At 43.1% G+C, this 144,179-nt stretch overlaps 2 protein-coding genes across 4 annotated transcripts; both read right to left on the reverse strand.

The window, feature by feature from the left end:
• Positions 1–3,092: 3,092 nt before the first annotated feature.
• On the reverse strand, positions 3,093–54,298 carry Znf800 (zinc finger protein 800). 3 transcript variants are annotated; one of them, XM_021637600.2, is made up of 6 exons: positions 54,158–54,298; positions 53,177–53,295; positions 48,466–48,561; positions 37,664–37,807; positions 33,080–34,775; positions 3,093–7,668 (listed from the first exon to the last, which is right to left on the reverse strand). In XM_021637600.2, the coding sequence occupies exons 2-6, from the start codon at positions 53,235–53,237 to the stop codon at positions 7,506–7,508; spliced, it is 2,160 nt and encodes a 719-aa protein (XP_021493275.2). In that variant the 5' UTR covers positions 53,238–53,295; positions 54,158–54,298; the 3' UTR covers positions 3,093–7,505. The 3 variants fall into 3 exon arrangements, with proteins under 3 accessions (XP_021493275.2, XP_060229951.1, XP_021493277.1); XM_060373968.1 differs by lacking the exon at positions 54,158–54,298 and adding an exon at positions 53,781–53,916; XM_021637602.2 differs by lacking the exon at positions 3,093–7,668 and adding an exon at positions 30,125–31,841.
• Positions 53,491–58,166, reverse strand: LOC110548912 (basic proline-rich protein-like). The gene is made up of 2 exons (XM_021637597.1): positions 58,058–58,166; positions 53,491–55,067 (listed from the first exon to the last, which is right to left on the reverse strand). The coding sequence occupies exons 1-2, from the start codon at positions 58,164–58,166 to the stop codon at positions 53,491–53,493; spliced, it is 1,686 nt and encodes a 561-aa protein (XP_021493272.1).
• Between the last annotated feature and the right edge of the window lie 86,013 nt (positions 58,167–144,179).

The following is a 144,179-nucleotide window of genomic DNA, read 5'->3' on the forward strand; positions in this document are numbered from 1 at the left end:
CTCAATTTTCTAAACACAATCTAATTCTGAACTTTCCATTTACTTGTATAATATTTTTAAAAAAGAATAAAAACCAAAGTCGGTCATGTTCTAAGATGCTTATTAAATTTGTGAGAATACAAAACAATTCTGGAAGCTTCTGCAGGCCTCTGATTGGAAGTAACGGCCCTTATACCTGGGAGTGACGTCCTGTGACTGAAGCAATGATCCCCAATTCATCATGGCCCAGAGTCCTGCAGAAACATTTCTGTCCAATCCATGGGCTATCCCAAACAGTGGCTCAGGTGCTTCATCCTACGCTTTCGGGCCCATCAGGCAGGGTCACGACACAAAGGATTCTCCTCCAAGTAACACACACGCCAACCTTCCCGCCAACGTCACGGCTTGCCAGTACCCTTGAGGACTGCACAGTTTACTTCCAGCCTCCAAACATCTACGGGGTGTGGCACAAGAACAAAATGCAGACTCGTATGCCACATGCCCAGATGTGTTCAGAGTCACAAACCAGCCAACGCAGGAGTAGGACGTGGGTTTGATCAAAATACGTTACGATGTTTGACATTTTCAAATAAAATATTTACGCACACTCGTATGTATGTAAGAGAAGAGGTTGAGGAAAACATCCTTACCGCAGCCTCTGGCCTCCACACACACATGCGTGGGCAGCTGCACCCATACCTCAAATACCACATATACACATATAGCACAAATACACAAGCAAAAATGTAACATAAATAAATAAAACGTGTCCTGGTAGGCAGGAGGAGGTGGCGCACACCTGTGATCCCAGCACTCAGAAGGCAGAGGCAGGTGGAGCTCTGTGAGTTCCAGGACAGCCATGGCTATAAAGACTGCCTGGAAAAAAAGAAAGAAAGGAAGGAAGAAAGAAAGAAAGAAAGAAAGAAAGAAAGAAAGAAAGAAAGAAAGAAAGAAAGAGGAAGGAAGGAAGGAAGGAAGGAAGGAAGGAAGGAAGGAAGGAAGGAAGGAGTCCTATTGATCTTTGCCAACAAATACCCCTTCATAATCCACTAGGAATCCACATTTAAACTTAGAATTCCTGAACTTCTCAGGGTCTCACGCCTGATCTGTCACTCATGAGCTCACACGCATACTCCCCTTGAGGGGCCTCCTATGCAGAATGCCTGCATGCATGTCTGGGCTTCACACGTATGCCTGAGATCTGGTGCAGAAGTCCTGGAGTTAGTTCTAAGGCACCGTGCGGGTGCTGAGAATGAAGCCAAGCTCCTCTGTAGGAGCAGCCAACGCTTGTAACCACGGAGGTCTCTCCAGAGCCAGCAGGTAGCTCTTTTCAGCCTTACTTTGTGCTGAGTTCACTGGGTAGACTGGAAGGTGGTGCTTTTCTAGATGCGTGTTCCCCGGGTACCCGGAGCCCCAGATGTAGTCTCAAGAGGGCTCAGGTTCCACGTGGGAAAACTCCTCTTCATGAACACATCTTCACCCTGCCAGTTGTCACCAACGGGCCTCAATATGGCCCTACAAGCATGGGATGAAAAGCAGGGACTTCCCTTGTCTCAGCCTGGAGGCAATCCAGGAACTAACTCCTCAGTGCACAGAGGCACCTCAAATAAACTCTTCCTACATGTCTTAAACCACCGTAAGAGTTACTTAGCTGGTAAAGCAAATCATTGTTTGCTAAAACTGTATGAAAACTACAAACAGGGCTAGAGAAATGATAGTTCCTTGGCTTAACTGTGCTTCTGATTCAGGGAAGAGGATAAAGAGGGCTGGGGGGGGGAGGGAAGAAGAAGGAAGGGAGGGCGCTCCAGTTGAGATGTAAAGTGAATACATTTAAAAACTATTTTTCAAAAAGAGGGTGCTTCTGTTCTCCCAGAGGACCTGAGTTCGGTTCCCAGCAACCACATCAGGCAGCTCACAGCCACTTGTAAATCCCCCTCGCAGGGATCCAGTGCCCTCTTCCAGCCTCTGCAGGCACCTACACGCATGGGGCACACTCACACAGATCCATAGGCATCCTCACAAGTAAAAATGTAAAAACTAACAAGTCTTACTAAAAGAAAGTGTTGCATAAGAAAAAGGTTGTTATATGTATTTTAAAACCATTTTTCCGCTTGTAATGCAGAACTTCTAAAAGACTTGTCTATTAAAGAAAAAAAGAAAAGTCTGTAAACCTACAGATCTGCAAATAAATAGACCTTTCCAGACTTAAGTGGTGTGTGTGCATATCAATGTATCTGCTGGTCCTAGATTGCTGAGAACACTACAAATGAAGTCAAGCAAAAACCGTGTTCTCAGTGAGAGTAGTTCTGGACTAGGACAGAAAGTACTTCTGATCAGTTTGAGGAGGTGAGGAGTTAAGCAGAAGGAGGAGGAAGAATGGTCAAGGGCCACAGTCTGAGGCAGACAGCAAGGACAGCAGCAAGTGTAGCCCAGAGAGCCCACCCCTTACTCTGCTGCTCCCCTCCTCCTCTACCTCCTTCGCTGTGAGGAAACACCAACGCCACAGGATTAACGGAAGCCGCTGTGGAAGATGGCAAGTGTAGCTCTGCCCCAAAGGAAACGGCACGCCCTGAATTGTCTCAGAAGGAAATCAAATAAAGCTTTAACAATGCTCTTCTTTAAGGAACGGAATTATGGGCAGTTTTTTTTTCTTTATGTACATTAATTATAATTTGCAAAAAGTAAACATTTAAAACTTACTTTTTTCTAAGTCTAAAAGAAAATGTTTCTAATTGACAAAATTTGAGACTGCATCCATATTTAAAATATGCAATCCTTCCTGATTCCATAATGGAATGGACATTCTCTAACTATTAGGTGGCCTGTTAAATCTCCTGTCGCTTGATGGCTACTAATCCCATAAACACTTTGGAGATCTCTCTTGTATGAGTAACTAAGACAGTGAAGAAGTTGCTACTTCATTAAGTGACAGCTAGTAGTGAAACCTCAAAATTCTGCTGTCAGTGGCTAGGATTGACACCAGCGCTGTCGGCGGCATCTTCCAAGGAGAGCTCTATGGTGGCGTTCATAGGCTGCTTCCGATAAAACCATTTCATAGTTAAGCTTACTCCTTACACACAAAATTGGCCCTTTATCAAAAATAGCAACATAAATGTTGATAAACTTACTTTTTATTAAAGAAAGCAGGATTAACAGGGAAAAAACTCAGAACATTATTGTAAATTACACCAGTTAAAAATGAAGTAGAGACAGCTACTATAACAGTAAGAGGCTCCATAACAAAGCTGTGCCCAGAGGCAAGTTTATAGTCTATGTCCTATTATTAAATAAGAAATTTTAAAATGACCTAAGTCATCGTTACAAAGAAACATTTGCAAAACAACTAAACAACTAAAAATAAAGAAGAAATTAGAGATAAATAATTATATTTATATAAACAGAAAACTAGAGTTAATAAAATATTTAAGTGTTGATTCCTTAAAAAGACTGGCAACACTAATAAAATAAAATATACAACTAAAGAATAAAACTTCAGAAATAAGAAAACACTACAAACACAGATACAGAAAATACTTTTAATTATAAGATAAATATATGCAGAAATCTAACATTTTTAAATTCTATGAAAATGTATGACTTTCTTTTAAAAATATAATTTTTAAGTTGCTATTCAAGAAGTATGGTTGCCTGTACAGGGCAAAACCATGGACGTTTTCAAATGTTTTAGAGAATTATCTTTTCTCTTATAAACAGCGTTATGAAGGGTTCCTCCAAGCCATCAAGGAAGAGACAGCTCCTACAGTATGTACTAATCTATACCATAAAAACAACGGGGAAACCCCCTTACTGAAGCTAAGAAAGAATACAAAAATATAAGATTGCAATCTAACCTCTTTCATGAATATAAATGTAATAACCCCAATTAAAATGCAGGAGTTGAATTTAACATTATCATACTTAAAATGGGGGGAAGTTCACCATGATTACAGACTGTATCTTAGGCAGAAATAGCACACTATTAGGAAATCCGTTAATAATGTATTGTGATAAGACCACAAAACAAAATCATAGGATAATCTCTAGGGTATTTAACATAATTCAACAAGAACTTCCAAAAAAAAGTTTGGTATATTTGAACCAGGAAATCACTTCCTTTGCCCGAAGGCCTGTATTTCAGTCCAGCAGTTAACATTAAAATCTGATCAAATACTGACGACATTCCTAGAAAGTCAGGAATAAGAGCAAAGCTATTACCATCACTTATTTAATGAGGTATAAACACAGCAAAGAAAACACAAAATTATCAATAGTTATGCTTAAAATGATTGGCTGTGTGGAAAAGACTCACTAAGGATTAGTGAAAGTTCTGAAGTTATTAAATACAAAGCAATTGACCCTACAAGGAACAGCTTTCATGAGGGCTTGTAAAATGGAAAGATGATCACAGTCAAACAGCAACAAAATGTAAAACAGCAAAAATAGAACCAGTGAGTCTGTAGCACATTAGAAAAACCACCTGAAGGACATACATGATGTCTTCAGAAACCTTCACACATGACAAGCTCTTCAACAGGAGGCTTCCTAGTACAAACTTCACAACTATCTCTCAACAACCCATACTCAATCTTAAACAAAATAACAGTGGACTTTCTTTTTGGACTTTACCAAAACAGAACTAAAGCTTATTGAGGAGAATAAATGCAAAATCATAGCCAAAAACCAGAAGTATTTTTTAAATACGAGTAATATTATTTCATCATAAACACACAGTAAAGCAACTGATGATGTGACGATAGTTAAAATAGGAGCAACAAACAAGCAATGAATCCAGAACCACTCTAGGCTTAAGAATTTCATATTTGATAAATGTAAATATTCAGAACAGCAGAAAAGAGAATTTTCAGTAAGTGATGATGTAACAACTAAATAAATATTTAGGCCCTAATCACATCTATACCAAAAATAAATTCTGTTTAGAGAAAATATTTAAATCTAAAAAAAATAAAATAAAAGGGAAGAAATATGCATGTAACACTGACATGGAGAAGATCTTTTTAAACGTATCACCAAATGCAGGATTCATAAAAGATATTTATTGTCGTGAAAATACAGTATTTCTGTACATCATAGACATCAAAAAATTAAGCAGGTACATACTGGAGTAGAGGCAGAGTGTCTGCAACGAACAGAATAAGCAAGTGGTTAGTGGTTTTAATGTATAAACAGGTTTTACAAAGGCAACAGAAAATGACTCCCCCCAACGGAAAAAATCAGCATCTGTCTTATTTACTCCTTCATCGGACGTGTCTGGCGCACCTGACATGCGCCGAGCGTGCTACGGGCCGAGCGCGCAGGGGAGACTCCAGACATGCACGGTTTCCTCCTCCACACATTCTAGTGGAGGAAACACGAGGATAAGCAAATAAACAGGAGAAGGAGGGAAGGCCTGGCGAAGGAATGATTGGGGGCCATGACTGCTTGGCGTGACCTGGAGGAGAGGGGGCGGCCGTGGAAGCAGCTTAGATGCCTGACCAGCAACTTACAGGGGCCAGTGCTGGGGTTCTCCTGAGACGGCCGGTGACTCATTAAACCCTCCGAGGGACAGGAAAGGTCTTGCGTGGTGTGTTGCAGGTCCACACGTGGTAAACGGCGAAAGAAGAGCACAGAGAGTGTGGGAGAAACAGAACAGGGGCAGATGGGGCGTTGTGAGCCACGGTAAGGATTTTATTCCATAACCACCAGTTTATTTCATCTAATGGATGAGGTTATCAAAAAGGTACTGAAGTAGGTCAAGAGTGGGCAGCTGAGGGGCCACGCAGGGGCTAGTTCGACAAAGGCCAAGTGAGAAAAGAAAACGAAAGTGTTGGTGAGGACTAAGCGCCAGCACTGAATTTGGAGGGAGTCAGGCCCGATGGCGCACACCTGTAACTCCAGGGCTTTGCAGGCAGGAGCGGGGAGACCGCTGCGGATTCAGAGGGGACCTGATCTTCAGACACAGTGCGGTCCAGGCCAGCCAAGCCAGGAAGAGAGACCCTTTCTCGGAAAAACAAATCGGGACATTTGAGTAGCGAAACCGGTCCGTTAAGATGGTCCTCCGCCTTGTGAGGAACTAGCCACAAAAGCAGCGAAGATAGCCCAGGTTGCTCTCCAGAGGGCCGGCTGGCTGGTGACGTCATGTGCTGCCACTGGACAGTTAATTAAGAGGAGGGACATGATGGTACAGAAGAGAGGAGGAGGAGAACCTAGAATTACTCAAAAGATCAGGAGAAGAGGCTGGCCTTCAGGCTCCTTTGACAGTCACAAAACGGAAGCTGTTTCCACGCACTGCAGTGGGCAGATGAGGAAGTCGGTCTGTAACGCTTATTTCTCGGGAAATACAAAAACAAAAGGGACGTTCCGAGGAGATGCAGGCGCCGTGTCTAGTGAGTCTAGGAGCGGGGGACTGAGGCGACCTAGGAAAAACACCAACTTGAGATTTCCAACGCGTTCAGAGAACAGGTTATTGTGGTTTTTTTAAAGGAAAGGGTCAGCTGTGCCAGTCAGGTCAGTGCAAGTCAGAGATCACTTGACAAAAATCCCAGGGTTGGATTTTCCGCTAGGAAAGTAACTTAGAGGAAACTGAGGTTCCGGAGTGCTGGGAGAATTGCATTTCAGGGCATGATTGTGGTAATGGACCAGGAATCCGGGCTAGCTAAGGAAATACACCCGAGACATGGCCTGCTCGGCCATGAGCGATGAGGTCCGGAACGGAGGTTTGAGATGGGACGATGGTGATGGGGGAATGGAATGTCTGGCGTGTCAGTTGGGGTCCTAGCAGCAGACACCGAGACATAGGTAGTTGTGCAGTCGTGTGGAGGGACGAAAGAAAGCAAGAGGGAAAGGCAGAGCCTGCACGCGGGTCTGCCTTCCCAAGGCGGGCAGGCCAGCAGCCTAAGAACTTCAGCCTCCAGCCAAGCGTTTGGGGTCCCCACCCCAGAACAGTTCACTGAGGGACCGTGCGCGTCACACGAACGGGCCATCACATCACGGCCGGCCGCCGGGACTCGCCCAGGAAAAGCGCGACCTCCGTGTAACCCCAGAGTCCCTGGGAAAACTAGAGGGGCTCAGAGGCGAGAGGCGCGTTCCTGCGGTCACCGGGCGACAACGTCGGGATGGCAAAGGCTGATGGCAGAGGGAGGAAGGGCTCCTGGAGCTGAAGTTACAGGAACTACGGGCGCGCGGAGTGATGCAGCTCTGGGCTTGCTAACCACCCCACGGTCAACGAGGCTTCGAATCCCCCAGCAGGCGGGGCGCGGGGGGGCGCGGGAGGAGCACTTGGGGGAAGAAAGCGAAGTCGGCTTCCAAGAACCTGAGTAGGGACAGGGAGTCATTACGAGCCACGCGGCAGGGGAGTGCGGTGCGGTGAGCTTTGCAAAGAAGCCGGGGCTTTGCGGGCTGGCACGTAGCGGTGAGTGGCGGGCCTCCCGGGAGGCCGGGCGGGCCGCGGGGGCGCGCGGAGACGGGGCGCGCGGCGGCCGGGGGCGCGCGGAGACGGGGCGCGGAGGCGCTGGGGGCGCGCGGCGGCGTCACGGGGCGGCCGGCTTGCCGAGGGCGCGCGCCGAGTGCTGGCGCTCCCTGGCGGCGCCGCGGAGCTTGGCGCGGCAGCTGGAGGCGGCCTGGCGCGTGGTGACGGCGCCCGCGGGCGGACGCAGGACGGCGGCGGCGCTGCGGGGCGACGGCTTCGCCAGGCTTCGGCCCGCACGGGCGCAGCGGACCCCAGGGAGGAAAGACAAAGACACGCCGGTTAGCAACGGGCAGGAACCGCGCGGCCCGGGGCCGGGGCGCCGCGTCCCCCCCGCACCCACCGGGGAAAGCTGCGTCCTGGAGCGCGGCACCCCGCCGCAGGCATGGTTGCAGTCACCTAACCCAGCCTTAGCTGAGAACCCTTGACCCGGGAGTTCTTGTTTAAAATGTTCCCTTAAAGAAAACTATGAATGCAAATGAAATTTCAGAGTGTAATTAAAAAAAAAAAATAGGGAAAGAAGAAAAATTGGAAAAGATTCATATCCAACAATAAAGTACTATTTTATAGTGTGAACTGACTTGCTAATAAAATAATGCTGATTATGAATATGAAAAAGTAGTCAATGAAAAATTGCATCGGCATTTGTAGGGTGTGAGGGTGTGTACTTACATATTTATAAAATGGTGGAGAAATTATAAGATGATGGAGAAAAACCACAACAGTGTTGCTATCTTTGGGTACTGCAGATGGTCTTTATTTCCATTTTATTTCGAATAAAAGGTAACGATTTTCAAATTTATCCCACTTATGAATTTATTAAAATAAAGTTATATAGGGTAGCAAAGTAGTAGGCATAAAGAGATTTTAAAGCCTGGGTTCATTGAGATAGCTTATCTTCACTCTAAGCTCTGTAAAAATGAGAGTATTACAGAATAGTTTATCCCTTAAACTTTTTAACAGTGAGTCAAAACCACTGTCTTTTATAAGATTTTACATTCTTTTATTCTATTCATTTCTACTTGAGGAAAAAAGTTTTCTGGGCTTTTGAAAGATTAATTTCAACTTGAAATTTCAGACTTTGGAACACAGTATGCTAAAACCGGAAACTACAAATATAATAACAATATAGACATGTGCCAGGGTTTTGTTGTTAAATAGAAGAAAATCCACTATAACATATGCTTCACAAATATTTTAAACTAAAGCAACCTCAGAGTTATCAAGCGGATTTTATTGGGTGATAAGCAAACCAAAGGTCAGGTGTTCATGGGACTATGGTTTGTTGCTTAAGTGGATGACATAATTAGTCAGTCCACCCTGCAAGTCTCCTGCCTTCTCAAGCTTCCAGAAAAAGTTATCGTGCCCAGAGGCACAACTTTAGTCAAAATCCTATCACATATCAGAAAAAAAAAAAACTTTTACAAAGAAAATAAATCCTAAGAAACCAAACATTTATGTTAAGTAACTACCTGAGCAAAATGAGGGCTGCGGGAGCTTTCGTAGGAAGCGCTCACTCTTGAAAAATCTGAACATCACCAAATGACTTCAAGTTCGTTAACCTTTGACTTTCAGAAAGTATCGGGGCATTTGGAGAGCACCTGTGGGAGCGGCCTCTCCCCTGTCCCCACCGGGCACCTTTACACTGAGCCATCTCACCAGCCCTGATTTCAATTTAACATTTTGGAATGTGCACTATGTCTTAGGTCCTTTGCTCAGACAGTAACAGCAAACAAGTAAATAAAGAAGGTTATTCTTGAGAAGAAACATCAAGAAAACTCTTTCCCATTATTGGGATGAGTCAGAGCCCAAGGCTATCCCCAAGTCACTGCAGATGGCCCCGACTTCTCTTCTCACATTCTTCAGATTTCCTGTCATTCCCCTGCTCAGATTCCTAACAGAATCCCCCTGTCTGCACACTAGATGAATCAGCGGTTGTTAATTTGAGGAGAGCCTGAAGATGTGGGCGCCTTCCAGAAGCTTGTACATAGCCACAATAGAACCTGACTTTCTGACCTATCCCTGTAAGATCAAATGGTGGCAACTGTTCACAGGTGGAAAACTGCCAATTCCAGAGGGCATGGGGGTGGGGGCTGTCACGTAAAGTTTTAGCTACTTACTAGTGACTCTTGATGGGATTTGATTTACTAGTTAAATCTGTGGTCGGGCCTTTATCACAGCAACATTTCCTTCATTTTTACAGTCAGCTGTGCCATTCTTCCTGAGGCAGCAAGTGCTAAAACCCTTGATTCACCAAGGTGAACAAGGCCAAACAGAATTTCAACGATGTTTTTGCCAGGTTAAGTTAGACTGTATAATGGAACACCAAATTCCACTGAGACTCCTATTATAATCAATACACACTATATCCTCTCTGGTCAGGTTCAGACAAGTGTTCTGCTAAGTCATAAATCTCTGTGTACCACAGAGGAAATAGTCTCTGTTCCTGTTTCTTGGCAAGGCCTCTTGGAAAGACAGTGGCTGCGGCTGCTGCGCACAGTAGAGAGATACAATAACGTGTGCAGCCCTTCGCTCGCCAACTGGAGCGCCTTGCTGTGTGGCCCGCACCACGGGTACGCATCTGGCCTTCTGCCTTGCCCTGCCACTGGAATATTTGTGTACGTGGGGCTGGATGCTAGCGCCAGGGTGAGAGAAGATGGAGATGCTGCCCGTTCTGAGTGGCTTCATTTGCTGATCCTAAACCATGGAGAGGCACCAGAGGTTCATCAGTTGCATGCTAAAGAAAAGCACCATTGCCTTCTTTTTCCAAGATACTTGAAAACCTACATCAGTTTTCTTACATGGACCATGGTTTAGAACAGTGGAGCCAAAATATTTTACTCTAATTCCCTTAAAAAAACAAACAAACAAACAAACAAAAAAAAAACCTGTTTGCCACCTGCGTTCTACTTCCCTCTTAACTCAATAAAGCGGGGAGGGAGAGGTCCTCCCTCTAACTGTTCAAGTTCTTTCCCTCTCCCTCCCACCTCCTACACACACACACAAACACACACACACACACACACACACACACCACTTTCTGACTGTTGCAGGAAATGACCTGTTCCTCTTCTAGGAGAGTTGAGAGTGACTGCTGTACCATCTCCCACTCTCCCTGCTACCCTCCCAACACCAAGAGCATCCTCCAGAAGGGTGGGGAAGGACACTAACAGCACGTGTTGACGGGTGACTGGCTGCCTCATGTAATCATCTTACGCTCTGCAGAAAGCTCCGATTTGCCCATTTGTCACATCAGCGATGCTCCTGCTGCTGGCTGAATTAGCCAAAAGTCTACTTCTAACTCTTACTTTCAATCATTACCTCCCCACACTATGACATACACGTACTATCAGACACTGATACCATTTCAAGAATAATTTTCCACCGTATTAGAATTCAAGCAGAGCCTAAAATGAAAATGAGCATGGTTGGATGGGATGGGTCATAACTGTCGTCTACTCTAATAAGACACAAAATCAAATATCTTAGTATCTTAACAAGCCAAGCAATAACACTGAGATCACACGTCTCAACAAATCAGTATTACAGATGGGAGAAACATGGGGACACAAGAAACTAAGTTGTTAAAATAATAAATATCTTAGGTACAAAATACTGTAAAATAATGCAGAGTGAAATGATATTGCCCTAATTAGCTCAGCCAGCCAACATTAAAGATAAATTAAGGAAGCAATGAAAACAGATAATTATTCAAACCATGCAAGATAAAGTACAACAGTTGCCTCCACAGCGGCCCGAAGGCTCTCCTTGGCACCGCAGGCGCCCACAGCGCTGTGTGTAGACAGCCTCCACTCACTTCCCAGGCGACCGGCACTGAGCTAAGTGTTTTGACACACGTCACCTCAATTTTTTCATAAAAGCCAGTTTTGTAAAAACTCTAGTTTTAAAACAAAATATGCACGAAGAGATGATCTATACTTCCATAAGTAAAGAAACCAGGAGAGCAGGACGCCAAAACTTGAAACCATCTGGTCTGAGCAGCAATTGTGTTCCTATGAGAAAGACGTGGCACCAAGCTGTCTCAATGCTTGTCAAGAAACTCGGAGACACATAAACACCAAGCCAGCCACAAACCCTTCACCTACCGTGGTGTCCAGCCTGAGAGAGGTGCCGTGTGAAATGGTGGCACAAAGCGCAGCAGAGTAAACCACCAATACCCGACTCACTTACAGGCCAGCTCCAGGAGAGGGAACCCAGACACAGCACTGCTTGTGTGACCAGAACCTGAGGCAAAATTAAAGACTCTGCACCAAGACAGACAAGACAAAATATGCAGCGATGAAATGAGCCCTAACGACACTCTGCTGTGCTCACAGATCAGTCAGCGCCTTGCTCGGCCATCCTCAGAGAAGCTTCCTCCTGCAGCACATGGCAACAAACACAGAGACCACAGACCGACGTGCAGAGAATGAGAGGCCTTGGCACACTCAGCCCTCAATGAGGTATCTCCTTCAAATCTCCCCACTCGGGGCTCAGGAAACCCTTTGGGAGAAGAACTGGAGAGAGTGTAAGCACTAGCGGGGATGGAAGACACCAAGGGAACAAGGCCCTCTAGTCAACAGGATCAGGACACACGTGAGCTCACAGACTGAGGCCGTGTGCACAGGGCCTGCACGGGTCTGCACCAGATGGGGTCCTAGAGCTTCAAGGAGAAGTGGACACTTGCCTCACGCAGAAACTGCCTCTAACTGATAACTACTTGCAAATGAAAACGTAGTTTCCTCCACGATAATCTCACTGGGAAAACAAGGCACTCTTAAGGGTCGGCTGCTTGCCCAGCAGAGAACAAACTCAGGTATCTTTAGAAGGTCCTTGACTCACTGTCATGTCAGAGCTTTTTCTTTTTTATATTTTATTTATGTTTCTTTTTCTTTTCTTTTTTTTACCCTACAAGTCTTTTGCATACAGACTATGGCTTCCCGTTTCGTGTTTTTATGGGATTCTCAAGTATGTGAATGAGTGGATCTCTGCATCTAAATCTGTTTCTTGGGCTTTTGGGCTCTTTTCATTTGTTCTGTTTCTTGTCCTATTCCAATGTATTTGTTTTTATTTTATCTTGTTTTATTATTACCACTTTAAGCCTTTTTTTAAAATGGGAGACAGACGGGGGGTGGATCTGGATGGGAGAGGAACTGGGGAGGAACCGGGAGGAGGAGAGGGAGGGGAACCATAATCAGGCTACATTATATGAAAAAAAAAAATCTGTTCTCAATGAAACAGAAATACAAAAAATGAAAAGGAAACTCTGATCATAATTTTCCCGTACTTGCCTCCTGGGGGAAATGCAGAGACTGTGAACGTGAGGCCACTGTGCCTGATACGTCCCAGATAAGCTAAAGACGTGGCACTGTGGCATTCGCGCCCCAGCACATGTGAGGCTGGGGCAGGAACCGTCCTCTGGCACTCGGGAGTCAAACCAGGTGGCTCAGGAGGAAGGAGTTCGGGTCCTAGCACCTGTGTAAAGGTGTAGGCATCAGGAAGACCACGCATGGAAGGTTAGACACAGGGCGCCCCTGAGCACGCCAGCAGCCACCAGCCAGCCAACGGTGAGCTCCAAATTCAACAGGAAACCCTCTCAAAAAACGAAGCAGAGAGCAATTTGGAAAAACAGTGCCAATCTCCACATATGCACATCCACATGCATACATCCACATAAACACATTCCCACAAATACACACATGTAACACACACACACACACACACACACACACACACACACACACACACACACCTGCATACCTATAGCAGTGTTGCTTTTTACTGGCCCTAAGATTGACTGTTTGCACATTACCATACAGACGTTTATACAAGTCTAAAAGCAAATGAGTTTCCTGAAGAGCCCTGTCATACCCTTCTTCGGGTTTGTTCTGTTACTTTGTTTCATGCTGGGACTGAACCCAGGGCCTCACTTACATTAAGCAAGTGCTCCACCACTATGCTATATGCCTAGCCTTCTGCCATTTTTTTTTCCTTTTATAAACAAAAAAAGTAGATACTCTGATTTCTGCTTTTGGTAGCTAGCAGTAACAGCTATTGTATAAATTTCTCTAAATGTTTTTAACATCAGCATGATTCATTACAAAACAAACCAGTGACCATGGCTTCTTTCTCTCTGAAAGAAATGTGAATAGTACACTGTATTAAACAGAAGATGATTTTATATGATATGCTAGAAATAAGGGGTATTTTAAATTCTGTTCATTTGGGTTAGCAAAAAACAGCTGCCTAAATGATACATATGTGGGAGGTTCATAGACCAAAAAATAAAAATTCGTGGATTCCACAATGTCCAGATATACTATTGAAGAAGCTTTTAAAAAGATACCAAAAACTTGCTTCTAAGTAGTAAGTTCATTAAAAATGTTCACAACTGTTTTTTCAACACCCTCAACTGGGTTGCCAAATTTTCTTTAGAGAACAATACACAGGAACAATGGCATGCTCGTAATAAACCAAATTAACTGAGCAGGGGTTGGGGAAACATCTCAGTGGCTAGGAGCGTTGCTGCTCTTCCAGAAGGTCAGAGTTCGAGTCCTCCTACTGCTGAGCAGCTCACAGCCACCTGTAACTCCAGCTCCAGGGGATTCAACAGCACCCAGCCTCTGCAGACACATGCAATACATGTATGCATATAAGCACATGCAAATGAACGCAAATAAGCTAATCTGTGTTAAGGAAACTAAGTGAGTAGGTTCAACTACAAGATTGACATGCCGAGAGACAACTTTTCCGCAGGGCAGGGTCCTAGGCAGGCGAAAATCAACTTGTGCAGAATGTCTGGCAGCCTTTCCCAGGGCTTTCTTGCAGGTACCTCATATTATTTCCTGTCACAACCTTCATACTCAAAAAATCAGCTCCGCCCAAAAAGCACAAAACCAGGAAATGAAGAGGTGCCAGTTTTCCATTAACATTATGCACTGGGCCTGCTAAATGAAATTCTGGGTTTTTACTACATGAAAAAAAGTCACCTAAATTAAAATGAGACAAAAAAAAAAAAACTTCTATCTTTGTAATCTACTGATCTTAAAAGGGTAAAGAGAGAAACAATGTATAAACAAGTACAGGCAAATACACAACTCTCCTTGATGGCCCTCTGTGAGGACAGAGAGAGGGCATGCTACTATTGAGAACACACTGATAATAAACCTTGTAAGAAACTTCCACATGAAATTTCCCTCCAGGATGTTAGCATATAAGCCAGAGAGACAAGTGAGGGTTTCAAGTCAGAAACACATCCTAAACTCCTTCTCTGTTTGTGTTCTACTTCACGCATCCACGTGTGCTGGAACATTCACATTCACAGCCCTCCCAGTGATTTGCTGGAGTATGGGTTGGTATATGGAAGTCTGCTTGAGGAAACAGGATCAGTGTTCACAGAATTAAAAATAAATGTTTAAAGCACTAGTCAAAGTTTACACATGTAATGCAGTTCTGTGCCACAACAGGCTGCTTTTTGTTATGTGATGAGGATATCAGGCTTTTATGCTAATATTTACTGCTTTATTCAAAGTTAAAACATAGGGAAAAGAAACTATTTTCAAGGAAATAAAACAAAAATTTCTAAGCCCCCAACCCCATTTTTCTATAGATCCTGTAAGAACAGAAGTGTAGCTTTACTCTAACAATCTTCTTCTAATTCATGTCTGTCAGCATCCTGTTCTTGAGCTCAAGGTGTATCTGTGAAACCTCATCTACTTCATGACATTTGCAGGCAAATGGTGGGAACTAGAAAAGATCATCCTGAGTGAGGTATCCCAGAAACAGAAAAACATACATGGTATATAGTCACTTTTAAGTGGATACTAGACATATAATATAGAATAAACCTACAAAAATCTGTACACCTGAAAAAGGAGGACCCTGAGTAAGATGATCAATCCTCACTCAGAAAGGCAAACGGGATGGACATTGGAAGAAGGAGAAAAGAAACAGGACAGGAGCCTACCACAGAGGGCCTCTCAAAGACTCTACCCAGGAGTGTATTAAAGCAGATGTTGAGACTCATAACCAAACTTTGGGCAGAGTGCAGGAAACCTTATGAAAGAAGGGGGAGATAGTAAAACCTGGAGGGGACAGGAGAGTGACAAGGAGAGCAACAGAACCGAAATATTAGGACACAAGGGTCCTTTCTGAGACTGATACTCCAACCAAGGACCATTCATGTATATAACCTAGAACCCTTGCTCAGAAGTAGCCCATGGCAGCTCAGTATCCAAGTGGGCTCCCTAGTAAGGGGAACACAGGCTGTCTGATATAAACTCGGGGGATGGCTCTTTGATCACCTCCCCCTTGTTGTGGGAGCAGCCTTGCCGAGCCACAGAGGAAGATAATGCAGCCAGTCCTGATGAGACCTGATAGGCTAGGGTCAGATGGAAGGGGAGGAGGACCTTTCCTATCAGTGGACTTGGAGAGGGGCAGAGGAGGAGATGAGAGAGGGAGGGTGGGACTCGGAGGGAATGAAGAAGGGGGCTATAGCTGGGATACAAAGTGAATAAACTGTAATTAAATAAAAAATAAAAATTTAATTAAAAAAACTTCATCTACTGAAACTTCACACACACTCTCTCTCTGTCTCTCTCTCTCTCACACACACACACACACTCTCCTTGGGATGCTTCCCTTTAAAGTCAGTCCCCCAACGTGGGTGGCTTAAATGGTACGCACTTACATTTTCTGTATTAAACGAGGGGCTCATGGCAAGCACTGCTGACTTCTGAAGAGCCACCCCGTGTGCCTTCCCAAGGACCCTGTCCTATGGCAAACAGAAGTCTCCATGTCTCAGGGCAAAAATATCCACCTGAACGCTAATGGTTGCTCAGATACAAGATTAAGGCCATTTCCACTGCTAGGTTCTTCCTCAGAAAGGTGAGACAACAAAAGAATGGTGACGTCCAGAAGAATTATAGGACAGTGCGTGACCCACGCAGCTCTAAGAAAAGCAAAACCAGCATCCTAAATCACATGTTCAGCCTTCAACAGCATAGTTTTTCCCTTATTCTCTGGCTATGTACTTGAGCCTCTTTTGGATATATACCTAGGAGTGGTATAGCTGGATCTTCAGGAATCACTATTCCTAACTGTCTTAGAAAGCACCAGATTGAGTTTCAGAGTGGTTGTACAAGTTTACATTCCCACCAGCAGTGGAGGAGGGTTCCCCTTTCTCCACAACTTCTCCAGCATGTGTTGTCACTTGAGTTTTTGATCTTGGCCGTTCTGATGGGTGTGAGGTGGAATCTCAGGGTGGTTTAGATTTGCATCTCCCTGGTGGCTAAGGATGTTGAGCATGGATCCTGAGTTACTCGTGTGAATTACACCCTTTTTAAGGTGTGTGGACTCTGAGTCACTCATGTGGATTACACCCTTTTTAAGGTATGTGGACTCTGAGTCACTCATGTGGATTACACCCTTTTTAAGGTATGTGGACTCTAGGTATGTGGACTCTGAGTCACTCATGTGGGTTACACCCTTTTTAAGGTGTGTGGACTCTGAGTCACTCATGTGGATTACACCCTTTTTAAGGTATGTGGACTCTGAGTCACTCATGTGGATTACACACCCTTTTTAAGGTATGTGGACTCTGAGTCACTCATGTGGATTACACCCTTTTTAAGGTATGTGGACTCTGAGTCACTCATGTGGATTACACACCCTTTTTAAGGTATGTGGACTCTGAGTCACTCATGTGGATTACACACCCTTTTTAAGGTGTGTGGACTCTGAGTCACTCTTTTAAGGTATGTGGACTCTGAGTCACTCGTGTGGGTTACACCCTTTTTAAGGTATGTGGACTCTGAGTCACTCATGTGGATCACACCCTTTTTAAGGTATGTGGACTCTGAGTCACTCATGTGGGTTACACCCTTTTTAAGGTGTGTGGACTCTGAGTCACTCATGTGGATCACACCCTTTTTAAGATATGTGGACTCTGAGTCACTCGTGTGGGTTACACCCTTTTTAAGGTGTGTGGACTCTGAGTCACTCGTGTGGGTCACACCCTTTTTAAGGTGTGTGGACTCTGAGTCACTCGTGTGGATCACACCCTTTTTAAGGTGTGTGGACTCTGAGTCACTCGTGTGGATCACACCCTTTTTAAGGTGTGTGGACTCTGAGTCACTCGTGTGGATCACACCCTTTTTAAGGTGTGTGGACTCTGAGTCACTCATGTGGATTACACACCCTTTTTAAGGTGTGTGGACTCTGAGTCACTCGTGTGGGTCACACCCTTTTTAAGGTGTGTGGACTCTGAGTCACTCGTGTGGATCACACCCTTTTTAAGGTGTGTGGACTCTGAGTCACTCGTGTGGATCACACCCTTTTTAAGGTGTGTGGACTCTGAGTCACTCGTGTGGATCACACCCTTTTTAAGGTGTGTGGACTCTGAGTCACTCGTGTGGATCACACCCTTTTTAAGGTGTGTGGACTCTGAGTCACTCGTGTGGATCACACCCTTTTTAAGGTGTGTGGACTCTGAGTCACTCGTGTGGGTCACACCCTTTTTAAGGTGTGTGGACTCTGAGTCACTCGTGTGGATCACACCCTTTTTAAGGTGTGTGGACTCTGAGTCACTCGTGTGGATCACACCCTTTTTAAGGTGTGTGGACTCTGAGTCACTCGTGTGGGTCACACCCTTTTTAAGGTGTGTGGACTCTGAGTCACTCGTGTGGATCACACCCTTTTTAAGGTGTGTGGACTCTGAGTCACTCGTGTGGGTTACACCCTTTTTAAGGTGTGTGGACTCTGAGTCACTCGTGTGGATCACACCCTTTTTAAGGTGTGTGGACTCTGAGTCACTCGTGTGACTGCACAAGAACATGTGTGCAGTGTGCCCATGCACGTACACGCAGTGAGCAGAGGAGGTTGTCAGGTCTCTCCCTGCTTCTGTCCATCTTACTGCCCTGAGTCAGGGTCTCTACTGACCCGGAGGCCTGCCACTTCAGCTATGCTGGCTGGCACTGGGCCACCCAGCTACTCCTGGCTTTTTCTGCACAGGTGCTTGAGGTTCAAGTTTAGGTCTCTATGCCCTGCCCCCACTTTATGCTGCCTGAACTGAAACACAGGCCATTCCTGTCTGGTCGTCTGGTCAGAGGCATAGACACTGCTCAAGGAGAACACCTACATTTAAAAACTATGCGATTAAAAAAAAAATCTTGTTCACTGCAAGAGCAGTAACATTGTTTTATTTTAAAAAATAAAATGTTTTTCTTTAAAGGAGTTTTCCTTTAAATTAAGTATCGCAGATTTATCTCAAAAGCCCTCTGAATAAAACACATCAATTAACTCACATTTCCTCATGCTATTACAGTTCATATACCACTTCTGAGGTAATATCAAATGTACTGTTATACAAGGAAAGACAGAGACGCAGAGATAACCAGTCCTAGCCAAACACAATCTCTCAAATAAACCACTGAAATAGAAACGTAAAAGCTAGGTATTATCCTAAATTACCAGACCAACCAAAAGAATGCAACAGGCAGGAAATACACCAACTCTATTATTGCATCTGGTAACTTCTTCAGAACCTCTGGCTTCCACATCCATATCCACACTAACAGCTCCGAAATGTGAACCATGGGCAGCCTCTCTCCTGACCACTAACCTGAATGTCCTTCTCCTGTTAAGTATTTCTACTTAGATGTGAAGTGTGCACCTCACACTCAACACATCTGTGAGTTGATTCACTCTCTCTCCTCCTGAACTCCCTACCTTGGAGGACCCTGCGCAACCAGAAGGCCTGAAACTGGAAATCATCTGGGGCTCACCCCTTATCTCCACTGTCCAGAAAACTCCTGAAATTGTGTTGGCAGCCTTCTGTCTCGTCTCACTGCCATTACCTAAACTTTGCCACTTACATGAATGTGGGCTCTGTCACTCTTACAGGGCTAATGCTGGCTCCTAATTAACTTTCCTACCGCCCACGTCTTTTCACTCCACTCACTCCTTCTCTGTCTCCTCAGTGCTATGAGAAGACCCCATTTAAAATTATTCAATGGCTCTTCCTAAATCCTGAAAGTACTTACTGGGTCCTTAACATCTTACTTTCCCATTGTCTAGTATTATACTCCTTCCCTTAATCTAATGTAGTTTCTAGTCTCTTATCTATCTGGCATTTTTTTTTTTTTTTTTTTTTTTTGGTGCCTCATTCTTTCAAAACTCAAGGATGAACTTACGGATTAGAAATAGCTTTTGCAATCCTGCTGTGCCTTAAGATTACACCTGTGTCCTTACAGTGAACTCCTCCCCCACAACACCTTAAAGAGCTGCAGCAAACCTCTGCATGCTTAGCACCAGAGCCCGACAAACACAAAAGGCTGAGCTCAAGATGTCTACAGGATGAATGAAACAGAACTGTACGCAGACGAGCGATACAGAACAAGAGCTGTAGAAATTCTTTGGTTTTTGACAGCTGAACAAGTGCTACAGAGGGAATAAGCAAGGCACAGTGACACAACCCCATAATACCAGCATGTGAAAGACAGAGGCAGGAGGATTTGAGTTCAAGTCTTGCTGAAGCTATGTACTAAGTTACACACCAGTCTGAGCTACATAACAAAACCCTGTCTAAAAATCAAAACAAAAAGTTTAATTCACTTATTACTGTAATACTATCTTCTCCATTGTTGATATTCTAAATTTTCTTTCATCTTCTACTCATTAAAGTTTCAACAAAATTTTAATCTCTAAGAAAGGAAATAAATACCAAACTTCAGCTACAACTTGTCGCACACGCAATCAACTCTTTCATTAATGTGTGACACAGAAGCTGTGCATCAGTCAGGAATCTGGGCTAATTAGGCCTGGCAGACACCTGCTCAGCTACACCCCTAGGACAGCACCCACGAGTCGGCAGCAGGGAAACTCTTTCCTGCACCACCCTGCCACCCCACCGCACTGCAATCACAGTGGTAAACTTCCTCTCACGTATCACAGGCCCCAGAAAAACTAGTTTTCTTTTTTTGCTTCCGGGTCCTCTTGGTGTGTTCAGTAGAGAGGTAGACACAGTTTTATAGTCTTTAAGCAACTGCGCTGTCTCTGCCGATAGCTATTTAAAAGAACTCAATTTCACTGGAGTTGATGACAAGAAGCTGAAGGATCTGGGGCTATGACTTACAACATTTTTTAAGCATACAACAGGCATGCTAATTCAGAAGTCCAGTGACAACACAAATGGAAAATTCCAAACCTGACCCCATAGGATGGATCACAATCAAAATGCAACCACATTAAAAATACTAAGTCAGTATCTTCAAGCTGTAAGTAGAGTGTCCATATGAACTGCATGGTCAGATCCCATAGGTATCCTATTGGTTAATATGTAAACATCCAAAATCCAAAGGCATCCCGAATCTGAGATAATTCTGGTGTCAAGCATTTCAGACTAGACGTAACTTGTGCCCCCGCCAGAAACTTCAGTGTACAGACAAAGAGAAAGCCCAGGTACCTGTTTTTTCCAGTCCAGTCTTTCATAGGCAATTCAAATTCATATCCTGGTTGAACAACCACCCTCGAACCTAACCCAAGAAACCAGGCTTACAGATCCCTTTAATACCAAACTCTTCTCGTACCCTGAAAGTAAGAGTTTATGTACCCAGAGTATTGCAGGCACTCTGTACTGTAAGACATGGCAAATCGGGTTTGTGTCTTTATATGACCTCCCTTACCCTAGCTGAAAAACCTCCCTCTAAAGAGACATTGGGGTCGACCAAGAAGGAGGCCTGCCTCTAAGGAAGTGGTACTCAACCTCTGGGTTGCGACCCTATGAAAGGGTCATTTGACCTAAGACCATTGGAAAACAGATATGATTCGTAACAGTAGAAAATTTACAGTTATAAAATAGCAAAGAAAATAATTTATGGCTAGAGACCACCACAACATGAGGAACTGTATTAAAGGGTCACAGCATTAGGGAGGTTGAGAAGCACTGCTCTACAGAGCTCTATCCACACCGGCTCTTTATTGGAACAAAATACATTCTAAATCACAATTACTACTAGCACAAGTTTGTCGAAATTTTCTTTTTAGCAGCATGGTAAGAATCATCCAAGGGTAAAATTATAATTCATGCTACTCAATCAAAACATGGAAAATAATTTCACAGATTATCACTAGAACCATGTAATCCAAGTACGTAATGTGTTTAGACTCTAAATTAAGTCATGAATAAAGGTACAAATTAACAATGCATCTCTCAGTAATAAAGAAATGGTCCTGGAATATTTCTGGGGCAGTTCTACAGATCCCTTACCTGGCATCTCCACCCGAAATTCATTTCCTGCACTACTACTAATTCCTGGTCACGTATTAGCAGATGTGCACTGGGCACCCAGGACAAAGGGATGCGCTCACACACTTAAACGGCCTTTTCAGTTTAGGTAAGGAGACCCTTCCACACAAAGCATGCAGCAACTGCTTCAAAGGAAAATCTTTAAAGTGGGTTACTACACTGACAGGACATCTACTACTCCCCTGGAGACAGGGAAGGCGAGTCCTCAAAGAGGAGATGGGAGTGGAACAGAAGGGAAACTCCAGACGAAAGTCCACAGTGCCTTGTAAAAGGAAGTATGTAGTGGGCGAGATAACAGGAGTCTAATGAGAAGTTTGCAGAACTAAGACAGACAGATAGATAGACACTGAGCAGTGATGACAGGAAGAGTGTAAGGGGAAATAATCAAGGTATTTTCCAGGATTCTGATTAGCCAGGTAGCTAGAAGGGCAGATAAGAGAACTATTCAATAGGAAATACATAAAAGAGGAATGAGGACAATAAGTCTGGTTTATTGCAAAGGTGAGCTGAAGTTTATAAAATACTATAGGTGTGCATTTAAGATAAGTTAAAATGTATCAAAACTATTCAAAGCATCCTCATACAGTGTGTGATTAACTGCAGACGGATAGTCAATACAGCACTTCTGTAAGTTTCAAGTTGTAAGCATTACTTAATAGCAGTACTGTCACTGGGAAACTCACACAAAGAATGTAGGCAGAAGCCACAGGGACAGACCTGAACAGTGACTCCTGGGAAAAGGCTGTGCTTACTAGATGATAAAGTCAAGCCAAGACGGACTGCAGACTACTGGTAAACCTCCTAGTAATGTAAACCTGAAACTGACATCCTGTGCCTTTCTTCCTTCCCTCAACCAACTCCTAAGAGGCACAGCACAAAGCCCTGGCAACGCTTGCCTGTGAATGCGTTCTTATGCACACAGCCTAATGTTTACCAGGAAAAAAAAAAAAAGCAGTGGGAAAGGTGGGTGGAGGCAGGAGGGACAGGGAAAGCGGAGACGGGGATGGAGGGAGGGAGGGCTTCCCTGAGTGTCATGATAGAACTATACATTGTTGAGTAAGATATTAACGGTTAAGAAGCAATCAAGCGGTTCTGGCAAAAATGGCATAAATAACGGTTTGCTCTAACTTAATGAACTGCTGTGTATCTTGGCTTTATCATGGATGTTACATCTGACTCTTCACTGAACAGTTAGAGGAATGCCCCCTCAAAAGGCAACGAACAACATAATGGCCAAGCAAGATAACCAGAAAGTAGGTGCTAGAAAGTTATTTCAGCAGTAACTTGATAATAACTTCAGTGATCACTACAAAAGTCACAGTATTCTTGGACTCCTAACTGACGCAAAGAAGACCAAATAAATACAATACAATGTGAAGTTTTTATATATACTGTACCATTAATTTACAAAATTCATACAACAAACCTATATAGAAAACAGTTTCTAATATTATTTACAGACAAGAAATTTGAAGTTGACAAATAACTTGCCTAAACTACAAAACTATAAATAAATGAGCCAAGACCCGAACCCAAGTTAGCAAACTCCATGCTTTAACATGACATTATTCTCCAAAAGAGCAGAATGGTGCCAGGTACATCATGGACACTAGATTAGTATCCATTGTGGGAAGAATGACTAACAGAAGAAAAATCAGCTATCACTGTAAGTCAACTTCCAAAAACACAAACAGAAAAGCAAGAGTACCTTAAAAATTTGGGATAGACTAAACTGCCAGCACAAACTACAGAGTGTGACAAAGTGTCTTGCAAATGGTAACAACTTGTTACAGAATGACCTCAGTGCTGCCATAGGAAACACAAGGGCCCTTTCTCCCTGAAAATAACAGGATTTTTATGACTCTACAAAGCCAAAGATGGAAATGCACCAGACAGTTCAGAAGGAATGGCAAGCACAGATCAAAAGACTATCACCCACATTTTCTTAGTATGGAACAGACCATTCATACTGTCAGAACATCAGCTGACTTTAGCTCTAATGTTTTCACATATACTAGAACGCTTATTATATTCTAGCACTATCCTTTCAATAACACTCTGATCAAGAGTCCTTCTATCGGGCTCAGGACCTTATTTTATGCTGCTGACTTTTGGTCACATGGCAGAACCAGCACAGAAAACCTGCCCAAAGACCACCACACCCCAGACTAGCCAGCAACTTATGAAGTCTAACGTGAGAGAGAGATTTGCTCAAATATACCTATTCAACTAATCACACTTTCCCTTCAGAGGCTGAACCCAAGCTACATGGGGGAAAGAAAGCAGCTGAAAGGTACAAAAAGGGTAGTAAACATTATTAATGAGGCAGCTACAGCTATACTGAAAAGACAGAGTGAGGTTACAAAGAAAAGAAATGCTTTTTGTTGCCAAGACACCAACACCCAACCACAAGAGTTCCATCAGTTTCCACCCTAGTTTTTCTATCACTAGTGAAAATCTAGAGAAGCCAACTGGACTAGGTCTCCACTAGGCCCAGGCGCTTCTGTCTCTGTTATGTTTGTCACCTAAGACTTTTCGGAAAAACCTCTCCCCTACCAGAGCCAAGCCAAACAAGATTATGTGCTTGCATATAAAATAAATAAATTAATTAATTAATTAATTAATTAAAGAGCCTGAGAGCTATTTTCAATGAGTTCACATGCATTCACACACTAGCTTTCAGGTACTAGGCAAGCTGGGTGGTAGCTAGCGACCCAAGCCTTCCAGTTCCCACATCTGCAGTGGTTTAGAGACGATGTTACTCAGCCATGGTTACCTAGTCTAGAGAGAGGAGCTCAAAAGGAATGCTAAATCTTAAAAATTAGCACCTTCCATCTTCGGGCATGGTTAAAGTACCTCGAGTGCAGCCAGGATGATCCGGATGCAGGTCCCCAGCACCTACATAAAAAGTCAGGCACGGAAGCCTGTATAAGCAACTCCAGGCCAGGGACAGAACTTCACTTCAGTATAACCAAGCACTAAGAGCCAAATCCAGTGAAAGACCGTGTCTCAAAACAGAAACGTAGAAAGCAATCACGAAGACACATGATGTCAATCTCTGCCCAGCACGTGTGCACATGTACACACACACAAAAAAAAAACAACCCATTATAAATACTATACATCAATACTATACATCAAGAGCTCCAGAGAAGTTACAAGACACAAAGCTATCTCCTGTAAAGGCTCCTTGCTCTGTGTGTGCATAAATGCATGTGCGAGTACTGTGGTAAGTGAAATGGTTTTCTTATAATCACTTCAAATAAAGGTTGATTGGTCAAGCGCAGAAATGACAACTGGAAAACAGGAAGATGTCTTACGGAAAAGGAAGGCCTACTGATCCTTCTCACACCCACACAAAGGAAAATGATCAGCTATTCTCAACACGAAGCCCACGGATGGACAGTGGGCAGCACACATAGAACTCAATATAGCTAATGAGCAAAACAACACAGAAACCCTCCTACAGAAATTCCTATTCCTCTAACTACCTCTGCCTAAACTATCAGAGGAAGCTTCTTCCCCTAGACCACAGCCTGTAACTATCGTCTGTGCACTGTGCCTAGTGCCTCATTTCTGCTTCTCTTCGCAGCATCCCTTCCTCTGTGAGTCCCATTAAAAATCAAAGTTGCCAGTCTTAACTAGGACATACTTGGAGTTCAGGGCTGCCAAGACACCTCACTACTCAACAAGAATCTCAATTGTTTCTATAAAAAAAAATTTTCTTGCAGAGCTGAGAATGTCTAAAAGATACAGTTCTATTTCTCAGAGCTAATTTATTTTCAGTATATTCTCAGATAAAAGGGATAAAAGTTCCCTATTCAAAACCCAAATTATAATAAAAACTATGTTCTTAAAGTTAATTCTTACATAGTAACATCTCATCTGAACATTAGATATTCTAAAATTGTTGGCAGATTATATGAAGCAGTAAAGGCAGAAGGCTAGTTACTAGTGCTAAAGCACCCAAAACAGTTTTCATTTTTTGAGAGGTGGATAATTTAACCACATCATTCTATCACTTAAACATTATTTCAGGCAATTATTTCATTTGCCAGAAATATGCCTCAGATACAAGACACAAGCATTTGAGTATGAGGAGCATGAGCCTATAATCTCAGCACACAGGAGGCTGAGGGGGAGGATGATCTTGTATCTGTGTCCCTCCTGGAATACACAGCAAGTTTCAGGCCAGTCTAAGGTATATAGTGAGATCCCATCTCAAAATAGAAAGGGCTAAAAATGCTGTTCAGTGTTAGAACTCCTGCCTAGCATTCATTGGGTCCTGGACTCAATTCCCAGCACCATCACAAAAATAACAAAAGCAGCCCTATTTCTTGAGTTTAAGATTCAAAGATTTGCTGGGTGTGGTGGTGCACACCTATAGTGTCAGCACTCGGGGAGGCAGAGGCAGGCAGATCTCTGTGAGCTCATGGCCAGCCTGGTCTACAGAGCCAGTCCATGACAGCCAAAGATACACCTTTGAGTGAGAGACCAGTCTCAAAAAACACACAAGCAAAAATACAAAAATTTACCCAGGCCCATAGAGATGCAAATTGGAACAACAAAAGTTCAAAGGTCAAAAAAACAAGACCAGTCAAGTTTGTGAGTTAACTCTTCCAGCAGGTAATTTTTACAGCAGGACCTCAGCTGTTCTGATAACTACCGCTGGACCAGCTCCTGATGTGCGCTGTTTCTTTTTCTCTCTTCATGACACACTCATGAGACATTCCCAGCTCAGATAGCGCGTGCTCCTGAAAAACCTGCTCCACAAGTGAGCGCTTCCTTCACACAGGACCACATATCTACAATGTTTGCTTTACCTTTAAAATCCAGTATTATTCAATCAATATTTGTTTTATGTCAGTATTTTGCACCTGACCAAAAATATTTGTGTGACAGAACAGATGCTAATGAGATTTTGGAAATGGGTGGCTCTGAGGAAGAGCCATAAAAACAAAGTGGAATTTACAGCCAACATGCTTAAAAAAAAAAAAAAAAAAAAAAAAAAAGCTGTAAGAAAGAAAAGCTGCTAACATCTGATTAGAAGGTAATTGATAGCAAAAATGTTGGTTTTTAGTCCAATTAAGTACAAAAGCAACAGATCTGGTGCGTTACACAGTTCTCTTCCAATGCAAAAGTTTCCATCTAAATTTAATTGAGAAGTAATAATAAAGTTCCCATCCGACTTGTGCCATTCAAGTCTTTTCCAGCAATAACTTCTAACATTGTAATAATATGCCAGGAACTGTTCTCAGAGTTTTGCATGTAGTTTTTATCTTCTTCTGGTGGGGGGAGACAAGGGGTAAAATACACTGGTCGGTCCTATTTCATAGGTGAAATAAGTAAGGCAGAAAACGTTAAGAGTAAATTTCCAAAGGTCACATGAGCAATCATTTGTGCATACAAAATTTTACCAAGTAGTCTGGCTCCAGCTCATTACAATAAAGCTACCAGTAAGCTAACTATATAGTCAATTGCTCTTCATTTGAAAAGGTGTAGACATTGAGGCTCTGTTGACTAAGAATGTACACTCTGTTTCCTAGTAGCTATGTGGCATGAGTGTGTTATTGACCTTCTCCAAGCTTCAGTGAGATGGGAATAATGGAGAAACATGTCTTCCTTCACAGGCCTATCCGTAGGGTTTAGGAGGCACTATCCAAGGAAAGTGCTCGCAGGGTGCCTGGAATTCTAGTACCTCATACATCATAAGACTCATCTTCATTTTCATAAACTCTCCTCCGAGGTAGTATTTTCTAAAGCAAAACTCACCAATATAAAGATAAAAAGAAAAACAAAACCAGACCCAGTAACACACAGCTGCTGTCTCGGCACTGGGGAGGCTAAGGTAGGAGGACTGTGGGTGTGAGGCCAGCATGGTGCTGTCTCGGCACTGGGGAGGCTAAGGTAGGAGGACTGTGGGTGTGAGGCCAGCATGGTGCTGTCTCGGCACTGGGGAGGCTAAGGTAGGAGGACTGTGGGTGTGAGGCCAGCATGGTGCTGTCTCGGCACTGGGGAGGCTAAGGTAGGAGGACTGTGGGTGTGAGGCCAGCATGGTGCGAGGCAAACGCCACAGGGACCGAGACTTTCACGAGAATGTGCTGAGTACTGCAGGGACGTGACAGTCAGTCCCCGACATCAAAGTACACAGTCAGAACAACCTACTGCAGCACAGACACAGGCACCAAAACCGCTGTCTCTGGGCTTTCCTCCTAACCAGATGCACCACTGTTTTTTAAGGTTTCCTTTGCTTCTGAAGGTGTTATCAAAAATAGGTAAAGAAACCTGAAAATACTCCTCCTCCCAAATCTAGTGTGAAACAATGGAGATTCTTTCAGAAGAAAATGAACTTCAGGCTCTTAACCTTATCTCCCCAAATATTTTAGCTATCTAGGACTAACGATCTCTTTTAATCAAGCTGAAGAAAAAGGGCAGTAAGAGCTAGAAGCTCAGAAGAAAGAGGTAGAGATACAAATTAAGAGAGTAGGAATGAATTAGAAAAGGAAAATACTGGTTAAGTCTAAGGAAAACGTGTTTTATTCTGCATTTTACCATGTGTCTCAGAACAAATCAACTGGTTGCTTCCAAGGTTGTCTATCCTTACATTTTAGCTCATAAAACCAGTAAAAAGAAATGTACAGAGCACAGGAGGATTTCTGTCTAAGGGCAAAACCAACATTACACTATGTATCTTACAGCTTGGCTTCGGATCAACTCTAGGAACAATGGCTAAATCTAAAATATTTCCATGTGCCACTGGAGGAAACCTAGGTACCTAGTTTCTAAATGATAGGGGCATTTCTAAATCATTTTCAGTAGTCGTTCTATTTGAAGATATTTTGCCATGCCACAACAGGGAATAATACTGTGCCTGTTTCCATACAGATCTGCCGTGTCCCTATAGGAAAAATCCCTCTTTTTTAAAAGATACAGTCACAGAAACCCACACAACTTTGCACGGCTGCATTTTATAACACAGTAGAAGAATTTATTGCCTACAAATCAATATAATACTTTGTTTTAAAAATGCGAAAGTACTTTTCAACATTAAAGCAGCCTGTGCAAACCAAAAATTCAGCTCATATAAATAAAACCATGTTAGAAATTAATAGGTAATTTGTTTTCCCGAGGGTTCTTCTTACAGTAAAAGAGGAACCACCTCTGCCTGTGCCCCTTGTGCACTGGCAGTCTGCACACTCTGTTGGACACTTGCCTACTGTCAAGCAGACCTCCAGTTCTCACCTGCACTACCCAATCCAAACAAGTTCAAGTGTAAACTCTATCTGCTACTGTTTCTGTTCTTGTAGCTCATTTATGAAGAGAAGGTGTCTTTAGGAAGAAAGAAAAATTCTTGACAAAAGTCTTCAAAATTTTATAAGCATGTACTTCTTTTTTCCTAAAATCTTGATAACAAAATAATGGACAAGAATTTACTATTTTCAGTTTTATAATAGGAATCAAATATTATCTAAAGCGGTCATTTAAAATTCCCTGTCTCAGCCTGGCAATGGTGGCACACACCTCTAATCCCAGCACTCAGGAGGCAAAGGCAGTTGGATCTCTGTGAGCTGGAGGTCAGGGTGGTCTACAGAGCTGGTTCCAGGACAGCCAAGGATACACGAAGAAACCCTGTCTTGAAAAAACCAGAACCAATAAATAAACAAACAAACTGATAAATAAATAAATAAATAAATAACCTTGTGCCTCTGCTTCCCGATTGCTGGGTTACAGACATATGCTATCATATCTGAGTAGGAAAAACTCTTGATCAAATAGCACCTAAAGTGGATATAATTTTATAACCAGAATCAGGCTTAAATATAAATGACTATTAACTCAACTTTGTACAACAATAACAGAAATTCGTATGAACATTTGTTCATACAGACTATGTGCAGAAAAGCTTCGGGCACAATAAATCCATAAAGTAGGTGCACAGGTCAGAAAAGAACAAGAAAGACAGATACTTGTTTGTTCTGAACTGGTCCCAGTTTAGCCTCTGTCATGTCTACCAGGACAAAATGCCCTCGCCTAGGTGCCTTGAATTTAGCCAAGTGCCAACACAGCACTGGTTTTTTTTTGGTTTTTAATTTTTTCTGTAACGGCCTAGAAAAAAAATCTCTTGAAGACACAGGAGCATGTGTTTTCTTCTTCTGCGATCCTGTCCTGTGGCGTGGCACGAGAATTATGACGGGGAACGACTGTGAATGACCCTGCGAGGCTAGTGAGTGGCACAAAGACCTCCTCGTGCTGTCTTCCCTCCTCCAACATCAAGCTACTTTTCTTTCTTTCCTATGATAATTAGCAAGTAAAACAGGCTGGAAAAGGTCAAAAGAGCATGTAATGTGTGTAGTAATGCACAAAAGATAACACCTTGCAAATGTCAAAAATACAGGTTTAATAATGTGCAACTAATGAAGACTGTTTATAAATTAAATGCCACCTACTACACATTTGGTCCCTAAATATATTATGCTATTAGTCATTAAAGTTAGACCTATAAGTACAAATTTTCCATCTGTAGAAAAGTAATCTGTTTTTAAATTAAAGAGAAATCATTACTTCTTAAAAATAAAACTATCAGGCTATAATTCAAGTGTAGCTGCTCATAGTCACTGAGTAAGTTTGATAATAAAACATTTAAGTTTCAACCAATGTACCTGTGTTGAAGCACATTTAGCTGAAATAACTTTTAGTCTGGTTTATTTTCATCACATATAGTACATTTTTCCAACATAACATGTACATTCAATATAGAACATTTCCAGTAACAATTACAGTCTTTCTAATTTCCTTTCACAGTATATTTTAGTGCAAAGCACTGAGAAGGGTAAATGTTTTTCTAACTATAGAAGCATTTTATTATGACCTTCTAGATCTTTGACATTTAAAAATTTATACAAAAAGTATACAGATGGACAGGGTCCATTCTAAGTACAGCTGTGAACCTAAATAAAAACATGGTATATTTTCCGCAGTACCTTTTAAAATAATTTGACACAAATTACTAAAAAATAAAATATTCCCTAAAAGTACAAAATATTGATACACAAAAACCTGCCCAAAATTTCATAAAGATAGATGTATTTCTTTTTTCCTAAAATCTTGATTACAAAAGATGGACAAGAATTCATTATTATCAATTTTATGGTAGGAATCAAATTTATCTAAAGTGGTCATTTAAATTTTTCCTTGGGGAAAATTAAGACGGACACCCCATCTTCTTCCCCAGCAGCGTTGAAGGAGATAAACTAGAAACATAGCAAGTGGCTGCACAAGGGCTGTCTGCATCTATGGAATGCCAGAACTTATTACCTTCATAGAGACAGTAGCAAATGTGGGTCCTGTTAAAATTGGAGCTGAGAAAGAAGGCTGCATCTGTCATTAAAGTGCTTCATGTAAAATTTAAAGAAAATAGGGGAATGTTTAATTTTCATAAAAAGTCTGATGTTTTCAAGTGATAAATGTAATAATGATCTATGCATAAAATTAACTGGAACTTTTTTTGTTGTATATATTTTAGAATAAAACTTTCAAACATTTAAGTGCTTAAAAAAAACTCAAATATAAATGGATGCAAATAATTATAAATATTCAGTAGGCTACTAAATATTCATAATGTACTGATACTAATTTGTCTTTTGGTCCTACTAACATATTCTCTACAAAGATGGTATTTTATCTCTACACTCTAGATAAAATTTTGCATGTAAAGTGAAATAAACTTAAACCACTAAAAATACAAAGTTTATATCAATTAAAAACTATTGTTTCTTCAGCTTGTTGATCGTTTTAATCAACAAATTATCTGGAAAGTGAAATCCCAACATTTTGTAGAAACTGTAGACCATATGTACCAGGTCTACAAGGAGAACATGTAATATCACGGCTACCCGCAAGTGCTGGGAGAGGCCTTGCCTTAGACACTGGTTAGATGGTTACTGTTTTAGTCAGATCGGCAGTTACAGTTGAAAACTTAGGAAAGTGTTCTCTTTTTTCTCATAGTACCATTTGAAGACGTTTAGTAGTTCTAACAACTTAAAGTCTTTCCACAAAAATGAACTCCAAACCTTTTCGTACATCACTTGAAGTTATCTGAGGAGAAACAGGAATAAATGAACACTTTTGAGTTTACCAATAAAACCTTGGTCTTAAATTACACAACAATAAGTAACTTCTAAAGGATGGGTTCATCTTAGGTTTTCCACACAAGTGAGAATAATGCGATAACCAAACCACATTAACAGCCTAAGCACTCAAACTAAGAACTCTGCTTTAGAGCCTGTACCTCAACTTGTTGACTGAGGACAGTAAATGTCTAATTGCAAGGGACACAGGAGCTGCAAGCAAACTTTAAAAATATATAGACTTAAAAACATCAAGGAGCCTACTCCTTATTTTGCATTTTAAAATAATGTTTGTATTCTTTCTTCCAAATAGGGGTTTTGCTTTCCTTTTGGTTTCTGTCTTTCTCTTCCTCCCTCTCTCCATCTCTCTCTCTCTCTCTCTCTCTCTCTCTCTCACACACACACACACACACACACACACACACACACCTCACCACTACTGAATAATACTAACTATGTTGAAATGATCACTTGTAAGTTTATTAAACAGAAAGGGAAACAAGAATATATGCACCTAAAAAAAAAATCTTTCCCTTTTATATCAAAACTTAAAAACTCTCCAACACATAATCCCAAAAAGAAGAAAAAAATTCCAACTTTTGCTTACTAACTTTCCCCTTTCCCCACAAAGCAGTGTGCTAAAAGTAAATAATAAATGTTAATTCTTCTAAATTCTATCTGGGGATTTTTTTTTCCTAAGTGCTACACTTTATTTAAGCATTACAAATTTTTACAATAATTACAATGCCTCAAAATGTTTTTCCTAGAATTATCTCCTTCATAAATTCACTTTAATATATTTAAATTTCCTACAATGGATGAGGATTAGTAGACTAAATAAAATTAGTAGACTGAGTCAAATTAAATCTGTGCAAGTTAGTTAAACACAAGACTTCTATGTAAACATAGACCAAAATAATGGATCTATTTTACAACACTACAACAAAAGCACTGACCCTGCGTCCTCCACCTACAGCTAGACTGCATCACCCTGTGAAAGGCAAGTTCTCAAGTTAACTGTGTTCCCAAGCTACTAGAATTCAGGTCACTGAGAAAAAGCAACAGCCGCCCTCTTGCAGCTCCCACCGCTGTATGACTTATGGAAGAAAATGTATGTTAAAACAGACCCAGCTATAAATTATGGCCAAGTGACTGTGCTTAGTTCCACAGGGGGAGGGGGGACAAAACTCTGTAACTGTTCCTCACCAGACAAGAGCCTTAGATCTTGTACTTCGGCCTTTGGTTTTGTTTCCTTCAGGTGAACTGGTAGCATTTGCCTTATGAGTTTTCTTATGATGTTCAAGGTAAGTCTTTTTGGCAAATGCCTTTCCACATTTATTGCATCTGTGAAGAGAAAAGTTTTTTGTGACTTTCACTTCAATACCGACGTCAGCTACTTCATACTTTTTACTAGGAGAATTGGAAGTGGTGTCCTGTTTTGAATCGTTGTGTTTTGCTTCATCCCTCGAAGGGCCTCTCTTTGCCACTTTGTTCAGAACAAAATCAATGGGCTTTTTTATCGCTCTGATCTCTAAACTGGCTGTTATCTTCCCCAGGTAGCGGGATGACTTTTTATGGACCACAGTTATGTGCCGAATCACATCACGTTTCCGCCGAGTTTCGTAAGTGCAGAGGGGACACTTGTAGAATTTAACATAAATGTTATTTCCATCTGTGTGTAACTCAATGTGTTTAGTCAAGTTCTGCTTGGAAGTAAACTGCCGTTTACAGAGTTTACAGTAAAGTTGCTTAAAGTCAAAGCCAGCGGAAAGTTTTGGTTTCCTGGTCTTTTGCTGGCCCCCTGCGGGCGAAGGACTAGCTGACTTAGGGCTTTCAGAGTCCTGTTTAACTTTATTTTTCTGTGTTGCTGGTGTGTTCTTCTTTTCATTTGAATGATTTGTTCCCTTCAGTTCATTCTGTGGAGAATGGGTGATGGAAGGGGGTGAAGATTCTACAGAGTCTGCTGGTTCGACTGTAACTTTTGCTTCTGAACTGTTGGCAGTATTATTGTTAGGGCCTTTCTCTCTTTTAGAGTTTGCTCCAGAGAGAGTTATCTTGTGGACAATTTGCATATGTCTCTTAAGCATTATTTGTGAACTATATTTCCTCTTGCAAAGGAGGCATTTGCATGCAGTTAAATTGTATTCAGCCTTTGAAGACTTTTGTTTTCGAGTCTTAAAAGATTTTTTAGGGGACGCGGAATCCAGGAACAAAGGCTGCCCAGGCTTTGTCGCTATATCAGGAGTAATTGAGTCCCTCCTCAGTCCTCTATGAACTTCATCAAAATGCCTCCTTACATTCGCTTTTGTAGCAAATGATTTACAACAAACGGGACAACTCCTACTCAGTGAAACCAGAACACTCTTGCTACGTCCTTTTGAAGGCTGGTTGGGCGCCTTCCGTGTCTCGATGTATTTCTTTAGCTCCTCCATCTTCTTCTTGTGTACTTTTCGAATGTGTCGGCGAACACCTCGTCTAGAATTGAATTCTTTTCTACAAAGACAACAAATCAGCTGGTGACCAAGGTCGGAACTGTCAGAGGTCTCCACGTCAGCCTGCGCTTCCTGAGGCTGCTCCTCAGCAGGAGGCGCAGCTTCCTCCGAGGCAGTCTCTGCGGGCAGGGGCTCCACGGCCTCCACCACCTGTGGGTCTGGATCGGGGACTGCTTTGGGCTGCTCAGGGCCTGTCTCCTGTATCTCAACTTCAGTCTGTTCAGGGGTGCTGCTTGACTCTGTGACTTCAGCAGGATTGTCAGTCCTTGAAATATACTGAAACACTGCATTCTGGTTGGTTTCTATGGGTTCTAGCTTGATGATATATTCTCTCTTGTCTACTCTTGGGTAGATGGCTTCTAGGAGATCACTTATGGCTTGGCTTTGTTTATCATTTACATCAGGAAGATCTGTTAAGGAAAAACAAAACTATTGTTTTTAACCTGAAATAATTAACCTGTCTTAACCCTCTAATATTTTAAAATACATAATGAAACATCTTTAAGTAATACATGTTTCTTTTTATAGCAATATCTACTTTTCAGCATTTCATGAACATAAAACATAGTTATGACCTAAAAATTTGCTTAAATTTATCAGAGTAAGAAAGGTATACTCTGAAGAGCTACTCATGCTTCTAAGTTTCCTTATTATAAAATCACAAACACATGAAATGTCCTAAACAATAAAAATACTATCATTTATTTTTAGTCTGAAATTTTTAGAGTACCAAAGCCAACTCAAGTTCTTCCAACCCAGGAAGGATAAAATATCAGCAAGGATGTTACTATATATATGACGTTTAATACAATACAGTAGTATACTAGTTACTGTAAGCAAGCCTTAATAAACAATGTAGATTACTTCCATTGGGACAGTAGGACATCTCACAAAAATAAAAAATATTTGCAAGTCAACATAAATGGCATGAGGTATGAAAAACACAATTTTTTCAACAAAACAAAACTTTAATGAAACACCTGGCTAGGAACTATCCCTTAGCCTAGTGGTGTAACAGCAGCCCCAGTACAGGCAAGCAGACAGTCTGCCCCAACAAGGCTGTGTATATGTGGGTTCTAGAGGCACGGACTCTGATCCTCAGGCTGGCAACAAGAGCCATCTTCCTAGCCCTTCTTTCTTCCTGTAAATAGTAGTGAGTGTGGTAATACTTCCATGACAGTATACGTAAAACCACCAAGAAAATACACAATAATGTGGCAACTCCACTTATCAACTATACGATGTAAATTACCTCTACAACTTAATAATGAAGAACACCAACAAATAAAACACTACTTTAATTAAAATGTTAGATTTTAAACCAATTTCTCTAGACCTTTAATTTGTAGCTCAGTAATAAAAGTTCAGTAAGATCAAATACAAGCGCATGATTATCTTCAACACTAAAACGTTATTATTTTTAGTCCCAAACTTTTAGATTGACAAAACCAACCCAAGGTTTCCATAACCCAGGATGAATAAAACACCATGAAGAATGTTATCATGAAAGAGTTTCCGCAAAATATGGCCATATCTTAGCATAAAAGTTTCTATACAAATATGAGTATTTATTTTATCTGTACCCTATACTACACTTTAACATAAGTTACTAATTTAAAAAATACTGCTATTCAGTTTTTACATTATATCTCCCTATCAAAAAACTTTTTTAAAACAGTTAAGTTTGAGTGTAGATTTTAGTATGTTTATCCTATAAGACTAATATCCACCTATGAGTGAGTATATACCATGTGTGTCTTTCTGTTTCTGGGATATCTCACTCAAGATGATCTTTTCTAGTTCCCACCATTTGTCTGCAAATTTCATAATTTCCTTGTGTTTAACAGCTGAGTAGTATTCCATTCTGTAAATGTACCACAATTTCTGTATCCATTCTTCCATTGAGGGACAGGGAATCTTATGAAAAAGGGGAGATAGAAAGACCTGGAGGGGAAAGGAACTCCAAAAGGAGACCAACAAAACCAAAATATCTGGGCCTAGGGGTCTTTTCAAAGACTGATACTCCAACCAAGGGCCATGCATGGATATAACCTAGAACACCTGCTCAAATGTAGCCCACGGCAGCTCAGCCTCCAAGTGGGTTCCCTAGTAAGGGAAACAGGGGCTGTCTCTGACATGAACTCAGTAACAGGCTCTCTGATCACCTCCGCCTGGGGTGCGGAACAGCCTTACCAGGCCACAGTGGAAGACAATGCAGCCAGTCCTGATGAGACCTGATAGGCTAGGGTCAAATATAAGGGGAGGAGGTCTTCCCCTATCAGTGGACTAGGGGAGGGGCATAGGGGGAGAAGAGGGAGAGAAGGTAAGATTGGGAGGAGATGAGGGAGGGGGCCACAGCCAGGATACAAAGTGAATCAATTGTAATAAATGATAATAAAAAAAGCTTCTCCCCCCCCAAAAAAAGTGAGTTTGAGTTTAAAAATGTAAAAGATCTACATATCTATATATCAGCCTAAAATAACTGTCTCATTTTGTAAATCCACAGTTTAAAACCCTGAACAGGAAATAATGAAGTTATCTAGTATTGCTATATTTTAAGGAATTTACATTAATTCTTTACTGCAAGAAAATAACACTACACATTATTTATTTATTTATTTATTCACACAAGAAAAGCACATTTAATTTAAGAACATTTGGTTCCACAAAGACTATTAGCATGCTACTTGCCTGCATAATAAAAGTAATAATCTTGTTAGTCTAGATTCAATCTAATACTGGGTATGTGATATCTAAAGTAATTTCACTAGGAACAAATCTAACCTTCAAATTAAGATCCAGAAAACACTAGAAAGATTAATAAATATTTCAAAGCTCTTTGTCATTCCCAAAATATCAAGTAATTTATTCATTTCTTGCTACTGATTGGAAGCAGTCTCATTTACTTAAGGAGAATCTAAGAAAGTCATCAATCATACTTAGCAACAAGTTGTTAAATTAAAAGAAATATACCATGAAATTGCTCCTGTAAGACAGCATTAATATTTAACTTTCAAATGCTATATTATATATGACCCAAATAAAAATTCAAACACAATCTTCAATATTTCAATACAAATAAATATACTCACAGATAAAAACTCATAGATTAGGAAAAACCAAATGGAAAACATTAATATAAAGTACTATCCAAGAAACTGAATATAACAAGTGTTTCGTTTTAATCTCTATCACTAAATTATCTAAAACTAGATATCAATACCACTTTAATGCAAAATATATAGAAGCAGTAAAAAAAAATACTTAACTCTAAACTGAATATATGAACAAAACTTACTGTCATCCATTTGGAGACTTGGTGGGCAGTAAAATTTCTTATGGGTAATTAAATTTGGTAATCCTCTAAAGAGACTACGGCATAATTTACATTCAAAAATCGTGTCCACATCTTTTAATAAAATATGTTTAAGTTGTTTGGTTCCTGGAAGAAAAAGAAATACACAAAAGTTAACTCTGACCTGTACTTTTAAATAAGGTTTTAATTATTGATAACCCAAAAAAGGTGTTACTCTGAAAACAAAATACAGACAGTGCCAATTTCTTTTTTATTTTTTAAATTTATTTTTTTTTATTAATTACAGTTTATTCACTTTGTATCCAGCTGTAGCACCCTCCCACAGCCCCTCCCAATCCTGCCCTCCCTCATCTCCTCTCACTGCCCTCCCCAAGTCCACTGACAGGGGAGGTCCTCCTCCCCTTCTCTCTGACCCTAGCCATTATTATCTACCACATTATCTACCACAGAATATTTATTAACTAAGTGATAAAATAAATTCCAAGCAAATATTATATGATTTGGCAATTTAGACAGCCATTACATGATGCCCATCTTCCACTTCAGTAGCCAATTCACTGAATATACCAAGGCAGTGGTTTTGACATCTGATTGAGCATTACATTGAGTTGAAAATACAGATATACATTGCTCTCTAGACAAGAAAATGTTTCCCATCATTCCTGCAAAATTTCTGCTGGTTCTGCCAGCTCTTTTCTAAATCTGAAGGTGAAAAAAATAAGGTGTTTGTTTGTTTGTTTTTTAACACATTTCCCAATTCATTAAAGGTCCAAACTCTTACCACAGGACTATGGCCATCCTTTTAAAATTCAGTTTATTTTACTACGGGCTCTGGGCCAACATGGAATTGTACTACTTGGTAATAAAGCAGGGGATCTTTTTCTCTACTGAGAGAGAATTTTGAATTTTGCTCAGGCTTCGTGACAGCACTACCAATGTATATATCTCAAGCATTTATCCATGAGAACTCCTGCCCCAATTCCAATTACTTATCCCTATAATTACCATAATCCAATGTCTTAGCCACTTGACTATAAACTCTCAAAGCAAGCAAGACCAAGCCTACCATATTTATAAGCACAAGGTGTTTGGTTCTAAAAACAGAGAAATGCTTCTGATCTAGGGAATCTAAGCATTACAGTGGAAGATCGAAACGAAAGACAGAATGACTGGCAGAAATCATCACATCTTTAAAGCATCCACGAGGCGCGAAACACAGACAAGACCTGTTATTCCCTCCTACAGGTCTTTGCTATAGTAACTTACTAACTGATATAAATGCCTTAATTTTGTTCCTTTCTTTGACAAGGTATCCTGAATAATACACTTAAGATCACTTAGGTACTGAACGTTCTGTCATTTCACAAGCAGTTGCCTGTCTGTGAAGCTCTGGTACTACTGAAGAATATAAACTATCTTAACATACTGTAGGGTTTACCACACTCAAACACCAGGCAGAGCTCAGAGAAACCTGCAGAAAAGGGGGAGGGAGGACTGCAAGAGCCCGAGAGGTGACGGACAGCAGGAGAACACAACCCACAGCATCAGCAAAGCAGGGCTCGCACAGACTGACGTGGCAGTCATGGAGCCTGCCTGGGTCTGCACCAGATCCTGCGTACATGCTGTGGTGTTTAGCTTGGGGTATTTGTGGGACCCCTAAGAGTGGGAGTGGGGGTGTCTCTGACTCTTGCCTGCTCTTGGGACCCTTTTTCTTCTACTGGTTGCCTCATCCAGCATTGCTGAGTGTTTATACCCAGTACTGCTGCACTCTGTCATGCCATGTTTGGTTGCTGTCACTCGGAAGCCTGCTCTTTTCTAAGGGAAACAGAGGAGCAGTGACTCTGGGCAAGAGCTGGAGGTAAGGATTGGAGGAAGCCTGGGAGGAGGGGAGAAAAAAGAGGCTGCACTTGGGATGTACTACATGAGAGAATGATAAATAAAAAGAAAAAAATTGTAAGGTCAATAAAAGTTCAATGTTTCTAACCCAAACTTTAACAATCTATTTATAGTTACATTTAACTTTTAAGGGCATATTTTATCATCATTTCTAAAATAGGTCAGACCTCAAAATTCTATTGGAAAGATAATACTAGATAAGATCAGATTAACAAGTCTTATCTTACTTGTTAATCTGATCTTATCTAGTTGTACCACCTCCTACACACACACACACACACACACACACACACACACACACGGTTTCTTTTTGAAGCCCTGGCTGTCCTGGAACTAGCTCTATAGACCAGATCCACTGCCCTCTGCAGGAGACCTGGGTTCAGTTCCCACCACCCACATGAAGGTTCACAACCATCCATGAGTCCACTTCCGGGATCCAACAACCTCTCTAGCCTCAGAAGGTACCAGGCATGCACACGGTGCACAAACATGCCTACAAGCAAAACACAAGCACAGACAAAATAAAAATAACTAAGTCTTTGAAAAGAACAGTCATCACTAAAGGAAAAAAGACTGAAGAAAAACAAAGCAATCTATTTAACTAAAACACGCAACTAAAGGGGTAAGAAAGATGGCTCAGGGGTTAAAAGGACACTCCAGATGGATCCAACCTCTCTGGCCTCGACACAGTGCATGTACATTGAACTCACATGACCCCCACCCACCACCCACGCACACACAGGCGCAATTAAGAATCATTTAAGCATTAAGATTTTAAATTCAACTTTAAGTTTACTTAAGCAAATAGCAGCATATTTTAAAGCATTACCAATCTTATGTGAACATGAGGTTATAACTAATAGAAAAAACAGCGAAATGTAAAAGACTATATCCTTAAATTAGGTAACCACCTTGTCCACAAGGCGCTCTTGATTGTAAAATAAATAAATAAATAAATGAAAAAGAAAAACATCAATTTCGTAATTATTCCTAGTTAAATAGCTATATTTGGTAGAGAGTATATTACTTATTTCCAGTAGGCATTTTTAAAAAGTCTCCTCTAACCTGTAAGTTATAAACACTTTCCTCAAAATGCAAACACACACACAGTATTACTACCAACTCAGGTACCAATGTCTTATCAGAAATACAACAAATGTTCTCTTGCTCCCCTGTCCTTCCTATGCCATCACTCACGTTATTCTTACTAGAACATCTCCTTCCCTAGTCTGACTCACTCACAATACCTTCAGACCCAGGTGGTTTCTGCCAGGAAGCTTCCTCTGACCTGTCATCCAACTGCTGAGGTGGTGAACGTCTTTAATTCCAGCACTGAGTAGGCAGAGGCAGGCGGACCTCTGTGAGTCCAGGACAGCCAAAGCTACACAAGAAAACCCCGTCTGGAAATACCAACAAACAAGAACAAACGAACAAGAAAACATCCCCTACCCCTGCACTGTTAATGCATCTCGCCATCCGCCCTGCTTCCCGCACCGTCCTGTGCTTACAGGGTTCTGCGCTCCCATGATGCCGAGACCTAGGAGAACCATCACCTTTGGTGCTCACCTCTGTGCCCCACCCTCAGGACAATGCCTGGATGACCTTACTAACAGCTCTCTAGATACGGTGTCTAATAAGACAAAACATTCACACATGAGAAAGGTCAACATGTCTTGTTGCATAAGCAGATATTAAAAAGGTTCCTCTACTTTCAGCTACCATTTAAGATTCTACATTTTTTCCCATCAGAACAGAATGGGTTCATTTAAAATCAGCGACCGTTTTTCTGATTGCCTTGTCACAAACAGACAAAGCCTCTGTCACAGTAAAACCCCTCCTCACCTGAGACATGAGCTTGGTTATGTAGACAGAACATGAAGTTTGTCCACACTCTTAATCCTGACAAAAAGTCATGCTCATTGTCTCCTTTTCTTAAACCATGCACTTCCTTGCTTATCTTCTTAAATTACCTTAGAAATCACTACTTACTGCTTAATAGATCATCAACCAAGATCTTAACTGGAAAAACAAAAACAAAACAAAAACTCCACCAAAGCATAAGAGCTTTGGTAGTGAACACTGACATGTACAATAATAAATTTATAAGTAGAATAAAATTCCTTGTTTTTAACTGCTGAGTAGTATTCCACTATGTAAATGTACCACAATTTCTGTATCCATTCCTCCACTGAGGGACATCTGGGTTGTTTCCAGGTTCTGGCTATTACGAATAAAGCTGCTATGAACAAGGTTGAACAAATGTCCTTGTTGTGTACTTGAGCATATTTTGGATATATGCCTAGGAGTGGTATAGCTGGATCTTGAGGAAGCGCTATTCCTACTTGTCTGAGGAAGCGCCAAATTGATTTCCAAAGTGGTTGCACAAGTTTACATTCCCACCAGCAATGGAGGAGAGTTCCCCTTTCTCCACATCCTCTCCAGCATGTGTTGTCACTTGAGTTTTGGCCAGCCACAGAGGAGGACATTGCAGCCAGTCCTCATGAGACCTGATAATCTAAGGTCAGATGGAAGTGGAGGAGGACCTCCCCTATCAGTGGACTTAGAGAAGGCCATGAGAGGAGATGAGGGAGGGAGGGTGGGATTGGGAGGGAATGAAGGAGGGTGTTACAGCTGGGATACAAAGTGAATAAAGTGTAACTAATATACAAAATTTAATTAAAAAATAAAATAAATAAATAAAAATGTAATTTAAAAAATGCCCTCAAGACTGTACCTGCCTAATGATGACTACTTCACTTTACCCTAACACACACAACACTATTCACCTCACTGGAAATATCTAGTGAAGAATGTGGTTCCGTGATACTAAGAATTTCAAACATGTGTGACTACCTGTTCTCTCAGGATCATAATCCGAGAAGACATGCTTGGAAGATGAATGCTAAAAATAATAAATCAACCCAAATCAGTCCCATTTTAAATTTCCTGTAATTGCTATGTAACAACCAGAAAAATTCCATCACAGGCGGAAGAGACAGTTCCACCACTGAGAGCACTTGTTGCTCTTACAAATGACTCTTCACAGATAATGCATTTATGTACAGGTACACAACTGTGTATAGCAGAAAGAAAAGGAAGGGAAGGAGGGCGGGAGGGATGGAGGGAGGGAGGAAAGGAAAGGAAGGGAAGGAAGGAAAGAGAGAGAGAAAGAAAGATCCCATCACAGAATAGAGTACTCTCTGTTAAACAATTCTCACAGACCTTCTTCCATGCTATGTTTATCAGAATTTAAAAATACAGCATCATAATTCAGTCACGGCTTATACTAAATTTAATTAAAATTACCTCAATCAGAAAAAAAATAACTTTGAAATGGTAGCTCTAGGAAGACAATCACAAAAAGAACATTACACAAAATACTTCTTATTTTTCCCTAGCATACCACAAATTAACAATTTATTCTTTCCTGGGGAAGAGAGAATGAAGTTCCTTGCATATGGTAGTACAGTATATTCTATATAAAGAACCTTTTCTCCACAACTGTACATATTATTTCTTTTTTATGATTGTCAATTTCACATTAAGGACTAGTTGTGACTACTGGACACTTCCCTCATTTTCCTGTTTCTGCCTTTAGAATATGCTACTGCTTCATTGCCTCTGTAAGAGGACTAAGAGACTAACAAATAACAATCTCAACAATGTAATAAATACCTAAAGGATATTCAGTAAATATCTAGAGGTATTGTGGTTTTCTTCAAAGCTGTGTTTTGAAGGAAGTCAGAGAGAAAGGCAGAGCAACTGAACATGAGAAGGGAAAAGAGGGAAGGTCCAAGGACATCACATCACAGATATGATCCTAGCACTATTGACTCAGACAAGAAAGGACTCGGGAAAGCATAGCACATGGTGGAGGTACTACTAGAAGCTGGAGTCTGGAGCAAACAGCAAGGTTCAATCACCCAATCATGAGGGTTTCAGAGTAGAAAATCTAGTCTCGTGTAACTGTACAGTAAATTCAACAACCAACTCTATCCACAAAGAAAGGTGCACAAAAACGTACACCTGCTGCCATTTCTACCGGGGGAAACATGGATGTGTTCAAGCATGGATGAAAGATCCCTGGAAGAGGGCACAACTATGGAGCAGTAGCCACTTGTGCAAAAGGGGCAGTGGGAAGCCAGCTTTTCACCCTGTAAACTACATCAACGATATCATTTCTTTCCCTCTGCCCCCAGAAAAAACTACCTAAATCATTTTACAAATCAAGCAGTTAGAAATAGCAGGTGTGTCTTCCTGCTTCTGGGGTACCTCACTCAGGATGGTATTTTCTAGTTCCTACCATTTGCCTGCAAATTTCATGATTTCCTTGTTTTTCATTGCTGAGTAGTATTCCATTGTGTAAATGTACCACAATTTCTGTATCCATTCCTCAGTTGAAGGACATCTGGGTTGTTTCCAGGTTCTGGCTATTACGAATAAAGCTGCTATGAACAAGGTTGAACAAATGTCCTTGTTGTGTACTTGAGCATATTTTGGATATATGCCTAGGAGTGGTATAGCTGGATCTTGAGGAAGCACTATTCCTAATTATCTGAGAAAGCGCCAGATTGATTTCCAAAGTGGTTGTACAAGTTTGGATTCCCACCAGCAATGGAGGAGGATTCCCCTTTCTCCACACCCTCTCCAGCATGTGATGCACTTTCAGTTTTTGATCTTAGACATTCTGATCGGTGTAAAGGTAATCTCAGGGTCATTTTGATTTGCGTTTCCCTGATAGCTAAGGATGTTGAACATCTCATTAAGTGTTTCTCTGCCATTCGATATTCCTCTACTGAAAATTCTCTGTTTAGCTCTGTATCCCATTTTTAATTGGATAACTTGATTTGTTGCTGTTTAACTTCTTGAGTACTTTATATATTCTGGATTTTAGCCCTCTGTCAGATATAGAGTTGGTGAAGACCCTTTCCCAATCTGCAGGCTTTCGTTTTGTTCTGACATGGATATTAGACATATAATATAGGATAATCACACTAAAATCTGTACACCTAAAAAAGCTAAGCAAGGAGGACCCTGGGTAAGATGATAAATCCTCACTCAAAAGACGCTGGAAGAAGGAAAAAACAGGAAACAGGACAGGAGTCTACCACAGAGGACCTCTGAAAGACTCTACCCAGGAGTGTTATCAAAGCAGATGCTGAGATTCATAATCAAACTTTGGGCAGAGTGCAGGGAATCTTATGAGAGAAGGGGGAGATAGTAAGAGCTGGAGAGGACAGGAGCGCCACAAGGAGAGCAACAGAACCAAAAAAGCTAGGCACAGGGGTCTTTTCTGAGACTAATACTACAATCAAGGACCATTCGTGGATATAACCTAGAACCCCTGCTCAAATGTAGCCCATGGCAGCTCAGTATCCAAAGTGGGTTTCCTAGTAAGGGGAACAGGGACTGTCTCTGATATGAACTCAGGGGCTGGCTCTTTGATCACCTCCCTCTGGGGGTGTGGAACAGCCTTGCCAGGCCACAGTGGAAGACAATGCAGCCAGCCCTGATGAGACCTATAAGCTAGGGTCAGATGGAAGGGGAGGAGGACCTCCACTATCAGTGAAATGGGGGAAGGGCATAGGAAGAGAAGAGAGAGGAGGGGCTGGGTTGGGAGGGAATCAGGGAGGGGGCTACAATTGGGATACAAAACTAATAAATTGTAATTAATTAATTAATTAAAAGAAACAGCAGGGATAAGAAAGAATTTTCAATTTAAAGTCAGAAAATAATGCAAAGCAAACACAGTAAAAATGTGTTAAGACTGTCAAGCAGTCAGCGTAGCACGCATGAGCTGGTCTAATGAGTCCACTTCTTCCCCAGACACAGAGGCGTCTATGAGCATCCCGCTTGGGTAAGAATCAGCATCAGCTCGCAGACAGCCCAGTGCAGGCAACCACAATGACACGGTAGTTGAAGACGGCCATCTGAGCTTGAAGGTGAAGGCAGGCCCTTCGCCTCTCACCTGCCGAGCAGACTCGGCCCTCACAGTGGTCCTGCCAAGCGCCTATCACATACTCAGTGCCACCAGGATGGTCTTGTCAATGCAGAGTGTGTGACCTAGTTACAGTGCAAAGAGGCTGGAAAGAGGTGAGTCACTGAGGGTGTGCTTATAGAAGACTGGGTCAGGGAGGAACTGAGTCTCAGATTAGAATAAATGTTAAACCCTAAGTCATGTGACCCATTCTCTTAAGGCCTACCTTAGCCTGAAACACCTTTGTACTACAAAGAGCTTTGAATAGGATAGATATGTGAGAGATTACTGTTTAGGAAATTAAAATATCTAATTTATGGGACACAATAATGAAATAATTCTCTTTTAATACAAAATTAATTTCTCTGCACAACTCTGTACATTCCTAAATCAGCTCTAATTTAAATTATAGAATTTTCAGAATATTTTACATTAAAAAAAAAAAAAAACCTCACAGCTAATATGCTGGGGAGAATTTTTTAAAGAACACTTCCGGCTGATTTCATGGCAACTTGATACAAATCAGTCACTTGGGGGGAAATCCACACCTGAGGAAATGCCCCCACTACATTACCTATCTCCCTGCCCAACTCTTCAGTTTACATAGTAAAGAACTGGCAAGCGCAGAGAATCGACGACTACAGTGCAGCAAAAAATGCTAATTTCATCTCTAAATACTTTCCTTCTGTGGTGATTTGAATAAGAATGGCACACATAGCCTCATATATCTGGACATTTAGTCACCATGAAACGGCACTATCTGAAAAGATTAGAAGGATTGGGGGGTAGAGCCTTGTGGGAGGAGGTGTGGCCTTATTGACAAAACTGGTCGCTGGGGGGTAGGCTTGTGGTTACAAAGCACAACCCAGGCCCAGTGTGTCTTTGTGTCTCTTAGTTCTCGGTCTCTCTTTGTGTCTGTCTGTCTCTCTTCGCCTGTCCATCTATCAACCCCTCTCCTCCCACCCCTGCCCGTGGACCAGGATATAGCTCTTGGCTACTGCTCCCCGCCATGATGAAGATGGACTAACCCTCTGACAGCAGGCCAGCCCTGATAAAGTCTCTTTTCTAAGAGTTGCCATGGTAACGGTGTCTCTTCACAGCAACAGAACACCTTCCAAGATTTAAAACACACACACAAGCTTTGTATATACAACATTTTGAAAAGCATTTTCTAAGACAAAGCAGTTATGAACTAATCAATTCTAACTTAAAAGAATAATGCTGCAATAAACTAAAGCAGTATTAAATAACCTTAACTCTAAATTATGAATTTTTAAAAGAAACCAAGTTATGCTACTAACTGGGAAAACTACTATTCTTATTTTCATTCCAAAGAGTGAAAAAGAAATGATGTTTGAGAACTATTGAACAGAAATGAACTGTTACTCTCTTATGTGAGAAATATAAAGTCCTAACAAGTGACTGTTGTACTCATCACAGGAGGCTGTGACTCACAGATTACTCTGTTAATCAAAAGTAAAAACAACACTCAAAATCAGGTTGGCACCAAGACAGGCACATGACAGGCACTGGAACACTTACTACAGTAAGGACAACACACATTAAAGCCATGTGTACGTCTACAAAATGGTTTTTAGAGATCAGAGAAAAACTCTATCTGGAATAACCTATTTCTTTGAATTATAAGTAAAGCAAATGTTTATTTCCCCCTCTAAATTTTTTTCTTTAAAAATAATTTATGTACTTTGTGTATGTGTCTGTGTATGTGTGGGTACATACATGTCACATGCATGCAGTCACCATGGACACGAGAAGAGGGTGTTGGATCCCCTGGAACTGGAGTTAGAGGGAACTTTAAACTGCTATGTGAACGCAGAGAACTGGACGGGTCTTCTGCAAGGGTAATAAGGTAATCAGCGTTCCCTCCAGTACTTCCCTGTGCTTCGTCCACACAGCAATACACCATTAGGCTTTCCCTTAAACCTCGGAAAATCTTCATGACGACAGCAGCTTCAAAACAATGACAAGCTCCTACCACCCATCATTCAAGTGGCCACTCACTGTGTTATCTACTTAGTGATGTTTAACTGAACAGTAAGGTCAGAACATAAATGTACAAAGAACAGATGAAGGAGTTATAAGACTCATAGCAATCTATGATCTCACTTTTAACACAGGACCCCTAACTTCTCATTGCTTACATGTAATGAGGAATACCTATTTCAAAGCTTTAAAATGTAACTGCACAAATATAACATATAGCCAATTCTTACGATAATCTAAAAGAAATAGATGCTTGCATTTGGACAGATGACTCAGAGGTTAAGAGCACTGGCTGCTCTTCCAGAGGACCCAGGTTCAATTCCAAAATACCCACATGGAGGGTCAGAACTGTTTATAGCTGCACCTCAAGGTACCCAATGCTCTCTTCTGGTTTCTGTGGGTACCAGGCATGCATGTGGCACTCAGACAAACAGGCAGTCAAAACATTCAGACATGTAAAATAAAATAAAAATAACTTAAACAACCAAAAGCTTAATAAATGTATCTGAAGATATCAGGGATAGATATGTCTTTTTTTCTACCCTGTATTCCAGAATTTTGACAGGCGGTGAGCCCCCAAAACAGAGATGATAAAAAAATTAACCTAGAATGATATCTCACATATTTTAGTACAATCTATACCAAAGTTTATGAAGAACCTTTATATGACTTCCTTAAGAAGTAACAACATTTTATCCTAAAATATACCAGATTTCTCTAAACTATAGTAAAAAAAAGTTTTAAATTAATATTTAGTAGGTAATTTCTAGACCAAGTCAATGTTTATTCGTTTGTCTTAAAAATATGACAACTCAAAGTATACTATAAAGAAAATCAGTGCACAGGCATTTAGGTAGTTTTTGATTACGGTGTGATGTCTGAAAAATATTAACTAAAATGCTCATACCTGATCGAAAGCATTCAATTATTTGCTGAATACCAGATTTGGATGTCTGTAGTGGCTGCTGTAACAGAGGAGGATCTCCAGGCTCCAGGACATAAACTACATGGAAGACAAACACACACCCAACCCACAAAAGAAAGGGTTATTTAAATCACTTACTACTGAATCAAACAATAGTTTGCTACAATTATGTTAACAATGAGAATACCTCCATATATATTCATATATCAAAAACTCACCATCATCTTTATAAGACAAATGAAGCAACAGAGGGAAGACCTCAATCATTCCCAATAGTAAAGACTCACTCAAGGCTACTTATTAGGTCTAACAGCAAGTACTCAATGCTCTGGCATCACTTAGTATATACTGTCTACCTCTGCATTCCCCTTAGAGAAGAACTATATTTAACAGAATCTCTTAAGGCTATAGTGGCTTAGCCATACCCAGTAAACTCTACCAAAAGCCTTTAAAATAATCTGACCAAGCTTGGACCACCATGAGAATAAAACTCAAGCCCAACTGCCAAAGAAAGAAAATGGACAACATACAATTGTAGGAGCACAGACTCTCACTGAAGTGCTCTGCAGCACTGTATTCAAATGACAGAAATTTTAAATTTTGAACTTTCTTATAGGAACCAAACTAAAAACTATGAAATATCTATGTAACAGCATCTCTCACAACTTTTGAAAAGCACCAGCCAGCTCCAGTATACTGACAATGAAGGATGTCAGTATTGTTAAATAATAAAAACAGGGTAGAGACCACGACCTAGTTACATAATACATTTTATGCAGACACAGAAATACATAAGTTTAGTTAATATGGGGATGTGTATAGATGATAAGAGACATTTACCGTGGAAGAGTACTAACAGAACTTAAAGGTTCTGTCAGGGCTGGTTATCAAGGAAGATAGTCACTTTCTGCCTCATACTTCTATTGCTTCAGAGCATAGAAGCTAGGCATTTTACAAGTAAAACAGAGGAAAAACAACTTTTCCATTTTCAAAGTAAAAATTTTCACTTTCATATCTAGTAGGCATCACCTCCTCCCTTTGCAAAATTCTCAGATGAGCAGAAAAAATATTATTAGATCATGTGACACAAGGTAGCTGAAAGGACAACTATGTTTCTATAAGTTGTCAATAGCAGGTTGTAGTGAAGAAAAAACTGGCCATTATTTTTTTTTCTTTTTTTAAGAACATAATACCCTACCCAACTAATACCATCATAACCCAGGGACCATTCTCTCAGTGTGGGGTTTGGGGGAGCCAGTTTCCTTCCACTGGATGTGCCACTACTGCTCTGCAGCTAGACCTGAACAGCCATTCCATTTCTGAGAGGTAAGTACCCGAGGCTGCTGTGCTGAGCATATGGATACAGCCTCTGAGTCCCCGTCATCCCTCAAGCGCTCGGTGCTCACCAACAGGAGGAAGCAGATCATTTCATCAAACAAAATCTTAACGTAGTACATAAACAGGGCACACACAGACAACTAACTCAGCCTGAGAACTGACAGGAAGTGAAGTAATAAAGAAGCTAAGACTCTAGATGCACAGCCCCTGCGTGTCAATTGTGTGACTGTTTATTGAGGTATATACAACTAAGACAATTAAATGCTCAGATCCCTTCCTCTTCTCTAACATGGAGCTCACAAAATTTCCCCCCAAAAAAGGAACTTTGTTATTATTAAATAAGATATGAGTTTTCATCATATCTTATCAAAACACAGCCTGGGATGTAGCAAGTTTGTGCTCAGTGAACACCCCAGCAGCAGCAGCAGCAGCAGCAGCAGCAGCAGCGGTAAGATGAACAAACCACTGCTTTCCTGACAGCAAAAACAATCTCTTTCACAAAACCTAAGTCAAATTCAACCTTTGAGAGTAGCAACAGCAGAAGTGTACAGCAGTCTCCTAGTGATGAGTTAGAAGGGTCTCTTCTTAGTGCCTGCATATGACAGCAACTGACAACTATGAAACATAACTAGCTACAAAGAGAGCGGGACAATCTACTAACTGTAGAGAACTAAGCTCTGGCTTTACATGGGGCAAGCAGTAGAGAACTGGAGAACAGGAAAAAAGAAAGAAAGGTAACAAATAGGTAAGAGAGTGCTTTGCAGAGAACAGACTGTGTCAGAGTTCCTCATTTAAGTATACGCTCTAGAAAACCTTCTGTAATACAGCAACTGCCACAATCGCACCCAACTTGAGAGCGAGGGCAGTTTCCTACCCACCACACTCAGCAGCTTCCACCAGAGCACATTCACCTGAGGCCGCATTCTAAACAAGACGGATGGACGCCTTGGCTTTGCATGGACACATTTACTTAGTAAGTTTATCTGTGTGGCTCCCACTATTAAAATACATGTTTTCATTTGAAATGTACTCCCATAAACACACACACATATACATACACACACCCATGTAATTTTCTAAACTATCCTTTTACATACTGTCATCCGTTCCAAGATCAGATAATCAGACCCATCAGGTTTCATTTTTAAAAGTTATCTCCCCCAACCAAAAACACACAAACCCTCAAAACATTTTACTTACTCTCTTCCAAGAGCACATATCTGTTTGTTTTTTTAAGTCTCTCCTGCATTGAAACAAGTTCCTTAAAGATCTTTCTAATCATGATGTCTAGGATTTGCTTACCCAAAACAGAAGTTGGAGTGGCTGAAGAGCAGAAAAGGGATTGTCAGGAAGGAGAAGAATATAACAGAAAACAGAGTTTCCGTGATCTGATAAATGATGGTTACATCAGATGCTTGTACCACTGTATTTTGAACTTCTGAAAACTTCTATTTAAAAAAAATTGTTAAGACAAGAATATGCATATACTGACAGACTTCTAACACTGCCCCTCACTATAAATTGGCCCATTCCATCAAGACACAACGGTCTCTTCAGGAATATTCTCATCTGAGGCCTCGCCCACTGTTTGGAATCTAAATGAAGACAGACCACTCCTGAAAGCCCATTAAAGAATCTCTCAAACACCACATCCTCATCTCTCCATCTGAGAATAACTTACTCACTACCATACCATACTTCTTTCAGACCTAGAAATATCCTCTCACTTAGCACATACATTCCCTGAAATGATGGCAATGAACTAGCCTAAAAGTCAGTGAATGTCTAGCTTTCCATTGAAATAACCACTCCAAAGCAGTTAATTTACCTAAGGAAGCAAATATTAATAACCAGTAACTTTTAATATTTTAACTAATGATATTTGCAGATTTCTTACTAATGGGGAGGTGGAAAAAAATCAATCCACATTTGAAAATTAGATTCCAGAAAGCATATTTAAAGGCACTAAAAGTATGTTAAATGCTTAATTGCCAACATGTACCATAAATCATGTTTACAAATCACCTTACTTATTTGCTTAAACCTATCTTTCCCCACTCAAAAAGTATGACAAAAACACTGTCTTTCTCACCATTATATTCAATTGCCTTGGGTAATACCTGGCCCCTGAGAGATGCTCAATAATGATTTGCTGAAGAAATGAATAAGCAAGCTAGGAAACACCATTCAACTCCATAACATGTAGCATTACAGCTTCACCTCAAACAAACAAAATGTGCAGTATAAAAGGTGCCGACGTTAGACCGGACAGGAGCTGAATGAAAATAAGGTCCCTGCCCAGAGGTGCCTGTTACTAGGTTATTACTGATCCAACAGACACAAGGCTGGACTCAAATGGTTATTGTCATGGATAGCAAAGGAGTTTCTTCCCTTTACTTCTTCCATTTTTCTCTTACTCAAAAAAAATGATTTCAAACACAGTTATGATAAAAATATAAATACATGCGTGTAATTAAAATATTTCAATTAAAAGCAAGCCAAAGTGAAAAAAAAATACCAACTCTGGTACCTTTTCAGCAAAAAGCGATAAATATCTGTCTTTGAACTAGAATAGTTCAAAGCAGCTTTTACTTGTAGGTAACAGCATGTTTTCAATGATTCCTTTTTAAGTTAGGGCCAAAGTTCTTCTAAGACCCATCAACAGCTCACAAGGACAATGTCTATCAAATTAAAGTTCACTAACATTCTTCATAAAACTCAAAAGTTTTAATATCATAAATTAACTGAATCAGTTCAACTAATAAAACACCTTAAATATACTTAAGTATTTAGAATGCTGCAATCCATCTAAAATCTGCAGTACAATACATTCTATCCAAAACATTTTTAAATTCAAAAAGCTGGACTCTCGTCCAAAAGTTCGATCAACCTTCTTAACCCAAATTAAACTTTTAGATTTTGGGGGGTGGGGGGTAAGGGGGCTGTGGTTTAAAAAAAACTGCATGGGAAACTTATTATGACAGGCAATTTTCATGAGGATGAACGCTAGCGTTCCACCACCTGGCTTGTCTTCGCCTTTTTCTTCCGTTTTAAACATTCACGCATGGAGTAAACCTCTCATTGAAAACTGCCTTCAAAGGGAAGGAAAAGGCGCAGCCTGGGAATGATTGACGTTGACACCTGCAGCACTTTCTCTGGGGGCTCAAGCAAGGGAGGTGGCTAGTTTATGTGGGCTTTTGAAACTGTGCGAGGAGTTTCTCTCTGAGGAAACACTTCTTAAGAGACAACACAGAAGGCGGAGTAGCTCCTGTGGAGAAGAGCCACGACACTGGGCCAAACCAGAAAACAAACAAACAAACAAACAAACAAAAATAAATAAAATAAACGGACTCACCTGGCTCGCAGCATCCGTGATGATGGTGGTCGGTTTGACAGTACTTGTCCCTCAAAGGCATTTTTAACCGGTGCGACCTCTGCTCCTTTCAGTGTGAGAAGCTCTTCATCGCGGCTGGACTGTGGACAGAAGCACAGACGCGTCACCGTCCCTGAACTTCCCGGGGAGGCTGCGGCTGCAGTCGCCTCCGCACGCCCTCCCACCACGCGCCCTGGGCTCTCCGGCCGGGGGCCCGCGGCGCTGGGCTCCGAGGGGAAACCGCCGCCGCCGCCCGCCGCCCGCCGGGCCTCCGGCGCCCGCACAGGTCCGCCGCCCTACCCGGAAACGCGGCGTCCGGCGCGCAGCGAGCGCAGCGCGGCGCACGGCCGAGGCCCGGCGGGCAGCGCAGGCGGCCGCGGCCTCGCCTCGCCGCGCCGCGCCGGGCGCAGGGGCGGACGCGGGGCCCCCCGCGCGGCCGAGCGGCGGCCCGCGCACCCTCCCGCGTGCGGCGGGCTCTCCCCGGGGCGCCCGGGCTCCGCGCCGCCCGGTGCGCCCAACTTCCTCAACTCCCGGGGCGGGCGGCGGCGGCGGCCGGGCGCACGGCGCGGCCGAGGGGGGCCCCTACCTGGCGCGGCCCCGGCCGGCGCCTCGCGCGGAGCCCCGCGGGCTGCGGCCCGGCGCGCTCCCTCAAAGAGTCCCCCGGCGGCGGCGGCGCGGACGCGGAAGCGCCACGGCTCCCCACGTCCTCGGGCCGCGGCGGCCCTCCGCGCTCCGGGCCGGCGGGCGGGCGGCGGGCGGCGGGCGGCGGGCGGCGGGCGCAGGCGGTTGACAGGAGGAACCGCCGGGCGCAGCGGCCGCAGGAGCTGGCGGCGGAGCGGCCGGGACCGGGGCGCCCCTCGCCGGGGCAACGGCCGCGCCGCGCCCGGCTCCCCTCGGCGCCGCTCCACCTGCAACGGTCCCCCGGGCTTTGGAGAGGGGCGGGGAGGCGCGCGGGTCCCCCACCTGGGGCCTCTCGGGGGAGCGGAGGCGTCGGGAAACTTTCCTGCGGCCGCCGCGGTCCTCTCTCGGCCGCCCCTTCCCCGGCCGGCCCGAGCGAGCGCCGTGGCGAGGGGACGGAGCGGGCGAGGAAGCGGAGAAGTCTCCCGGCGGCGACACGGAGCGACGGACTGACCCCGGACGGAGATGGGGCGCGGGCAGGAAGTGACAAGCTCCCGGAGTGGGTGGGGGGAGTGTGGCCGGCACGCCCGGCGGCGCTGCGCGCATGCGCTGGGCGGGCGGCCCCGGTGGGGAGGCGACGCGCGGGGCCGGCCTCGGGGGGCGGAGGGCGGCGGGGGGGATGGCGGGCCCTCGCCGGCGCGCGCCGGCCCGCCCCGCGCGTCCTCCCGCCGGCGGCTGCGGGGCGCCGGCCCCCGGCTGCGTGCGCCCGGGGGTGGGAGAGGCGCGGGCGCGCCCTTCTCCGGGCACCGAACCGTCGCCGGCGCTGCGCCTCGGCGCCTCGGTGGGCCCGAACCCGGGACAGGAGGGAGCGCGAGCGCGGGGTGGACTCGTGACCCCAGAGGGCTGCCCGGGGTGGCCGGCCGGCGCGTGTGTCGGGGCGCCTCCGGGGACTGGGGAGCAGGACACCGCTTGGCGGGACGTCGGCACCCCTGGACGGTGCAGACCTGAAAGCCACGGCGGGTCACATGGCCAGCACGCACTTTCCCGCGTAGGCAGCGGCATCCTGCTTGGAAAATCCCCGAAGCTCGACGAGGATGGCTGTCTAATGTCAAATCTGCAGACCCCGGGCCGCTTCCCCTCGCGAGCGGCCGCCGCCTCCACCTTCTTCCCAACTCTGAGAAGGAATTCTTGCCCTTGCGACGTGTCAGCGATGGGTCGGGGTGCTTTGAGAGCGCCCGTTTGCCCCATTCATCCTCTCGAGATGATGAACACAATTATCTAACTTAAGCTTCCAGTTTGGAGGCTTCTGGAAAAGCAAAGTTTAAGAAGGTGGGCGCTATGTGTTTGGAGTTCCTGGTTTCGAGATGGTCTTGCTCAGGCTGGCCTGGAACTCGCAAAGTAGCCCCGCAGGTTCACCCTGAACTCCGGATTCTCCTGCCTCTGTGCACTTTCCTTACCCAAGCTGAGTTTACCCGCTGGCGGCCACAGTCTGTGTGAAGAGAAAATCATCGAAGGCCCAAAGAACGTTTGTAAGCAAATGAAGGTGTTACTGTTGAGTGGAGTCTGCACAGTTGGAGCAGAATTGGCTGAATGACCTACAGCTACAGAGGATATGTCATGACCTTTTCCTGTCCCCGTCTCAAGAATCACTACCCAGATGAAATATGTAGGTTATAGCCCAATAGGCTGTAAATTGCTACTTCTGTGTGGTGGTACTCTGCAACCACTAAAAACCCTATTTGGGGTTTGGGGAGATGACATTGTCTTTGAAGTGCTTGCAAGCAAGCAAGAAGACCCATGTTAAGAAAAACACCAAGTCCGCGGTGGCAGTGCGCCTGCAGGTCAGTGCCAGGAAGACCAACGGCAGAAGAACCCCAGGAGCTGGCAGAACAGAACTGATGAGGCGCAGTGAGACACCCTGTCTCGGGAAATAAGTTGGGATGCAGCTGAAGAAGACACCACATGGACCTTTACCCTCCCCACACACAAAGCCATATATACACAAAATTATCTTGCGTAGTATTACCTCTATGGAACATGCTTAAACCAAAAAACGTATTGTTTTGAAATGTGATGGGTGTTATCATTGGAAATATAGATGCTTTTGACTGGATAAATCATGACTTTAATAAAAATAGGAAACCTATAATTTGTCTTCTACTGTTCTGTAAATAAAGTTAAATTTTCACTCTTTAAAATGACTAATTATATGAAATGGTATAAAATAATAAAGGTCAAAAATATAATACAAAAATTCAGGCCACTCAAAACTTCAATGAAAAAACAAACTATCGGTGTCGTTGGTAGATGACTGCTAATTTGGGGGTTTGTTTTTGTTCTTTGTTTTGTTTTGGATGGTTCGTTTTGGTTTTTCAAGACAGAGTTTTTCTGTGTCGCCATGGCTGTCCCGGACTTGATTTGTAGGCCAGGCTGGCCTTGACTCCCTCCCGAGAGATCCACCTGACTCTGCCTCCCAGAGTTCTGGGATCACAGGCGTGTGCCACCACATCTAGCTGAGCAGTAAATTTTTAAGTAAAATATTTTCGATACTTTCTTTAATTTTACACAGTAAGTGTATCGCATGTATAAAAATAGATGCTGAAATTGTGCAAGCTGAGAGAGTATCGTGTGTGAGCTAAATGTTTGCTTTATGGAGGCTGGAGAGAGCCTCAGGAGTTAGAGCGTCTGTTGCTCTTGCAGAGGTCGGGGTTTGGTCTGCAGCGCCCACATGGTTACTCACAACTGTAACTCCGGTTCCAGAGATCCAACCCCTTCTGCTGGCTTCCAGCGGCACGGGGTGCGTGTGGTGCACACAGACATGCAGAGCACGCAAACACACTGAAAAGTTGGTGCTGCAAGTCAAGCCTTACAAATGACCGCTCACGATCAGAAGGTCCTCGGAGGTGCTGGAAAATTGTAAACAATCTGAGAAGGACTGGCGAAATTGAGATTTGAGTAGAACAGAGAATAAACACAGTCCTGGGGCTTTAAGATGAAAATAAACCACAGAAATTACCTAGGAAACTGACTTTATACCTGATAAAACAGACCCAGAAATACAAAGGGACCAGTAGTAACTGCTTTCCAGACATAGGCAGCGCCCTACAACACTAATGCCCAAGATGTCTCCATTTCAGTTCCATCAGCAACACAATACTGTTTCCCTCCCCCAACATGTAGGTGGCAAAACTGAAGTATAAAACTAAATTTGCAGCAGACAGTTGAGCCAACCTCTGAAAGCATGTGACTGGGAACTCATAAATTCAGCCACCAATGCTGTGTTATCCCTTCTGTGTTGTCCTCACCTTATCATGGCTGTTTGGGAGCAATCACATGGTATCTGAAAGATGAGCCGGGAAATCCTTCCAGCTGTAAAAAGTACACTGTATCAAGATACTGTATGGGCATGGTGATCCCAGGAGGCAAAGCTACAAGATGGAGCTCAAGGCCATTCTTGTCTACATAGCAATGTGATGCCAGCCACAGCTACAGCAGACACTGTCAACAAAACCAGCTTGTCCATACGTGAAAGCTAAGTGGAGTCGCTGAATCACAAGGACTTAACTGAAATTTCATGATGCGCCAGAACTTAAAGAAATTTTGGATATCTAGAATTATCACTCTCCCTTTATAAACCATGTTCACAAACCGTCCCAGGCAACCTAGGTAACAGGTTAATGTTGGAATGTGACATATGCACCACAGGTCCCTATGGTGAGCACTTTTGCCCCAAGCTGGTGACCTTGTTTTGGGAGGTGTGGAACTTTGAGATGCAAGGCCTGTCTGGAGGAAGATCACTGGGGACATGACATTGAAGGCTACTATCTGCTCTCAGGTCTCTTTCTCTGTCCTCCTGTCTGCCCATTCTGCCATAATGATTTTGCTACTATGGTGTTCCAATACACTTCGGGTCCCAGAGCCAACAAAGCCAAGACGTGTGAACTGGGACCTCTGAAAACATGAGCCACAGACCCCCGACTGTCTAAGGTTCTAGCAGGTATTTGGTCACAGCAGTGAATGGTCTGGCTAACAAATTATCACAGCCTTACGTTTGCTGCCACAGAATCTCACTGGCTCAAATTGGCACTCTTTGTTACAAGGCTAGAAGTGCATCCTGTTGAGTAACTCAAGCTCTACTTTATGGTTTAAAGTTACTCTTTCTTCCCCTCAGTGCTAGGGACTGACACACATTTACACAGGTAATTGCATACCAAGCCAGCGCTAAGCACCCAGCCATGGTTATACGCTCGCAGTTTGTAGGCGAGTGATTCGGGTTAGCCCTGTCTGAGTCACCAAGCGGCTGCTCGTCCGGGAGCTTGACTGGACGCATCACACAGCTGGCAGCCGGGGCCATTAGGTGACTGCAATCCCCTCAGCGTAGCCTTTCATCCTCAAGATGAGTAGCTTGGACTTCCTCGCGCAGTAACAGCGCATCAAGCCAGTCCAGTGAGAGCTCCAGGACCCCAGAAGTGACACAGCATCATATCTACCACATGGTTCCAGTCAAAACATGTCAGAAGTCCAGCACACCCTGTTACACTCCCACAAGCCACGTGCGAGGGCTCCCGCTTCCACAGCCTCCACAGCACGTGCTGTTGTTTTTACTGACGCTCATTCTGACTGCTGAGGTGAGACCTCAGTAGTTTTTATTCGTATTGCTACGGCGACTGTGGGTGTTTTTCATGTATGCATAGGCCATCTTACATTTCTAAAAATATGTCCGTTCTGTCTTTACATTCACTAACTGGATTATTTGGGTCTGGGCTTTTGGAGCAGTTTGATGTGGTTCTGACCTGAACATCAGTCCCCTGTCAGCTGTGTAGCTATGAGAGATTTTTATTCAATACAGCTATACGTGGATATTCCACTTCCACCCTGCATAATGTTTCCTTTGCTGTACAGGGCTATTGCTGTTGTTGCTGTTCATGGAATCCTATGGAATCCTTGGCTCTTGGACCTCTTTTTAGAAAGCTCTTGTGCATGCTTGTATCTTGAAGTGTTTTTCAGGCAACTTGATAGTTTCAGATCTTTCATTTAAAAGATCTTTCTTACATTTGAGTTTATTTTTTTACATGCCGGTGCGACAGCGGCAGAGATGTGGGGGGGTGATCAATCACTCTCTGAAGTTAAGGCCCCCTCCATGAGACGGACCCCCACCCCTGATGCCATTGTAGATCTCAGCGTTTGTGCCTTGGTTGGTGGTGACCTTCCTCCTCTGGAAGAGTGTAAGGTAACTTCCAGTACCATGAACTCCAGTCAGAAGAGGTAAAGCCCTGGTTAGGCCCAGCTCAACTTCTCTGTGATCAATGAGATGTGCAAGTGTCCGGGAGCAATAGTTTTAAATCCCTAGAACTGAATGAAAATGAGAGTATAGCACGCCTTCGTGAGCTACGATGCCAGCCCTGAGAGAAACCCCACAGGGCTAACTGCCTACGTTAAAAAAGTCGAGAGGCTGCAAATTAATAATGATGTGTCTGAAGACCTTGTGAAAAATAACATAAAAACAAGCACCCAAAAAATGTAGATGGGAAGATACAGTCAAAACAGGACTGAAATTATTGAAATTTTTAAAGACCAATACAAAGGATCAATGGAACAAATTGTGTCTTTGATACAATTAAGGAAGTTGACAAAACTTTAACCAAATTACCCCAAAGAAAGAAAGATCCGAATTAATAAAATGAAAAGAAAAGGGAGAGATTACAAAACCATTTCTCTAGCCTCTGAGCTATGACGCTCTCACATAAAAGGAATATATTACAACAGACACTGGGGAAATACAGAGATCACAGGATATACTTCAAAAAATACATATTCCATCAAACTGGAAAATCTAAAAGAAGCGGGTGGATTTATAGATGTCTATAACTTGCCAAAGTTAAATAGAGATTAAGAAATAATCGGAACCGACCCTTAACCAACAAGATGGAAGCAGTGTTTCCTGTTCTTGGGACCCTTTTCTTCCTATTGGGTTGCCCCATCCAGGCTTGATATGAGGGTTTGCACCTTAATTCATCCTGTTATGCTTTCTTTGTTTGACATCTCTGGGAGACCTTTTCTGAAGGAAAATGGAGGAGGAGTGGATCTGGGGGAGGAGAATAGGGTGAGGGCTAGGAGGAGCAGAGGGAGGGGAGGATATAGTCAGGATGTATTATGTGAAAGAAGAATAAAAAGAATAAACTCTCAAGTGAAAAAAAAAGACCAAGGCGCCTGGCAGTGATGGCACACATCTTTAATCCCACCACTCAAGAGGCAGATCTCTGTTGAGGCCAACCTGGTCTACAAAGTGAGTTCCTGGATGGCCAGGGGTGTTACACAGAAAAACCTTGCCTCAAAAAAAAAAAAGAAAGAAAGAAAGAAAGAAACTAAGGAAGGAAGAAAGGAAGAGACCAAGGTGCCAGTCAGCACAAAATTCTACCAGATTTTCATAGATGAATTTACGCCAATAGTCCTCCAGTTATTCCATATGATAGAAAGGAAAAAAAAACAACTCTAGATTCATTTCACTAAGCAAGTATTACTCTTATGACCACACTGACTACCTCAAGAAGAAAATTATAGGCCAGATCTCTTTAATGACCATAGTAACAACAATTCTCAATAAAATACATCAAAAAGATCACCTGCCACAACTGAGCTTCACCACAGAGATGCAAGGTTGGTTCAACATATGTAATGCAATAAATGTAGGTCATCACATAAACAACTCATGGGCACAAACCACATAACCATCTCATTAGATACAGAAAAGGCCTAGAACAAAACCCAGCATCTTTTCATGATGAAAGTTCTAGAGAACCTAGAGATACAGGGGACATATCTCAACCTAACAAAGGCAATATATAACAGCCCCACAACCAACGTCATGCTAAATGGAGAAAAATACAAAGCATTTCCTCTAAAATCAGGAACAATACAAAGATATCCATTCTCTCCCTCCACTTCAATACGGTGCTTGAAGTCTTAGCTACAGCAATAAGCCAAGTGAAGGAGAGATAAAGAGAATACAAATAGGAAAGTCAGACGTCAACATATTTTTATTTTAGATATCATTCTATACCTTAAAGGCTACCAGAAGACTCCCACAGCTGAGAAACACGTTCACAAAGTAGCAGGGGGCTACAAAAAGGATGTGAAGTGAATAAAAAATATAGCAAAGAAAAGTCAAAGGCTTTCTACATACAAACAAAAACATATCAAGAAAGAAATCAGTGAAAAGTCCCAAGCACAATAAACTCCAAAACAGGGGGGGAAAGTCTAACCAAAGAAGCAAATGATTTGTATATCAGAAACTTTAAGGATGAAAGTTTGATGAAAGAAAATGAAGACACCAGAAGATGGAAAGATCTCCCTTGCTCATGGATTGGTAAGATGAATTTTGTGAAAAATGGAATCTACAGATTCAACCCAATCCCCACCAAAATTCCAATGCAATTCTTCACAGAATCTGAAAAATATTCTGCAATTTTATATTAGAATCCAAAAGATCCAGATGGCTAAATGAATTCTGAACAATACCTCTATCCCTTATTTCAAATTACACTATAGAGCTATGGTGATGAATACATAATACTGGCGTAAAAACAGACTCAGTGATCAGTGATACAGAAGGACCCAGATACAAGACCACATAACGAAAGCTATGTGGTCTGATTTTTGATGAAGAGGCCAAAAACACACATTGAAAAGAAAAGAGCTTCTTCAAAAAATGGATCTGGTCAAAATGGATAGAAGAATGAAACTAGATCCTTATCTCTCACTCTGAAACTCAATTACAAATAAGAATGGACCTCAACATAAGATATAATAACATAAATTTGATAAATGAGAAGGTAGGGGATATGCTTTAACTTACAGGCATAGGAAATGACTTCCTGAACAGGACATTGAGACAAAAAATTGATAAACAGGACTTCATAAAAACTAAGACCTTCTTAGAACAAAGGACACTATTGTTTAAATGAAGATGCAACATAAAGAATGTTAAAAAGAAATCTTTAGCATCTACACAATTGAGAAAATGTCAGTATCTAGAACATGGGGGGAGGGGCTAAACATTAAAAAAAGAAAAGAAAGAAAGAAATGGGGCGTGGCACTAAACCGTTCTCAGAAGAAGAAAACAAATGACTGAGAAATGTTTTGAATGTTCAATATTCTTACCCATCAGAAAATGCAATTTAAAAGCACTTGACACTCACGCCAGGAAAGCAGGTCGGCTAGCTGCAGACTTTCACTCGTCCCTCCTCTGCTCCAAACCCAGCTCCCCACTCACCTCCCAACCCTGTAACAGACCCTCTGCTGTAGCCTTCCCTCCTCCTGTGATTAAAACTAGATATAAACAGCAACGCTTGCAAGCTCATGGAAACTGAACAATCTACTCAACAAAACCGTGAGTCAAGGCAGAAGTCAAGAAAGAGATCAAAGACTTCCTAAAATTGAATGAAGTGAATACCCACCATACTCAGCCTTAAAGGACACAATGAAGGCAATTTTGAGAGGCAAGTTCACGGTGCTAAGAGCCTACATTTAAAATAAAAAATAAAAAATGGAGAGCTCTCATATGCAATACATAACAACATACTGGAAAGCTCTAGAACAGAAAGAAGAAATCAAACCCAAAACAAGTAGATGGCAAGAAATAATCAAAATCAGGACTGAAATTAATAAGGTAGAAACAAACAAAAATACAAAGAATCAATGAAACAAGGAGTTGGTTCTCAAAAAAAAAAAAAATCAAGATTGACAAACCACCAAATTAACTATAAGCCAGAGAGAAAATGCCCAAATTAACACAATTAGACATGGAAAGGGGGCTGTGACAACAGACACAGAAGAAATCCACAGATTCATAAGAACATACTTTAAAACCTCTACTCCATCAAATTGGAAAATCTAAAATAGGTAATTTTCTCAATACATAGCACTTAGCAAAGTTAAATCAAGATCAGACAAGCCACTTAAAGAGACCTATAACACTTCGTGAAATAGAAATAGTCATTAAGATTCTGCCAACCAAAGAAAACAACAGGGCCACCTGGTTTGGGCACAGAATTCTACCAGACTCTTAAAGAGGAGTTGACGACAATACTCCCCAAATTACTGCATAAAATAGAAACAAAAGGAGTATTACCCATGACCATGCTACCCTGATACCCAAACTATATAGAGACCCAACAAGGAGAGAGAATTACAGACCAATTTCCCAGTAAATTTTTTCCAATTTACAGCAAACCTGCAGCCAATATCAAATTAAAGGGAAGATAGTATGATAACATATCATACCAAAGTGACCCCTAAAAATTCCACTGTGAACCTCCCACAGCTGATAAAATACTTTCAGCAACGTAGCTGAATACAAAATTAACTCACAAAAATCAATAGCCCACTTATATAGAAATGACAAATGGACTGAGAAAGAAATCAAGGAAACAACACCTTTAAAAATAGCCTTAAATAGTATTAAAATCTTGAGGTAACTCTCACCATGCGAAAGACTTGTATGATAAATCTTAAAGATAGCAAGGAAAGAAGTTGAAGAAGATATCAGAAAACTGAAAGATCTCTCATGCTCATGAATCTGTAGAACTAACGTTGTGAAAATGGTGATCCTACCAAAAGCAATTTACAGATTCAATACAATCAACATCCAAATTCCAACACAATTCTTCACAGATCTTGAAAGTATAATTTTCAGTTTCATATGGAAATAGCAAAAATCCAGGTGTTTAAAATAATCCTGAATAATGAAAAAAAATGCTGGAGGTATCACCATCCCCAATTTTAAGTTGCGCTACAAAGTTATAATAGTAAAACCCACCTGATATTGACACCAAAACAGACAATGGAATCAAGCTGAATTCCCAGGCATAAAATCCATGTACCTATGAACACCTGGGTTTTTATAAAGAAGCCAGAAATACACACTAGAAAAATAAAAGATAGCATCTTCAACTAATGGTGCTGGGCAAACTGGATGGCTGCATGCAGAAGAATCCAGACAGATCCATACTTATCGCTGTGCACCTCCGAGTGGATCAAAGACATCAGCATGAGGCCAGATACACTGAATCTAACAGAAGAGAAGCTGAGGAATATCCTTGAAGTCATTGGCACAGTAAAGGACTTTCTGAACAGAACACTGTTAACACAGGCCACAGAGGAAGACAATGCAGCCAGTCCTGATAGGCTAGGGTCAGAGGGAAGGGAAGGAGGACCTCCCCTATCAGTGGACTTATAACTGTCCATCTCTTTTCACCAAATTAAGCTTCCAGAAGTGGGACTGTGTTACACCTAATTGAGTTGTTAGCCAAATGGGTCCCATGGGATTCCCAAACAACCCAGGCAGATGTGAAAACCATGTTAATGCTCCAGAAACGGACAGCCAGGCCCTATTGTTGAAGACACACCTACACAACTCATTGAACACAAAGATGTTAAGCTGATACCTACACAGAGACTTCACCCTATGTTCTGCTGTCTTTGGTACAGGAAAGTACTCTACATGCTACCAAAAGAAAAGCATAAACACCAATCCTCCACAGACCTTTTGATCTAAAATAGGATCCTGTGTGCAAGCTATGCTATGGCCATGGTGGCCACGAGCTTGTGGGAGAACCAACAACCAGTATCTCGTCGGATCTAAGGCCCACTCCGAGAGGTGGGACCCGTACCCAACACTTCTTGCGTGACCAAGAATCCGAGGCAAGATAGCCCAGGGACGAGGGGAAAATCAAATACTGCTATTCTGCTAGAGACACGGCAATAAAATGAGCCCTGGAGACATTCTGCTGTGCTCACAGATCAGTCAGCGCCTTGCTCGGCCATCCTCAGAGAAGCTTCCTCCTGCAGCACATGGCAACAAACACAGAGACCACAGACCGACATGCAGAGAATGAGAGGCCTTGGCACACTCAGCCCTCAATGAGGTATCTCCTTCAAATCTCCCCACTCGGGGCTCAGGAAACCCTTTGGGAGAAGAACTGGAGAGAGTGTAAGCACTAGAGGGGATGGAAGACACCAAGGGAACAAGGCCCTCTAGTCAACAGGATCAGGGCACACGTGAGCTCACAGACTGAGGCCGTGTGCACAGGACCTGCACGGGTCTGCACCAGATGGGGTCCTAGAGCTTCAAGGAGAAGTGGACACTTGCCTCACGCAGAAACTGCCTCTAACTGACAACTACTTGCAAATGAAAACGTAGTTTCCTCCACGAGAATCTCACTGGGGAAACAAGGCACTCTCAAGGGTCGCCTGCTTGCCCAGCAGAAAAAGAACTCAGTGACACTTTTGGAGGTTCCTTCCTTGTTTCATAATGTAGTTTGGGGGCTGGTTTTTCGTTTTGTTCTGTGTTTGGATTGTTTCTTTGTTTGTTCCTTAATTTTTTATTTTATTATGGCTTCCTGTTTAATACTTTTTGGGATTCCTGAGTGTGCAAATGAGTGGGTCTCTGAGTCTATATCTGTTTCTTGGGCCTTTTCTTGTGTTCTTTTTCTAAGAAAAATGTTTGTTTTTGTCCTTTTCCAACGTGTTTAGATTTTGCTTTTCGTATTATATTTTATCTTATTTATTTTCTAATGAGATACAGCAGGGAGGAATGGCTCCAGATGGGAGCTGATGTGGGGAGTAACTGGGAGGTATAGAGGGAGGAAAACTATAAGCGGGACACATTATGTGACAAAAATCTATTTTCAACAAGAGAAAAATAAACACACTTTGAGATTTCATCAAACCCCAAGATGTCTAAAATTAAAAAAAAAAAAAAATGGCAACAAAGCTGCCATTGAAAGGAGAATGGGGAGAGCTATGCCTTGCTGGCCGGAGCAGAAACTGGTAAAGCCTCTATGAAGATCAGTGTGGGTGTTCCTCAAAAAGCTAGACACTGACCACGTGACCAGCTACCAGCTGTAACACTCCCAGCAAATATGCCCAAAGGACTCTATATCCTACCAAAGAGACACTTGCTCATTCATGTTCACTGGGCTCTGTTCACACCAGCCAGGTGATGGGTGGTGAACGTGTGGGATATTCACACGTGTTTTTTAACTGTTAAAAAATGAAATGTGCAGGTAAATTTAGAGCGAGAAATCACTTTCAGCGGAATAACCTTGACCGGAAAGACAAACAGCTCATATCCTTTATCATATATGGATAGTGGCCTTGAATCTTTAGATATGTGAGTTTAAACTGAAGCGCCCGCAGGGTTCTGGAGCATAGGGGGTACTGAGGGGTTTAAGGGCGAGGAGATGTAACATGAGTGGTGTGAGGGGAAGAAGAGGGAGTAGCGGAGCAAGAAGAAATGCGGAGGGTTCGAGTAAGGGTGAAGAAGGGAATACGGGGAGGAGAACCTAACACTAAAGACCTCTGAAATACCAAACGCAAAGCTACTTACTGCTGTAGAAGATTCCTAAACTATAGACATACACACATGTAAAAACAATTGAGATGGAATTACGCTATAACAAGGAGTGCAATGCCTGTCCTCAACACCGTCGATCACAGATTAAAGCCTCAGTGTCAGGGATGAGTCGCCCTTTGCGGAGCTGTTGGTCTGCGGGGTCCACCACCCATAGGTTACAGCTCGTTGCTCTTGGTTGCCCTCCAGAAGTTGTCGGTAAGATCTGGTTGCTGAAGACACCACCTCCTTGAGTCACACAGCAGGAGAAACCACGCTGGTGCCGAGCAGTAAACTGGCCAGTGTTCACAGTGACGGACGGTGGCGTGCATGCTGCCAGGGGAGAAGGGTGATCGCCAGCTCCCCTGCCTGCCAGCTCTGACAACTACAGTGGCATCGCTGGCAAGAGGCCCTCCAGTGCAGTCGTGGCATGGAGGTTATGAGCGTAGCTAGCTATTTTCAGATAGGATCTAAGGTCCGCTCCACGGAACAGCACTCACTCCTGGCACTGTCAGCGGGGACAAGGACCTGTGGCTAGCAAAGTTACATGCCCTGAGGGAGAATCTGCTGCTGTTACTCAGCTAAGTGGACACTGTCCCAGCCAACTCCTAAGGCTTGCTGAATCCATAAATTCATGCATTTCTCGACGTCGTCAGAGAAAGTTCTTTTTGCAGTGGAGAGCAGTTAACATGAGACCCAGGTGGCTCAACACGCAGAGAATCAGAGAGTGTGGAATGCTCAGCCGTAAATGAGACATCACACCTTCTTCCCAAGGCTCAGGGATTATTGCAGGAAGGAGGACTCGAAAATTGTAAGAGACAGAGGAACAGACGACAGCGAAAGAGCGTTTTCTGCACGCAACAGGACTGTTGCACATATGAACTAGAACTGACTGTGGCAATCTGGACAAAATCCGGCCTGCCTAAACCCCAGCTCGGACGGAGTGGGGCTCATGAAGCCCTAGCTAAAGAGCTGTTGGCACTTGAGAGCGTCTGGACAAGGGAGAGTTGCTGTTCTTCAAGGGTGAGTGAGACCCCAGAAAGAGTCCCCATGCCACGACACACTAGCAGCGTTAATTGTACTTATTTGGGCCCCAAATATATATACACATGAAAATGGGAGGGGAAATAGTGGTTGTGGGTTATCAGTGAGATGGGGAGGAGGAAATGGGGAATCGACTTAAAACCATTATATGCATGGAAGAAATTCACAAACGTTTTTTTAAAAATTAACTGTTAAAATGGGATTTTTCACAAGTACATCTATCATAATCTAATCATAATATGTAATGGCAAATTAATCACCAAATTCAGACAATATGCAAAGCACTTTACAGTTTTCCCCTGAGCCCCTGTTTTGCAAATAAGGAAACCCCAGGTCTGAGCCAGCATCCAATCTTAAGTTTAGAGGCTGTGCCTCGAGTTACCTGTAATCTTATGGTTCCGAAAGCTTTAGCCACAGCTCAGACTTGCCCTTAGAGCCAATGAGCTGTGTTTCTAACTGCCCATGAAGCCAACTATGAGACTTCTCCAGGCATCCCAAAATAAAAACAACCAAAACTGGATTTATCTCCTCACCAAACCTGTTCTTCCCCTTGCATATCTTAATAGCGCTGTCTGCCCATTCAGCCGCTGACGGCAGAATCCAGGCTCCGAGGAACACTGAAGGCTGCGAAGCAAGATCTGTGTTCAACTAACCCCTGATGTCTGACCTAGAACCGTAAGCTCTTGGTTAGAGCAGTAAAAGTTTCCTGTCTAAATATGTAGCATCAATTTTTTCCCCAAACTTTATTTCTAGGCCAGTGACGTAATCACCTCTTTGGTCTGCTCCACCATTCAATATGCACAACTACACTTTAAAGGAGTCTAATGCTACCGGCTTTTTTTTTTTTTTTTTTTTTTTTTTTTTTTTGAGACAGGATCTCAGAATGTATCCCAGGCTGGCCTCCAACTCACAATGATCTTGCTTCAGGGTCCCACGTGCTATAATTACACCTGGTTTCAAAATCCCTTCTACTGCCAACTGCATACATATTTAAGGTAAATATTGACAAGAAGCATTAATTTAAGACAGCACTTACTTTGGAGGTAAAACTTGGGAGTTCACCTCCATCACAAGTTTTTTTTTTGGGGGGGGGTTGCATTTTGTTTGCTTGTTTGCTTTATTCTAAGCAGGAGAGAACTTTGCTCAAACTTCAATGACCCCCAGTGATCTCACGGTTATGAGAAATCAGTTAATAAAGAAAGACCCCAGAGGAGCTGGACAACTGTCCACCCTATAGTATAATGACTATATGATGGTTCACGACCTTGTGGTCCCTCAATGTCACATCCTCCAAACACACCAGATTTCTTATCCTTTGACGCACTCAAAGCAAAGGTTAACCTGGGTAGGAAAGGAATGTGGAATAGAGAGAATTTTAGAGAACAAAAAATAAGAGAGGAATTAGTTACGTGAGTGTATCTGTTCAGTGTTAACATTAACATTTGTTAATGCTAACAGTGTTAGCATTAACATTTTCCAATGTGTGCACAGTTAAAAAATAAATAAATGGGACTTTGTGAAATTGAAAAGCTGTATGACAAAGAACACCAACATTCAAACGAAGTGACAGGCCACAGAATGGGAAAAAGATGTTTTTACTAATTATACATCTGATAGAGGGTTAATATCCACAACATATAAATAACTCAAAAAATGAACATCAAGAAAACAAACAACCCAATTAAAAATGGGCTACAGATCTAAGCAGAGAATTAATTCTCAAAAGAGGAAAGACAAATTGCTGAGAAACACTTAAAGAAATGTTCCACGCCCTTAGCATCAGGGAAATGTAAATCAAAACTACTCTGAGATTGCGTCTCACACCGGACAGAATGGCCAAGATCAATAAAACAAAGGAGCTCACGCTGGCAAGGTTGAGGAGTAAGACAAACAGTCACCGTTGCTGTCGGGACTGCAAATTTGTTTAGCCACTGCGGAAACCCTCAGTTCCACGGGAAGCTAGGAACAGATCTACCTAAAGATTCATCTATACCGCTGTTGGACATGCACCCAGAGAACACTTCATCTTACCGCAGAGACACTCACCCGTGTTCATGGCTGCTCTGTTCACAATAGCCAGAAATTGAAAGCCATCAAGATATTCATCGGCATATGGATAAAGAATATGTGGTTCATTCACACAATGGAATATCACTCAGCCATAAAGAACGAATCATGAAAATCAGATATGGATTGACACAGAAAAAACCATCCTGGATGAGATAACACAGACCTAAGAAAGACAAAGATGGTGCGTATCTGTTTATATGTAGACGTTAGCTGTTAGATCTTCAATAAGCAAGCTACAATCCACATAACCACAGAGGTTAGGGTGTGAGGGCCAGAGAATATGAGAGAGGTGTGGGTCTCCCAAGGAAGAGGAAATCGAATAGACAGTTATGAATGGGCTGGGGTGGAAACAGGAGGATCAGACGGGGAGAAGGAGAGGGAGAAAAGGAAGGTGACACCGGAAGGGACAGCTAAAACTAAGGACCCTTTGAGGAGTTGTGTGGAAACCTAATACAGTAGAATATTACTAAAATATGTACATGTATGAAGGCAACCCAAATGAACTTGCCAAATAATGGGAGCGATAAAACCCCAACTAGAAATTTCTCACCACCAAATGACACTTCCAGCCCTGGGAACGGGTTATATCTGTTTAAGCTGTTGGCTGAAAGAGTCGGACACAACCCCAGCTATTGCCAGGGCTATCAGCCGCTCTTGACAAACTGGCGAGGCCTGACTGCTGAAAATAACACCTACACAACTCAGTGGCCGTAGAGAGGTCAAGCTGGAGCCTCGCTGGAGCCTCGCCCCTATAAACCAGTGCTCGCGCTACCGGATGGCACTCGGCAGGCTACCGAAGGAGAGAGGGAAACCCCAGCCTCGCTACAAACCATTCCATCTACGGTGATGGCGCGCCTTCAAGACAGGCTGCAGCAATAGTGGCACAGAGGCTGTGGAATAACCTCCACTGCCTGGTTAGATTTAAGGCCCATTCCATGGGGTGGGGCCTAACACTGCTGAGACGGCCAAGAATCTGAGACCAGGCAGGCCAGGGACCTAGGAGCAAGCCAAATGCTACCGTATGACATGTTACCACACTCACAGATCAGCGCCTCGGTCAGCTATCATCAAGGAAGCTTCCTCCTGCCACGGATAGGAACAAATACTCAAGGCTAGACAATGCGCAGACAGTGAGAGACCCTGGACACTCAGTCCCAAAGGAAATGTCTCCACCAAATCCCTCTCCTCAGGTCTCAGGGAGGTGGGAAGACCAGAGCCAGAGGGGATGGAGGACAAACAACAGGATCAGGGCACACGGGAGCTCACGGAGATGAGGCGCCGTGCGCAGGGCCTGCGCGGCTCTGTGCCGGAAGGGTCCCCGTGCCGACAGAGGAAGTGGACGCGGCCCACGCCCCCAGCTACCTCCGATTGATAACTGCTTGCGAAGGAAGCTGTGCTCTGCAGTGGGCCTCACTGCAGACAGCTTTAGGGCCGGCCCCACGCCCAGGAAGAGATTACCGACGTGAAGAAGCTCGTGGCATCTGTGGAGGCGCTTTATCTCACCATGTTTTGTCAGGGCAGGTCCTTTACATACGGACTATGACTTCCTGTGCTTTTATGAGAACCCTGTGTGTGCAAACACGTGTGTCTCTGCGTCCACGTGTTTCTCATGCATTTTTCCTTTGGCTTTTTCTTCCGTTTGTTTGTTGTTTGTTTGTTTGTTTTGCCCTATTCTGCTTTGTTTTCTTCTATTTTAATATTATTATCCGTAGGTAGGCTGTTGGGTTTCTAACAGGAGGGAAAGGTGTGGATCCAGATGGGAGGTGAGGCAGAGAGGACCTAGGGGAACGCCGCCTCTTCCACTCGCCACCCTCCGTCGGTGTAAGGCCCAGCCCGGGCAGGCTGCCGTCGTACCCGCCGGCCTCAAGCCTGCGCCGGCTCTTGGTCTCCGCGGCGTCTGGAAAAAGTGAAGCAGATTGTCCCGTGGAACGAGCCACTCTGAGTTCATCTGCTTGTCTTCATGACTAGACTGAGTTATGCAGGTTTGATGAGGTGGGAGGCGCATCTTCCCCAGGTTCCTTCCTCTTCCAACACGGGTCCTCTTGTACTGGCCCCACCGTAAAATTATTCATTGCTACTTCACATAACATAACTTTGCTATCTGACATTCAAAACATGTAATCTGCAACCCCATGTGGGTCGCGACCCACAGGTTGAGAACCGCATCTTGTTGGATTTTTTTTTTTTGTTGTTGTTATTACCAAGCAATTTGTGGAAAGGAATAATGCTTCTATTTTAGAAAGCTCTTTTTAAAATGCTTGTAAGGATGCCACTTAGATTTTAATAAGTATCCGTGCCAAAGGAGTTAAAGAAGAATGAACAGTGACTGAATTAAATTCGCAATATTATAAGTCAGTTTACGCCTTACAGTCAGAAACTGTTCCCTAGTTAATTCATACATGATGTTAGAGAAGTCTGCGTTCCCATGGGGACTGAGTCACTGTCAGTAAATCCACTTTATCAACATTTGCTAAGTGTCATATTCCAGATGCCGTGACCAGACTGAGAACACATTAAGGGATAAGACAAAGTCTCTTCAGAAAAGTATAAAACACCTCACTCGGCGCATGTGTCCTAGATCCTACAAATATAGTCATAAATAGGGAGGTTCCTTATTCATAAAGATTCTAAAATAATGGTTCGGGAGCTCCCAGCTAAAAGTGAAGGTAACACCTCACATTTTCACGATAATCACAGAGCATAGGAATGAGAGGATGGCTGGCACCCTGGACAGACGCTGCCTAAGAGGTCGGCCATGGAGACGGAAGAGGCAGGGAAGGAAAAGTGCGACTTTCAACGCCCTCGAATCAGGAAAGAGATAATAACAGGGGATGAGGATAATGTGTTTTTTTTTTTCAAATAAATATTATGTTAGCACGATGCGTTTTATAGATACCTGGCTAGTAATCTTGGCTGTTGTTATAAATTAGGGGTCGTCCATCCTAAAACATAAGTTGGAAATGCTGTGATTCAAGCTGAACAGGTGATCGCTACACAGATTTCCATCTGTCCCGTAGAAACCTGTGTGTGAGTTTTTCACTCATTCTCCCAGCTGCTCCTCTTTGAACAGCTGAAGTTCAAGGGTGTGGAAAAGCATGAAATTAGCTTTTACATGCATGCTGCTCTAATTTTTTTAGCTAGCAGGTTTGAGATCTTCCCTGGAAAGAGGAGGGGATACCTTTTCTGCAGTGACAAATGTTTGGGAAAGATGTCCGCGTGTCTTGTAAAGTCAAGACTTAAAAATCTACATGGGTGTCTGAGGTCTCAGCTCCAGCAGAGCACACAGTCTATTATAAGATCACTAAGCTCTACCCTGACGGAATGTTTCATCTTGATGGATGGTTGTGTACACAGCATTTCTGCTTTTAAAAGCTTCTATCAATTAATTTTTAATTAATTTTTCTCATTCAAGCTCTCTCCTTCAAATTAACTATAAACATGGATGAATTGGACAGAGTCCTAGAATAGGAGCATAAGATGTTTTATGGGGGCTGGGGAGATGGCTCAGTGGTGAAGAGCACTGTCTGCTCTTTTAAAGGACCCGGGTTCAACTCCCAGCTCGCACATGGCAGCTCACAACTGTCTGTACCTCCGGTTCCAGGGGGTCTAACACCCTCACACCAAAGCACATAAAATAAAATTAAATAATTTTTTTAAAAAAAGAAGATATTGTCTATGTAGTCAGGAGAGTGCAGGGCATTTCTTCTGCAAATCATTGGCAATGGACATCAGCATCTGTCTCACACCACAATGTCAGTGCTGCGATTGTCATCTACGGAATAAAGGAGGAGGTCAGTGAAGGATTGTGAAAGAGGAGATGAGGGGATCCCAAGAGTGGTAACTTCTAGGCAGGAGAAACCCCTAAAGCCTCCGTCCAGATCTCGGCAGGTCACGTGCATTAGGATGACTTGGGCTGGAAATGTCCCCATGGGTTTGCTCTGGGTGCTTTTATTACAATGGATGGCAGCATTTTGGGAGACAGAAGTGAGTCCCCAGGGGCAGACCTTTGGCATCATACCCCCACCCACTCTGCCTCCTGGTCCATTCTTGGGTAAGGCATCTCCACCCTGTTCCTGCCTCTGCACACTCCTCCTGGTCCATCCTTGGGTAAGGCATCTCCACCCTGTTCCTGCCTCTGCACACTCCTCCTGGTCCATCCTTGGGTAAGGAATCTCCACCCTGTTCCTGCCTCTGCACACTCCTCCGTGCCTTCTCCGCCAGGACAGAATGCAACTTAGGAACCCAGGGTTCCAAAGTCAACCGTTCCTTCAGTAAGCTGTTTCTCACAGGTGTTTTGCTCATCACAAGTTACTAATATTGTCAGTCAGCGCTAAATTACCCAGTGTCCCCTAGCTGTGAGGGTTGGGGACAGCAACATCATTCTCACTACTGCTCAGAAGCTCTTCTTGGCACCTTGCTGGGGAGTGCCTACAGGCAGAGAGACTCAGCTTTGTAAAGTTAATGCCTTTGCACGGAATAAGACTGCTTTGATGTTCCGTGTGTTCATTTTAATGTTCTCATTCTTGGAATTGCTGCCAGAGCTTCGGGTAGGCAGGTTTCACTTATACAACAGGGACAAGGTTGCTTTCTTTTTTTCTTTCTCGGAAGTGAAACAAATACTGTAGGAAGGTCAAAAATTCCCCCACAATCTAGTTCGCTCTTCTTAATGTCTTGTTAAACTGATAACTATGTAACACTGTAGTTGATGGGAGAAAAGATATCACTGAAACCCTTCAAATCTTGTTCTTCCTCATTTAAAACACACAACCCAGTCGGAAAAAAAAAAAAAGTGAAGATAGTGTATTTGTAGACTGTGCGTACTATGTAAGACAAAGGAGTAGAGGCTTTAAACTGGGATGCTCTATTTGAAAATATTTGAAGCATATCTTGCAGCTGGACATGTTAGAGTCATAATCTACTTATAAGCAAAAGAAAAACCATTATCAGGCTTTTTTACTCTGCCCTGTTTTGTTTTGTTTTGGTTTGGTTTGGTTTTTTACCATTTTTCGAAAAAGGGTTTCTCTTGTAGCCTTGGCTGTCCTGGGCTTGCTTTGTAAACCAGGCTGGCCTCCAACTCACAGCAATGCCTGCTTCTGCCTCCCAGAATGCTGGTATTACAGGCGTGTGCCACTGCACCCAGCTTAAAATTATATTTTTATTTCTGGTTTCTTCTGTAAACTGAGATACAAACCACTAATTTCACTTATTAATGCTTACTCTGGGATCAGGATAGTTATTGTATCCTCTATAGGCATCAGATACACCATTAAAGCATCTTCATTCATTTGGGTAACATTTATTGAGCACATGCTACACGCCAGTCATAGGACTACACATTCCAAAAGGGGATGGAGGCTCCACCTCCTGGAATTCATAGTTTATGAGATTTTTCTGTCTATCCAGAGATTATATCGAGGGCTCCTGTTTTCATGCATGCATTCATGCTTTTGATAACTTACTTTCTGATTAAAAGCATCAAACTGAATGAAAAAAGAGAAAAAGAGAGAAAAGGAAAGCAAAGGACATAACTGCTTGTAAGTATGGTGGATGAGAAAGTCTACAGTAGGTAACAGAAAAAGCACAGCCAGAGGCAGACATGTCTGGGAAAGTCCAGAGCAGTCATGACCCTGAGCCCTGTGAAGAGAGCGGAAAGAGGAAGGGAGCAAGGAGAGAGGAAGATGGTTCAGCAGCTAGGAGGCCCAAAGGTATGATGAGGGCCAGGTAACCAACATGGTTGAATTACACTGGGAAAAGCAGCCCAGCGCCCTGGGCTGGATTCAGGGCAGGGTATGCAGCCAGGAGGACCATCTGAGAAGTAGGGGCTGAGGGATGCTGGGAGAACCTGGCATCAGGTTCACTTTGATAGGTTAAATTGGCACCTCAGCCACTTATCCCAGGGTTTGAGAGTTAGAAAAAACTTAAATTTTTTTTCATTGTTTCATTTTTTTTTCTTTTTAAAAATTTTTATTTTATTTCTTTCATGATTTATTCATGTCCCGATGGAAGCTCCCTCCCTCAACTCCTCGCAGTCCTACCTTCCCTCCTTCTTTCCCCATCCCCTTCCCCTAGTCCACTGAAAGGGGGAGTTCTCCACTATTGTCATCTGTCCATAGCTTGCTAAGCCTCATCAGGACTGCCTGGATCCTCTTCCTTTGTGGCCTGACAAGGCTGCATCACCAGGGGTGAGTGATCAGAGAGCAAGCAACCAAGTTCATGACAGGGGCAGCCCCTGCTCCCCTTACTCGGGAATCCACATATCTTTCCATGGACACTCAGCCATAAATGATAGTTATTGGCTTAGAAGAACCCAGTTCATATAATTTGAAAACCCATATTTATTTAGAACAAAAATTTATTACTTGCACTTCTGGAGTTAACCAAATATGTCATTCTTATCTATGCTCAATATATAGCAACTTTAATTTGTACCAACTTCATTCATTAAAAAGAATACAATTGCTTAAATGATAAAACCTTATGAACGCTGAATAGCTGTCTTTTAGCAGCTTCAGAAGGGCAGAGGATGCATAGTCTAGGAATAGAAATACTTGTGGGCATTGTGTATCCTTACACACACCAGTAGTCTGATTTGCTGCAAAATTAAATTTGTAGTTGAGATGAAATATTAGCAGTAGGATTAGGTTAAGACCTAGAAAAAGCTTCAAGATTATGTTAGGTTACTGGTTAGCTGATCCTGTCCAAAATAATGATCTGAAGAGTCCACGGGGTCTAGGCTCTGGAATGTCAATCAGTGGGAGAGTGGCAGCCTAGCACCTGTAAGGTCCTGGATTAAGTCCCCAGCAGAGAGACAGCACTGGTGGGAGGAGCAGGGTTGGGGTGCTAGGAGTGAGAATGACCTTACAGTGAGAGTCCTGTACTGTCGCTGGGACCCACTCATCAGCCTCTAGAGGTAAGAATGTCTTTCACTCTAGTTGTAACCGATTATCCCATTATCAGTTCGCAAGCAATCACTCACTGCCTGGTCCATGGGGAACAGGCAGTGAACGTTTTAGCTTATGAGTGGGCAATGTTGGAAGTGATCCAAACTGACGCTGCGGGGACAAAAGAAGAAAATGACCCACTTCCTTACTTCCTTAATTCATTGAGCAAAGAGCTGGATGTGGTAACATATATAGATCTATATCAGACCCTGTATCTACCCCTCTCTATATCACTATCTATACCAATATCAGACTAGCCTTCACAGAGTGCACAGTCCAAGCGAGGGAGGTATTAATTCAAACAGTACCCTTAAAAGGCTAATTTAATACGCACAATGTTAGGTGGTATGGAGATGAGAGATGCAGCTCATGAGAGTTATAACGAGGATTTGACCTTGGCAGGGAAGACAGGAAAGGTGTCCTTAAAGAAGAAACAAGGAAACACACAAAAATAAGGTGAAGTGCAAAGAGTTGCAGGCAGTTGTGATGGTGCAAAGGTCTTCATGGGTCAGCGTGACTGCTGCAGAGGGGCAAGGTGCGAGAGGAGGTTGGGGCCCTGACAGCCATGTGAAGAGGTCTTTAATATTAATATTGAATTTAAAAACTGAAATCAAGGTCTGGAGAGATGCCTCTGTGGTTAAGAGCACTGTCTGCTCTTCCAGAGGTCCTGTCAACCCCATGGTGGCTCACAACCATCTTTAATGTGATCTGGTGCCCTCTGCTGGCATGCATGTGTACATGCAGATAGAGCACTCATACACATAAAACAACTAAATCTTTTAAAAAATGAAATCAAAGGAAGACATGACTACTCCTAAAGTGTAGAGGTTTTTACTGTAGATATAGGGAGAAAGCAGGCAGAGGGAAGAGTCCAGGCTGAACATAACTGGGATAGCTAAGCAGACCATGAGAGGAGAGACAGGGAGGGAGAGCAAGAGAGGAGCTGGCCAAGAGGCTGCCCAGCCAAGGGGCCAAGTGTATATGTGTTTTTCGTTGCTATAGTATTGGCATACAATTAAATTCACCTGTTGATATGAGCGATCTCGCCAGCTTCCTTACATTTACTGAACTGTGTAACCATCTACAGCCTAACTGCAGAAACCTGTAAGTGTCCCCGAAGAAACCCGTGGTCTCTACAGTCACTCCCCTCCTCCTTCCGGGTCCACCTGCTCTTTCTGTCCTCTATGAATCTGTCTTCTCTGGACATTTCACAGAATTCATAGACAGAAATTTTTCTCTTTTTTCACTTATGTCTCTTTCTTTTCTTTTCTTTTTTCTTTTTCTTCTCTAGTTACATTAGTCCCCTGGCAATCCTGTGTGTGTATATATATAACGCATTCTGCTTTCTCTCTCACCTGTGTTTTCACTTCTCTCCCTCCCATTCCTATCAATCTTCAATCTATCCTACCTGTCCATTTTCCAGATTCATGACTTTCGGTATTATTCTGTGGTCATTGGTTTAACCAGGGTCATGTGTACGAGCGTTGGAGTGAGACTATCCACTAAAGCCTCATAAGGCCACCAGTTTGTACACAACTGACGGCTGCTGTCCTTTCCTTGAAATAGTTCAGCTGTTGGGGGTGGGGCCTCAGTCGCTCCTCCATCTTGTCTGGTTGTTAAGGGGCCCATTCTTGTGCAGGGCTGGGGCAGTCACCATGGTCCTTGAGAGCTGGTGATTTCAATGGCCGTGTATGTCCAGGAGATGCCATTTCAGTCCCCTTCTCCATACCGAAGCTTAGTCCCTCCACCACCGTGTTCCCTTCCCCTTCTTCAGAGGTGGTTTTGTTTCTGGCTTCTTCAGCCTAGTATGATTTCAAGGTTCATCCAGACTGTATTGTACAATTTATTTCTGTTGAATGGCAAAACTATTTAATGGTTTTAACAGAGCCCATATTTTATTCACCCTCTGTTGGACATCTGGGTTGTTTCCGATTAAAGACTAAATAAAGCAGGCATGGACCTCTGTATGCAAGTTTCTTTTAGAACAAACACTGTAATCTTTCTTGCATGTGTTCCAAGTATAATTCTTGAATCAGCTAGTGTTCCACTACTGTTCACTGTTAACACGTGGGGGAGACGAGCTTCTGTTCTTCGCTCTGCCCAGAAATGAGTGAGGAAGGGAAGGGATGTAACACATGTGGTCCTCACCCAGACTCTTCTGGGATCACTGACTGCAAACTCCATGCAGCCATTTGCTCACGCTGCTCACTGCAGCTACCACACCAAACTCAGCCTCCGCAGCACGTAAGACCTGAGAGAATCAGGCTGCACATTTCACCTCTTTCTGACTTACCACAAAGCACTACCCATGGGGGAGGGGGGAATGGTGCTCTGCCATGAAGTTTTTTCCATTTATCTCCATGGTGAATCAAGGAATAATCCGTTCACTTTGGGGACTCCCTTTCTAATGTAATATATTTGTATACAGTAGAGGAAACAAAGAGAAGGCCGGCATCTTTCATCTCTCCTGTAGAATTTTAAAACTTGAGAATAAAGATGAGAACAGGTTCAAAAATTTTCCCATCCTGCTTTCTGTCTTCATCTTTCTGGTCCATCAAAATGGGCAGACTTCTCTTTTTCGGTTTTCTTGCAACTTGGCAGTTCTCACTATGGAAAGCCCTCAATGGTGTGGAGGAGCTGTTAGTTGTCACAGTGGTGGACAAGGTACAGTAGCATTCGCCTTGAACAGTACAGGTGACATATTTACACAATGGCATACTACTCAGCTATTAAAAACAAGGAAATCATGAAATTTGCAGGCAAATGGATAGAACTAGAAAAGATCATCTTGAATGAGGTAACCCGGAAACAGAAAGACACATATAGTATACATTCACTTATAAGTGGATATTAGTCATATAATAAAGGATAAACATACTAAAATCTACAGACCTAAAGAAGCTAAATAACAAGGAGGACCCTAGAGAGAATGCTTAGAGTTCATTCAAAAAGGCAAACAGGATAGACACCAGAAGTGGTAAAACAGAGGGAACAGGATGGAAGCCTACAATAGAGGGTCCTTTGAAAGGCTCCACCCAACAGGAGATCAGAGCAAATGCTAACTCACAGCCAAACTTTAGGCAGAGCACAGGGAATCTTATGGAAGAAGGGAGGAGGGTAGAAGGACACAGAGGGGACAGGAACCCCACAAGGAGACCAACAAAGCTAAAAATCTCTGAGCCCAGGGGGTCCTGCAGAGACCGATGCACCAACCAAGGACCATGCATAAAGAGGACTTTAAACCCCTTGCTCAGATGTAGCCAATAATAGGCAGCTCAGTCTTTATGTGGCCCTCTCTCAGTAAGGGGAGCAAGGGCTGTCTCGTTCATGATCTTGGTTGCCTGCTCTTTGATCACTCATCCCTAACGATCTGACATTGCCAGGCCACAGAGGAAGAGAATCCAGGCAGTCCTGATGACTTGATAAGCTATGGGCAGATGGCAAGGAGGAGAACTCCCCCTTTCAGGTGGGCTAAGGGAAGGGGATAGGGAGAAGAGGGAGGGGCCAGGAGGAGATGAGGGAGGGGGCTACAATTGGGATATTAAATGGATAAGTTGATTTTTTTTAAGATGTCTTTCTTTACTTGGACCATCTCTTGCAATATTCTGCTGTTATTTTTTCAGTAACAGCTTGTTGACTATAAGTCACATACCTCAAAATTCACCTATTTAAAGCCTCGTTCAAGAGTTTTAATTTTGCACTTTATGCAGGTGTAAGAGGATGTTTGTTAGTTTTAGCATAGCTATTACAATTCTCCCAAATGTGGCAACGGAATTTCAATATTAAAATACTTCAATCCTAGGCAAAGGCCAACAGATCTCTGTGAGTTTGAGGCTAGTCTGGTCTACATAATGAGTTATGTAGCCAGAGCTACATAGTGAAACTCTGTCTCAAAAAAAAAAAAAAAAGCCTTTAGGTTTTTTTACTCATTGTTATCTGTGATATTGTATTTTATTGAGTATTTGTCTTCGTTGGGATTTCTATTGCTGTGAAGAGACACCATGACCATGGCAACTCTTATAAAGGAGGACATTTACTTGAAGCTGGCTTTCAGGTTCAATTGTTTAGTCCATTATCATCATGGCAAGAAGCCCTGCAGCATAGAGGCAGATGTGGTACCACAGAAGGAGCCGAGAGTTCTGCATCTGGATTGGCAGGCAGCAGTAAGACACAGAGACACTGGGCCTGGCTTCGGCGTTTGTGATCTCAAAGCCCATCGCCAGTGACAAATGTCCTCCGCCAAGGCCTCAGCTGCTCCAGCAAGGCCACACCTCCTAATAGTGCCACTCCCCATGATCCCATGGGGCCATTTTCATTCAAACCGTCACAGTATTATGTTGTCCGTTTGTTCTATTGGTGGTGCCCACGTGCCATGGTACTCAGGCAGAGGTCAGAAGACAATCTGTGGGAGACTGTTCTCTCCTTCCATCAGGGCTTGCACTCAGGTCACCAGCTTTGGCAGTGAGTGCCCTTTCCACTAAGCTACGTCTCCAAACTGTCTTCCGGTTTTTAAGAGACTACATCACTAATAGTCATCTCACTATGCAACGGAACACCGTAACTTTGTTCCCACATCCATCCACATCACCATATAAACGCTCCCTACCCCTCCCCACCTTAAAAGGCTCCTAGTGTACTCAGACAGTTGTTCAACCGTTACCATAGCCAATCTTAGGGCATTTAAGGAGAAACCTGTACCTCTTCACACCCCTTCCTCACTTTTTCTCAACTCTGTAGGCAATCTGTAGCTATGGATTTTCCTATCGTGTGCCTTTCACATAAAAGCAATCATCCAATATGTATCTGGCTTCTTTCACTTAACACACTACTGGTTACCTTCATCTGTGTAGTATGTGGAAGTGCTTCATTTTGTGTCTGAATAATACACTATTTTACTGGTAGAGCCTCTAAGTTTACACACGCTGGCTGATGATGAGGCTGTTTGCATTTTGGGATATTACCAGTCAGGCTGCTAATCAGCATTAGTATAGACGTTTTATGTGGGCAAATAGTCTTGGTTTTCCTGGGTAGACACCCAGGAGTGTAATTTTGGGGGTCACATGGTAACGCTACAATTAAGATATTTAGGGGAAAGAACTGTGCAAAGTTACTGCAGCATTTCACAGTTCTGCCAGAAGTACATGAAGGTTTCAGTTCTTAAAGCATGGCCAACACTTGCTACTGTCTTTTCATGACAGACATACTAAGTGGTGTCAAATAGTGTCCCGCTGTGGTATGGTCTGCGCTTCCCTGATGGCTGATAAGGCTTCTTTTTTGCTTGGTGTTTGTCTGCCGTCTGTGTATCTTCTTGCTGCTGCTGTGGTGGAGGTGTGCATGCTTGTATTCACACATGTGTGAGAAAGAAAGAGGGGGAAGGCTTGCTGCAGGCGGCTCGCTCAATCCCTCTTGACTTTATTTACTAAGGCGGTGTCTGTTGTGGGACCCAAAGCTCACCCATTCAGCTAGGCTAGCTCCCACATTTGCCCTGGAGATCCCCTAACCCTGCCTCCTGAGTGCTGGGTCTTTAGTGCCATCACAGCCCAGTTGGTGCTTATGTCAGTTTTGGGAATCAGGTGTCCTTGGAGGACACAGTGAGACTTTGTCCTCTGAACCATCTCCCCAGCCTCTGTCTGTGTATCTTTTTGGAGAATTTCCATACCATTCAGATATCCTACGGATAAAGACATTCCTTACCATTATCTAAGACTAGCCTCTAACCCTGTCTACATAGACTGGCTACATATACAACAAATTCAAGGGAGGCAAGTACCGTGTGAAAAACATCGATTACACCTTGTTTTCTTTGGAAGAACTGGTCATTACTTAAGAACATTACATCACCAGAGACAGGCAAATACTCTCATGATATTTGAATCCCTAAAATTCTTTCTTTACTAGCCTGTACTCGTCCCTGTGACATAAAAATATGTCCCTGACAAAACTCAGGACTCCTTTCTAACAGACTCAGAAAGATAGAGATCGTATTGACTGTCGTTTTTAAAACACTTAAACATTTCCAACTAAAATATTTTAATGTTGTTTGATGTTATATATGATTAAATGATTTTTGATGTAAAAGATATATATATATATACATATATATATACATACACACGTAGTTTTAGTGGTCTGTTGTTTTGTTTTTTATAATAATTTTTATTTTTTTATATTAATCACAGGTTATTCACTTTGTATCCAAGCCATAGCCCCATCCCTCATTCCCTCCCAATCCCACCCTTCCTCCCTCATCTCCTCCCTGCCCCTTTCCAAGTCCACTGACAGGGGAGGTGGTCTGCTGTTTTTAAACCATATTTCAGTCCCATCCTCAGAAACCTGTCAAATAAACCTCTTGGTGCCCCTTTCTGATACTGTTTTGCTTTCCAGTCTCCATTTGTAATAGCCTAGCCAAAGATTTAATATCCAAAATCTTTTCAGATACCAAAAATGAGATAGAATGGATTTTTGAGAGAAGAGCTTTATCTTCTGCGTATGATATTCTATCACATTTCCAGTGCCATAATCAAGGGACTTGGTTCACAATGTATTAAGAAAGACCAAGTTCATTTGTACAAATACGGTACCTCCTCATGTCCCACTTTCCAGCGGATGGTAATTTCTCTCTGCTATTATCCATGCTTCAATTACAGTTATTTCCTGTCTTTCTCACCACATTCAAATGAGTATGATCTGTTATTACACATCCTAATTCCAGCTGGTATTTTATATTTCACCCATACCTCTCCTCTTTCATTTTCTTGTATGTCTAATCAAAGCAGTTTCTTATCTTAAATTCAAGTTTTCCACATATCAGACAGACACATCTGACTCCTTCATTCTAGTGTGGACATGCCTAGGTGCTTACACATCAAAAGACTCTATTTTATGGCATGTTATTTTCTTCTTGGGTCTCTTTTATTAGGTCTAGATTATTATATTGGTTTCTGGGATTATACATGGAGATGATTTGTAATATCTGTGACTTTCATTAGAGGGTAATGAAAGAAGCCTCACGCACATTAGTTGTGGAAGTGGCCAGCGGTTCTGAGCGGTCAGAGCCGCGGTCTGTCCACTTTGCCTCTTCCTCTTGCTCTCATGAAAAGGAAGGAAGCCTCTGTGCCATGGCAGCTCCCGTGGGCTTAGGAGAGCGGCCTCGGCTCCCAACACATCAAAAGAATTTAGGTAATTGAGCTAACACAAGCCAGGTGTCAAGATTAGCAAGGTCAGGTGCCCTTCTCATTCCCAGCACAGTGAACCTCAGGTTCAACTCCAGAGGTTAAAACAAGTCAAAACCTATGACTTAAGAGATATGTTGAAATGGGTAATATTAATGACTAAGTAAAAGGGCTTAATCCAGGTAGGAGATAATATCATCAAGTCTGATTCTATATACTCCAGTGTCTTAGTCAGGGTTCTCTAGAGAAACGGAGCTTATAGAATGAAAACACACACATGCACAGACACACACACGCACACACGCACGCACGCACGCACGCACACACGCACACACACGAGATTTATTAGAATGGCTTACAGGCTGTAGGTCCTCTCGTCCAACCGTGGCTGCCTGCTAAGGGAGCTTCCGAGAACCCAGCTGTTGCGAAGCCCACAGCCTGGATGTCTCAGCTGGTCGTCAGTGTATATCAGAATCCCGGAAGGCTAGCAGGCTCTAACGCCCGTGACAATATGGACCTGCTAGTGAGTCCCTTGACCTCACAGAAGCATGGCTTCAGTCCTCATGTGGTATGCCCAACCCCCCCCCCAGCATCAAGACCCCGGTCATGGAGGGTCAGGAACACACCCTGTGATCTCACCTGGAATCTATAATTATTCTCTAATGGCCATATTTCTAAATAAAGTCACGTTCTGAGGACTAGGGGTTAGGAGCTGAAAATATAAAATTTGACGGAGGGAGCACAATTCAGCCCATACTTAACCCATTCCTTTTTGCTGTAAACAATGATGCTTATTGCCTGTGAGATCATGGCTGTGAGAAAGGACATAAAACAGTGGTCTCCACAGTAGCATATCAACAACCTCTACTTTTCCACTTACCTATTGAAGAAGAAAAGTTGATCAGCATCTTTGTGAGAGCTAAGATAATACCACTTGAAGTTTACTTCTTGTGAACAAACTGGCAAAACTACCAATGCATTTTCAAAATAGTATTGTTTTTTTTTAATTTAGACATCTAGTTACATGATATATTTCAAAATGGCTAGAAGAGTTCAAAACTGATTAATGAGTAGAGTTGTAAATATTTAGTGCCCTAAGTGAATCAATGAGTTGGAAATACTTGGTGCCCCAATTGAATTAATAAGTATAGTATATAACAACTATATATGTGTTGAGTTACTATAATGTGTCCCATAAAATTAAACACATATAAAGTATACTGTTACTTTTACTACAGAAGTAATATGTCTGTAGCCAGAAGAATGTGTATGTCAGTGTACCGTATTTACAGAGGCCAGGAAAGGACACTGGATCCCCTGGAACGGGAGTTACAAACGGTGATGAACCACGATGTGGGTTCTGGGAGGCAAATCCAGGTCTTTTCAGGAGCGACGAGTACTCTTAACTGCTGAGCCCCCTCCCCAGGCCCCGTTCTTTCATCTCTGAGCAAGGAAGCACTGCCCCTGTGCGCCCCACCATTTTCCTGCCCAGCGCCAGCAACGCTGTGGAATAAAGGAGCGTTGCTTCTGGATGTTCCTTTCCCTCGTGTCCTGTTCCTTCCCCACGCACAGCATGCTGAAAGCCCTTTTCTGTGCTTTGTCTGCCCCTCTGTCTTGCCACAATCCTTGGGTACTCTAATGTCTGTGCCTGAGCCGTGATGTGTGGCCCTTTCCTCCACTGCTCGGGAGTTCTGGGTTCACACAGAACAGTCAGTCAGTTCTATATTTCCCTAGTGTTAGACTCCTTAAGATGTTTTCTTTGATCATGTATAATAAAACTGAATAATTGAGCCATGCTAATGTGGAGAATAATTCAAAGAAACAAGTTATCCAGGATCCTTCTAAACCATCCAGGAAAATCTTATAATTCTGCTGTATAATCAAGCCCAGCGCTTTTGTTGAGACTTTTGGAAAAGGCCAACTAAATAAAGCAGTGAGTTTAGGGTCTAATGCAAATGGACATCCCACACCCAGCATTCTACCTCACAGTAACTGACAGCTACACGAGGGACTGTAACCTCCTTGACAAGCCCAATGCCTGTCGTATCTCCCTGACAAGTGTGCATGATAACGCTAACATGGAGACAGTGGACATCTTGTCCTGTCTCAAGACAACATAGGCCATGCATCTGACTCTGGCCCTCCTTGCCCCTCACCAAGGACCCTTGGGGAAGGAGGGGGCAGCAATGTCATTTCCCATCTGCTGAAGCAACCTGGCTGCTGACCTGGGCCGATAGTGCCCGTGATCACTTGTGGAGAAAAGGTGGACCCAGGGCACCAAGATACAGAGAGAGGGCTGGACACCCGACAAGTGATGCTAGAGAGAGGAAGGGAAGTGACACTTCATGTGTCAACATTCTACATCCCAAGACATTGTTCCAGCAAACTTCCTGAAGAGTTTAACACAGCAGCCCCAGAGGGTTAAACCCCAAACACGGGGGCCCTGTCAGGGAGCGAGTAACATTCTCCCGTGTAGATATTTTCAGCGTTCCTTCAACCACATGGCACTAAAAATGACAATCAAAACATCCTGCAAAAAGCATAAGGTATGGATGAGAGTTTCAGGCTTACTAACTGAGCGATGTTACCATTAATTTTTTTTTCAAAGTCATGCTATTTTGTAAGAAATACAGTAAGTTAAGTAAGACGGTCTCATATTGGGAGATACACCACAAGGATTAAAGGAAGCCATAACCGTGAGGCTTATCCACCAAATCCCAGCCAGCTCACTTCTTAACCTGCTCGAGCAGGTTCCCTCTTCCCACTCACAGATAGGTGGAGCCAAATGACCAAGTTTTCCTGGAGATGTAAGGTGTCATCTGCCACTGCCAGGCCAGGTCCGGAAAGACCTCCTGCAGCCCTTCCCTGCATGTGGACTGATTGCAGATGAGGAAGAGAAACAGAAGCAGAAAACCCAGAGACATGGGCGCCACGATACATAAACAAAAGTGAGGAAATCCATGCTTTGCATTAGAAAGACTTGTAAAACTTCATTTTGACCAGCTTCTTTTTAAAATTCATCATTTACCATTATCAAGATAGATGACCCAAGGCAACATATGAACAGAAATTAAGTTTTTCACTAATGAAATTCACCAATATTGGCATGTTTTATTATATCTGTTATATATATATTTGATATATATATATCAAAATACATGTATTCCCATGAGGCATTGATACAATACCTATTGGACCTAGCAATAGCTAATTCTTAATGAGTTAGTTGAAAGAGTTCTTGATGAGTTAATAGAAAGTACATATAACCATAATATAAAATAGTTCTTTTAATACTTTCATAAGAAAATTTCAGATTCTCGTTACATAATCTTACATATGATTTTCTGCATTTGTAAGTTATTCAAAGGAGAAAGTTGGGTGCTTAAGAGAAGGCCTGAAGTGGCTCGTGACAGACAGAATAAACTTTAGAAAGCCTGAAGGTTACACTAAGGAGAAACAATTTTATACCAATCTACAGAGACAGAACTCGAAAAGAGAGACAGGAAAACACTCAAAGGGATACTGAGAACGCTTCGGAGCAGTGGACTTATTTTGTATCTCAAACGTAAGTGATTCCACAAGAGTCTAGTTTTTCAAAACTCTCATCTGCACACCTACCCTAAAAGGAAAAGTTTTACCACATAAAAATAACACCAAGTAAATGTGACCTTACAAAGCTGCTGTAGGAGAGCAAGGATTGCAGAGTGACAACAATCAAGTGGCCTAACGATGACGATGACGTGAAGGAGAGTCATTCGCAGACCTGTGTGGCGACCCGGGGCTACGGCGTGCAGCTGCTACGGGGCCACCATATGCCACTCTGCCTCCCCCGCTGTTACTGCAGGAGGGAAGCAGTGTGAAGGAGCTACAACTAAGGGACCTCAGAGAGCCTCCACACTGCACTCAGATAGCGCGCAGCCGTTTCTCCAGCTCATACCACCACCACCGCCACCACCAACCCCAGTATGCCGTCACCACAGTCAACACCGCCAACAATAACCAGCAGCGATTCCACAGCCACCATCCCCACCCCCACCGTTACCGCTGTCCCACTAACACTGCCACCAGCGCCCCGCTGCCACCATCACTGCCTTCACTACCACCATTCTGGAGTAACCGTGCCAGGGCCACCAAGACCAACAATAACAACCCCATGGCCACCGCCACCGCCATCCCCAACCATCACCAGTCTTCAGCAACCCAGCAGTGCTGCTGCCGCTCACCAACAACACTTCCACGACCACCGTCACCACTGTCCAACTTGCCACGAAAGGCTTTACCTGCGTGTGATGTGCAGGAGTGAAGACTGGGTCGTGTGAGTTTAACCTTTAAGAATTAATACTATGGAATCTTTACTCCTATGCCACGCTGGCAGGAAACAGTATTGAGTCTCCCGACATGGCTGAGAGACCGCTCTAAGAACTTGTGTGTGTGCAGAGTTGTGAAGACTGTATACGCCCATGCATCAAAGCAGCCTATTATCCCAAACAGAGTACAATCTTCAAACGGCTAAAGCACTTCACGTTTATAACCACGGTGATCTGAGACTTTTGACAGAGTGGAAAACAGCTGGAACATTCCCTGAACTCTAAGTTCACCCCAAGCACGAAGCTTGGCGTGCGTGTGTGGAAGCATAATCTCCTTCTCACCTGGGAGATGTGTTACCTTGAGCCAAGGTAAGTGGATGCATTCCTCCAGCTCCAGTGGCAGAATTACTGGTTTACCAATAGACTGTATCCACATACGTCTTAACAAGCACATTCACTGTCGTGGCAATCACCAATTCCTTATGCATTAAGACCACGAGGCAGAAACGAGAGGTCCAGTGAATCACAGGGCACTGCCAGGCAACAGCTCACCAGGGCAGTAACTTTTTGGTTAATGGGTACCCACAGCAGGAAGCTTGGAATGTGAAAAATCTTTCTTGTCACTGATGCCCTTGGTGGCAGCTGAGTAGTACGATTTTGCAGTCCTGGGGCATTTCAGAACCAAAAGCAAAGTCATAACCAAGTGCTTCCCATGGGTTTGGGTGGCCACAGTGGTGACATTTCTTGGGCGGGGTGGGGAGTCTGTGCTTATTTTGCTTTGCTGCTTTTGCACAGCCAAAAGTTTATTGCTAAGGGACTCACCAAGACAGAAACTAAAAGCCAAAGATTAAAATTAATTCATCTGTGGTAGGCTCCTGTCCTCTCCTGTTTTCTCCCTCTTCTGGTGTCCATCTGGTTTGCTTTTCTGAGTGAGGATTGAGCATCTTACCCTGGGTCCTCCTTCTTGCTTAGCTTCTTTAGGTGTACAGATTTTAGTATGTTTATCCTATATTATATATCTAATATCCACTTATAAGTGAGTATTTACCATGTATGTCTTTCTGCTTCTGGGATACTTCACTCAGGATTATCTTTTCTAGATCCAACCATTTGCCTGCAAATTTCATGATTTCCTTGTTTTTAATTGCTGAGTAGTATTCCATTATGTAAATGTACCACAATTTCTGTATCCAATCCTCAGTTGAGGGACATCTGGGTTGTTTCCAGGTTCTGGCTATTACAAATTAAGCTGCTACGAACACGGCTGAGCAAATATCCTTGTTGTGTACTTGAGTATATTTTGGATATATGCCTAGGAGTGTGGTATAGCTGGATCTCAAGGTAGCACTATTCCTAATTGTCTGAGAAAGCGAGCCTACCACAAGGACCTCTGAAAGACTACCCTGCAGGGTATCAAAGCAGATGCTGATGCTCATAGCCAAACTTTGGGCAGAGTGCAGGGAATCTTATAAAAGAAAGGGGAGATAGAAAGACCTGGAGTGGACAGGAGCTCCACAATGAGAATAAAAAAGCCAATAAATCTGGGCACAGGGGTCTTTTCTGAAATACTCCAAACAAGTACCATGCATGGAGATAACATAGAACCCCTGCTTAGATGTAGCCCATGGCAGCTCAGTATCCAAGTGGGTGCCCTGGTAAAGGGAACAGGGACTGTCTCTAACATGAACTCAGTTGCTGGCTCTTTGATCACCTCCCCCTGAGGGAGGAGCAGCCTTACCAGGCCACAGAGGAAAACAATGCAGCCAGTCCTGATGAGACCTGATAGGACAGGGTCAGAGGACCTCACTATCAGTGGACTTGTAGAGGGGCATAGGAGGAGATGAGGGAGGGAGTGTGGGATTGGGAGGGAAAGAGGAAGGGGGCTACAAAGTGAGTAAACTGTAATTAATATAAAAATAAAAACTTAATTTAAAAAAGCAGTTTCTTAATTAACAGTTCTTCCCATGTCTACATATAGAAAAATGCAAATAGATCCATATTTATCACCTTGCATAAAACTGAAATCCAAGTAGATTAAAGACCTCAACATAAAACCAGACACACTAAATCTATTAGAAAAGAAAGTGGAATCCACCCTTAAACTCATTGGCACAGGAGACAACTTCCTGAAAAGCTCAGGTACTAAGATCAACAATCAATAAATAGGACCTCATGAAACTGAAAAGCTTCTGTAAAGCAAAGGACACTGTCATCAGAACAAAATAGCAGCCTACAGACTGGGAAAAGATCCTCACACCAACCTTATATCTAACAAAGGGCTAATATCCAGAATACATAAAGAACTCAAGAAATCAACAAACCAAATAACCCAATTAACAAAATGGGGTACAGAGCTAAACAGAGAATTCTCAACAGAGGACTATCAAATAGCAGATAAACACTTGAAGTGCTCAGCATCATTAATCATAAAGGAAATGCAAATCAAAATGACTCTGAGATTTCATCTTACACCCATCAGAATGACTAAGGTCAAAAACTCAAGGGACAGCACATGCTGGCAAGGATGTGGAAAAAGAGGAACCCTCCTCCATTGCTGGTAGAAGAGCAAACTTGTACAACCACTTTGGATATCAATCTGGCACTTTCTCAGAAAACTGGAAACAGTACTACCTCAAGACCCAACTATACCATTTCTGGGCATATATCCAAAAGATGCTACAGCACACAACAAGGACATTTGCTCAACTATGTTCATAGAGGCTTTACTCATAATAGCCAGAATCCGAAAACAACCTAGATGTCCCTCAACTGAGGAATGAGTGCAGAAATTGTGGTACATTTACATAGTGGAATACTACTCAGCTATTAAAAACAAGGAAATCATTAAATTTGCAGACAAACAGGTAGAACTAGAAAGGATCATCCTGAGTGAGGTAACCCAGAAGGAGAAAGACACACAGGATACTTACTTATAAGAGGATATTAGCCATGTATTACAGAATAACAATATTACTAATCACAGACACAAAGAAATTAAGTAACAAGGATGGCCCAAGGGAAGCCCTCCTTGAATCTCACTCAGATGGGGAAATAGAGTTGTCAGTGGAAGAGGAAGTAGAGAGGGTGTGGGGAGGGAAACACGGGTGTGGGGAATCAGATCTGGGAGAATGGGGAGGGGAGGTGTGAGGGCCTGGAGAGAAAAGGGAAACCAAAGGCAGGGGCATCGCTGAGACAAGCTGGAGACCTGTGACAGGGTAGGCTACAGAGAGGAAATGGGGGTGTCTACAAGATGTGCAGAGATAAAGACAGAGTAGAGACGGAGGGAATGACAAACCAATGCCTGGCCCAACCTGACACCCACCCCATGGGAGAGATCCAACTCCTGACACCATTAATGATGTGCTGCTATGTTTACAGACAGGAGCCTAACTTCATAATTCTCTGAGAGGTGCCACCGGCAGCTGATTGAACCAGATGCTGAGACTCACAGCCAACACAAGGCAGAGCTCGGGGAGTCCTGTGGAAGAGTAGGAGGGAGGTTAGAAGGACCTGAAGGGAACGAGAATGCTGCAGGAAGACCAACAGAGTCAACTAATCTAGACCTGTGGCAGCTTACAGAGAATCACCAACCAAAGAGCATGCATGGACCTGACCCAGGCCCCTACCCACATGTAACTGATGGGCATTTTTATCTTCATGTGGGTCCCCTAGTAAGTTGAATGGATGCTGTCTATGACATGAACTCTGTTGCTTTTAATCACTTTGCCCTAGTCAGGCTGCCTGGCCTGGCCTTAGTGGATGAAGAGGAGCTCTGTCCTGATGTGATTTGATGGGCTGGGGTGGGCTGGAGCAGGAGGGGAGCTCCCCTTTTCTGAAGACAGGGTGAAGAGGGTGAAGAAGGTGGGAGGGAGGGACAGGGAAGAGCAGAAGGAGGGAGGATTGAGATGTAAAGTACATATATAAATTTAAAATAAATTTTGAAAAAGAAAGATGAAAAACAGATTATGCAGTGAAATAAATTTAAATAATAAAAAAGAGTTCTTCCCAAATGAAACCTAGCTTTTGTCAAGTTGATTGATATAAAACTAACACAGATACTTTTTTAATGTTTTTATTTTCATTCTTTTTTGAAAAAGTGTTATTTCCACAGTTATATCCTCTGGAAGCTTTATCTACTCCATCAAGTGTTCCAAACACAATTAGAAGCTAATAAAGATGATTATGACTGAACTATGTTGTAAGGATTCGAGGAAACACCACAATGAAACATGTTATCTTGTATAATTAATATATGATAATTCTAACACGTCAATTAGTTAAATGAAAAAAATGTTAACAGAGTTAACCGCTGGGCAAAAGGGTCAGAGTCAAATTTCACAGCTTATGTTTATATTTCATGCAGAAAACTAAGGTGAGGTTAAATAAGCATGTAAGTTGTACTAAAGTCAACAGAAAATCATCATTCATGATTTGCTAGAGCAAGATCAGTCACAGGTAAAGAAACGTGCTTTCAAAACGTTTACACAGAAAGCATTTTTCACAAACAGGACTGAACACAGACGTTTTCCCCATTGCCTTTCCCTTTTGCCTTCTCATAGGTGAAGACGGACGGACTATGTGCAGTGGGAAATAAACCGGAGCTGTTCCAGAGGCGTCGGAACAGATTTCTTTTCCTGGTAGCAGACTTCTTCTCTGTGTTGAAATGTTTCTCGCTGTGGGTAAAGAAGGTTCTGGAATCCTCAGAGAGGCTCTTCCCGGAACACACAGCCACTGCGCCCTCAATTCCGCGGCCTGCCTTCTCCCTCTCACTGTTACAGAAGAGGTTCATAGTCTAGCCGGCCTCTGTCCCCGCCGACAGCTCAGGTGTTTATTTTCCTCACGTCAACCCTTCAAAGCGCGTTTCCTTGGGCTTCAAGCTACTGTTCACATTTTTTAAATGTTCTTCATTTCGATTTCTTTCAGGTTCTTCTGTGAATTCTATGAGTCCCCGCCGTGGGTAGCAGGGCATCTGTCATCGCTGGGGGCACCGAGCCCCCTTATGGGCTTGACCAATCTGGTGAGTGTGAAGAGCTTGGCATCCTGTTTCTCTACCACCCCTGGCCAGAAAAAGACTCTGCGTGTGACTTTGTTAGACTAACATTTGAAATCCCAAATACAGTCATTTTCCCCTTATGCTCATTTTTGTCATTCCCAAGTACCGAGCTTATTGTCTTCCCACCACGATTCCGTGAACCACGGTACAGGAGGAGTCAAAAGCCCTTGGAGAAGCCCCAAGTTCTGCTACTTCCTGATTCTATGGATCCCTTAACTTCTCTGAACTCCCAACTTGAGCTGTAAAATGGGGGGATGGGGGCCTTAATTACAGTCACAGAGGGCATAAAACTGCAGTGTTCGGGAGAATCTCTGAGGGACTTTTTTCTTCCCTGCTTTCTGCCCTCGTTCAAAGGAGCCCAAGCAACCAGTGGAAACAGGAAAGAGCAGTGGAAGCAAATAAGTCCGCCTTCGGGATACAGCTTAAAATCTGCCCTCCTGGATCTTCTCTACCTCCACGCCCTCACGCCATGCTTCAGTGTGCAGCCTTCTCTGGGTGCCTCGCCTGGGATGTTTTCAACGAGACCTGGGAAGGGTTCTGAACTCAGGGAGCTGAGGTTAAAGAAAAAACAAATCCAAGGTGTGAGGGGCGTGGGGGGCACAGGCCCGGGGCTGGCTCAGCGAGGTGAGGGCTCTCAGGCCAGCGGCCCACTCCGCACCTGGGGCCTGCGCGGAGGAGAGAGAGAGAGAGAGAGAGAGAGAGAGAGAGAGAGAGAAGCAGCTCCTCCAAGCGGCCCTCTGAGGAGTCAAAGACCACGCCGAGGAAGAATCCAAAATCTAAGCAAAGGTTAGTCACAACATTGCAAGACACGTTTGTAGCCAGCTGGAAACCCTGGAAACGGCCGAGAAGAAGGCGTTTCGTAGAGTCCTCTGGAGCCCGCGTGTGCAGTCTCGGGAGGGGCCGCTTACAAATGCAGCTTCCTATGCCCGTCGAAAGACCAGAGCAGCTCTCACACATCAGCTGAGCAGAACCGGAAACGTCTCAAACCTCAGTGGAGTCGTTTGCGCTCGCAGCTGGCCAGCACACGAAGGGGCTTGCCACCAAGACTGGCAGCCTGAGTTCAGTCCCCAAAACCCAGGTGGAGGGGGAGAACTGCCTCCCAAAAGTTGTCCTATCACATGAGGGCTGTGACACACACACACACACACATACACACACACACAGACGTCTTTTAAATATCTGGGATTTGGGGGATTGGGAGGGTTTTGTTTTGTTTTTTGTTTTTTGTTTGTTTGTTTGTTTGTTTGGAGGGGTGGTTTAGTTTTTTTGTACTAAGAAATTCAGAGCAAATATATTTTTGAGTTATTTCTGAAATTTGATAAGTATATATACAGACTTAACGATAGAGTGTTAAAATGCATTCTGTTAAAATGTGAATTTTAAACAAAGTGAGACAATCACTTTGTGATTCTTCAAGGAGGTTTTAATCACTTGAAATAGTTTGGAACAGAATAAAGTCTCGGAAACCCCTTGATTATTTGCAGACAAATAGAACTGTCCCTTTACTTTAACAGTTAATTCACCAAGACTCTTAACACAATAGAATAAAAACTACTAAAATCCTGCTATTCCTCTCCTTTAATACTTTTTTATTTTACAATTTTTTAATTTTATTTTTATATTAATTACAATTTATTCACTTTGTATCCCAGCTGTAGCTCACTCCCTCATTCCCTCCCAATCCCACCCTCCCTATTCTCCTCCCATGCCCTTCTCCAAGTCCACTGATAGGGGAGATCCTCTTCCCCTTCCCCCTGACCCTAGTCTATCAGGTCTCATCAGGACTGGCTGCATTGTCTTCCTCTGTGGCCTGGTAAGGCTGACGCACCACCCCCTCAGAGCGAAGTGCTCAAAGAGCCAGCCACTGAATTCATGTCAGAGACAGTCCCTTTTCCTCTTACTAAGGATCCCATTAAGATATTGAGCTGCCATTGGCTACATTTTGAGCAAGGATTCTAGGTTATCTCAATGCATGGTCCTTGGTTGGAATATCAGCCTCGGAAAAGAACCCTGTGCCCAGATTTCTTGGTTCTGTTACTCTCCTTGTAGAGCTCCTGTGCCATCCAGGTCTTTCTATCTCCCCCTTCTTTCATAAGATTCCCTGCGCTCTGCCCAAAGTTTGGCTATGAACCTCAGCATCTACTTTGATACCCTGTAGCGCAGAGTCTTTCAGAGACTCTCTGTGGTAGACTCCTGTCCTGTTTCCTGCTTTTTCTCTCTTCTGATGGCTATCCTATTTGTCTTTCTGAGTAAGGATTAATCATCTTACCCTGGGTTCTTCTTGCTTCTTCTTTAGGTGTACAAATTTTAGTATGTTTATCCTATATTACATGTTTAATATCCACTTATAAGTGAGTATATACCCCGTGTGTCTTTCTGCTTCTGGGATACCTCACTCAGGATGAACTTTTCTAAATCCCATTATTTGCCTGAAAATTTCATGATTTCCTTGTTTTTAATTGCTGATGAAAGTGAAAAGCTTCTGTAAAGCAAAGGACACTGTCATCAGAACAAAACGACAGTCTACAGACTGGGAAAGGATCTTCACCAACCCTATATCTGACAGAGGACCAATATTCAGAATATATAAAGAACTCAAGAAGTTAAAAAGCAACAAATCAAGTAATCCAATTAAAAAATGGGGTAAAGAGCTAAACAAAGAATTCTCTATAGAGGAATGGCAGAGAAACACTTAAAGAAATGTTCAACATCCTTAGCCATCAGGGAAATGCAAATAAAAACAACCCTGAGATTTCACCTCACAGCCATCAGAATGGCTAAGATCAAAAACTCAAGTGACAACACATGCTGGAGAGGTTGTGGAGAAAGGGGAACTCTCCTCCACTGCTGGTGGGAATGTAAACTTGTACAACCACTTTGGAAATCAATCTGGCACTTCCTCAGACAAGTAGGAATAGTGCTACCTCAAGATCCAGCCATACCACTACTGGGCATATATCCAAAAGAGGCTCAAGTACACAACAAGGACATTTGCTCAACCATGTTCGCTGCAGCTTTATTTGTAATAGGTACAAGCTGGAAACAACCCAGATGCCCCTCAACTGAAGAATGGATGCAGAAATTGTGGTATATTTACACAGTGGAACACTCCTCTAATACTCTCAACTAGGAGTGTTTCCCCTAGTTATTTCCCTTGTCAGCTGTGTGCAAAGAAGAGTGATGCTATCACGTATCTCGACAATCTTTTTTTAATTTTTATTTGTTATATTAATTACAGTTTATTCACTTGGCATCCCATCTGAAGCCCCCTCTATCATTTGTTTTCATTTTTTTCATTTTTAATCAAATAACTATTTATTTTAATTTTTTTCTTTTATTGAAAATGGATTTTTCCTATATAATGTATTTTAATTGTACTTTTCCTTCCCTGTGCTCCTACCACTTTTTCCTCACCTTCCACTCTTTCTGACTCCCACTCCTCTTTTCTGTCTCTCATTACAAAGCAAAAAGGACTCCAAAGAATAATAATATAATAATAAAGAGATAAAACAAAAGCTAGCATATCAAAATAGGAACCCCACCAAAAATAAAAAATAAAAGGAAAAGAGTCTACGAAAAGGCACAAGAAACAGAAAGATGTAGAGAACCACTGTTGACACACTTGGGAATCCCATAAAAACACTAAACTGGAGACTATAATCTACGTACATGTATGTGTACATATGCAAAGGACCTTGTGCAGACCCATGCAGGCCCTGTGCATGCTGCTTCATCTCTGAGTTCACATGAGCTTTCTTCATGTTCATTTGGAGAACCTTGTTTTCCTGGTGTCCTCCATCTCCTCTGGCTCTTACACTCTTTCCTATTCCTCTTCTGTGGGGTTCCCTGAGCTCTGGAGGGGAGGAATTTGACAGAGACATCCCATTTAGGTACATTTACACAATGGAATACTACTCAGCAATTAAAAACAATGAAATCATGAAATTTACAGGTAAATGGTAGGAACTAGAAAAGATCATCCTGAGTGAGGATCCCAGAAGCAGAGAGACACACACGGCATACACTCACTTATAAGTGGGTACTAGACATATAATATAGGATAAACATACTAACATCTGTACACCTAAAGAAGCTAAGCAAGAAGGAGGACCCTGGGTAAGATGCTCAGTGTTTTTGTTTTAATCCCCAGTGTGGGGATGAGGGGCTGCTTCGGGCTGTCCCAGGTGTAGGAATGAGGGGCTGCTTCGGGCTGTCTGCAGCAGCTGACTGTGATTTGCCTCCTGCTGTAGCAGAAGCGTGGTTTTGCCAGCTGCATAGTTTCTAGGATTGTGTGACGCTTGGAATTCTGGGACTTTTAAGAGGGTGCATAAACGCTAGGGCCCTGGGAGGCAGAGTGGGTGGTTGTTGGCCATTTAGGAGGATGATTGAGGTTTCCTAGTAGCCATGATTAGAAAAGAAACAAAAGGAAAAAAATTAGATTCAGGGATTTTCCTAATTCCTCTCTCCCCTCTATCCTTGTTTGTCTCTTATGTAGTGTGAGGGGATGAAACCTGGGATGGGGGAGGGGAGGGGATGTGATGGTAAAGGATAGGAAAAAGAAGAGCATACAAAGTAGCAAAGGCCAGCTAAACACACACACACACAAATGTAAAAATAATTTAAGAAAAGAATTATACACTATTACACGAAATGTTTACCCTGAAAGTGCTAAATAAAAGAAATTATGCCTTTAGTGTATCCTGTTATTCAGAAGCAAAGGTCATAAGGAAGGGTCCTTCTTACTTTTATTTAGCTGATTTTTCTTTCACAACCTCATACATATACTTATATGTGTATATATGTGCATATATATGTATATGTATATATAATGTTCTTTAGTCACAGCCCCTTCTATTTTTAGTCTCCTTCCCCACCCATCAAATTGCTCCTTTTCCCCAAGTCCCTTGTGTATGACCCAGTGCATTTAACTAGGGTTCTCCCTATGTGCAAGGGTGGGGGAGTCTTTTTTTTTGTTCAAGAGCAATTACAGAATAACTGCAGCTAAGAAATGTAGATAAACTAGAATAGGACAAGCTGTTTGGTATCTAGATCCTCCATACCTGACTCAGTTCCCCAAAAGACGAAGGGAGAAGGGGCTGAAGAGCACATACTGTCCTCACTCAAGACCAGTGCTCAGTTCCCAGCACACACACAGCTCCCAACAGCTGTAACTCACGTTCCAGGGAATCCGAAGGCCTCTCCTGGACTCTGCTGGTACGAAGCACGTATGTGGTGCATATGCACACACGCAGGGGAAACATTTATATCCATAACATAAAATAACTAATTTCTAAGAGGCAGAGTGAGAAACGGAGACGCAGTGGGCTTCAGAGGCTCGGGACAGACTAGCCACCTGCTGCACAGCTCCGACAACTTTCACCCCAAGCAGTGCAGGTATGACCCGTGCTTCTCTTCCTGTTTCCTATCTGTCCAAACTTTCTATTGCAAAAAGTTGAGAACAACATATAGAAAAAAAGACAAAGGCCAAATACACCCGATGTTGATAATAGTTAACTTCAACATAATTATAAGAAATTTATCTCTTGATAAAAAAATATATATTGTGTTAACATAATATTGCTTGGGGCAGACAAATTGCTATCATTTCAACTTGTCCTCAGGGATTTAATAAAGTTATATTTTTGACAGTTCATGTCTTCCCACTAATCAAAAAATGAATATCATCAGTATAAGGGGAAATTTTACAATAAATTCCTGAATGCCAAGTGAAGTCTATAAATAGAGACATTATGTTTTCAGAAGTCTACGTTAAAACAACACAAAATCCCGTGTTTAATTTTTAAAAATTGGAAAGTATATATGATGAAGAAAGACCAAGAACGGAAAATATTTTGTTATTGGTAATCATGAAACACGTAGATGAGGAATCCTCGTATGTACAACATATGTGCCCCAGCAAAGAAGCCATCCGGTTTTTAAAATGTGAAGACGCCAAAGGCGCTGGGGAGTGGACAAAATGTTCGCTAGACAAGTGTGAGGGTCCCCAACACTCATGTGAAAGCGGGGCATAAAGGCTCAAGTCTGTAGCCCCAGTGCCAGAGGGGCGCACACGGGGGACTCCAGGGGCTGCTGGCCAGCCAGTCTGGACCAAACGGCAGCAGTCATTCCAGCTGGAAGTGGAAGATCAAAGACTATGGTGAAAACAAGGGGAAGATTTTAGATGCTGCGCTCTCTCCTCCACACCTGCCTGAGTAAGTACACGCCCATCTGCACACACAGAGAGGGAGAGAGAGAAAGAGAGGGAGAAAGAGAGATTTGTTTTTTATAGAAAGATACAACTTTTATACTTAGAATAATATTCAGAAAAGTGAATAAAAAGAAATGTGGGGATTGGCTACAATTGTGTAAGAACTAAAATCTTGAAAGGGTGCAACCCAATACCGCCAAAGGAATCCCTTCTCGTTTAGTTTCCCGAGGACCGAGAAGCCCGGGAGGCGCAGAGGACAAGGAGGGGAGGCACAAAAACGCAGGGAGACGGCAGAGAACTTAGGCGATAAGCAGCCAGCCGGTCTGGACCAGGTAATGCAGCGAAGACGACCTTCCCTCGCTACCCGATGAGGCACATTTCACCGCATCATCAGCGTGTGGACACACACACGTGCGTGCACTCACAGAGACAGCGGGGAATTAAGTACACACCCAGAGCACGCTCAGACGACGGCCTAACAATACATGAAGGCTATTTATCGGTGCCGAGAAGAAAGGGAAGCCTTTAGCCCAGAGCTAAGGACAACGGGATTAAGTAAATTAAGAACCTCAAGGATGTAGAGGAAGTCAGGTAAGCGGGGTCACTGGAATAACTCCACTTGGCTTTACATGGACCACGTGACCTAACAATGATCCTGTTCCCAGGCTGGTGACAAATGCGGGCTAACGCTCCTCCCCAGTGACAGCAGTAAGTACAGAATAAGGACGTCGGTGCCCACACGTCCTTCAGGGGAGGCTCCCCAGGGCCTGGGAGACAGTTCCCGTATCCAGCGAGATGCTTCCGCTGGTCCCCACAGTTGCCATCCCCCTTCAACACGGCCATCCACGGCAAGCCTGGTCTTCCGGGCTGCACAGGTAAGCCCCGTCCCAAGCCTCCTTCCCTGACTTAGTCACCTGTGTCCCTAGGTGTGAGTTCCCGGATGGCTGGTGCTCAGCCTCATGTGAAGGATACTGTCCCGCCTCCACTGACTGGTGCTTTCTAATTACAAACAGGAAGAAGGCGCGGGCTTCTGCCCAGCCAAGGTCTTTCACTCCGTATTCCCCACAGCTTAATCACAGCTGATGCTCCACCCCAGCAGCAAAGCTCCCACCTCACCAGACCCAAGCATCTATCTTAGCGCTCCTCTGACCCCCTCTCCAGTCTAGAACGGAAACCGTATCACATTCCTCCTCCTCTCTAAGCTCTCAGGATAACTAGTCCAGTAACTACTCACAGGCACTTTAAAATGTCCGCTTAGGCTGATAACTATAAACAACACCAGGACCGTTGAATAAGGGCATGCAGACAAAATTCTAAGAAATGACCAGGGTTGCCAGTCAGTGGTGGAGCACCTGTTGCTTATGTGCAAGGCCCTGATTTTTCTGGCATGGAAGAAAAGAAAACCCCAAAATCTAGAGAGCATGTTCATTCATTTGCCAATGCTTTTTGCTTTTGATGGATTGTGCTGTATTCGGAGTCGGGGTAGAGATTTACAGATTTGTTGTGCTCACGAATTACTTGCACAAATTGAAATAGTTCACAGAGTCTTTAGAGGAGTTTCGTAAGGTTTTAGATAAAAGCAGAACGACTCTCATATTTCAGCTGAAATGTCTAAGTTCATCTCGGTAAGACCCTAGACTGGATGTGGGAGCAGGAATCAAATCAACAGACAACGAATAAAGCTAGTTGAGACAGCCTGGAGATACAACTCTATCATGACCTAGCTAGGTAGCTTGCTCGCTCACTCGCTCTTTTGCTTTAATGAGGTCCATGTCCGCCTCTCACCTGTGAGGTCTTCTGACCACACTCTCTGTTCTGATAATTTCCTTACAGCAATGTAGCCCACCTTTTTGTTGCCATCAAAGTATAAATCCTACTCTGAGCCCAAGCTTCTACTTCTGTACTGATGGATTTCCAGCTTTCCATAGAATATCTCCCTGCTTGTTACTCTTTTCTCTAAATAAAAGCCCTAGACATCCTACTCAAAAAAAAAAGCTCTTTTCAAATCTTGTCTGATTCTATAAGCAAGCACCATTCTCCCAGAAGTCCAGAAGCAAGGGTGATGGACAGGGACTTAACAGCTCCCCACAGGGGGACTCTCCTCTTTGTTCCTGCTGCAATGGCCCCTGGATGGAATGTTTCCTTCCCCCACCTTTGCTGACTGCTCTACTCTCCAGAGCTATAACAAGCATCTTTCTGCCCTTTTGCTTAAATGAGTGGTGCTTGAAATCATTGAGTTTGCTTTGATCAAACTCATTGGAGCAAATATAAATGACCTGGGGGGAAGGAAGTAGTTCAAATATTCTATCAATGACCTTTCACAGTCTGACTGGACAGAATGAGGACCAATAAAAGAAAATGGGTTGTTTTCATTGTGTCTTACTTTCATTCTTCTGTCCCTATTAGTTACCTACAGAAAGTTCCAAACCCTTTAGAATGCATAATGTCTAAGGCCCCTGTGAGCTGATGCAGCCTTTTCCAGCCAGCTTGTCTTCTCCAGTGCCAACTCCCTTCTCCCAGAAAGCTGACTCTTTCATCCCCTTAACACGATGTACTGACCCCCCGGTCTTTGTGTTGTTGGGCTCCACTGTCCTTCTCTCCCTCTGAGCAGCAGACACTTTTCTTTCCTTGCTCCCACTCCCATTTTCTTCAAATTGCTTTGCAACGTGAGATCCTGGCAAATGGCAGCCTTGGAAAAGCAAGGAATTCTCCCCCAAGCCCTGTTCTTGAACACCAGGATGTGGTGTGCTTCTACATCCTGGCAGTAGACTCTAGAGAAGCCGCCAAGTGACAGACAGTAAACACTTTCCCTTTCTAAGCTGCACACATAACAGTGTTCTTTGGCCCTGGCTTATTAGTTTTAGTTTCTATTTCTCAACTCAAAAATTGGATTGGAAAAGTTATAGAAATATATATCCGGAAAGCCAAGGCAAGCAGAGCAGTAAATGTGTGCATCAGCGAGGAAAGACACATATGCCCTATCAGAATCAACACAGTAACCAGGGCTCTGCCTGACAACGGTTGTTCTAAACAGCAAAGAACTGTGGGGAACAAATGACAAGCATTTCGTGTTTGAGCTAATTCAGGCGACTCTTTCCTATTTAGCATGCTATATGTAGCTTATCTTCCAGGAAACCTGAATGATAATATTTTAAAGTAAAACTTAAAAATCCAAGTACCTTTCACAAACTACACTGTATACCATAAGTGAGTTTCCTAATGATTCAATTAAACTCTAATTAAACAGGTGCCATCTCAAAAATTTTAACTCCAATTTCCTCTAAAAAGAAAAATAGCTCAGCTGGGTGTGGTAGCACAGTTATTCCATCACTCAGAGGCAGGTGGATCTCTGTGAATTCGAGGCCAGCCTGGTCTACAAAGCGAGTCCAGGACAGCCAAGTCTGTACAGAGAAACTCTGTCTTGAAGAAAGAAAGAAAGAAAGAAAGAAAGGAAGGAAGGAAGGAAGGAAGGAAGGAAGGAAGGAAGGAAGGAAGGGAAAGAGAGAGAGAGAAAGAAAGAAAGAAAGAAAGAAAGAAAGAAAGAAAGAAAGAAAGAAAGGAAAGAAGGAAGGAAGGAAGGAAGAAGGAAGGAAGGGGAAGAAGGAAGGAAGGAAAGAAGGAAGGAGGAGGAGGAAGGAAGGAAGGAAGGAAAGGAAGGAAGGAAGGAAGGAAGGAAGGAAGGAAGGAAGGAAGGAAGGGGAATGGAAGAAAAGGATAGGAAAAATATCTCGCAAAGAGAACTCACAACCTAAACAGATGAACAAATATTCACTGTCGCTGCTAACAAAGGAATTGAATGTTGAAATCCTCATTAGCTTTCTGGTGTAGCCAACAGCACATACACACCCAGGGCACCCTACACTCTGTTTTCCTTAAACTCTCACTGCAGCAAGCCCACGGTCGGGCAGCTGCTCTCAAACCCTGCTAACAGACATAAACGTAGTTCAGCCTGACTATAAAACTATTTGGCATTTTAATTACCTACGATCTTACAGCCTTCTAAATTTTCAGCAATTATGCAATATGCCAAATGACTATTATTAAATATTGATTGCTTGTTCCTAAAGCTTATTAGTATAAATGTTACAAGTACATAATTTCATAAAGTTTGGCAACATCTTTGATTTTCTTCAGGCAAATTCTTAGGAGACCCCAGCAAGGTGGCACAAGCCTATAACACTAGAATTCAGGAGGAGGATACAGAAGGATTAAGAGTTCAAGGCCAGCGTCAGCAATTTTGAAGGCATCTTAGCCTCCATAGAAACAAACAATTGGTATTGGCAGTTGTCCTAGGTCCAGACAGAGAAGAGTGATTTTCAAGACTCTACTTCTAACCAAGCCAAGCTGGTGCTTCTTACAGGATTAGGAGGCAGGCTCTGAGGGCAAGTGCATCTGCTTTGCTTTGCTATAAGCCAGGCAACAGTCCCTGGCATACAGAGTACCATTCGTAAAGATTTGCAGCATCAATGATGGAATAAGAAAGGAATGCATTCGGTTCATATGAATACATACCTGCCCTTATAAACTTCTGGGAAGACCCTACCCCCTGCCTTACTAAGAAAGGCTAAGAGCTCCTTAGTACTTCACAGAAATCTACAGGGCACAAAAATGAAATTTAGACAGGCACACCCAGTCATTCTGCAGTGAGTTTCAAGAGGCAGAAGAATTGCTGCAGCGGCCTGGGCATAATGATTCTCTAATTGTTCTCATTGTTCCTGGCTTATTTAGTAGATTCAGTGCAATTCCAATATCCAGTCTACAGATGCTTTGTGTAGAAATTCACATTCGATACAGTAAAACTACAATAACAAGACAGAGGGAAATTAACTAACAATAAGCATAAATCAAGGAGGCAGAATGGAGACTTCAGAAATAGATACAAACACATATGGCCCCCTGGTTTTTATCAGAGGTGCCAGGATGATTAAATATGGAGACAGTGACCTTTACGAATGGTGCTATAATTTGAATATCCATATGGAAAATAAAAATGAACTTCCACTCTCTGTCATACTTATTCACGTCTATTTTTATTCATTATTGTACAAAAATGAACATTAGGTGGATTAGAAACCTAAATATAAAGCTGAAACTATGCAGTCTGACTTTCAGTTAGAAAATGATTTTTTTTGTTAATTTATTCATTTACTTTGCATCCCTACTGCAGTTTCTCCTCTCTTCTCTTTTCCCAGTCCTTCCTTCCCATCTCTCCACCCTATCTGCTCCTCCTCCTTTCTCTTCAGAAAAGAAAAGGCCTTCCAAGGATATCAACCAGCCCTGGCATATTAAGTTGCAGTAAGACGAGGCACATCTTCTACTGAGGCCAGACAAGGCAGCCCAGTTAGGGGACTGGATCCCAAAGGCAGGCCATGTAGTCAGAGGTGGTCCCTGTTCCCACTATCAGGGCTCCCACATGAAGACCAAGCTGCACAACTGTTTCGTATGCGCAGAGGGCCTAGGTCCAGTCCATGCAGGCTACTTGGTTGGTGGTTCAATCTTTGCGAGTCCCTATGGGCCAGGTTCCTTCCTTCTGCTCCTTCCAAAGAATTTCCCAAGTTCTGCCTATTGTTTAGCTGTGGGTCTTTGCATGTTTCCATCAGTTTCTGGGTGAAGCCTCTCTGTTGACAGTTATGTTAGGCTCCTATCTGCCGGTAGGGCAGACTCTGTTAATGGGGTCAGAGGTGGGCTGCCCCTCAGGGAATGGGTGCCAAGCTGAGACAGTCATTGGTTAGTCACTCCCTCAATTTCTGCTCCATCTTTTCCCCTGTGCATCTTGTAAGCAGGAAAATGTGTAGGTTGGAGGATTTGTGACTTGGTTGGGTCCCAGTTCCATTGGAAATCATGCATGAATCCACAGACACAAAGAAGTTAAGTAGCAAGGAAGGTTCAAGGGGCAGCGGAGCACTTCTCACTGAGTAGGGGAAACAGAATAGACATCCTGAGTGGACGGAGGAAGGGACTGGCTGGAGGAGAGCATAGGGATAGGAACAGGAGGGACCAGGTAGAGGAAGGTCAGAGAGAGAGAGAAAGTGCTGGGAGAGACAACTGGAACGAGAAGCAGCGTCTCTGGGATGAGCTACAAACCTAAGACAATGGAGACTATGAGGGCGATCCTCGCCGAGGTCCTAGCAATGGGAACATGGAGCCTGAAGCAGCCATCTCCCGTGACCGGGCTAGAAAAAGATTAATTGGACACAAAACACAATTTTTCAAAGAAAAAGCTGATGGTTTTATTTTAAAAATAAATAAATTTTATTTTTAAAATATTGCTGCTGGGAATGGGCAAAAGTAAGCCACCAACCCAAAAAAAAAAAAAAAGTTCAGAATATTTAAATATAATAAGGAGCTGTGTCTAAAATAAAGATAACTCATAAAAAGTAACACAGTGAATGATCTAATTCTCAAAACTAACAATAGACACAACTAGAGATTATCCAGGACAAAATGCTTGTGAAGATGTTCAACTCACTTCCCAGTTGGTGAGTCCTGAGCTCTTGCTACACAGGCCTAGAAAGGCCCAAGCTACTGATAGCACTGGGGCGATGCTGGGAAAACTACAACTTTCGTAGTGTCTAGTAAGGAATCAAATTGGTTCATCCACCATGGAAAACAAATTGCTAATTCTTTATAATCTTAAGCATATATATCATCTGACATAGCATCTCTAATCTCCTTGTTATTTATTCAAAAGAAAGAAAAACAAAAATCAACAGATTAATTCCTACATGTGCAGAATATTCATTCATAACAGCCATAAACTGAAAGCAACGTCAAGTATTCACCCGTTACAATGGGTAAATGTTGTGGCACATTTGTACAAAGGAACGGCAGCACTAGAAGGCAAATTAAAAACCTAGCAGTACAAGCGATGAAAAACAAAAGCAATGCCGGGCAGCGGTGGCAGACACCTTTGATCCCAGCACTCAGGGGCTGAGGCAGGCATTTCTCTGTGAGTTTGAGGCCAGCCTGGTCTACAGAGTGAGTCCAGGACATCCAGGGCTACACAGAGAAAAAGAAAGAAAGACAAACAAAAGTCTTAGGTTAAACAGAAAGAAGTAGCTCATCGGCTCAGCAGCCCGTGTGAGGTCTGATCCTCAGCACCTATGGGAGAGGGACAGAAAAGAAGCTAGCCAAAGACTCCCTGCAAGAAAAATTCTAGAAGAGTACATCGTAATTGAAAGCACAATTGTCCAAGCAATAGAGCATTAGTGAAGACATGTGGAAAGTTTTTAATAAGATTATTATATATAACATATATAATAGATATATATAGCTTATAGTAGCTTTTATATAATCAATTACATATATTTTTGAATTGTCTCCTTTAAAGTGGGAGAGTTTTATAGCATGCAATTTATACCTCAACAAAGTGTGAACATATCTTGACAATATTGGTTTCTTTCTCACTTTTAAAAATAGGAGCCAAAAAGGGTAGCTGGGTGCTGCTATCTTGATGCACATGGAGAAATGCCTTCATAAAGATGGGGAGGTATTGAGAGCAATTTCCCCCGGGGAAGTGCGAATCGTCAGACGTTAGTGCCCAGATTGTCTTCTATGACGATGACAGAAAGCCTGGTTTGTAGGTGAGCCTTAAAGCTCACTCTGTACTGTGAGGTGAATGGCTCTACACGGTGGGCTAAAGACAGCCAGTGCACTTGCAGAAAGGCAGTTCATTCCTATGTTAGTAATGGCATTAGGGCCAAGCGATTGTCTTAGGATACTTAATATCTCTCTAAAATTACCAACAGCTACTAGAGACATGATTTTGCTTTATGGCTAACCTTTTATAAATAAAATGGATGGATGATTGCTGAAGATGAATGAGAAGTACTCATTTCTTTAGCTTGTGTATGTTTGAACATTTCTACGAGAAAGACTGCGGTCGCTTGTCGTGTTGAACATGAGGGATGGTATCTTTACCGCCATTACTTATCCACGGCAAGTCAAGGGCTTCCTTCTCTGGAGGATTTGGTCTCAGTGGCTGGTGACTTCAGCAGGGACCACTGAGCACAGGCGGTGTGAGAAACTGGGTGGATGACGTTGTATAGTAGTAAATTAATTTAGCCCTCAGCTATGTGAGCTCGAACCCCAGGAAGAAACGAGGGATTTAAGACCCCAGGTTGAATGCCTGCAAAGAAATGACTCGGTAGAATGTCGTGCTGGGATTCCTGGCGATCAGAAGCTCTTTGGGGGACTGATCTAAAACCAGTAGGCAGGCAGGATGGCCACCTCTTCACCAAGACTGTGAATTCTAAGGCCCAGGGAAACCAAGGTAAGACAGATATAGAACACGAAATTATTTGATCCTACATATTAATTGCCAATCCTCAAAAAGGAGTTGTTTTAAATGAGAAAGAATAACATTATTTTACTATAATATATAATATAAATAAGAGGCTTCAAATGGGAACATTGGGGGTATAGAGCAATTCTTAATTCATGGGAGTGTAAATATGAGCTTCTCCAATAAGTCTTAGTGTATAAAATTAGAAGATGCCAGTTTCACCCCTAGGAGAGGAAATACACGGCATAAGGACGCCTTAGCTAGAAAGGAGAAGGTGCGCAGAGAGTCTAAATGACAAATAATAAAATGTACTAAAGTAAAGTAAGACACTTCAGGGAAAAATTCTAAACATTTGAGGCTGCTGCCATGAACGTCACCTCAGCTTCTGCAGTCACCACATGTCATGAAAATGAGTCACCGTCACAACGGCTATTAGTGTGTGCAAAGGCAAGGGGCTCCCCTTCCTGAGTTAGACATGGGAACGTTCTCTTACCAGAAGAACAACTGTGGAGTCCATTGTTTGTTGGTCAACTATTTCTGAACATGAGGCCCGTCCTGGAATGGTTGATATACCCAGTGTCACTGTGTTGGAGAAAACTGATTTCCCCTCTCCCAGCAGGTATAAGTGACAGTTCAATCGTTAACCTTTGCTGCAGTAGCTAGGTTTTTGTTCATTCGTTTTAAAAATACAACAAAATAAAATATAATGATAAAACAAAAACCATCACATCGAAGTTGGGCATGGCAAACCAACAGAAGAAAAAGAGCCCAAGAGAAGGCACAAGTATCAGAGACCCACACATTCACACACTCTGGAATCCCTTGAAAACACTAAACTGGGGGCCATAATACATCTGCAGAGGACCTGATGGAGACCTGCGCAGACCCTGTGCATGCTGCCTCGGTCTCTGTGAGTTCACATGAGCTTTGATCACGCTGGTGTAGCGGGCTTTGTCTCCTTGGTGTCCTCCATCCTCTCGGCTCTTACATACTCTATCACAGGGGTCACTGAGCTCTGAGGATGGGTATCTGATGGAGACATCCCTTTCAGGGCTGAGTGTTCCCAGCTCTCTCACTCTCTCTACATGGCCTGGCTCTGGGTCTTAGTGTTTGTTCCCACGTGCAGGAGGGAGCTTCTCTGATGATGGCTAAACAAGGCGGCTCATCCACAACACAGCAGAATATCATTAGGACTCATATTATCGCTACATTTTTTTCTTTAGATAACTACTGGTTTTAACCTCTATCCCTGAACTATCTGGTCTCAGGTTCTTGGTCACCCGAGCAGTCTCAGGTATGGGCTCCACCTCATGGAGAGGGCCTTTGGTTAAAGTTGGCTGGCTACTCCACAAGCTTTGTGCCACCATTGTCCTAACATATCTGGTAGGCAGGACATCATTACAGATAAAGGGCTTGTGGCTTGGCTTAGTGTTTACATTTCTCTTTTGGTAGTGTGCAGAGTGCCTTCCTGTGCCAAAGACCCTGGAATGTAGGGGTGAAGGCTCTATGGGCACCAGCCCGCCTTCTCCATGTGGGATGAGCCGAGTTCCTTCAGCCATGGGCCTTGCTGTCATTTGTGGAGAGCAACAGCCTGGATTCTTTGGGGATCCCCAGGGGACCCCTTTGGCCAACAACTCAATTAGATCTAACCCAGTCTTGGTACTGGAAGCTTCTTTTCATGACAAGAGATGACTATCTGGGACCCTCTCCCCCATTATTTAGTGATTTCATTTAGATCCCCTTCATATATGTATATATTTCAGGAAGTTTCAGTTGTGTTAAGTTTCTGTACTACATCTCAAATCTCCCTTAATTTTAGCTGTCTCTCCCTGTTTTCCCTCGTACAATCCCCTCTCATCTCCCTCTCCCTGCTTGATCCTTCTGTTCCATGCCCCATCCATCTACATTATCCATTCTATTTCTCTTTCCTAACGGGGTCTGTCTGTTCCCATTAGTCCCTTACTCTATACCTACCTTCTGTGGTTCTTTAGATTGCAGTTTGGTTATCATTGACTGCACAGCTAATATCTACACACAAGAAAATACATACAACCTTTGTCCTGGGTCTGGGATGCCTCATCCTGGGTGATTTTTTTTTTTTACTATTATTTTTAGTTCCATCCATTTGCCTACAACAGCTGAGTGATACTCCATCATATAAATACATGACATTTTACTTCTCCATCCTTCTGTGGAGGGATGTCGAGGTTGTTTCCAATTTCTGGCTATTAGTAGGAGAGCAGTTAGCCAGGCCGTGGTGGCACACACCTTTAATTCCAGCACTGGGAAGGCAGAGGCAGGGGATCTCTGCGGAGTCCAGGACAGCCTGGGCTGCACAGAGAAACCTGTCTGGAGGAGGTGGGGAACTGGGCAGCAGTGAACGCGGCTGTGTCTGCGGTAGGGTGGAGAGATCTTTGGGTGTATGTCCAGGGCGGTATCGTTGGGGCTCAAGCGCCATCGTCCTGCAGAACCACCACACTGATTTCCGCAACAGCTGCACACGCTCACACTGGCACCAGCGCTGGACGAATTTTCCTCTCATTCCTCACACTCAGCAGCATGAGCTGTCGCCTGTTTCGTTGATCTCAGCCATTCTGACAGGTATAAAATAAAATCTCAAAGTAGCTCTGATTTGCAATTCTCTGATGTCTAAGGACGCCGAACATTTATTCAAGTGTTTCTCGGCCTTTTGGGTTTCCTCTATTGAGAATTCTGTTTAGATCTGTAGGTCACTTTTTAATTGGGTTATTTGTTTTCTTGATATCTAGTTTCTCGATATCCTTATATATTTTGGATATTAACCCTGTAATATAGCTAAAACACTCCTGAATAATAATTTTTTAAACTGCTGAGGTATCACCACCCCTGATTTCAATTTCTGCTACAAAACTATAGTAATAAGAACAGCATGATAGAGATATTGGCACCAAAACAGACATCCGGATCAAGTTGAAGACCCACACGTAAATCTACACTCCCGTGAACACCTGTTTTTGTTGTTGTTTTGTTTTTGTTTTTGTTTGTTTTGTTTTGCTTTGTTTTACCAAGAGGCTGGATACACACTGGAAAAAAAAAGATAGCATCTTCAACAAATGGTGCTGGTCAGACTGGATGGCTACATGTAGAAGAATCCAGACAGATCCATATTTATCAGTCTACACAAAACTCAACTCCAAAAGGATCAAAGACCTCAACGTAAAACCAGATACTCTGAACCTGACAGAAGAGAAAGTGGGGAAGAGCCTCGAATTAATTAGCACAGGAGAAGACTCTTTGAACAGAACACCATTAGCAAAGGTTCTAACATCAACAGGTAGTAAGAGACCACACGGAACTGAGAAGTTTCTGCATGGCAAAGGACACAATTCAGGCAGAGTGGCAGCCTACAGAATGGAAAGAGAATTTCATAGCTGCACATCTGATAGAGGGCTGGCTTTTAATCAGAAGCCAGGTACAGAGCAAGCCGTCCTGTATCTGTTTAAAAACAAGACTGATTTGTTTGTATTTTATGTGTGTGTGTTGGCTGCTTACTGGATGTTCCTGGTAAGAAACATACCGGTAAAGGGAACCAGTCCCCTCGCACTGAAATTAAGAATGGTTGTAAACCACTGCATGGGTTGTAGCAACCAAGCCTGGGTCCTCTGCAAAGACAAGCGAGTGGTCTTCACTGCCGAGTCATCGCTCCAGCTGTTAAAGACTCTTAACAGGCTCTTAAAGACTCGGTTCAGAATAAGCACCATGACACTGTTGCACTCCACTGACCAAAGCTATCTAGGCTGGTTCAGTTTCGAGGAACTGAGAAATTAATCTCTCAAAGGGAGAAGTATAACCAGGAGTGGTAGGACACACCTTAATTCCAGTCCTCCAGAGGCAGAGAGGCAGGCAGATCTCTGTGAGTTCAAGGCCAGCCTGGTCTACAGAGCGAGTTCTAAGACCCTGTCTCAAAAACAAAAACAAGACAAAAGCTATCAAAGCGGAGATGTGGAAGAACTCAAGACCATGTTTACTCACCTCATTTACCTCAAAAAAAGAAAAAAAAAAAAAAAGGCTTGGTGTAACTAAAAGATATCCTCATCTGCATTTAAAGAAAGCCAGCAGTACGTTTCCTGGTATTAAATAGTTATTGAATAAAAAAGGTAAAATTCTACATATCCCAATATTACCATTAATAACCAGACCAACAGACTATTCGCAAGCACATAGAGAACTGATCTGTTCCTCAGTTTACCCATACATGAGTGGTGCAAGACATGCATGCATCATAAAAAACATGTTTTCAAGTGCATATGTTGAAATATTACACTCTAAAGTGATGAGGTTATGAATTTAGAGCTTTGGGAAGTGCTTGGGTCAGACAGTCATAAACTTCATGAACAGAATTAGTACAAGAGATGACCTTGACCATAATTCCCATCAATCCTCCTATGTGAGTACACACACACACACACACACACACACACACACACACCTCATAAATAAGCAAACAAACAAAAACAAAAACAAACCAGTATTTTGGCCTCTGGAGCTTTAAGAAGTCCTTATTGTTTATAAACTGACCAGTGTATGGGGTTGTTTTGTGGCAGTGTGAATGGATACTTTTGGGTATCCTTTAATACACTGAATTATTTGATCTTAAGAACTCTGTAAGTTGAGACTATCAAGCCAGGGTTGCATGCTAATACCTAGATTCGAACTCAGGTTCACTTTGGTCCCACCATCCTTGGTCACATGAGAAATGTAGAAGAATCGGTATTAATGGCCTTCCTACACAATAGATGAAATGAAACTCAGCAATGACAACTAACCTGGGATACATTTAATGGAAAGTAACCCTGTAGGACTAGAGAGAGGCCGTGCAAACTGAAGGATCTGAGTTCTGGCCACCACCAACTATATAAATAGATGAGCATGCGTGGTTGTAACCCCAGCCCTGACAGTGAAGGGTAGAGGACAGTGGAATCATGAGGGTTCAACTGCCATCCAGTCTAGCCAGCGTGGAAAGTTCTAGATCAATGAGCGAGATCCTTTCTCAGAAAATAGGGTAGAGCAGTGATCGAGGACGATATGAAGAAGCCAGTCTCTGACCCCCACTCCCATCCTAGCAGGGTGCCACTCCATGTGAGGGACGGGTGAATGAAAGCGAGGACATGACCCTGAAGCAGACGTTTCTGGTTTCCTTGGAAACTTAGTTGTGTCATGGGATGTTTGCTGGAAGCTGCCTTGTGAGAGGGCACATGATGTTCTGCTTTGAGCTGGCTCCTGGGAGGGTGGTGACTTTGCCAGCTGAAAACATCCATGGGTGGACTTTGAGGAGAGAAGACGTACAGACGCCCACAGACAGTGAGACGCTGCTTTTTGGATCAACATCGCTGTGCTGGTCTTCGTTCTTCAACACCTCAGTTCACAGAGAGAAACATTCCAGAGAACCTCCCAGGGCAATCCAACTGAGCCTTTAGTTTCGCTGACTTGCCCAGTCTTCTGAATCAAGCTGATTCGTGTTGCTGTTTGGTGCTGGCATTTGGACTGGACTGCTCGTATCCAGACGACAAAGAGTGGACTTACCAAGGAACTACTCCTAAAAAGGTCGACAACCCATTTTCCTAATAACCTTCTTTCTCCCCTACCTCTGGTCAGACACCTGCACAGCGTGCATCCATTAGGATGTAACCCAGAAATACAAAGAAGCAAAACACAAATAAATACGTAAGTCCATTTCCATAATATAAAATTATGTCTTTGGTTAAAACATAACATCAGGTTAAAACTGTGCGTTTGGTAATGTAGTACGTAATTTAGCCAGGAGGTAAGGAGCATTAGCTGACAGGAAATATAACCTGGTGTCCAGAATATACCAACATTGGATCTCGCGACTTGGGCGGTGACTGGTGACTTTTCATGTTATCAAATGCCTGACAGGAATAACAGAGGATTTATCTTGGCTGCTTGCTGAGAGTACAGTCGGTCATGGCAGGCTGGCGACAACACGGCCAAGCAGAAAGTCACTTTGTGTCCACCGTCAGAGAGCAGAGAGACAGAGCGCTGGTGTTCAGGGGGCTTTCCCCTGTGCCCCCTTTATTCAGTCTGGACGCAGCCCGTGGGTGCTGCTACACACGCTCAGAATGTGTCTGCCCTCCTCTGGAAACACCTCCAGGTGTTTCTCCTAGGTGGTTCAAACTCCAGCGAGCTGGCAATCAGTTTAATAATTACGGGTGGCCATTCACTTCCCTGCTTTCCTTCTAACTAAAAACTGGCCCTCTATATCGTTAACTGGATTACTCTCCTCACATCTCAGCAGTAGATTTTTCACACTGCATTTCCTGTCCCTGGCTTTCCCATCACTCACCTCAATGTGACCAGCAAGGCAAACCAGCTTGATTGACTATCTCCTGCCATACAGACCAGCTAACACTGAAAGCCCTGGGCAATTTGCTTTAATAGGCATTCAAAAACCTGTTACACAAAAATGACAGGTTATCATTTTTCTATTGAATCTCCATAAAAGAACATTGTGGTTTTTAACTTATAAAATGAAATACATTATCTCCAAAGAGAACTGCATCAGCTCATTTTCTCTTGCATTCCATAATCTCCACCATGTGCCTCGGTGAAACACATTTCCTCAAAAGTCATCACACCAGTTGGGAGACAGTCACCACAGACTCCATTATGAATAACTGTCTATGTCTGTCATGCGCAAAGAACCACAAAACTACGTAGCACCTGATGTAAGATTGTCGTAATGGAAGAGGAAGGGAAATTTTCCTGCCCCGGGAGAAAAGGAGAAAAGACAAAGTCACTAAAAGAGTAATTAGTGGGCTGGTGAGACGATCGGCAAATGCTGGAAGAGAGAACTGACCTCCTCAGGCCACACTGCCATGTGTGTGTCAGGACATGCGCACATATGCAGGCACATGCACACACTGTTCCTACACGTGCTCACAGTACAGGCGCAGTCATGCACACACTCACACACGCATGCGCGCACATACACAAAAAGCAAGCAAATGTAACTCTCGAGTAATAAGTGATTTTAGGCAGTACAGTTTGTTTTACTATAAAAATATGCTTGCAGCAAATAAATCTAAAAATTTTCCCAAACTACTAAGAATTTCCACCTCAAAAAGCAGACAAATATAATAACTACAAAAGTCCAAATCATATCTATTTTGTTTCCTGCTTCTTGGCATAAAAGCAAAGAAGAAAGGTTTCTCGGGTGCCTTTACCCTTTAACTATACATCAGTGTCAAAGCAACTGGAGAAAAAGATCTCGAAATTACAATCCTGCTCCCTCCTATTATTTTAACATTATTTCACTATTTTAACAGGTAACATCTTAGATCAAAACACAGTAAACTGAAATACATTCTCTGAAGGGTACATTTTCTCACGATGGAAATGAGGAAGTAAGTCATGCATACAGTAAGAAAGGCCAGGCTTCCGGAGTAAGTTGGAAGGAAACTAGTTCCCTCTCGTCATGAAGCTTTTAACTTCTTATTAAAGAAGTGATTCTTTGTGAGTTTCACATCATGCACCCTCGTCCCACTCATTTCCCCATCCCCTCATATCTGCCCTTTGCCCTTGATGCCTCCCCCCCAATAAAAATACACAAATAAACAAACAACAACAAAATCACTCTTTTTCACCATAATGGGGTCCTTTTAAAACTGGTCTTTGCCTGTTCTCCTTAAACCTCCAGAACCCTATGTAAGTTATATATATAACAAATATATATACATACATTTGGGAAATGGTGTGAGCGGCTACATCCCCTAACAGACTGTCAGATTACAGGCTGACCTTTGGAAAGCCGTGCTTTGAGAAACCACTGCTGTGCAGTGAGGACACAGCACCGTGGCTGGCGAAGCAGTACGCCCAGCGAAAGAAGGAAAGGTACCCGGCAGCACGGGCGGAACGCAGCCCTCAGAGACAGGCGCAGCATGCCATGATGGCCCAGGTAATTACCTGCAGTTCTGTTCACAGATCTGTGGAAGGCCCTAAACTCCTCAGGATGCTAGATTTGCACAGCTCTGCTGGACCCTATTTAGACAGAGATGCTGAGCTGCACAACAGACTCTCTCACGATGTGTGTCTCTTACCTCAGAACCCTACGTCAATGTATGTCTCAAGGTTCCTTCCCCTTACTTCTCTTCAAGAAGAGCTGACGGGAGCAGAGACCAAAGTCAACACAACTGAGCTATGAGATTATGGGATGGCGTTTCCATTCAAAGTCTCTCAGTGCCTTGACTCTGTGACTTTAGCCACACAGTGGGGGGTTTGTTTGCTTGTCCTGTTTGTTTCCTCCCCAGCTTAGACTTCTGCCCGAGATTCTGACTAACCTCCTCGAGGGAGGGAAGGGATGGCCGTGCATACCGTTGTCCATGGTTCTGAACCACTGAGCCTGCTGAGCCGCTTCAGGCACAGTTTGTTCCCATTTTGGTGGATCAGGAAACAGAGTAGAATGAAATCAGGAGGACTGGGACATTAACTTCAAAGGCCAGTTGATCTCTGTAATCTCCCTAAACAGTGCTACCGTCCAGAGTCAAGGTGTTTGAACACATGAGCCAGTAGGGGATATTTCAGATTGAAACCACAGCGCCATGGCTTCCTCAGCATGACACACGGCACCCTCTGAAATCCTGAGCCAAAAGAAAGGTCATTCCCTTTAACTGTGATGAGAAAGGTGACTAAGACAGAAAGGTGTCATAGTTAGCTTCAGCCTGATACAACCCAGAGTCACCTAGGAGGGGAGCCTGACCTGAGGAGTTGCCTAGCTCGGACAGGTCTGCAACACTGTTAATTCATGTAGGTGGGCTCAGCCCACTGTGGGTGGTGCCTTCTCCAGGCAGGTGGGCAGCTGACAGGAAGCAGTGTTCCTCCACTGGTCTCTGCTTCAAGCTTAGTGCCGAGTTCCTGCTTTCTCTTCCCTCGATGATAGGTTATAACCTGTGAGCTAAAATAACTCTTTCCTCTCCAAGTTGCTTTTGATCTCAGCCACGGAAAGAAAACCAAGACAAGAAGCTGAATTCTACCTGTAGCTCACTTCGGTTTAAATGGCCACATGTGTAGCAGAGGAGGCAGCACATGCTACACCAGCACTGGGCTGTTTATAAACATGCAGATTCCTAGGCACTGTGCCAAGTGAGCTAAACTCACAATCTCTGGGGTGAGGCCAGGGATGAGTATCTCTGTACTTCGTGACATTAGAGAACTATTATCCTGCTGTGTAGCGTTCACTTTTTTAACTCTACTTTATTGGGGTTCCTTAAAGCTCTCCCTTCCAACCCTCCCACCCTAGGTAGGAGAAGTTAGTGGGGAGAGGGGGTGCAGCCCCTTTATGTCTCCTGGCTGTTTGGGGTCAGTGAGTTCTTTTCTGGCTATACCAACCTCCATCACCAGCAAACACAGCCAGCAGCCTCCGTCTCTCCGCTCCAAGCCGCTGCGCCATGAAGCATCTCTGGTCTCTGCCAACTGCCACTCACCACACACCACCACATGCCACACCTTCTCTTTCTGGGCTCTCATAGCCTCAGGGCCCTAGACCACAACCCTTCCCGTGCCCCACGAGGCGGGCTGTTACCAGCTGCCAAAGGCCACACCCCACACAAGACAATTATCAGCCGTGGACACACTGAAGCCCAAACTAAAATCCCACACGTGGGCTTAAGACAAAAACACACTTACATAACTTAACCGAGTGTTTAAAGAAACCAAAACTTCTTCCACTGCACTCCTGGGCATTTGCATGCACCTTCCAGAGCACCTCACTGTCCATACTGACACCCACAACTCTCACCTCAGGCAATGCTGTTCCTAACTCAGCAAGCTGGAAAGCCTCTGCCTCTCTGGCAGCACCGCATCCAGACCTGAGAGGCTTGTGTCAGCACGGCTGCTTCCACAACACGCCCCTGCTTCCTAACAGTCCCAAGATTCCAGAGCCAAGCACTTCTAATTTAATAATTAAATTCAGAAATAAGACTAAATAATTATTCCTAGGACTATAAATTCAATGTGGACTAGCGTTCCCAGGCTCTGTCTCCTTTACTCCTGCCCATTCACGTATATGCACTCATGTCACAAAATTTATATAATACCCTATTTTATCATTTTCCGAGCATTGTCAGATCTGAGCGACGGATTGGGCATATTTTCACCCTGATGATCCCACGTGAACCAAACTTCCACTACCTAATAGGCTTTCCTTTTCGCCGACCCTGGGCTTGGCCACATGACCTGCTTTGGTTCTCAAGGCAGCAAATGTGACGCAGGCGGAAGCATGACGAGTCTTGCACATCGGAGCTCGCCTTCCTGGCATTCTTGATGTTTAACCAGGTGTTCTAGTTTGCTTTCTGTTGCTGTGATAAGTCAGCATGGACAGCAGCAGCTTAGGGGAGGAAAGGGTTTGTTTCCTGCTACACTTGAGGTCACAGTCCATTACTGAGGGTTGCCAGGGCAGGAACTCGGGACAGGTCCCTGTAGCCGAAACCACTGGAGAATACAGCTTGCTGGCTCCTGCTTAGCTAACTAATCTATACAGCCCAGGACCACCTGCCCAAGACTGTGCTCTCTTCCTACATCAATGAATGATCTGGACAACCTCTGCCAGACATGCCCAAACACCACCCTACTGCAGGCAGTACCTCAGCTGGGGCTTCTCCTCCCAGCTGATGCTAGGTTGTATCACGTTGACAATCGTGTGGGAAAGCTGGCCTATGATGCTGAAGCAGCAGAGGGATCTGAGATGTTCTGCTGACAGTCCAGCCGGCTGCTATACAAAAGGAAGGCCATCCGGGATTACCTCACTCCAGGAAAGACTCCACATGCCCAGGAGGGGACACAAAAAGCAACAAAAAACGGAATTGCCCAGTTAAATTCCATCCAAATTTTGAGCAAATGAACTATTGTATCAAGTTTTGAGATTGTTTGCTACTTTGCAAGAAAAAAATAATAATACACAGAGTGACTCTGAGAAACATTCTTATTATCCCCATTCTATGAGTTAGAGAAGTGAATTTTAGAGAGATTTGATTCGTTTATCCAAGCTACAGCAATACAACCTTTGCATTCGGCTACTTGGCTGTCCGTGATTGCAGTCCCACCCAAAGTCTTTTGGCAAACCTAAACACTAAGCTTCAGCACAATAACCCTTACCAGCTATACGGGCCCCCTAATGATCTTTTTTATTTAAAGTTATTTTTTATTAATTATAGTTTATTCACTTTGTATCTCAGCTGTAGCTCACTTCCTCATCCCTTTCCACTCCCACTCTCCCTCCCTCTTCTCCTCCCATGTCTCTCTCCAAATCCACTGAATCTCCCCTTCTATCTGACCCTAGCCTATCAGGTCTCATCAGGAAGAATGCATTATCTTCCTCTGTAGCCTGGTAAGGCTGTTCCCCACTCAGGGGGAGGTGATCAAAGAGCCAGCCACTGAGTTCTTGTCAGAGACAATCTCTGTTCCCATTACCAGGGAACCCACTTGGACACTAAGCTGCCATGGGCTACATCTGTGCAGGGGTTCTAGCTTATCTCCATGCATCGTCTTAGTTGGAGTAGCAGTTTCAGAAAATACCCCTGTGCCCAGAGTTTTTGGTTCTGTTGCTCTCCTTGTGGAGCGCCTGCCCCCTCCAGGTCTTTCTATCTCCCCCTTCATAAGATTCCCTGCACTCTGCCCAAAGTTTGACTATGAGTCTCAGCATCTGCTTTGATACCCTGCAGGGTAGAGTCTTTCAGAGTCCCTCTGTGGTAGGCTCCTGTCCTGTTCCCTGCTTTCTCCCTCTTCTGATGTCCACCCGCTTTGCCTTTCTGAATGAGGATTGAACATCTTACCCAGGGTCCTCCTTCTTGCATAGATTCTATAAGTGTACAGATGTTAATATGATTGTCCTATATTATATGTCTAATATCCACTTATAAGTGAGTATATACCATGTGTGTCTTTCTGCTTCTAGGATACCTCACTCAGGATGATCTTTTCCAGTTCCCACCATTTACCTGTAAATTTCATGATTTCCTTGTTAATTGCTGAGCAGTATTCCATTGTGTAAATGTACCACAATTTCTGTATCCATTACTCAACTGAGGGACATCTGGGTTGTTTCCAGCTTCTGGCTATTACAAATAAAGCTGCTACAAACATGGTTGAGCAAATGTCCTTGTTGTATACTTGAGCATCTTTTGGATATATGACTAGTAGTGCTATAGCTGGATCTTGAGGTAGCACTATTAATTAAAAAATGAGATACAAAGCTAAACAGAGAATTCTCAAATGAATATCAAATGGCAGAGAAACATTTAAAGAAATGCTCAATGTCCTTAGTCATCAGGGAAATGCAAATCAAAACGACACTGAGATTTCATCTCATACCCATTAGAATGCGCTAAGATCAAAAATTCAAGTGACAACACATGCTGGAGAGGTTGTGGAGAAAGGGGAACACTCCTCCACTGCTGGTGGGAATGTAAACTTGTACAACCACTTTGGAAATCAATCTGACGCTTTCTCAGACAATTAGGAATAGTGCTACCCCTAGTGATCTTACCTTGCTACTTTTCTTCTGCAAAACTCTCAAGCCATGGACCTGGAAAGATGGTTTAGTGGTTCCGCCCATTTGCTACTCTTGCAGAGGAGCTGCGTGCAGCACCCATATAGTGGCTCACGGTTGTCTGTAACTCCAGTCCCTGGGGGGTGATACCTGCTTCTGGTGTCTGCAAGACCAGGAAGACACATGATACTTAGATGCAGGCAAAACCCTGAAACACATTTTTAAAATGCACAAATCTTTAAGAACAGAACAAGAACTAAAGCGAGGAATCATTTTAAGTGCGGAACATTCAAGTGCAGAACATAAAACACTGAGGGATACTTTTTATGTAAAACAAATGTTCTAGTCTGCTGTCCTGAGCTAAGGCATCGTTGTGGGAAGGGAAAGAAAAAATTATCTGTTCTAGAGGAAATGATAATTCTGATCTCAGGCTAAAAGATATTCATTGGTCAAAGCCTGATTTTGGAATAAAAGTCTTTATTCACAGAGCGCATTGCAGTTCATAAATTCTTTCATGCAAAACTAAGTCATGTAGTAGATTTAAAGAACACAGCTATGAACACAATTTGATAAAATATTATATAAATGTTGGAATAAATAAAAAGAATAAAACTGACAAACATGATTTTAAAAACCTCACCTTTTGAGGAATGTATGTGGTAACTAATAAAATAGTATATTTGAATTTTTATGTTTAAAAATATCATATCTGCTCTGCTATCTCATGAATTCGGTTGCAGATAGAACACAGTCTGGGAAAGACATCCTACATCTCAGCTAGAGACGTGTTAATCGCTGGCAAAAGGTTAGTCAGCCTCATGGGGTTTTCGCTAAGAACACCAAAATCTAATTTCCAAGCGACTCACAAAAAATCACAGGCCATTGTAATTGCCTTTGGCTGCCCCCCAGAGGTGGAAGGTAGGTCCCTGCTGCTGAAGACTCTGTGGTACTTCAAAGCCCAGAGGGCCTGAGCTTTGGCTGACCTGAAGGCCTCCTCCCGTGATGACTAGCTTTCCTGGTTCCAGAAGGGGCCATGCAAGCTCTGAGAGGTAGGAAGCGGCAAAAGTCCTCCTCAGCTCTGATGCCCGCGAACCACATCACGACAGCATGACACAAGAACCCTAAGGGTGCATAGTGGCACACATGCCTTGACAGCGACCCACAGCTCTCTGCTGGACTAACGACCCTCTCAACAGAGGGAGAGCATGCCTGGCACTGCCGCTCCAGCCTCCCACCACCCAGGCCTAGTGAGGCCGTGGATCTTGGAAGAGAACCTACCAGCGCCACTTCACTAAACGAACATAATCCCTGAGCACACTCTAAATATTTGTCCTTGCACCCACAGGTAAGGGCAGGCCTCACGCTTCTCGAGAAGGTTTCTCTTTGCAACACACAAAGACCATCACAGGAAACCAAGAGCACTCGAAATGCCCAGCTACAACACACCGCAGGCTCAGGGGCCACTGCGGAAGAGACGGGGGTTTTCTGTGAGGGTGTGTCTTCTGGGAATGCCAGACGCTGTACTGTAGAAGTCTCACCAACATGGCCACCTAAACATGAGCTGAACGAGTGGACATGCTGAGTGGGTGGGGGAAAGCCCAAGAGGCCTCAACTCTACCCGAAGAACCATAGTCAGTCACAGGACGTGAGAGTGGGAGAAATATTCCTCCCATGGAAAGAAGACACCGCCTGTTATCCAGTACCAAACGGTCAACCCTGAAAATACATGTACAAATAAGGTAACGTATTATATACGTATACAACAATTCATGGAAAAAGAGGCCACGAATTAGAAGGACAGCAGGGAGGGCTTAGAGGAAGGAAAGGGGAAGGGAATGATGTAATTATACTATAACCTTAAAAAATAAATCCTGTTTAAAAACCTGAAACATTCGCCTCTCCATGTCACTCCACGGTGGCCATGAAACAGCACGGAAGAGGCTGCGGAGACTGCTCAGTCCATAGAGCACAAGGAGCTGAGTTTGGTACCCAGAACCCACGTACAAGTGTTCGGTATGGTGGCATATGGTGGCACACGCTTCTCATCCCAGCACCAGGGGGCAGAGACAGGGTGGTCCCCAGGTCCGTCTAGTCTAACTGATGAGCTCCATGCTAGTGAGGAAGCCTGTCTCAAAGGAGGTGGACAGCCCTCCTGAGGGCGACGCCTCAGGTTGTCCTAGGCCTCCGTGGCACGCACGCACACACACACACACACACACACACACACACACACACACACAAACACACAAACACCCCTCTCAAAAACTACGAAGAAAACATTTAGCAATAAATGAAGTGGGCAGGTCATCGACTCGCTTGAAACAAGCAAGTGGCTCCGAACATGATAGAAGACGTTATGGAGACAGGCTCGTCCCTGGGGATGGGGAGAAAATCCACAAGCTCACACGCAGTCTTTCCCTGAACCTGTTTGTGTTCCCGCAGCCCTCAGCACATCACAGACTGAGTCACAGCACGGGTGTTTCAAGAGCCTCTGCCATTGTTCCAGAACTCCTGTGCCCATGAAACTCCGCTCAAGCAAAGAAAGCAGCGTGGGCCGACAGGGGAACACTGTGTGGCCATTACACGCAGCACTTAGCCTCCCAGAGGCTCACTGTTCTCCTCTGAAGAAGATGCTGAGATAAAGCCATGCTTCTTGCTTCACAGGGGTGTGAGCACGGAAGACAAACGGGCTCTGAAGGAGTCAAAAGTGCTGTGTGAAAGCAGGTGCCTCGTGTCTGCTGGGTGAGCACGGGAGGCAGGGCCACTGTGGCTGGCAGCAGAGACCGTGCCACCGTACCACAGGACTGCTGAGGTCTCACAGGAGAGCGAAGGCTTTGAAAACACAAAGGACCTGCTGAGGAGCAGAAATGAAAGGACAGGCTGTCTGAAAAACGATCACATTTAGTCTGAGGTCCTCACATAGAAAAATAATATTTTGAAAAATTGTCATGTTAAATTTAAGCTACTCTCGGGTGACTTCAAACCATGCAATTTGCTTTTAGCTCGTGCTTAATTATATCTAAGAAATGTTCTCGTTCTCTTCTGTGATAATTACCCTGCAAATTTCAACCTAGTTCAATTTACAAAGACTAGTGCACAAGGTTAGCAAGAATGAATCAATCATTTCTTCTTTCTTTTTATCTACTTTCTGAATAACAATTTTCGTTCTTCCACATAACACAAAGCTTCCAAATGCAAAGTACATATGAGCCATGTAATTTCCCCAAATGCTTTTATGATCACTATACATATCTGCATACACAAAACCACCCAAAAAAGAACATTTAATATCCTCCTTTGGAGTCTATGGAGGCTAGTTCCAGGACACTCCTTCCATGGACACCAAAATCTGCAGATTTCAAGCCCATGTATAAAATAGCATAACATCCAAGACTGGGGTAGCATTTACATAGAATCTACGCACATTTTCCTGTATAATTTAGATCATCCTTATATTGTTTTTTGTGTTTGCAATGCTAAGGGTCAAGAGAGTGCCCTGTACATAACAGGCAGATGCTGAGCACATGCCTGTCCCTTTTAGGTTGCTTATAACACCTAACACAGTATAAATACCAGGGAAACAGCTGCTTTACTGAATTGCTTAAGGAACGATGACAAGGAAAAAGTCTGCACATGTTCAGTTACATTATAAACATGACTGTATTTACGATCCAAACCTAAGGATAGGAAAGTCAACTGTATATCCGAGTCAGCCAAACTGCATTCCTTTAAGTGTATGGGGCTTTGCTTACTGATTCTGGTGTTTTCTTGCACCTTCACTTCAGTGGTTTCGGTATTTGGAGAGAAATGTATTTACAAGAGCCTATCTCTACATGCAGGAATGGCAGGCCAAAGACAGGGGCTTTGGGGCAGGTTTAAAAGATTCAGAGTGGCAGAGGAAGGCAGCACAGCCTGTGAATATGAGATTTCAGAAGCGATGCTTTCAAAATGGAAGTAGAAATAAACATTCAAGGAAAGTTAGCATCACGGAGCTAACCAGAGAGATGTAGCCACTTTTCCTAGAGGGAGGGAGCATGAGTGACCTTGCTTTCGGTTCTCCCAGCCTTTGGAAGCCAAAAAGAGAGAATCTTGATCGCCCACGGGAACTAGCTAAAGCCGTGTTGCAGAAGACACGGTGCCCCCTGTTGTAAGAAACAGAAAAAACAAACTGGACCCGAACTGGAAAGTCCCTCCCTGCGGCTAGCTTGCACAGCCAGAAGGTGCTGTGCCGCAGGAGAAAAGCCTTCAACGGCCTCACCCATTTGTGAACATCCAGTGCCGACTTCCTGGGCAAGGGGTGCCCATTTGTGCTACAATGGCAAACTGCCATGAGCACAGCAGCTCCTCTCTGACCGCACTTGAAGACCGTTCCACAGAAGGTGGCTGGGGAAGCCATCGGCCCTAGCAGGAAACTCACTATTATTCTATAGTTAAGTGGATGTAAGAGCAAACTGCCTTCTAAATGTCCATGTTTACACCCATAGGCAAAGGCTACCGTCAGACTTCGCAGGAGAAGTCTGTGCAATGGACGGTGGTGGCTGCTCAACACGCTGAGAGTAAATGACTGTTAAGTTCTTAGCCTTCAACCAGACATTTATGCCCCTCCCTTTAGGGCTCAGGGAGCACTGTGGAGGGCTGGGCAGGAAGATTTTAAGAGCCAGAAGGTGGGGAGAAGGGCTGCACACCGGCATCCTCTGGACATGCGTGACACAGCTATTGAACACCTGGACACAGGACAGTTACAGGGGCCTGTCCCGGGCAGTGTGGACAGGAGACAGGCTCAGGGGACCCTACGCCTCCAAGCTGAACTATTGGCTACTGGAAGGTTCTTGGGGGAGTGAGTCTATGTCTCAGTTGAATGCCCACCTGTGAGCCCACCAAGAATGAATAGCTGACATTCATGGTCACACAGAGGGCCTAGCTTAAACTCAGTAAGTCATAAAAAAAGACAGGAATGTGGGGAAGGTATTTGTATGGTGGAGTTAGCAGTGACGAGAGGTGTGCATCATTAAAACGCATCTTCTTCTATACATGTATGAAAATGTCAAAGAACATTTACTTAATTAAAAAAAAATGACAGAGCCTAGGAATCACCCGAGTAGGAGGCATATTAGAAGTCTCTCTTCTTAAAATTGAGACTGTGGAAGAGTATACCTCCAATGTAAGAGCAAAGGAAACCTTCTGCTGTGCGAGGAGGATTTCAAGTTCAAGTCCAGCCTGGATCACACAGCAAGTTCCAAGCCAGCCTAAGGTCTCCATTGTAAAACCCGGTTTTAAGAAAGCAACAGACAAAAAAAAAAAAAAGACAACTTAAAGTCACCCTGGGTTGGTAGATTACAAAACAGCACTGGATCCATGCTCACTCCTGGCAACGCTGCTTCCCACCCTGAGAGGCACATGTAACCTCTAAAATGGCTGCTGATAGTGGCCTCAGCCCAGTCATGCTCCTTCAGTGCCAGGCTCACTTGCCACAGCCATCACAAGCACAAAACAGAGCTGAATCACCCGCGACAACCAAAACTCAAACCCGCCCAGTCACCCGGCGAGAAGTTTGTATGTCATGTGCTGCTGAGACTCCAATTGTTTACCATAACAGGAAATGTACAGGATATCAAATTTTCAACATTTCATGAAAGCAAGTATTTAATGTCAGAAAAGTCAGCTGATATAAGTTACCACCTAAAGCGTAAACTATGGTCTCATAGGTGGTTTGATAAAATTTGGGCTCCATTTGTGAAATGAATGGGACTAGACTCTGCTCTGGAGATGTGGACCTTTTATGAACCTGGAGCAAATAAGACATGGTGGTGTTTGTACAGGAAAAAACAAAAGAGTAAGTGTGAGGGTTCAAATAGCTATCTCCCATGTGAACAGTTTATACTTGGGACAGGAGACATGGAAAATCAATTAAGAAAAGACATGTAGGTTATAAGTAAATGGTGATGACACAAGCATCCAAATGAAAAAAAATTAAATTGTATCCCCATCATTACATATAAGATTCAATACCAGGTAGATAAAAGATCTCAGTAAACAGGAAAAACAAACACTTAAAAATCCACAAAGAGAAGGTGCTTGTGGCCTCGGAGCAGAGAGGGATTCCTGTTATAAGATGTTAACTGTGAGAGCAGAGGCTGGAAAGTGACATGACAAGGCTAAGAACCTCTCACCACCCAGACTCAAATAAAAATGTCACAAGTTCTCACTCACGTGTGGATGGTAGTGGCAAAACTTTAGAATTGCGTGTGTAACCTAGAGTACCTGTACAATGCAGAAACTAGAGAGAGGCCACTGGGTGGAGGAATGTTCTATGAAAATCTATTATTTTATAAACTTCATACACACACACACACACACACACACACACACACCCGAGAAGCCTCACGTTGCCAAATAAAAAGCCCTATGGCAGAGATGATTAGATCAGTGAGCAGGAGGATCTCAGATACTCCCGGAACAACAGAGGCCACTGCTCTTTGTTATCTGCCAGAACACATGGATAACACCTTATTGCAGATGAGACCCACACACTTTGGTCACGGGACGTGGAGAAATCACGTTGGTACTGACTGGGAAGTTTCCTCCCTGTTAGGTGGGAAGGAAATTATCACGAGCGAGCGGTCTTACCCAGCTGTGAACCCTGCAGTCACAACTGACCTGGCAAGAGATCTCCAGGGGTGCAACAGTGGCAGAAACATTGTGATAACAACCGCTCTGTGGCTGCATGTAAGGCCCACTCCACAGGAGGAGCTGCGTGTCCGGCACTGCGGACGGCTGACAGCTAAGAGGCCCTGGGGGTAGAGCTAGTGCTGCTACTTGACTAAACAGACATAATATGCAAACGGTCTCTAGAGGTGTGTATCTTTGCGCACAGAATAGCGCAGCTCTTGGCTCTCAAAACAGGGAAGCTTCTTCCTGCCATAGGCAGCAGTTAAAACAAACACACGTAATTGGCCAAAGGACATAAGTGTGTGTCCATGGAGTGCTCAAACTAAGTAGCAGGATATTTAACACCCTCTCCACCAAGACTCAGAGACCGTCATGGAAGAAGGGGTAGGTAGATTCGAAGAGCCAGAAGTTGGGAGGACTGAGGTACAGCAGTGTCCCTGGAACATGACAGGACCACTGCACCCGTGAAGTTACAACACTATCGCTGCCTGTATAAGACCAGCACGTGCTCAAAATGGTCAAGGTTACTACACCGAGGGGAGAAGAGACTCGTGAGCGTCAACCCCCGGCAAAGAAACTCTCCAGTGCTTAAGAGAGGGGAGATGTATTTGGGCTCAGGGTTCTAGAGACCTCAGTTTATCATGGCATGGAGAAAATGGTAGAGCAGAGCTGTGCAATTCCTGGAACACAAGAAGCAGAGTGAAGGCAAGACAAAGACACAACACCAGCGACTTCCTCTCGTCAGCCAGGCCCTACCTTCCACAGTTCCACTGCCTCGAAACAGTGTGCTCAGATTTTGACCTATCGTCGGGTAAGCACAGAAACCATCTTTGGTTTGGGCTGGGGAGACGGCTCAGCCAGTTCCGTGCTTGGACACAAGCAGGAGGAAACTGAGTCTGGGTTCCCAGCATCCGAGTGGAAGCTGCACAAATTGGCACGTGCCAGCAACGCCGCTGGGACAGGGGGAGCAAAGACCAGAGGGTCCCTAGAGTTTACTGGCCAGACAATCGAGCCAAATCGGTGAGCGCCAGGTTCAGGGAGAGACTGTCTCAGCACAGGGTGTGAGGGCTGAGGAGACGGCGCATAAGAACGCACACTGCTCTTGCAGAAGACCTGAGTCTGGTTCCTAGCACCCACATCTGGCCACCTGCACCCACCTGTAACTCCAGCTCCAAGAGACTCGATGCCATCTCTTACCTCTGCAGGCACTTGCACGCACGTGCGCGTGCGCACGCACTTACACACACACACACACACACATACACACACGTGATAATAAAATAAACTAAAAAAAATAAGAGCAATTGAAGAAGGAGCCCAGTGTTAACTCTTTTGGACTACATGTGTACACATACTCACACATGCACACACACACATACAAACGCACACACATAGGCACGTGTACACACATGCACATTAAATGTCCTTTGGAGATCCAGGTCTTTGCTGCAGGGAAAGTCCTAGCCTCCTGAGTACCTAAACCTCTACCACTCTCTTCACATTGTTAGTGTTTATGGGCTCTGAGCACCCAGCATTCCAGGTAAAAAGGGTTGGTATTAGGGAAAGACTCTAGATATCTAAATATCTACATATTTAGATATGGATATAAATATATATTTATAACCATGTGAACATATATCTATATAAACATATATCTATGTATTTATACCTTTAATCATAAGGCTTCTTTGATAGCAATGACATTTGCCTCTAATCAATTCGCTTGCCTCATCTCAACGTCCCACTCTGTGGCGTGGGTGATCAGATGGAAAAAAAACAAACACAAAACTCTATGCCAGCCAGAGTGGAATTCACAAAAGGTCACTTCCACAACTTGCACTGATTTTCATCCTGCTGTGCCTTGACATTCCCTGGGACCACGAGTTTAAGAGAGAAACGTCACATGACATCACAGGTGGGCTCGTAGAGTTAACCACGTCACTTGGTTCCTAACACGTGGTACAAATCAAGGGAGCAGCCGACACTGAGTCCCCTTCGCTCTTTACCCAGGAGCCATGCTTTTGGTGGGGCCTTGGTTTCCCAGCTCCTCGTGCAAGATGGCCTGATTCAGAGCTAAGAGTTATTCAAAAAGTAGGTACGTGGAAAGCAAACTTGAAAAGCACAAGTTCAAGGCCAGCCTGATATAGAGTGAGGCCCTGCCTCAAAATAACAGTGTGGTTTGTGATATGAAGCTGTTACAAGATGTGGTGATGCTTAGGGAATGGAGGCTGAGACGTCTTAGTTCTACTGATTACACAAACAAGTAAAAACAACCACAAATAGACTGCCTCTCCCTCCCCCTTCAAACACTGTGCTTCACCTTCTTGCTCCCAGAGCACTGTTTGGTGCCGTCTGTATTCTAGCACTTGGCATAAATGGTAACATCTTCCGTGTGTGTGCTGTGAGAGTCTCAGGAATATGGCTAGTCTCTCCCTTTATACTTCCTAAGCCAGTCATGCCACCTGGCATGTGGCTAATAAGTGGCTTCGTTGAATGAGTGATTTCTTTTCTTTTTTTTTAACAGCCATTTATCACTTTGGATCAGTCTTTCTTTTTCTGCTTTGAATTTCTGTCCCACTGCTCAAATCCAACTGCATTCCCTCCCTTTTTAATTAGTATATATTAATTATGCATACATGGGTTCACTGCACTACTTCAACGCATGGATTGGCTGTGCACTGGAACAAATCCTGCCACCCTTTACCCATTCCTCCGGACTCTTCCTGTTGTAGCCACTAGTCTGTATTCACTCGGGCCGACCATTTTTCTGACTTCCACACATGAAAAAGAGCAGACACCATTGTCTTCCTGTATTATTTTGCTTACCATGATGTCTTCCAGCTTTTTCTGAATTTGCTGCAATGACAGGCTTCCATTTTCCTTCATGAGTATATAGTATTTTATCACATGTGTGTAACACTTCTTCATTCCCTTTTCGTTGTAACGTATTTCTCTGTTCCCTCGATATAGGCATTGTGTAACTATGTTCCCTCATCGTCCTGACTCAAAGAATGTAGGGTTAGCAAATACAGAGGGAAAAATAGCAATTCAGTCCCCTGTCTATTCAGGGCCATGTGATTTGAATGACAGCTATATGTATTCATTCTAAAATTCTCCAGACATGTTTTTAAATTCCAGTGCTGGGAGAGGTAAAAATGCCTAAAATATTTCAAATAGATCAATACTGAAAATTTGCAAACAGTGTAACAATTATGGCTAACTTCTATAGAACATTTAACCTGGGTCAGCTTTTGTTCTAAGTAAATTTAATTTTACTTTCATAATAGTCTTGCTATCTGGCAAGACAAATCCTCCATCCTGATCTTCTTCAAGAGTACCATGGCTTCTTGCCTTACCAGCTCTTTCATACAATTTTTTCAAGTTTCACAAAACATTCTCTATTGAGCATTTAATGACACTGAAATTATAAATCTTGGGGGAAAGGCAATTTCTCATGACATAGAGTATTTGTCTAGAATGATATTGTATATCTCCACTCATTTAGGTCTTCTTTAATATCTTTATGTAAGATTTTATAATTTACTTCAAAAGGTTATATTTATCTTTTGGTAGAATTATTCTTAAGTACTTTTGTTGTAGCTGCAAATGGGGTGTTCTTTCTTCCATTTTCTATTTTTTGAGGCAAATTATTTATATGACACCTTTTTATTGATTCTACGAGAAACCTTGATTATTTCAACTTTCTAGGTGAATATAATTGTATAATCTGCAAATAATTACTTTTTATTCTTGCTTGTTTCTTATATTACTGAAAATCAGAATATCCATGAGAACTGACACAGATGGGCCCTTTGCTCCTTTTCTGAGTCTGAAAAAGAGTGCTGCATCTCTCAAAAGTCAACTGGTTGTAAATGTTGGCGTCTACTTTCTGGGGCCCTCTGTTTGGATCCACTGGTTGGTCTATCAGTGGTCATGCCATTACTGTATGACTTTGCCACCATGGCTTTGTAGTGTTTTGAAGTCAAGGAATAATGCTTCCAGCTTCTTTGTTGTTTTTTTTTTTTTTTTATCAGTATTGCCTTGACTACCTGAGATGTTGTATGCACATACACATTTTATGATGTATTTTTTATCATGTATACACATACATACATGGGCAGGCCTGGGATGTAGGTACTTGCTTAACATGCACAAGGTCCCAAGTTCAATCCTCAATAGCATCACCAACATAATACAATAAAATGGATACGTCTATATGTACACACAAAAGTTTACTCTGCCTCCTCTCACGTGAATTGTTATGACAATTTATATCTTTTTATTGTGTATCTCCTCGTAAGTTACTGCAACTGTCCTTTCATACATTTTACTTTCCAATTGTTTTGTTTTGAAACAGAATCTCAGGTAGCAGAAGCCGGCCTCGAAGTCACTGTGTAACCAGGACTGCCCTGGAGCAGATCTTGGCTCCTGCATCTCCAGTGTGGGATTACAGGAGTAACACACCTCACTTATGTGGTGCGGTGGGAAGGATCAGAGTCAGGGCAGGCCCCACGAATTTGAGGCAAGCACTTTCTCAACTGAACTACATCCCAGCCTGTCTGGGCTTCTAACCGCCATACTAAAAACATGTGCTTTACGTGCTCACACAGAACTAAAGCATTCTGAGTTTAACTGTGTGCCAACTTTTTCCAGCGAATCTGGGGCTCTCCTGTTTCTTTGCTACTAGTTAGTATCTGCTCCTTTCAGCTTGAATCACTATCTTTAACTTCCTTACAAAACAGTGGCGGAGATGAGCACCCCAGCTTCTGTTTGTCCTGAGGAGTCTCCTTCCTTACTGAAGGAAGTAAATTTAGAGCTTTTAAAACATCAGTTTGTTTCCTTTTGTATTAAGGGAGGGAGGGGAATAAGTACACACACACAATCCATACCTTGAGCTGTATAGTCCCCAGGCATGAAACTCCTTCATACTTACTCAACAGCATGACCCTCCGTCCAGAATGTCCCTGTAACTAACGAAATGTAGAAGCAGCCCCCCTGGTTTAGATGCTACTGCGGTCTATATTTTAACCCTACCACTTAATTTCTACAAATAAGATATTATCACTTTATGTGGGTAAGATTTGTTAGTCCTATCTAGAAAGGCAAAGAGGATGGACATGAGAAGGAGAAAATAGGGAGCAAGTCAGGAGCCTGACACAGAGGACCTCTGAAAGGCTCTGCCCTGCAGACTATCAAAGCAGATGCTGAGACTTATGGGCAACCTTTGGGCAGAGTACAGGGAATCTTAGGAAAGAAGTGGGAAACAGTAAGATCTGGAGAGGACAAGAACTCCACAAGGAGAGCAACAGAACCAAAACATCTGGGCACAGGGGTCTTTCCAAGGACTATGCATGGAGATAACCTAAGACCCCTACACAGATGTAGCCCATGGCAGTTCAGTATCCAAGTGGGTTCCATTGTAATAGGAACAGGGACTGTCTCTGACATGAACTGATTGGCCTGCTCTTTAATTACCTCCCCCTGAGGGGGAAGCAGCATTAGCAGGCCACAGAAGAAGACAATGCAGCCACTCCTGATGAGACCTAATTGACTAGGATCAGAAGGAAGGAAAAGAAGTCCTCCCCAATCAGTGGACTTGGGGAGGGCCATGCATGCAGAGGGTGGAGGAAGGGAGGGATTGGGATGGGAGGAGGGAGAGAACCACAGGGGGAATACAAAGTGAATAAAGTATAATTAATAAAGAATTAAAAAAAAGATTTGTTAGGTAATCAGGTTTGGTTTGTTTGTTTTCTGCTCAGTAGACCTTCCACTCACACTCACTTTTGAAGGCATCTCTGTTATTACTTTTAATAACAATGGTCCCAAAATATCGTTTATGGACCTGTAACATCCCTCAGACCTTCTCAGGGGCCCCTGGACCAAAGTTCCTTCCATACTCATACCAATATGCTATTTCACTATGCTGGCACTTACTTGATGCTATAAAAGCGATGACTGAAATTTCTGGTGCCTTAACACAAATCAAGGCACCAAGCTGTGCTACCAGACACTGAGTTCCTCATGTCTGCCCATTCACAGGATGTCTCTGAGATGCCAGTTTCGCTTAACAATGCACTTGCTGAGGCAGAAAAAAAATAATTTTATTAAATCTTGGCCTTTGAGCAATGTCTTCTTAATATTCTCTGTGACAGAATGAAAAGTACAAAAAAACCACCTCTGCTGAATACTAACGTATGATGGTCGTCTCAAGGAAAAAGCCCTGGTGGGATTGAGTGGTGAGCTGACGTAACTGGCTTTTTCAAGGAACCCCATCTCATTCAAAAGACTGACTGACAGGTGAACTGTAGCTAGTCACACTGGGATAATTGGCAGACATTTTCCCAAAATAGAATGACGCCTGCTCCTTGAACACAGCTGGCACAAAGTGTTGCTGAGGACAAGATTCAGAGTTTCCAAGCAGATCTCGGAATTTTAGAAAACCTATGTGTTGCCCTGATCCCCCAGCTCCCAGGACACGGGCTTCTGTAACAAGATCACTGTGTTAATAATTACAACTCTAGCAGCACTGCCTAAAAGATCCACATAACTTGCGGATCCAATATTTTCAAAACAAAAGCATAGCTGAGTGTCATGGTACACACCTGTAAGCCCAGCACTCAGGCACTTGGGAGGCAAAGACAGGAGGATCTTGAGTTCAAGACCAACCTGGGCTACATGGAAATACCATTCTAAAAACCAACAACAAAATACATAATTCCTGGGAATTTGCAATAGATTGGTAAAACAATGGATTTTAGGCAATTCAAGACAAAAATGAAGATAGATAAATTAAAGAAATCACCCACAATGCAATACAAAAACAGAAGGAGATGAAAAATAGGGAAACAAATTTATTACTGGCAATTTGTTTCTGCTTTGCAAAGCCATTTGTTTTATTGCTTCCTGTTTATTTTAGATAATGCCTTATCACACTATCACTTCTGAGGGATCCTGGGTATTTCTTTAAACAATTCATATAATGTCATATAACATTCTGTATCCACTAAGACTAAAAGTCTAACTGCATTAGGGCTCTGACTCCCTCATTTGTGACCTCTGGTGATCTTTGTCACAGTGACAAAGGTCATTCTGCCATTCTGGCTACCTTTGCTCTTGAGTGTCTGTTTAGTGGACCTTAACCTACCCCAACCCTAAGGGACAGAGTCCTTCCCCCACAGCAGTCTGTCCTTGCTTCCACTGGGGGCCAGGAATTCTCCCATGATTGCATTTCCTTTTCCAGTTTCAACCTCCCTCCCTCCTTTCCTCTCTCCTTTCCTCTCTCCCTCCTTCCCTCACCCTCTTCCTTTTTTCCTACAACCCTAGTACTACATTTAATATCACAGTGTTATTTGAGCAAATATCATAATATAATCAAATTACAATTTTACATGTGCCTCCCACTGCTCAATTCAGCTGTATTTAGCAGGGGTAGGAATGTTTCCTGGAGCCTGGATGAAAAGCAGCCTTGATTCAAAAACTACAACATCCAATTCTGGAGAGTAATTCTAACTCTGGACTTGGCTTAGGCTCCTCTCCCGGCTTGCTTCTTCAGGCTGCATGCCGACAATGAGAGAGTAAGAGCTTGTAAAAGCTTCCTAATTCACTGACATGTGTGTCTCTCCTCCTGTATTCTCTTACTTCTCTTTGGCTGATGTTTTGATGGGGTGGAATGTCAAATCAGGAAGATAGAAAAGAGGATGGGAGCAAATGCTTACATGAACCCTTGTGATCCGAGGGCAATGAATTCCTCAAAGCTCACTATCCACTAGGCTTCTTCCTCCCACAATTTAGCCCAGGTGGATGCAGTTATAGCCTCTGTGATCATTCACGGCTTTTCCATCAACGACACATAACAACCTGTTTCCTGGCACCTTCTCACTCCCTCCGGGTGGCTGGCTCTAAGATATGGCTACCTTTGTTTTCCCTGAGTCCCCCGTGTAGTCTCATCAAACAATGAGGCAGAACCCATCTCTCCAAATGTGATGACGCCCTCCTCAACAGCCCTCAAATGATGAGGCACCTCCCTGTGTGCAGAGAGAGGGTGTCACTTGAAAGCTCTCCTCCCCGATAAATACTATCCTTCTTTATGCTGCGAACCCTATCCACACCACAACCTACCAGACCAGAATGCCTGTTCTCCCGGTGTTCACACTTCCTGCTACACTTCATGGGGGCTTCCCTTAGAACTCAAGGGGGAGAAAGACTTTCAACCACAGTGCGGCTTCTCATGAGCATTTCTAGTCAGGATGCCGGTTGTATATCTAGTTCCAGCAAACTTAAGGGAAATCAACTCCCCCATTTTCAACCATAAGGCTGCAGTGTTTAACTATGTTGAAAGCGCTGAGCTGTGAAGAATGATGCGGACACACCCATAACTCAATGTCCTTTTGGGGAAATAATTGCCACATATTCCAGTGAGGGTCTGGTTTCTCCGTTCTGTGCTGTGCTTTGTGTGCTGTGTCACACGGGTATGGCCAAGCCCACTTCACCTCATTTGGATGCACACGAGGCTATTTATTCCTCCAGATACACATTGAGTGATTATTTTCCGCTCTAGTAAGTGAATATCTTAATTAGCACCTTAATTTGATTTTAAAGGCTGAAAAATATAAATACTAGTGCACTCTCTTTAGAATGGGTGCCCTGAGTCATCATACGCTCTGTATCTTCCTTAAACATATAAACTATAAAATTTTCATGTGAAAATAGAAAGAGAAACTGAAGCATCAGCCCCTCATAGCTATTTGGGGCAATTAGGAAGAATTCGCTTGTTTACATTAGAGAAGAAACAGCATAGAGGTAACTGGACATGAGCCAGAATAATTAGCATCGCTGGGCTCATTTAAATTATGTGCCACTTTAATGCATTTTAAAACAACTATTCACAGTCCATTTTATCCCTGGAAGAAAATCAATAGCTTTCTACCGGGCATGACCAGAAAAACCAGATCTGTTTCCCATTTTCTTGGGAAACATATTTTCCCAGCTTTGTAGACCCAGTTTTTAATAATAATTAAAGCACAAGCAATAATCATATATATTATATAAATGAATGTTTATACAATGCTTGAACATGAAAACGGGGAATTCTTCTTGTTTTCATATAGTAGAACTCCACTCTAAGAGCACCACGCTGTTTCTGTAAGCCTGCTATCTGACACGTCGATTCCAAGGATCGTTTAATAGTAGTAATAGGAGGATAAAGGCATGACACCCCAGTGACTCCCTTAAAACAAATGTGGGCCGTGAATTTTACACGTTATCTTCTATATTTAACTGGTGTTTGATCCCAAAGTACTGATGAACGAGAAGTGCATGTCTAAGCACGTTTTGTGTCTTAGGAGATAAACAGGGAGGAAAGGGGCCATTTCTCCTTTCGAAAGTATAAATGCAGAGAATTCCATCTTAAGAACGGCAGACCCTTTGATTTGAGCGCTGTAATGGAGAGCAATGAGAGCCCGCCACTGACATTTTCAAACACACACAGCTCAGCTATGACTCACAAGAGGCTTTACTCGGACTTTAGAATATGCGAAAATCAAGAACACAGCCTAGCTTGTGTGCAACCTGCTCCAGGCCCCAGCAAGACGCCATGTGAAGATGGAAAATACCTACAACAAGGCAGAGAGGATTCCCATGGCCAGTGCCAAGGTAATTACTACGTCAAGGTAAAGAATAAAAATGCTTATGGGAGAATCAAAGTACTAAGGATATAGGGAGCTGCTCCCTGTCCAGGGAAGGAAGGGCCAGGGGAGTCAAGCACCACGCGCACACGACCTCAAGGAAGTGAACGGGCCTGGAGAAATGCCTTGCAGTGTGAGGATTATGTCACACTTGTTCCCCACACAAGTCCACTTCACTGGTAGAGCCACTGTCTGCAAACTATAAATAATAAAACAACCTGGGCATGTCTGCCTCAAAAATGCATAAGAGCAGGAGACAGCGAGGCCAGGTCAAACACGTGTGTGTGCAACATGAAAAGACAAAAGCAGAGGCCTGGGTAAGGGGCAGCTTTTTCACCTCTCACATGCTTCATTATTTGGGCTTCCTTGGCACTGCGGTCATCTCAGATCAGATATCAAGAAGGGTGAGCAGTGAGGCCTACCGCATCTGAGCACGCAGTGTACGGAGGCTTTGAGAGGCAGGGAGCCTCCCCTCCCTGCGAACTCTCTGAGACGAAGAAAAGACCAGATAAAAAGGGGGGAGGAATTACCATCTCACCCTGAGCTTTCTCTCCTTCCTGTCTGCCTTCGCTCCCCTCTTTTTTTCTGAAAGCACAGAGAGCAATCATAATAATCCGATCCTTATCTTTGGAGGCTTATCTCCTTCATTTGATTACCTATAATCAAGCTACAGCTGTGAACACGGACTGTGCCCCGAAGCCCTTGAAAATACACAGTCATCGTCTTCAAGATGTAGTATGTAGTCATAACATTCAGATTATTTTATTATAGTCCAGACAACCAAATAGAGTTCATGAAATACTCTCTTTGAAAGCAATAACTTTTCCAAAAGTATAAAGATCTGATTATATATTTTTAAATAGCTCTTCCGGAATGTGTAGCTGCTAGTTTGTGAGCTGATTTAATTTGGCATGTGAAAATTAATGAATATTCTATCTTTGATCCATGCATGCAATTTTATTGATTTTAGCAGCATGTCTTCAAGGGCAATAGTACAATCTCTCCATAATTATCTTTTCTAATATAGTACTATATTTATTACAAAAGCCATTTCACTTTCTGCACTGACCTTTTTGAAATTCAGAGTACATACATTATATTCCACTGGCTTACTTCATTCTAGTTGCAGGAATGAAGCCCATCTGAAGCTTCTTTAAGTCCCTGTTCCGCTGCAGTGCAGAGACATCATGACCAAGGCAGCCCTTATGAAAGAGAGCATTTAACTGGGGGCTGGCTTACAGCTTCAGAGTAGAGTCCATTATCAGCAGGGGGCACAGCAGAACATGTTCACAGAGCAGAAGCTGAGACCTAAAGCCTGGTCCACAGGCTGAGAGAGAGACTCTGGCCTTGGCATGGGCTTTTAAACCCTCACAGCCTGCTCCCATCGCATACTTCCTCTAACAAGGCCACACCTCCTAATCCTTCTAATCCTTTCAAATAGTGCCAGTCCCTGGTGACTAAGCTCCCAAATATATGAATCTTGGAAGCCATTCTTATTCAAACCACGACACTTGATAAATAAGATAACCAGAACGAAGACTTTTTTTAATAGGTAACAATGAAGCTACAGAGTATTTTTAGGATTAGCGAAGATAGATCTTTGTGTTTCTTTACTATGTAACCCAGATGGAGCCAACAGCATCTGACTCCTGTGTCCTCTGACCCCTTAGTATCAATACTGACATGAAGTAATGTATACAAATCTTCAAGAAATTAATTTTAAGATTTTCTTTTTCCCTAATCCCATTCCAAAACTCACCTCAACCACTGAACAACAAAACGCTATGGAACCTAATTAGATGCTCAACCTCTGAAAGGGTGCTTCCAACCTTTCCCAAACCAGAAAGTAATGAAACTATGAAGAAAACTGAACCAGTTCACAGAGCTCGTTTCAAATAAAGCATCAGTTGCCATTACTCCAGCCCGCAGCAAAACAGAGAGAGTACAGTTTGTCACGGCTCCGAATGCCGCAGAAAGCTTCTCAATTATTTTTCTTTAGGAAAGATCTGTGAAGTCATGTGTTTCTCGCCATATGTACACATGAAAAAGGAGCCCATCGCTATGCTCTGGGAGCATCAGACATATTTCCAACTCCTTGCTATTAAAGCCTGAGAGCAGACAGTTTATCTGTACAATGGATGTTTACCTGGACACCAAGTGACAGTCTTACTAAATGTGTGACACCATAAACATCTTTGAGTGCCAAAGACATGAGCATTTTTCTATTGAAGGCATCCATTCCATCAGTGAGAGTAACTAAAGAAATGAATCATGAAATCCAATGTAAACATAAAACTATAAAATTCTGAAACAAAAAAATGTAGAAGAAAAAGTTTGAGCCTAGACTCCAAAACCGAAGTTCTTAGACATGACAAAAGGCTTGATCCATAAAAGAAAACCCATCCAACTAGGCCGTACCAATTAATTTGATTTAACTGATTTGATCTTAATGCACTGTTTTGCTTGCTTGTGACAGTGAGTTCCAGTACCTAGCCCAGGCTGGCCTGAAACTTTCTAAGCAGCCCAGGCTAGCCACAATTCATAATCCATCTCCCTCAGCTTTCTGAGGCCTGCAATCACAGGCATGAACCACCATGCCCAGGTAAGCGAAAGACGTTTGCTGTGCAGGAAGCTGGTTGAGGAGGAAAGAGAGAAAGAAAAAGAAAGAAAGAAAGAAAGAAAGAAAGAAAGAAAGAAAGAAAGAAAGAAAGAAAGAAAGAAAGAAAGAAAGAGGACATGAAGTGTGGGGGAATATAGAAGGAGAATGTAGGTGGATCTGGGAGAAATTATAAGGGTAACATGATCAAAAGGTTCCTCTGTGTAGCCTTGGCTGTCCTGGACTCTTTGTAGACCAGGCTGGCCTTGAACACATAGAGATCCACCTGCCTTTGCCTTCTGAGTGCTGGCAGTAAAGGCGTGTGCCACCACAGCTGGCTAATAAAAATATTTTTAAAGGGAAAAAAAATGTCTTTTTCAGTTATATGCACTAATAGCTAAGCACTTGTGGCATGAGCATGAGGATGTAAGTTCAAGTCCCCAGAACCCACTTGAGAACAGGACATGGTGGAGCACATCTGTAGACCCAGCGCTCCTACAGCGGAATAGAAAGGGGGTAGAGGTGAGTCCCCATAAGCCCATGGACCAGCCAGCCTAGTTTATGCCGTGGCAAACAAGAGCGCCCATCTCCTGAGACCCAGCAGCCAAGGCCACCCCAAGTGCACGTGAAACTACAGCTACCATAATAAAACACCAACCAAGAGGGCGTTTATTAAAGAAGGAAACTTGTTTCTGACATGATTGCCAAACATGAAAACCTGAATGAAAGAGGAACTCCTGTAGCCAGAAGGAAGCAGGACTGGGCAGAGACAGTCGGAGAGGTGTTGACAGGATTCGCCATCTCAGACTACAGGAGTAATGGAAAAGGTTGCAGCAACATGCTGACGATACTCACGAGGTGCGATAGACCTGGAAATCACTGAGTAGCTTTTTCCCCCTTAGACCTCTGGAGATCTACTCTCAGGATTTCAGTCAGCCAGCAGTGTCAGGTACGGGTTCCATCCTGTGGAGTGGGCCTCAAGTCAAATCAGACAGTGGTCGGTCACTCCCACAACCTTAGTGCCTGGGTTATTTGGGGATTCTTATGGGACCTCTTTGGCCAACAATTCAACTAGATGTAACCAGACCCCAGTACTGGAAGCTTCGTTTGGTGACAAGGGACGGCCTGTTGGAACTTTGTTTGTCTGTCCATTCCACCGCCTCCCATTGTTTGGTGATTTCACCTAGATCCCCTTCACATATGTCTCCATTTTAGGAAGTTCCACTGTGCTAACCTTTCCCACTACTCCTCAAATGCCCCTAATTTTAGCTGTTTCTCCCCATATTCCCACCTCGTTCCCCCCTCCTCCCCCCTCCCCACTTGGTCCCCATTCCAGCTGCCCCCCTCCACGCACCCATAACTATCCATTCTATTTCCCTTCTCTAGGGAGTCTGTCGTCATGAGATGTCACTTGTTTTATTGATCTTAGCAGTTCTGGCATTTGTAAGATGAAAAGTAGTTCTCATTTGCAATTCCCTGGTGACTACAAGTGTTGAACATTTAGGTGTTTCTCAGCCATTTGAAGTTCCTCTTTTGAGAATTCTATGTTTAGATCTGTACCCATTTTTAATTGGGTTATTTGTTTTCTTGAGATCCAGTTTTTTTTTACTTCTTTGTATATTTTGAATATTAACCTTCTATTGGTCATGCAGTTGGTCAAAATCTTTTCCCATTCTGTAGGCTATCATTCTGTTCAAATGATGTTTTTGCCATGCAGAAGTTTCTCAGTTTTGTGAGTCCCATTTGTTAATTATCTATTTTTGTGCCTATGCTAATGGTATTCTGTTCAGAAAGTCTTTTCCTATGTCAAGGAGTTCAAGATTATTCTCCACTTTCTCGTCTGTCAGATTCAGTGTATCTGATTTTATGTTGAGGCCTTTGATCCACTTGGACTTGAGTTTTCTGCAGGGTGATAAATATGGATCGATTTGCCTTCTTCTGCATGTAAATATCCAGTTTGACCAGCACCATTTGTTAAAGATGTTGTCTTTTTTTTTTTTTTTTTGTCTGTATTTCTAGCTTCCTTATTTAAAAAAACGAAAAACAAAAACAGATGTGCTCAGATATGTTGATTCATGCCTAGGTCTTCAATCCAGTTTCATTGATCAACATGTCTCTCTTTTGGCCATTGCCATGCTGTTGTTCTTATGATTGCCCTGTAGTACAACTTAAGTCAGGGATGGTGATAACTCCAGCGGTTCTTTTATTGGGGATTTTTTATGTTTACATATGAAGTTGAAAATTATCATTTCATAATCTGTGAAGAATTGTGTTAGAATTTTGATGGGGATTGCATTGAATCTGTAGATTGGTTTTGGTAGAACAGCTATGTTTACTATATTAATCCTACCAACTTTTGAGCTTGGGAGATCTATGTTCTGATTTCCTCAGTGTCTTAAAGTTTTTATCATACATATCTTCACTTGTCGTTTAGAGTTATGCCAAGACATTTTATATTATTTGAGGCTATTGTGAAATGTGTTGTTTCCCTGGTTTCTTTCTCAGTCCATTTGTCATTTAATAGAGGACAGTTGGTGATCTTGTGAGTAAATTCTATATCCAGCTACTTTTCGAAAAGTGTTTACCAGCTGTAGGAGTTTCCTGAAGTGCTGGCTAGTTTTAACACAAGCTAAAGTCATTTGCGAGGAGGGAGCCTCAGTTAATAAAATGCCTCCCAATGTTGGGCTGCAGACGAGACTGTAGGACATTATTTTAATTAGTGATTGGTAGGGGAGGGCCCAGCCCGTGGTGAGTGGGGCCACCCTTCGCTGGTCCTGGACTCTATAAGAAAGCAGGCTGAGCGAGGCATTAGGTGCAAGCCAGTAAGCAGCAGTCCTTCAAGTGTCGGCCAGATACACCCTTTGCCCCCCAGTTTGCTTGTGGTCATGGTGTTTCATCACACCAATAATAACCCAAACTAAGACCCTTGCAGAACTTTTTGGTCACATATACATATTACATCATTATATCATCAGCAAATTCTATTCCAGTTTGTATCCCTGGATCTCCTTCGACTGTGTCAATGCTCTAGCTAAGACTTCAAGACTTTATGTATGCTGAATACATGCAGTGGAGACCTGTCTCCTTCCTGATATTAGTGGACTTGCTTTAAGTCCATCCCCACTTAGGCTGGTGTTGATGCTGGCCTTGCTATGTAACTATGTAACACCTTTCTTAAGCTAAGGTCTCCTGTAGCCCCAATATGCCCAGGACTTTTATCAGAGGGGTGTTGTATTTTTGTCAATGACTTTTTCTGGATCTAATAAGATGATCATTTTTTTCTTTTAGTTTTTTTTTAATAGGGTGGATTACATTTATCAATTTACATATACTGAACCATCCGTGCATTTCTGGGATGAAGCCTACTTGATCATGGTGGGTAATATTTTTGATGTGTTCTTGAATTTGGTTTGCAGGTAACTTATTGAGAATTTTTGCATGTATGTTTACAAGGTCTGTGATCTCTTTCCTTTTGGGGAGGTCTTTATATGGTTTGAGTATCAGGGTAACTGTGGTTTTGTAAAACCAGATGGGCAATGTTCCTTCTGCTTCTGTTTTGTGGAATAATTTGTGGATTGTCGGTGTTAACTCTTCTTTGAAAGTCTGGTAAAATTCTGAACTAAAATTATATGGTCCAGGAGTTTTTGTGACTAGGAAACTTTTAATGGCTGCTTCTATTTCACTAGAGTTTAAACTAATTTATTTAGAGTTTAAATTGTTTAAATTGATTATCCGATCTTGATTTAACTTTGGTAAGTGGCATGTATCGAGAAAATTATCTGCCTCTTTTAGGTTTTCCAATTTGATGGAGAACAGGTTTTTAAAGTATGTCCTTATGATTCTGTGGACTTCCTCAGTGTCTGTTACTATATCTACCCCCTTCTCATTTCTAATTTTCTTAATTTGGATATCCTCTGTCTGCCTTTTAGTTAATTTGATTAAGGGTTTGTCAATATTATTGATTTTCTTAAAGAACCAACTCTGTTCCATTGATTCTTTGTGTTTTGTTTGTTCCTATTTTATTAATTTCAGCCTTGAGTTTGATTACCTCATGCCATCTTTTAGCTGTTTTTTTTTTCTTTTTGTCCTAGAACTTTAAAGTGTATTTGATATCTTTTTCCATCCCTTTCCCCTGAGATGATATTTACCTTCGATGCTAAGTGTGTTTATTGGATACAGCAGAAGGATGGATCCTGTTTTCACGTCCATTCTGTTAGTCTGTATCTTTTTACTGGGGAGAGGTATTAACTAGCAGTGTTTGTTGATGCCTGTTATTTTGTTGGTATGGTTATGGTGTGCCTGTACGTGTGTGTGTGTGTGTGTGTGTGCATGCGTGCATGTGTTTCTCCTCTTTTGATCTGATAGTCTGAAATTATTTATTCCCTGTGGTTTCTTGGCTGTGGTTAACCTCTTTAGGTTAGAATTTTCCTTCTACCACATTTGTAGGGCTGGATTTGTAGGTAGATATTAGTTAAATTTTATTTTATGATGGAATTTCCTACTTTCTCCATCTATTGTGATTGGAAGTTTTGCTGGGTATCTAGTCTAGTTTGGCGTCTGTGGTCTCTTAGAGTCTGTAGAACATCTGTCCAGGCCCTTCTGGCTTTTAGAGCCTCCACTGAAAAGTCAGGTGTTATTTTAACAGGTCTGCCTTAATATGTTACTTGGTCTTTTTCCCTTGCAGCTTTTAATAGTCTTCTTTGTTCTGCATGTTCAATGTTTTGGTTATTCTGTGATGAAGGGACTTTCTTGTCCTGTCCAGACTTATTTGGTGTTCTATGTGGGTTTTTTTTTTTTTACCTTGACAGGCTTTTCCTTCTTTAGGTTAGAAAATTTTTCTTCTATGATTTTGTTGAAAATATTTTCTGTGCCTTAGACCTGAGTTTCCTTGCTCTATTCCTATTATTTATAGATTTGGCCTTTTTATAGTGTCCCAAATTTTATGGATGTTTTGTTCTGGGATAGTTTAGATTTAACATTTTCTTTGACTAAGTTGTCCATTTCTTCTGTCCTATCATCGGTGCTTGAGATCCTGTCTTCCATCTCTTTCATTCTGTAGGTGGTGCTTCTCTCCAAGGCTCCTGTCTGAGCTCCTAAATTTTTCATTTACAGATTTCCCTGACTTTGAGTTTTCTGTGTTGATTCTATTTCCACTTTCAGGTCTTGAACTGTTTCATCCATTTTTTTTCCACTGCTGTCTGTGTTTTCATCAATTTCTCTAGGGGATTTACTCACTTCCTCCTTAAAGACCTCTGTCATATTTATAAAGGCTGTTTTGAGGTCGTTTCTTGTGTTTCAGGGTGTTGGAGAGCTCAGAGCCTGCTGTAGTATGGTTGCTGGGCTCTACTGGAGCCATACTGTCCCGGCTGTTAGTCCTTGTGCTTCTACATTGACATATTGACATCTGA

Source organism: Meriones unguiculatus, chromosome 21 (assembly GCF_030254825.1).
Source record: "Meriones unguiculatus strain TT.TT164.6M chromosome 21, Bangor_MerUng_6.1, whole genome shotgun sequence".
NCBI lineage: Eukaryota > Metazoa > Chordata > Mammalia > Rodentia > Muridae > Meriones > Meriones unguiculatus.

Excerpts from the sequence above, each read along its gene's own strand:
- LOC110548912 (XM_021637597.1), bottom strand. The coding sequence starts at position 58,166 with ATGGCCCCGGCTGCCAGCTGTGTGATGCGTCCAGTCAAGCTCCCGGAC. Across the intron at positions 55,068-58,057 it reads CTCGCCTACAAACTGCGAGC|AGGATGAATGGGGCAAACGG; the intron begins GTATAACCATGG and ends CATCATCTCGAG.
- Znf800 (XM_021637600.2), bottom strand. The coding sequence starts at position 53,237 with ATGCCTTTGAGGGACAAGTACTGTCAAACCGACCACCATCATCACGGA. Across the intron at positions 37,808-48,465 it reads AATTGAATGCTTTCGATCAG|GAACCAAACAACTTAAACAT; the intron begins GTATGAGCATTT and ends TTTTTCTTCCAG. Across the intron at positions 34,776-37,663 it reads AAGTCTCCAAATGGATGACA|ATCTTCCTGATGTAAATGAT; the intron begins GTAAGTTTTGTT and ends TTTCCTTAACAG.